A 144179-nucleotide genomic window follows, 5' to 3' on the forward strand; every position below is an offset into this window, starting at 1 on the left:
TTATTGAGTGGTTTCTGGACAAAATATGTTTATACATTGTTAAGGTACTTTAAATGTTAAACGTTAGTAATAAATTTAACCTTCATGTTATGTTTCACTTTCTTCCAGTTCCATTCTTTTACCTAAACGTTAACCAATTCATAGTTGTTTAGCTCCGTTCTGTTATCAACTGCACATAAACGATAACTAATTCATGGATTTCCAATGTCATTCTAGTATCTACTGTACCTAAACGTTAACCAATTCATAGTTTTCTATTGCCATTCTATTTTATGATAGATCTAGACGGTAACCAATTCGTGATTTTCCTTACGTCTCCAAATAATTTGTCAATACATATAAACTCTTTTCATAAACCCGAAGACATATATTTCTTGTCAATACTAATCCAAATCACCTCATGATTCCGATGCAAACAAATGTCATGACCAATAAGTACTTCCATTTTAGCTTTTACTCCATTAATAATCAACAGCACTGAATGACTGGTTCATATATTATGTTTGTTTCTTGGGTCCTCACTCTCTCTTATTGTTTTGAATTGAAGATGATGATGTATGTGTACATTTTGTTCAAATACTTTGAAATTGTAGTTATTCTTTGATTTTCTGTCAAACAATCAGTTGAACATACCATTAAAATAACTACTGAACTTTTTCATGCTTGTTACGCTTGAAATATCCAGAAAAAATAACAACTTAATTACCGCATACCTCTTACGCTTGCCTTCATCTGTTTCACCTGCCTTTCACATTTGCATCCGAATGGTGAGAGCAATAATATGAAACAAATGCCAACAATTCTCGTCCATAACGCCATTTTTATTGAGCATCTAACTTGCTGAACAAATAGTTTATAACTATCTTTCCTGTGTTTTATATGAAGTTGACAGCGTGACACAAGGACAAGATGCATCCTTCTTCTATGCGTAAAACAAAGGAGTCTAATTGAATTTCTAGTAGCTCTCAAGGGTGGTAACCATGATGAACGGAAAACATCCCAGATGTTAGTGTAAGATAATCGACAGATCAATCAAGTAAGCCTCATTTGGACTTTATCACTGCAGTACAACACAAAAAATGACATAAAAATATATTAACAAGCCTCATTTTGACTTTATCACTGCAGTACAACACAGAAAATGACATAAAAATATATTAACAAGCCTCATTTTGACTTTATCACTGCAGTACAACACAGAAAATGACATAAAAATATATTAACAAGCCTCATTTTGACTTTATCACTGCAGTACAACACAAAAAATGACATAAAAATATATTAACAAGCCTCATTTTGACTTTATCACTGCAGTACAACACAAAAAATGACATAAAAATATATTAACAAGCCTCATTTTGACTTTATCACTGCAGTACAACACAGAAAATGACATAAAAATATATTAACAAGCCTCATTTTGACTTTATCACTGCAGTACAACACAGAAAATGACATAAAAATATATTAACAAGCCTCATTTTGACTTTATCACTGCAGTACAACACAAAAAATGACATAAAAATATATTAACAAGCCTCATTTTGACTTTATCACTGCAGTACAACACAAAAAATGACATAAAAATATATTAACAAGCCTCATTTTGACTTTATCACTGCAGTACAACACAGAAAATGACATAAAAATATATTAACAAGCCTCATTTTGACTTTATCACTGCAGTACAACACAGAAAATGACATAAAAATATATTAACAAGCCTCATTTTGACTTTATCACTGCAGTACAACACAGAAAATGACATAAAAATATATTAACAAGCCTCATTTTGACTTTATCACTGCAGTACAACACAAAAAATGACATAAAAATATATTAACAAGCCTCATTTTGACTTTATCACTGCAGTACAACACAAAAAATGACATAAAAATATATTAACAAGCCTCATTTTGACTTTATCACTGCAGTACAACACAGAAAATGACATAAAAATATATTAACAAGCCTCATTTTGACTTTATCACTGCAGTACAACACAGAAAATGACATAAAAATATATTAACAAGCCTCATTTTGACTTTATCACTGCAGTACAACACAAAAAATGACATAAAAATATATTAACAAGCCTCATTTTGACTTTATCACTGCAGTACAACACAGAAAATGACATAAAAATATATTAACAAGCCTCATTTTGACTTTATCACTGCAGTACAACACAGAAAATGACATAAAAATATATTAACAAGCCTCATTTTGACTTTATCACTGCAGTACAACACAAAAAATGACATAAAAATATATTAACAAGCCTCATTTTGACTTTATCACTGCAGTACAACACAGAAAATGACATAAAAATATATTAACAAGCCTCATTTTGACTTTATCACTGCAGTACAACACAGAAAATGACATAAAAATATATTAACAAGCCTCATTTTGACTTTATCACTGCAGTACAACACAGAAAATGACATAAAAATATATTAACAAGCCTCATTTTGACTTTATCACTGCAGTACAACACAAAAAATGACATAAAAATATATTAACAAGCCTCATTTTGACTTTATCACTGCAGTACAACACAAAAAATGACATAAAAATATATTAACAAGCCTCATTTTGACTTTATCACTGCAGTACAACACAAAAAATGACATAAAAATATATTAACAAGCCTCATTTTGACTTTATCACTGCAGTACAACACAGAAAATGACATAAAAATATATTAACAAGCCTCATTTTGACTTTATCACTGCAGTACAACACAAAAAATGACATAAAAATATATTAACAAGCCTCATTTTGACTTTATCACTGCAGTACAACACAAAAAATGACATAAAAATATATTAACAAGCCTCATTTTGACTTTATCACTGCAGTACAACACAAAAAATGACATAAAAATATATTAACAAGCCTCATTTTGACTTTATCACTGCAGTACAACACAAAAAATGACATAAAAATATATTAACAAGCCTCATTTTGACTTTATCACTGCAGTACAACACAGAAAATGACATAAAAATATATTAACAAGCCTCATTTTGACTTTATCACTGCAGTACAACACAAAAAATGACATAAAAATATATTAACAAGCCTCATTTTGACTTTATCACTGCAGTACAACACAGAAAATGACATAAAAATATATTAACAAGCCTCATTTTGACTTTATCACTGCAGTACAACACAAAAAATGACATAAAAATATATTAACAAGCCTCATTTTGACTTTATCACTGCAGTACAACACAAAAAATGACATAAAAATATATTAACAAGCCTCATTTTGACTTTATCACTGCAGTACAACACAGAAAATGACATAAAAATATATTAACAAGCCTCATTTTGACTTTATCACTGCAGTACAACACAGAAAATGACATAAAAATATATTAACAAGCCTCATTTTGACTTTATCACTGCAGTACAACACAAAAAATGACATAAAAATATATTAACAAGCCTCATTTTGACTTTATCACTGCAGTACAACACAGAAAATGACATAAAAATATATTAACAAGCCTCATTTTGACTTTATCACTGCAGTACAACACAGAAAATGACATAAAAATATATTAACAAGCCTCATTTTGACTTTATCACTGCAGTACAACACAAAAAATGACATAAAAATATATTAACAAGCCTCATTTTGACTTTATCACTGCAGTACAACACAAAAAATGACATAAAAATATATTAACAAGCCTCATTTTGACTTTATCACTGCAGTACAACACAAAAAATGACATAAAAATATATTAACAAGCCTCATTTTGACTTTATCACTGCAGTACAACACAGAAAATGACATAAAAATATATTAACAAGCCTCATTTTGACTTTATCACTGCAGTACAACACAGAAAATGACATAAAAATATATTAACAAGCCTCATTTTGACTTTATCACTGCAGTACAACACAAAAAATGACATAAAAATATATTAACAAGCCTCATTTTGACTTTATCACTGCAGTACAACACAAAAAATGACATAAAAATATATTAACAAGCCTCATTTTGACTTTATCACTGCAGTACAACACAAAAAATGACATAAAAATATATTAACAAGCCTCATTTTGACTTTATCACTGCAGTACAACACAAAAAATGACATAAAAATATATTAACAAGCCTCATTTTGACTTTATCACTGCAGTACAACACAGAAAATGACATAAAAATATATTAACAAGCCTCATTTTGACTTTATCACTGCAGTACAACACAAAAAATGACATAAAAATATATTAACAAGCCTCATTTTGACTTTATCACTGCAGTACAACACAAAAAATGACATAAAAATATATTAACAAGCCTCATTTTGACTTTATCACTGCAGTACAACACAAAAAATGACATAAAAATATATTAACAAGCCTCATTTTGACTTTATCACTGCAGTACAACACAAAAAATGACATAAAAATATATTAACAAGCCTCATTTTGACTTTATCACTGCAGTACAACACAGAAAATGACATAAAAATATATTAACAAGCCTCATTTTGACTTTATCACTGCAGTACAACACAGAAAATGACATAAAAATATATTAACAAGCCTCATTTTGACTTTATCACTGCAGTACAACACAGAAAATGACATAAAAATATATTAACAAGCCTCATTTTGACTTTATCACTGCAGTACAACACAGAAAATGACATAAAAATATATTAACAAGCCTCATTTTGACTTTATCACTGCAGTACAACACAGAAAATGACATAAAAATATATTAACAAGCCTCATTTTGACTTTATCACTGCAGTACAACACAGAAAATGACATAAAAATATATTAACAAGCCTCATTTTGACTTTATCACTGCAGTACAACACAGAAAATGACATGAAAATATATTAACAAGCCTCATTTTGACTTTATCACTGCAGTACAACACAGAAAATGACATGAAAATATATTAACAAGCCTCATTTTGACTTTATCACTGCAGTACAACACAGAAAATGACATAAAAATATATTAACAAGCCTCATTTTGACTTTATCACTGCAGTACAACACAGAAAATGACATAAAAATATATTAACAAGCCTCATTTTGACTTTATCACTGCAGTACAACACAGAAAATGACATAAAAATATATTAACAAGCCTCATTTTGACTTTATCACTGCAGTACAACACAGAAAATGACATGAAAATATATTAACAAGCCTCATTTTGACTTTATCACTGCAGTACAACACAGAAAATGACATAAAAATATATTAACAAGCCTCATTTTGACTTTATCACTGCAGTACAACACAGAAAATGACATAAAAATATATTAACAAGCCTATTATTGGTTGAATCACTCAAACTCTAAATAGGATTCAAAATAGGATATTAAACGTTTCTGTCTCCCTCACTAACACTATCTGTCTCTCCTATATATATATATATATAGAGAGAGAGAGAGAGAGAGAGAGATTGTGTAAAACTATGGCATGTGCCATTTATATTTACGTTTCCGTTTATAGTCTTTTTGTGATTAGTTGTTTAATTCTGGGAAGTCGGAGTTAGAAATATAATTTTCGACTTGAATAATTACCCAATTTCTATGAACAGATTTAATAATATACCGTTTTCATGAGACCTTATAATAACATGGATTATTTTCGTGAAATGGTATACGTTTTTAGTGGTTTGAGAAGGATCAAACTAGGATACAATGTTTCCGGTTGGCACGTGGCCAAGTAATTCCTATCTTAATCAAGAGGTGATGCTCGCCGGTGCCTTCCGGTGTGACGTATTCATGACAGGGACTGATATTTCCACCACGGAATGATTGAGGAACGATTCCTTTAGTTTGCTATACCTTTGATTGTGGTTTTAAATGCAGGTGGTGCAAGGTGAAACATAGGGTACGAATGAGAACATGGAAAAGCCATACCGTTGTGAAGTTACCGTTGCGTATTTGTGGTCAATGATTGAATAGAAGAAACTTTTTTTTTATATCTCCGTGATAATGCAACGTCTAGTTGACTTAAAGTCTTGAAGTCTGATGTCTTAAAGTCCTTGGAAACAGGTAAAAACAAGAGACAACGGACTTCCACCCAAACTCCCGCAAGTGTTTGACTCACTGGGTAGAGAGACTCCTTACGTGAATATATACATATATATATATATATATATATATATATATATATATATATATATATATATATATATATATAAAGAATACAAATCATATGGCGAATAGCAGTCCTTTCAAGTACACTGGATCCAGCAAGGGATTAAGTTTGTCAGGGATTGATTGTAAAGAAGCCTAGTCGCAGAACACTTCTCCTCCCGTGGCCACACTTTCAGTAATATAACACAGCAATTGCTCACTACCCCAAATGGAGTTCCGAAACCAGGAAAGAAAAGGAATCTTACTGGATACGCCGCGTTAGAAACTTTGAAACTAAGCGGTTAAAATCAAGAAGACTAGAAAAAGACAGCCATTCACAAATCAAATTATCCTTTGCAGCCGATATGTTTTCTTTTCAATAATTCTCTAAATTTGCTTTTTAGTCACCCAATAGCCTATAACTACAACTATAACAATGAAACATCCGGGATATAATTTGCACGTATATAAATTTACATAAAATAACATGTCGCTCTGGCTCATCCATTTCTAGGTCAATATAAAATATCTTCCAGCATCCGCATGTGTGTGTGATTTGGATTTTTAACGTAGCTTTAACAATTTTTCAGTCATATCACTACGATGTCTGCAGTGTGGCAGTTTATAGTGACGTCTAGCACTGGGGCATCATGCCGCAGACATGTAGCATGATGTCCCACCCAGTCACATTATCCTGACAGCAGGCCGACCAGTCCTAACACTAACCTCTTAATGCTGAGCGCCAAGCGAGGCAGCTGTTAGTACCATTTTTGTAAGTCTTTGGTATGACTCAGCCTGGGATCGAACCCACGACCTCCCGCATCCGAGGCGGACGCTCTAACCACTAGGCCACCGGAGCGGTCCCAGCATCCACAACAAATCATGGTCATGTAAAGTTTTGCAAAGAAAATGGTTTTTCTGATTTATTTGTTTGTCTTGTCTATGTTTTGTATTTGCCTTTGTAAAAGACTCATTAAGAGTCTGAAGCACTCAGGCTAATTATATACTAGTTTTGCACTGTTCGTAGTCAGTTTATTATTATATATATATATATATATATATATATATATATATATATATATATATATATATATATATATATATATATATATATATATATATATATATATATATACCTTGCATAATATATATCTTTTAAGATATCATACATTTTGTTCGGCATTAATTCCTGCGAGAAAAAGAAGTCTAATCTACTTGAACAACCTTGGCTATTTTTATGACTGGATTCGTTGCAGGAATGATAATGATAAAATAATTCTATACATTTGTAACCTTTTGGTCCATCGTTGTTTCGTAAAAAGCCGATGTGGTTCGCATGAGAGTCATCAGAATACATTCGAAGTAGATCCGTATGGTTTGCATAGTCTAAGGGTAAGTAAGCCCCGTCGTACATAATGTTCATTTTATTTTTAGGAAATTTTTCTTCATGTACTTTCGCCTTGATTTAGGATGGTTGGTTACTTGTGTAGATTTAACGCCATGTTTTGCAGGCAATACATGGAAACCTCGGTAAGAACCACCGACAAACGTGAAACTAATGACGAGCTTCCTCACATACCCACTACGGCCGAGCCGAGACTCGAATCCCCGCAAACAGAAGTGAGATATCTGTGATCTGCCAAGGCTAAGGCCTTAGACTACTTTCTCCTCATCACCTTATATTAGGAAAGAGAATTGTATTGCTTCTGGTATGTTCCGTACAAATAGACACAGAACATAGTATAACGTAAATAATACAGAGCTGAAAATGTAATTGTGTTGAGTGGATAATGAATGTAATTCATCTCGTAGTTTAAAAAATATTTTTACCTACTCGATTAAATATATATGTTACTCACTTGTTACAAGCAAATATCTTCTATATATTTCATGAGATAATGCATGTTTCAATGTTGGAGTATTTAACATAATCTTATAAACTTGCATCTTCGCACTTATACAAATCATAGCATTGAATACACGTATTGATCTGTCAATGGAATAATAACGTATCTTTCTAAGTCATTCTAATAGTTATAGCGTTGGCAGCTGGTCTGTCCTGTCATGTACACAAAATTGAGTATATTCGAACTATAATGGTTTGGTCGTTTACTGCTACATACCATGTCGAGCTGCATGTAATTTGTAAGGTACTTTGACAATTCTACCATATTCAGCATTAATTCTGAATCAAAGGTGTATATTGATCCCATCATTACTTTGGTATCTTTTCAGTCAAAATGTTGATATTCTAAGAGTATATGGGGTTGAATTGATATAAAAACTCAAATAGAGTTATCACTGGATGGCTGTCGGGAAAAGGTGAATTTTGTATTGTGGATTATTCTGGTTACAAGCACTGACACCTAAAATTCTAAAACTAACATGGAATGTAACTGTGATTTGAAAAGAAAAACATAAAATTGTATAAATATGCCAGACTGAACGTCGCAATGGGGCTTCAAACTTTACAGTGATGCAAACAAAAACAATTCCGGAATATGTTACAAATATAGCCTAGACTAAAAGTCATGCTAAAATTAAAATGTTGAGACCTAAATTAGCGGAGACAAGGAAAAAAATAAAACGTAATAAGTTCTTAAATGGCACAGATTAAAAGCAATGCAAACATTGTGAAACTAGCAAGTAATTTAAATTAGATTAAAAACGAAATCTGAACATTTCAAAAGAATGGATATTTACTTTAGAAAGTAAAGCAAAATTGCAAGCATTATATATATATATATATATATATATATATATATATATATATATATATATATATATATATATATATAATTCATGACAAAATAAAGATAAACAGTTTTATTAATATTTTTATTATGTATAATGCACACGTATTAAAGATATAGAAAATAAGTAAATAAATAAATTTAAATTAAAAATAAAATAATAAATAATATATTACATCTTGATATATTATTGACAGATATTCAATATTTAATCAGAACTCAAGTTATATAATAAAAAATTATGGCGTGCATAATACTTACTATCAAGTATTTTATAAATAATTAATCATAATATATTGAGAATTAATTTAAAAATGCGCTTTCAATTTTAAAGAATTAGTATACTTATTCTTATGATATTAGTTTATACTTTAACTAATTAAGTTATTCTGCAAAGTAGAATAATATAAAAATATGAATATTTCAAATAACTATTTTGATGCTAGCGACTTAAAAAGCAATACAACCAAAATCAAATCATACAATGTCAATACCTATGTGGTCTTTATGGGGCACTCTACAGATATTATGAAATTCAGAGAGTGTGACGGGTGTAAGATGAAGTTGTTTGCATTTGCAAAATGCACAATGGAGAAATTGTAGATCTACTTCAGCAGCAGGAAGGCTGAACAGACCAATTATTCGTGCAAATAAAAAGCTTATACCAAGGGCGAGGGAGGCTGAATAGATCAATTATTTGGGCAAAATAAGGCTTGTACCAAGGGGGAGACTGAACAAACCGAACATTTCGTGAAAATAAGGTTTGCAACAAATTTGGCCATACAAGGCGTGGAAGGGGATGCTGAAAGGGTGAGAGGATAAACTGACCAAACATTAGAGACCTTATTTGTCCAAAAAAGACTTATAAGACTTCGCGCTATGGTTCGTAAAATTAACGCTTGATGTAGCGTATATTTGCAACAACAACATAACGCCGACATCAAAATGATTCACATGCTTAAGTCTGTAAAAACTAAATCTCTTACAGAATCGGCCGCCAATGGGTTGATAAGATCGGCAATGAGTGGTAAACCAGCGATTTTGTTTCTCGATAATGATAATAATGGAATATATTTGTATAGCAAAAGAGGATACTGGACGGGCTGAACGGCGATTAACAAACTCACCGATGCAGCAGGTGTGGCGCGTAATGTAGCCACAGTTTGGCTGGCCCGACATGCAATATGGCAAATTGAACTACCGCCACATAAAACGATTCAATATTGACGGTCCAATGTTAGCATTCCCAACGAAGTTCATCAGAGAGATGTTTTCTTTTACCCCATTACACTATTGTAACTGGTATGTCACGTAAATGACAGAGACGCGCATACAAAAACCCGCTGACGGTCGTCGACGTTGCCAGTAGATACAAAGAAGTGGAACCATTATCAACTAAAACAGCAACTGAAGTTGCGGGCGCGTTTGAACGAGTTTATCAACGTGGACCCTTAGGATGGCCACAGTTGCCACATGTTGATCCTGGCAAAGAATTTCTTGGTGCAGTATCATCGCTGATGCAGCAACATAACGTCAAAAGCAGACGTAGACACACCGCAATACATCGCGATCAGGCAATCGTTTAACAATTTAATCGAACACTTGCTGAGGAAATGTTTTGATATCAGTATACTCGGGAACTTCCCGCAACGACGAGATTTCCTGAATGGGTTGCAAGACGAAACAATGTAATGTAATAGCAGATTTAAACAACGGAGCTATGAGTGAAACTTCTATGAACCCCATCTCAACGAAATACGTACAGATTAAGCGGCGCGATTCTCCTCAAAACAACCTTTACGTGATAATGTGACGGTTAGGTACTTATAAGAACCCGCTGAACTTGAAAGTGGTAAAAAAGCAGCTGATCCTATTTGGAGTGTATCCACTCATGCAATTTCCAACGTGGTTACATCTACCGGTAGGCCTGCAATCTACAAACTAGATTCGACGGCTCCTCCGTTTGGATTACACAATTACCACCGTCATGGATTCGTACTACCTTCTCGACGTCGGTTACATTCATGACAGGTCAGCATCACATTTACAAACTACTATTGGTTTGGTCCACCATAAATTGCCGTGGGTCATTAGGAGAATATTGCCATACCATTACTGTGTTACAGATCGCGCAGTAATTGTTTTGAAGTTGTTTCAACTCCATGTTGAATTCAGGATCAAGAACAAACTCGCGAGCTTTTTGTCATTTCGCTGATAACCAGCTAATTGTATTCCTTACCATATCAGATGTCTCGTTGGTTTCATGTTGATTAAATTCCACAGTATAAACCATTTAGTGTAGATGAAACGTTCTTGTAACTATTGATACTGCCAAATACCCTTAATCTGACCATTGAACACAATCATAGACAATCCAGATATTGGTATGTGATATTGTTAGTCCCTGCAATGAATGAATTGTGTTTGCATATCCTAGAGTTCAGCAGCATTGCTGTGCTAACGCGTTTTCAATAGCATCAACAAAGACAACAACAATGTCATTAAAAGCTAGTTTTTGTTTCTCTATTGATCCCGGAATCTCAAAGTCAATATTATGCTGACGGATATCTGCCGTGCAACAGCATACACGGACTGGCAGATCTGAACATTTTTCCCAGTGAAGCGAGAATAATTGATTTATTTAGAAGTGAATGACGAATTATTTTCCTGGATTCACCACAAATCCCGGAATTCATTGAGTGCCATTTCTGGAATCTCACTGCGCATCATGTCAATTTGAATCTTGTGGGATTTAAGTTTCATCCTTGCTTTTCGCTTCTTCAGTGATTCATCGTTGACCCTGTTGTCCTCTAACATTTCCTCGTAAGGGTCGGCATATTATTATTGCCAGTCGCGTGGTGATTCTCCTGTGAACTCGGGATGTTGAGCATAATCGCCCTACATGATAATCGCCGTTGATTTTGTTGATAATCAATCAGGAAAGATTTTCAAAGTATCTTTAGATGCCTTACATATATTGTCCCAGATGTTGATGTTAGAAATATGTTTCTCGCCCATTCATTTTCAAGTCCATGCACCACCGCGCCATCAAAAGAAACTGTGATAAGTATGAGACTTAACACCTTTCTCTTTCATCTCCCTGGCAAGTCAGTGAGTTGCAGTTAGCACTACCATGTCAGTGCGGGATCAGTGGATCCCCATACACAATCTTATCGCACGCGTAGTTTTGCCAGAACCACAAGGACCATTAAGATAAACCATTGTATGCCGCGACATGGGATCATTAAATGATGGTGCCAATGACGGTTTAAACAATTGTCCATTTTTGTAACAATGAGGATGAGGTTTCTAATTTGCAGACTAAGAATAATTACATATTAGCCCATTTTTACTCACCAGTGCACCGGTGGAATTTCGGAAAAAACTTACCAGATGTTTATCGAGGAGGCCTATGTTTGACTCGCTGATATTAAATATAAAATGAATCTGTGGCGACTCTAGCAACGTTCTTCGGAAATCGAGTGATCATCGATAAATGTTTTATTGATGTGTAAGTGAGCACTGAAGATCTAAAATAAGCATACTGCGGAGAAACACCATCTTAACAGCTGATAATATTAAATAACTTAGTTCCATTTGGTAGGTGTGCATGCTTCCTGGTGACTAGTACACCTTTTTCCGCATATAAAGTCGAATTCTACCTCGTCAATGTTCAATCTTTACAACGACGCTTATTACCAGATAAAAATCAATATGCCAATTTACCGATCAGTGTTTTGCCTATGTCTTTTGCAAACGATATGTCCATCTCGTCGTTGCTTTCTGGTATTGCAACCAGAATTACTTTTGTGGTCTTTACAAAATCATTGCTTCACTCAGTGTCTTCGTATCAAGCATAAATCTCAAGAGCACTATTGGAGCCCAACCGGGTTTATTATTTGTGCAGTTGTCCATGAGATTTATGTCCGGATTTGGTTAGTTAAAATGACGACCAAACCAAGCAGGAATGACTGGATGAGCATTCTAGGCAAATTGGGATGATTCAATCTTCGCAAATCCCGTAAGATCAAAATTCGGTAGCGGACCATTTATCTCAACTCGAGTCATTTTATGTGTCGGATGTCAAAGTCTCTCAAAATAATAATAATAATAATAATAATAATAATTATAATAATGCGGACTTTGTATAGCGCCTAATCTTTAGAAGCTCTAAGCGCTTTACAATATTAGACAACACCTATAAAATAAAAAAATATATAATGATATGATTACAACAAGAAACACCATGAAATTAGAAAACATTAAAAAACATGCTGAAAATATTTAAGGTAGGAAACATTATTAGGTCTTTAGGTTTGTTCTTGCAGTCGAAATAAGCGAGTTTTGAGAGCCCTCTTGAATGTGATCACTGTGTCAGTGTATCTATGTTCAGTGGGCAACCCATTCCACGTTGCCGGGCCCTGGTATGCAAACGAACGCTGTCCATATGACTTTGTTTTCATACTTGCAATAATGAGTATACGATTGTCAGAAGAGGCCGTAAGTATCTTCCTGGTGTGTACACATGGGTGAGGTCGGATACGTATGTTGGACTAGAGTCCGACAGTGAAGCGTAGCACAGAGAAGAAATTATGTGTTTGATTCTGGATCGAATGGATAACCAGTATATGGTTCAGAGCAGCAGGGAGGTGTGCTCTAATCGTGGTACTCTAAGTGTGATCCGAGCAGCTGTGTTTTGAACTTTTTGAAGTTTCTGGACCAGATATTGAGATGAACCAGACTGAATTGAGTTACAATAGTCCAGTCTTGAAAGTACTAATGAACACACAAGTGTTTTAGTGGCATGGACTGAAATATATTTGCGAATTGAGCTGATGCGTCTCAACTCAAGATATGCAGCCTTGCATATGTTCATGACATGTTGGTGTAGTGTGAGAGTACTGTCCAGAGTAACACCTAGGTTTCGTACTGATTGTGTGAATGTAATTTGGTGTTGCTGATATTTATTGTTTGAGGTAAAGGGTGTGAATGAAAAGTATTTGTGTTGTGATCAGAATGGCCTCAGCTTTATCATCATTCATCTGCAGCTTGTTACATGTCATCCATGATTTCACATCAGAAATGCACCTCTCTACACCTTGGATGGTAGCATCACCTTCAGTTTTGGGTGGCTTGATTGGTATATTTGGGTGTCATCAGCGTACTATTGGTGAGACACTGGATGATGATCTATGACACTTGAGAGCGACTGAATGAAGAGAACAGGTCCAATAACAGACCCCTGTGGAACACGACATAGATCAACTGGACTGGAGTGTATTCCATTTGCAGATACAATTTGTGTCCTGTTGCACAAGTAGGACATGAACCACAGTAAGGCTGTATCATGAATGCCAAATACATGCTGGAGACGGTGAAGTAATATATCATGGTCTATTGTGTCAAATGCTGCAGACAAATCAAGGAGGGTGAGAACTGTAATCTTTCCGCTTTCCAACGCAGAGAGAATGTCATTAACTACTTTTAGAAGGGTAGTTTCAGTACTGTGGCAAGGACGATATGCAGATTATACATTGCTAAAAAGACTGCTTGAATTTTGATCAGATACAAGCTGGGATAGAACATTCTTTTCTAAGATTTTAGATATGAATGGGAGATTAGAAGCTGGGCGGTAGTTCTTTAATTCGTTATGGTCCAGTATTGGTTTCTTCAGCAGAGGCTTTACAATGGCAGTTTTGAAAAATGATGGGAATTCCCCGGATGAGAGAGAGGTATTAATAACATCAGTTAGTGAAAGCAATACTGGATCTAAGCACTCAAGCAGCAGTGATGTTGGAATTTGATCAAGTTCACATGACTTTGATGCACTCTTCATCAGGATTGTACATACGAAATGCATAGAGATAGGTTCAAATGCTGCTAATGGATACCGCTCAAATTCTGTATCCCAACTGTATGGTGACATTAGATTGTTAGTAATCTCGAAGAGCTCTTTGCAGCTGTAGCTTTCAGCTGCAAATAAAGCTTACATTCACTCATTCCAAGAAAGCTTCCGGGATAACGTGCAAACATGTCAATCAAAATAAGTCTTTTAATCATATTTATTATTCCAGAGACCTCAATGTCCATATTCAACACACGAGCGTTGAAAATTTCAAGAAAGTCTATGGGGGGTTGTTAGGCATGGCACCAGATGGAATCATTGTCAGTGCTTTTCTGGCAAGCACCATTGTGTATTTGGCATCAAATAAAACCTTCTTACATTTCTGTAGAACCCGAAGATGTGTGACAGTAGAATTGCGTATGAAAATTCTTCTTCGCCGCTTAAAATAACCCCATATCATGTATCATCTGCTTTCAGATGTCGACATTCGACTCAATGATTGCCACAGCGGGCAAGACAATATATATTTGTATCCTTAACTTCGATTCGTCCACGGTCCCCAGGTAGACGTGTGTCATAAGATTAATATTGATAATCGCGCACCGAATCATCCTTAAAGACTGGTTTTTCTGTGTCAAATGCGGGATCAGACACACGCTTGAATATCCTATTATATATTTCTTGTTGAATAAAATGATGTGCCGACAAACGATCAATCAGCGATCACTGGTGGATCAGCAACGACTTCGAGAAAGACCACTTTCTGCTATTAGACTTGCTGTTATATATTTTTCTCTTTGGGCAGCTTTTGGGGTTACCGTTCTGAATAGATCTTGAACACATCGCCAATCCCATCTCAGTAGATAACTTCATATGTGGTAATCGTGAATTTATCACCATGAATAGCACAGGCCTATGTTGTACATTGCGTATGATAATGTTATTTTCTTGTCACTGATTTAATTACAAACCTAGTCACTGTAGTGACCATCGATGTAGTAATCATCGGTAATGTCATCAATAAGTGCCCGATAAACATTTATGTCCATGATACCACCTGTGAATAATCGCTGACAAATAGCACCTGCTTCATTGATGGTTTTCGGGGGAATTATTGCCGGCTCGTCTTCCGCCAATCAGAATGTCTAGTATATCAACATCTTCGATGATGTTACTGGGGTAAAGCTTATCATGAGGAGTGCTAAGGCTATTTTCCTCGAGTAGAAAGACCACTTTCGGTTGTTTGATCATGGAATAGCTTTGACGCAGCTCTGCGTTTTCCTTCCTTGTTTCAGATCTAGTGTTTACACCTAATTGTTTCCTTTCTTCTCCTGCTTATTCAAGTTTGCCCTTCAATTCTTCGTGATCTGTTTTCTTTCCTGTTGTACTTTTGCAACATATTCCTCTACTGCTTGATTAAATATTTCAAAATTATTGTCTTCCTTTGTGACTTGCTGAGTATTACTAACAACGCAATATGCACATTCGACCCAATTGACCCAATTGGCATATTTTAGACTGTAAACATATTCAAGTTTACATACTGATCACTACTACCGGATCCAAATGTGGCAATATCAACTATTTGGTCTTTATCCCTGATGGCTGCAATACCTTCCGCAGTAAATTTATCTATTATATTAGTTCTAACATTTGGCGATAGCGGAGGTTTAACTTCAGGTTGTGGCTGAGCTTCAAGTTTTTGTTAAGGAGATTGCCGGGGTGGTGTCCTAGTGGGTCGACGATGACCAGAAATATCAGCAGGCAAAGTCTCAAGAGCTTTTTTGAGTTGCCTTAGTTGCTGTAACAATTCTTTTGGTTGGTTCGACAATTGGTTTAAATAACTGCTCTGTATCTTCTGTAAACATTTGAGTTTCCTGGAGCTGTTGTAGCTGCTGTTTGACAGAATCAGGGACGCAGATATATTTCTTAATCGCATCTTGTCGTTGTCGAACTAGTTTAGCTATAGTTCCATAGTTAGCGGAGAATCGCTTATTGCTATTGATCGTTCCCCGCCTTGTATAGCCAAATGTGTTATAAACCTTATTTTTATGAAATGTCTGGTCTGTTCAGCCTCCCTCTTGGTATAAACCTTATTTTGCCCGAATAGTTGGTTTGTTCAGCCTTCCTGCTGTTACTTCCAATTTTTATGTACTTTGGGTGAAATTTCATTATGTATTGTAATTATGTAAATTGTACATATTTAAGCAGACAGCTGGCCAAATTGACTGTCCCCCATGTGCTCAAAACAAATAATCCTGAATTAATCTAAAATACACTTTCTTCAGCACTGTAATGGTAAGAATGCAAGGGCAAAAGTATTATTTTGCCATACTAACTTCGAACAAAACAATGCATCACTCATCATAAACGATTTCATAGGCCAGACTTATTTTCTTACCGCGTTCACTTCGAACTGACTTCAGTAGCTCTTCACACATTGTCGAGATAGGTCGTGTCTCACTGCTAGGCGATTTATAAAATAATTTAAAAAAGTTAAACGTTCGCAAGAACAATCGTACCCTGGGCGATCCCACGGAAATTGTGTCAGTTTTATAGTCAAATATATCACAGCATATTTGGATGAACTGTTCTGTGAGAACTTTACATCCACGTTATCAAAAAAGGAGGAATATTTAGTTTCTATAATCGTCAGTTCACTCTGGTGATATTTAATAATGGTGTATTTTTTCTATGGCTGTGATTATCTAAGTGGAATATGTGTTTCTTTGAATCTTTCTTAAGGAAAATATAGTGTAAAAAAAAACGTAAGTGTCGTGATATGTTTCTGAAGTAGGAATAACACTCTCTCTCCGTCATAGTAGTTTTGATTGAAATCATAATGGTATCTGTGCCTGTTTGAAGATACCTCTCCAAAATTGTGATCAGTGGTCACCATATTTCTGTGAACTGTTCTGTTTGTCATGTAATTCCTTTTTCAAGTATAATACAAAATAAAATAAAAACTAGTACTAAGGCAAACTGGGGAAATTTGACTGATATGCTGTCTCAACACGGAAACTAATATAGCATTCACACACATAGCAATACACATATTGCAAACACGAAACTAAGGAGACCTCTAGCAAAGGTCACAAACACGAACTAGGGGAGCGAATTCGAGCTAGGTGAAATAAAATTGGCTCGGATTAACACCCCTATAGATAACACTAGGAAATATGAATACCCATCAAAAATGTAAAATAATTAAATTTTTGATTGAAAATTATTTTTATAAAAATAAAACAAGCAACATACCTGGGGGATACACTTACACATAAAACACTTTTCACCTGTTTTGGGAAATGGTGGTTGGGGGATCTGTCTGGTGCCTCCCCCCCCCTCAAAAAAATAATTCTTTTTTTCAAACACTTACGTCCTTACATATTGAAAATCAGTAAATCGTTGGTTGAAATAAAATCTTGAGTTGACGAGCTTGTACAATTAGGTATCGTAGCTTTCTCTTTATTTTGGCACTGCAATGTGATGTGTCACGGAAACAAATTCTAACATTAGATATACCGTTTTTCACGAATGGAAACAAAACATACGGCTTTTTCAAGAATGACGCGAGTGACATTGCACTGTATAACTCTCCCTATGGTTAACTCTGAATTCTAAAACCAAAACACGTTAGGAAAAAATGTAACAATGTTCAAGAATGACGCGAGTAGCATTGCACTGTATAACCCTGCCCATGGTTAACTCTGAATTTTAAAACCAAAACACACGTTTAGAAAATATGTAACAATATTCGACCTATTTTCTCTCATTTTAGACTGTGGATAGAACAAGGAGCGTTATGGTGCTGTTTTGTTTTTTCTTTCTCCGCCCTTAGATTTGTGAAAACGTTGCAACATTGTTTGTAGCGTGTGCTGCGAAACACATGACATATCTTAAATCTGACATATGTTAAGCAAGGCTTAAGCAATCGGTCGACAATAAATATCACATTAATTTTTATGAAATTGATGAATGAATGAAAACAAGGAACATATTTCACATAGAATGTATAGTTGTCTCAAAAGCCTTTGTCCTATAATACCGCAAGAATAACGGAACCAAATATGGTGTCCTACGTTTGTTTTTTCTTTACCATTCTTTTTTTCTCCCTCTACTGTAATGTTAGGTCTATCTGCCCATTTCTCGAAACGCTCCAGACTAAAGTACTGTCGGTTCTAATGTCACCCAATGCAGTAACACTTGTGTGCGTGTGTGTGTGTGTGTTTTAGCTTTCGCTTACACACATATCGTTCGTACGATCATTTAATAACAAAGAAATAACAGCCACTGACGTAAACCATTAAATGTAACCGTGTAGGTGTTTGTCATCGTTCTACATTTATATACAAGTCACTTTTGTAAAAAAATAACCTTCATGAGGTACCAAACAAATTTATTTCTTCTCTGGTCGTGTTGGTTCTGTAATCCTTCTGGATTTACCACCGTTGTTCTCACAATCTCTCGATCTCATTCTGTAGAGGATGGAAATGGTTTTGAATATGAGATAATTGTGTCATCTTCAAAATCGCTAGCACAAACCTCTACCAACACATTTTGAAAAGTGGTGTGTGACACGGATCGCCATTGTCGCTTGGTGTTTGCTTTCTCCTTGAAAAATAGATCGTTTCGTCTTAATTATAAAAAATATAATTTGACTAAGTTTTAGACACTACTTGAACTCTTAACATTTCACGTTGTATATATAAGCCGTCGCTCTCAATTTTTTGGAAGTTTAATTTTGCGTTTCTCAAATGTAGTAATATTTTTATGGACGGAACGAATTTCTTTTGGCGTGAATCAATACTCTTGGTTTTGTGGCATAAGTGGAGAGCATTGATTGAAGCTCACTTATGTCGTCTTCGAGATTGCTGGCACAGATTTGAGCTAACACTTCAGCTCGTGTGTGAGGCGATACGGCATGGATAGTGGACAGTAGATTTTGGTTATGTTTCTGTTTGTCCGCGTGTGTGAATAGAAGATTTTGGTTATGGTTTTGCTTCTCCGCGTGTGTGGATAGTAAAGTTTGGGTTTGATTTTGTGTCACGGCGCTTGTAGATAGTAGATTATTGGGGTTTGTAAGCGTTCACGTACGTTAATGAGGATAGTAGAGTGTGTAGTTGTTTAACTTTCCTTCTGTGTGGATGGTAAATTTGGTTTTGTTTTTGCTTCTCCGCGTGTGTGGATAGTGTAGTTTGGGGTTTGGTTTGCTCCTCAGCGTGTGTAGATAGTATAGTTTGGGGTTTGATTAGGTTTGTCAGCGTGTGTGGATAGTAGATTTTGGATTTAATTTGGCTTCTTCGCGTGTGTGGATAGTATATTTTGGGTTTCTTATGCTTCTTGGCGTGTGTAGATAGTATATTATTGGGGTTTGTAAGCACTCGCGTACGTTTGTGTGGATAGTAGAGTGTGTGATTGTTTAACATTCCTTCTGTTAATGGTAAAATTTGGTTTTGTTTGTGTTTCTTCGCGAATGTGGATAATATATTATTGGGGTTTGTTTCTGCTTCTCGGCGTGTGTGGATATTATAGTTAGGGTTAATTTGGCTTCTTGGCGTGCGTGGATAGTAGATTATGGGCTTGATTTGGCCTCTTCGCGTGTGTGGATAGTAGATTGTTATTATGTTTTGTTTTGTTGTGGTTTTTTTTTTTTTGCTTCTTCGCGTGTATGGATAGTAGATTTTGGTTATGTTCACGCTTATTGTGTGTGGATAGCATTGTTTGGGTTTGAGTTTGTTTCTCGCATGTGTGGGTAGTATAGTTTGGGGTTTGTTTTTGCTTCTCAGCGTGCGTGGATAGTATAGTTTGATTAGGCTTGTCAGCGTGTGTGGAAAGTAGATTATGGTTATGTTTTTGTGCTTCTTTGCGTGTGTGGATAGTATATTATTGGGGTTTGTTACGCTTCTCGGCGTGTGTAAATAGTATATTTTGGTTATATTTCTGCTTCTCGGCGTGTGTGAATAGTATAGTTTGTGTTTGATTTTGCTTCTTCGCGTGAGTGGATTGTAGATTTTGATTATGTTTTGGCTTCTCCCCGTGTGTGGATAGCATAGTTTGGGTTTGATTTTGCTTCCATGCGTGTGTGGATTGTAGAATTTTGTTATGGTTTAGCTTCTCTGCGTGTGTGGATAGTATGGTTTGGGTTTAATTTGGCTTCTTGGCGTATGTAGATAGTATATTATGGTTATGTTTGTGTTTCTTCCCTTGTGTGGATAGTATAATTGTGTGGTTAGTATTTTGGCTCCTCATCTCTGTGTGGATAGTAGATAATATGTGAAGAGAAAAGTAGGGGATGTTTTCCTTCACGTCCGTGCTTTAGAAATGAAAACTCAAAGCGTCCGTCATTAGCGCCATTCAACGAAATAAGCAAATAAACTAAAGCACTGTTGGTACTGGATAATGGATGGGAAATACGTAGTGGAAAGGCTTGAGAAGGAATGGAGGTATCAAGTTACCAATGATTTTGCGACAAGACAAGTGACTAGTCTCAGAGTAGCCATGGATCTTCTCCAGAGCATGATAGAAGAGGAAGTTAAAAAGTTAAGAAGATTCATTCCCTCCCCCATTGTATGTGAGAGTAGGTAGCTTAAAGGAAGCCCTTGATTGTGTCACGAGAGTCAGGTGCTTCCTAGAAGATATCTTGGAATGGAGTGAATGATCCTTTGTGAGTGGGGCTTAGACCAACTCATAAAAGCAGAGGAACTGATGAGAAAAGTACTGACAGAAGAGGTAAAGAAGACTAAAGAAAAGTGGACAAAGGAGAGGAAGGAAGAAGAGAATATCAAGACAACTGAACAACTCAACAACTGGATGAAAGTCCAGGAGAAGTTTAGAGCATTGGGCCATCCAGTTTGGATTCCAGAGTCGGAAAAGAAGAAGAAAGGAGTTATTGGGAAAGTGTGGAGATGGATGAAGAAATGGAGAAAGTAGAAGAAGCAGAAGAAGCCAAAGGCCCTTTTCATGGCCACTCATAGGCCTCGAAATTAAACTGCTTTCTTGCCTCCCTCAACAGTTGTTTGTTTCATGTTGTATCAGTATTTGTCTTTTGTCTGTGTTCTCTCAGTACACCCACTCTTTTGCTCACTACTGTGATTTGAGACGCTATACAGCCTCCACTTTCCCTTGTCCCTATACAAACCCAATAGTCCCCTGTTCCAATCCCCTTGTCGCCATAGTGGCCCAGTGTGTATTTAAAAGTCTTGTCGTTATACAGGTACAAGGGGTCTTGTAATGCTTATTTCTCTTGTCGCTATAACTCTTGTCGTTATACATGCCCAGGGGGTTCTCTAATGCATTTTCCCATAGTCGCTATAAGTCTTGTCGCCAAACATGCCCAGGTTTTTTTGTAATGTTAATTCCCATTGTCGCTAAACAGCCCCCATTCACTACTGCTGCCTAGCGGAGATCAGTTAATCCAAATGCAAAATTTACACACAGAAACCATCCAGACGATACTACTCCAACTAACAGCTAACATTCCTTTAACATCTTGCTCTTCTTCTTTCACCATCACGGGAGAAAACGTATACAAACAAATATCCCAACTACGAGTAAACTTAGATAGTATAAGGTGGTTCTAAGCCCAGACCATCAATAGAACAGGCACTAGAAGGTGGTTAAAATTCCAAACCATTAGGCCCCGCCACACAAGGTGGCAATGCTTGGTGCACCTAAAGCTACTAGCAATACGACCCGAACTAACTGACTACCGCAATAACTTAAGTGTACATGGTTGTCATAAGCCCAGACCATCAGGTCCCACCGCACAAAGTGGTAGCCAGTTTGACTTAAACTATCCTCCAGAATAACCTTAAGGACAACCCTTCAACAAAATAGACACTAGAAGGTGGTTAAAATTCCAAACCATCAGGCCATGTCGCACAAGGTGACAATGATTATAATCCTAGAACTAGCAAATCTCTCATATAGTTATTAATGGCACATTTTTTAATTTTTTTGTTTTTTGTTTTTACAGCAATTCAAAATTATTAAGAGCAAATCCACAAACTTGTAATGGCCAAGTGGTCTAAAGCGCTCACCGTTACCGATCACTGCTATCTCACCAGTTTGCTTGGGTTCGAGTCTCGGGCTCGGCCAGTGCAAGAGGGGCTCGTATCGTTGCTTAAAATTGACGTGCCATACATGTACTATATAATAACTAGTTACTAGTATATGTATGACAGGTCATTTTTAAGCAACGATACGAGCCCCTGTGTTTCCCACTCGAACAGTAAATAAGCAGTGTGCGGTGCGCACTTTTAAATCCACCCAAAATAAAAAAATGAGTGCTCATACACTCAGATTAAGGATCAAATTGTGTTGGATGGTAGCTTCTTTCCCATACCTCAAGTGGACATACATGGTCGAAGGGTCGAACACGTCTAAAATTTAAGATCATCATCATCATTATCACTACAGCCAAACCCTCTCGGTGCGTTCAGGGCCTGGGTAGCTACAGTTACTTCCATCGCTAGCTATCGTCTTTGTTGTGGCTGCTTGCTCTATTCGATGCCTACCCATATTGGCGATACGGCCTTGCACATTTTGAAATCACATAACCACCTGAAAAGTAAATTAAGCATTGTACTTTCTTTATTCCTTTTATTTTTTATGATTAAACTTGTTTGTTCAGTACTCACTTCTTAAATTATGACAAATTTCCCTATCACAATTTTTATTTTATTTTATGTTTATCACAACTTTACTACATTTCTTATATATCACTTATATTTGCGAGAAGAAAAAAAAATCACTTCTTTAGCCCCGCAAATAAGAGTTCATTCCCTTGAGGTAGACAGCAGTTTATCTCCCCTGATTCAGCAAAGAACCGTGAAAAACTTTCCAAAAGATTATGATAATAGTATTGTTGGTAGTAATGCAGCGAAACAGACACATGATAGCCTGATGGAAATGACGTATTACCTACAAAATTAATCTCTTCTATGGTTGCTTCTTACCTTTAGTTTGGGGCAGCTTATTTCCACAGGGCAAATATGAGGATATGATGGAGCGACCTTGAGGTGCAATTTGTACCGGGTGAAAGGGGGGGGGGGGGGGGGGGCAGGGGGTACAAACGGGATGGTATAGCTCTAACCTGATGCCACAGGACAGCCAAACCCTCTCAGTGCCTGGGTAGCTAAAATTGCTTCCATCGCTAGCAATCGTCTTCGTTGTGGCTGCTTGCTCTATTCGATGCCTACCCATATTGTCGATACGGCCTTGTACGTTCTGAAATCACATAACCACCCTGAAATGAAAATTAAGATTTGTACTTTATTCCTTTTATGTATTATGATTAAACTTGTTTCTTTAGTACTCACTTCTAAAATTATGACAAATTTTATATCGTTATGTTGTTGAGAGTTGATCTTTTTATGTTTCCCGCATCTTTGGTACATTTCTTATGTATCAACTCTTTTAGTGGGGAACAAAAATCACTTTTTAGGGCCGCAAATAAGAGTGCATTCCCTTGATTTTGACAGCAGTTTACCTCCCCTGATTCAGCGAATAACATTGAAAAACTTTCCAAGGAAATAAAACTATTGTTGGTAGTAATGCAACGAAATAGACATATGATAGCCTGATGGAAATGACGTATTACCTACAAAATTAATCTCTTCTAAGGTTGCTTCTTACCTTTAGTTTGGGGCAGCTTATTTCCACAGGGCAAATATGAGGATATGATGGAGCGACCTTGAGGTGCAATTCCGATTCGTACCGGGCCGTGCCAATCATTTATCAAGATTCAAGTGTTCGATGTTATTAAGTTGTTTCATTTGCTTTGTATGCTTTTCAGGTAAGTTTGTTATGGGATTCCAATGACTTTATTGGCTACACATGTCCAATAAATGAGCTCCAAATACCTGTCAAATTGCTCCGTTTATAAGTATACCTCCCGTTACGTTTAAACGTTAGTTATTTTAGCAAACTGTGGATAGTAAATGACAATCATAAATCCCACTTAATCCTCCTTGCGTAAGTTCCATCAGACCACCCCTTGTTGAAAGTTAATTATTCTATAACTTGTTTTGATTCCCGTCACATAACGAAATTTAATATTCATAGTGCTTTCCTTATATATATATATATATATATATATATATATATATATATATATATATATATATACACACACACACAAATATACACACATATATACATACACACACACACACACACACACACACATATATATACTGGTATATTAAATTGTGATCCACTCATATATATATATATATACATTCATACATGCATACCACATACATTAAAAATGGCCTCTCATTTAAATGTTGGTATAAAGCAAATTGATATACCAATACTACTGGTATATCAAATTGTGATCCGCCCATGGCACAATGATACGACTATATAAATATTCTTTCAACTCCAGGCCTGTAGATCAATGATGAATTTCTGCTCATTCATTAGTCATAAACGACATGGAAATAAGAATTAAAAAGTATTAATAGTCCCAGTTTTCTAAATGGTACACAATTTCATTGGAATCCTTTCTTTTTTCCACCCCCCCCCCTTGTGTGTAATGAACAAAATAAGCGAAAGTCTGGAGTGAGAGAGAACAACATTGTGCTGGATGAAAAAATTAAAACTGAACTTGTACCAAGTAACCTACAGTAATATAGTTTGATGTAACGGTATTTTTATGTTTTCCTTGGGATCTTTCTACAGCAGAGGTGGGCAAACTTTCCAGTGCAAGTGCCGCATAAACAAATTTACACATTGTTGCGGGCCACATAGTTCATTAAGTAAAATAATTTATATTTGAAATAGCATCTAATTTTCAGTTGTTAATATGTTGTTAATATTTGAAAACTTAAACTTAAACTTCAAAAGAAGCACATATATTTGATAAACAGAGTAACATAAATAGAGTCAGTGCGAATGATGACGTGTTCCTAGGCTGCATGAAAACCCTTGGTATTCATGAGGAGTAACGGTTTTGTTTTCATTATACCTTATCTGCAGTGTTAGAGCATTGGAAATCCAAAGTACCAGTAGCCCCCACCACCACAAGTTTACTAATTTATATAAAATGTTAGACATTATTGTTTATATCCAGACACATTGCAGAAAACTCACTCAGTTCATATATTACATCCTCAGATCATCTGAGGGACCCCGAGTGGCTGAGTGGTCTAAAGCACTCACCGTTATGGATCATTGTCATCTCATCTCAGTCTTCGTGGGTTCCAGAGTACAGATTCGGTCAATGTGGGTTTGTGAGAAAGTTTGCCAGTAGATTCTCTTGGGTCACTGGTTTGTTGTGAGTTTCCCGGGTTCTTCCTGCACCATTTATACTGGCCGCCATGTATATCCTCTGTTGTGCTGAAAAATGGCATTAAACCCTACAACAACAATTCAGATGATCTGATGGCATTTTGTTGGTGCATACAAACGTTTTGTAAAATATCTTAAAATAGATCTAGGATTGAGCTACATAAATATTTATATCAGTGTATTTCATATTTATTACAACTAATGCCTTTTAATAATAAGTTTATATAATTTGCCAAAACATACTAGTTTATAAGTTGTCAGGCTGCAAATAATATGATATGCCATCACCTAATGCACTGGCAGATCATGGTCTGTGTTATTTGTTCTACTGATTAAACTTAATAAACTGCATAGACCCAGGTCTGCTGGCACATTACTCAGTAGCCGATATCAGTCTCGCAGTTTGCAGTTACACTAAATTTCTAAACGAGTATAGATGATACATATAATTTCACTTATACAATCCAATTTTATTGTGGTTATATAGGACAATCATAATGGAGAGAATAGACCTGGAGAGACCACAGTGGAGCCTTGATACTTTCTGGGGACGTCTAAACCACTTTGCCAGTATCACTGACCCTCGTTTAAGTTTTTACTCAACAAGTAAACTTCTAGAAGCCAAGATACTAGTGGAACAATACAGGTAATACCTTAGTACCTCTTGTTGCCAACATAATGCTAGAATTTCTAAAGCAGTGTCCCCAGAAAAGCACTTACATGTTTGTTTATCTTGACTGGACGTAACTTAGAGACAAAGAAATTTTCAACCATTTTGGGTTTCTAACTATTCTGGCCTTGAATTTATTGACGAAATGAAAACTGTTATTGTAAACAACATTCAAATTGGCATATGATGGAAATTGAACCAGAGTATTTAGCAATGGAACTTTCAATTCAGGATTGAACTAATTAAGTCTTGTGATAGTTATGGACCTCATAAACTCTGTGCAGTAAAAAGAATATGTGTGACACTAGGCAGCATGTTTAGAAAATCCAAAATTTTAAAGAATGGACTGTGAGTTCTCACTGCCTGTATCCTAGCCTGTAATGGAAAACCATTTTTGATACAGAAATGCTATCAGCACTCCAGGAAAAGAATGGCATTGAACCTGGTGTTAGTTACAAAAATAATTCAGGGCAGGAGACTTTTTTCTGTTACTTGATAAAGTTGTGAGAGAAGAAATTAGGGAAAGTCTTAATTCCAGTATATTTGTTTCCAGTGTGTGCTTCATGCACAGGTATGTGTTACAGTTTCTGTGTGCTGTATGCACAGGTAATGTCATGGTTATTGTGTTTGCTTCATGCACAGGTAAGAATTATAGTTACTGTCTGTGCTTCATGCACATGTATGTGTTATAGTTATTGTGTTTGCTTCATGCACAGGTAAGTGTTATAATTATTGTGTGCTGTATGCACATGTAAGTGTTTTAGTTATTGTGTTTGCTTCATGTACAGGTAAGTGTTGTAGTTACTGTGTGTGCTTCATGCACAGGTAAGTGTTATAGTGACTGTGTGTGCTTCATGCACAGGTATGTGATAAAGTTATTGTGTGTGCTTCATGCACAGAAATGTGTTAAAGTTGTTGTGTGTGCTTCATGCACAGGTATGTGTTAAGGTTGTTGTGTGCACTTCATACCCAGGTATTATCAAGAGATTTTCTTTCACATTTGACTTACTGACAACTTGGAATTAAACTATTACAATGACTAGAGTTATGAATACAAGCAAGGTAAGACATGATTGCACATCAACTTCACAAGTTATTCTTTGTCTTCCTCATGAAGCAATAATTCAGTTTACACAGTCTGAGTGATCACTCTAAATCTGCTCCTGGACCAGTGACTGCATAAGGTAAAGAAAAATCATTGTTTGGTTTGGAAACACCTTGCTGCTAACCACAGAAGGTAGGTGATCATAATATACTGGATATTTATATTGGACATGTGCCAGTGGGAAATTAGAATGGTCACTGTGAACAGGTGACCACTGAGTAAATGTGACCATTATGACAGATTTGACTGAATAACTAACTTGCACTTTGGTTTCTACAGTGAAGAATTTGTATATATTTATATATATATATGTATATATATATAGCAAAACCTATCTTGAGAGACCATCTGTTTTGAGAGATCAGAGTCTCCATGCACATATTTTTTTATTATGTAGTGTTATGACCTGTTATGAGAGACCACCTGTCTTGAGAGACCATTATTTTTGGGCAGAAGGGATGGTCTTTCAAGACAGGTTCTACTGTATTGTATATTTACAGAAAAACTACATATTTTGAAAATTGTTTGATTTACAGTATATCCAACCAGCACTTTTTTCTTCTGACAGAGCCATGAAGGAACCAAGGGGGACAACTGTAGATCAAGTTATTCATGCCAGGAGGATGTATCTGTCTGCATTCCATCCTGATACTGGAGAGCTTCAGAATGTGATTGGACGAATGTCATTCCAGGTTCCTGGGGGAATGCTGCTTATTGGTGCAATGATCACATTTTATAGGTACTTTTTGGGGCGACCCAGGTGGTCTATCACATTTTTAGGTCCTGTTTTGGGTGGCCCCAGGCAGTCCATTACATGTTATTTATTTACTGTTTCATGGGGCCCAGGGTGGCTGATCACATATTATAGGTATTCTTTTGGTAGGCTGCAGGGGGCCCATCAAATATTCTAGTTATTGTTTTGGTAGGCCCCAGGCAGCCCATCATATTTTATTAGCACTGTTCTGGTATGCCCCAGTTGGTCCGTCACATTTATAGGCACAGTTTTGGTAGGCCCCAGGTGGCCCATCACATTTCATGGGCACTCTTTTGGTTGGCCCCATGTTGCCCATCACATTATATAGGCACTGTTTCTGTGGCCCCAAGTAATCAATCACACTTTATATATACTGTTTTGTGTTGGGGAGAGGGGGTTGATCTCATGTTCATTTCTGTATCCTTTAAAATTAATGTAATAATGCACCTTGAAAAACATGATTTTGAACCTTGAAAACACCTTGAAAATTTTAAATGAAATATGCTAATAACCGTGATAGTTACTGCTAAATTAAATTAATGCTTATTTAACCTCTAACATGGCTGCCATAATGGTTATCTTGATAATCATTTGTTTACTTCATCTGAGCTGTTGGGAAGGAGTTTGAAAACCAGACCCAGCTGACCTAGGAGTCAGAGGTCATTGCTTGCAGTTTTGTACTGCATTGAACATAGCACGGTGACTTACAAATACAAGTTAACTTTGATGAGACAGGTACGAATGGAATTTTAGCAAATCCAATTTGTGGACACATCTGATGAATATGTTGAATGATTCCACATAAAATAACTTTGATTTTTCTCAAAAAATTTATTTATAGATTAAGGAAAACTTACCACATGGCTGTATTTTGACATTGTCTGAAACTAATTCATTGATTTTCTACAGTGATTACAGGTTCAAGGCAAATGGATATGACAGAAAATTTTGACCTGCACTTACAAGTATCTAGTTGTTATGTTAACTTTGACATGTAAGAAATCATTTTTTTACCAAATTTGGCATGCTCGAGTTTCTCAGGAATTCAGGAATATAAGATATGGTTTCAATATTCACCAGTTAAAATAACTGAAGAAACAGCCCCCTCTTGAATTCCAGGAAATTCTTTTTGTCTGCTAGAGCACAGGTCCCATCTACTGGGCCTTGTTAAAAGGAAGCACACCCATATTTAAAATTTGCATGATAAAGGAAATCTTTAACTGTTGTAATAAAAAATATAGTGGTCCCTCACTTTGAAGCTCCTCAGAGTAACACTACCCTTATTGTAATGCAGATGTAGTCATTATTCCCATTAAAATAGTTTATGTTTTATTATTCCTAACTAATTTATTCAGTTTAATTGTGATTTTTGGATATTTAAATGCAACTATAATGTTTCAAATCATTAAATACCATAACTTTGTATTTTATACATTGTTATGACACATTTTTGTAAGAGAATACCTGAGTATAAAGTGATGCTACTTTTAATAAGGACCACTTTGATGGAGCTTAACTGTAGGTAATTAGACTGGCACCCTGGCTTTATTGGAGGAAAATACTGTAGGTTATTAGACTGGCACATGGGTCTTATCGGGGGACAAATATTGTAGGTTTATTAGACTTGCGCCCTGGTCTCATCATGGGAGCCATATTGTAGATTTATTGCCTTTTTGACAGGTAGATACAATATTTTGTTCGTATTTTTCTTTTAGTACTTTGTTGGAGCTCAGAGCTGGATATCATAGTGCATTTAATGCCTATTATGTTTCAGGAGCAACTCTGCTGTGATATTTTGGCAATGGGCCAACCAGTCCTTCAATGCACTTGTCAATTACACCAATCGGAATGCAGGATCCACTCTCACCAATAAGTAAGTGCATATACAAGATGGGGTCAGGTTGGTCAGAAATGTAATCCTTTTCATCAGTTATATATTATACTGTATATACTCCTATAGATGTTACGTTCAGCTGCAAGCTGCACAGATCCAGATCTGCTGTTGCATAATGTACTGGCATATCTCATTCTATGCAGTTTGTTAGAACTAATCATTAGAACAGACATATACATCCTGATCTGCTGGGGCATTTAATGATTGCCAATCGGGGTATAATTGTTTTGCAGTTGGATATACAATCAGACATATGGTATATGGTATCTGTACCAGCAGATTTCAGCAACTTAGAGGCTGTTTTAATTACAAGATGGGGTTGGTTTGTTCAGAAATGTGATACCTTGCATCATCGATGCATTATATATACTGTATATATCCACATGTAAGTTGGATCCAACTACAGACTGTGCAACTTAAAGGCCAAAATATGCAGATAAATTTAGCAAAATTTTCAGTTGCAAATCTGTTAATTTTCTCTTGGCAATATAATGCCATCAGAGGATCTGAGGATTTTACTTTGCAGTCACTAGAGCCAACTTTAAAGAAGGGAAACATATGCTGTGACTGAATAAGACTTGTGGTGATTATAAGAGGCTATTTTAAGAGGCTGTCTAGTTATGAACTTTTTTTCGAATAATATGCTGGATATTACATTTAAGAGCCAAACTTGATATCAATAGGGTTGTAATAAATTAATTTAATCAATAAAAAGTTTTCAAAATGAATAATTCATTATCAATTACTGCTTGAGGGTAATCAATAATCTGAACCTGACTGTAATTCTGAGTAAATATCCTTCAGGCATAAAAATAAGGCCACATCAATTTAGGGTCATTTATTTTTTAACAAAGTTATTTTTTGTGTATTGCTTGGTAACCATTGCTAATAGGTTTCCATTTCTTTCAGACAGATGGCAACTGCATACATTTCAGCTACCAGTAGTGCCCTAGTAACTGCCCTGGGATTAAAGGCATTTCTGGCAAATGTTAGTATCATTTTGGCATGCATATGTACATGTACACTCACAATCCTTTAAAAAAAGATTGCCAAAGAAATCCACCTAAATGCCTGAAAATCGATTGTACATTGATACAAACATTTATTCCAACTAAGATAAAAGTGTCTTTATTTATACATTTATCAGGAATATCGTGATACCATCTGTCTGTCTCTGTTCAATGCACACTGATTAAATGGAGTTAAAATACATCAAACCTGATAGATAAATTACACAAGTCACATAGGAATCGTGTATGAGAAAGTAGTACTTTTGTCCCCCACTACTGTGCTTCCATGGGGGGGGTCAAAGGTCATTTTGTATTGTTTCCCCCTCAGTTACAGTGATCTTTTTTGTCCGAACCTTATACATGCAGTATTAGCCTGAGGATGGATAAAATGTGAAAAAGGGTTACAAACCCTGGGTAATAAACAGACAGGTAGAGGGAAATCCGTAATAAAAGACATTGGCATTCACTTTGTCGTTGCTTGACTAATGTTATGTGAGAGACAAATGAAGATCTTGAGCCTGTAGATAGGTCAGCAGAAGTAACCTCCCTTGCATTCTATCAAAACAAGACTCTGTGTTTTAGCTTATGCATTAGAACACAAGAATGTAAGCTGAAAAGAAAAATTTGGTAAACAATGACCTTTTATGTGATATTTTATCATATTGCATCATATAAACATCATAGTCGGTTAAACTGATGTTGGATTAAGTTGAGTAGTGTGTGCCATACATAACACCAGACATTATTTTAGCTTGAATGGAAATCTCTGAATTGCTAATTTATCTTATTCAACTAAATGGTAATATTAAGAATAATCTAGAAACATTGCATACAGTTGATTGCAATTAGAGAACCCACAGTTGCACAGTTTGGTAAAACTTGGAATTGAAATGCAAAGAAGTGCAATATCAATATCCACTTGTATCTTAGGTGTCTTTTTAGTGGTAATTCCATTCGTCTTTTAGGTGTCTTTTTAGTGGTAATTCCATTTGTCTGTTAGGTGTCTTTTTAGTGGTAATTCAGTTTGTCTTTTAGGTGTCTTTTTAGTGGCAATTCCATTTGTCTTTTAGGTGTCTTTTTAGTGGTAATTCAATTTGTCTTTTAGGTGTCTTTTTAGTGGTAATTCCATTTGTCTGTTAGGTGTCTTTTTAGTGGTAATTCAGTTTGTCTTTTAGGTGTCTTTTTAGTGGTAATTCAATTTGTCTTTTAGGTGTCTTTTTAGTGATAATTCAGTTTGTCTTTTAGGTGTCTTTTTAGTGGTAATTCCATTTGTCTTTTAGGTGTCTTTTTAGTGGTAATTCAGTTTGTCTTTTAGGTGTCTTTTTAGTGGTAATTCCATTTGTCTTTTAGGTGTCTTTTTAGTGGTAATTCAGTTTGTCTGTTAGGTGTCTTTTTTAGTGGCAATTCAGTTTGTCTTTTAGGTGTCTTTTTAGTGGTAATTCCATTTGTCTTTTAGGTGTCTTTTTAGTGGTAATTCAGTTTGTCTGTTAGGTGTCTTTTTAGTGGTAATTCCATTTGTCTGTTAGGTGTCTTTTTAGTGGTAATTCCATTTGTCTGTTAGGTGTCTTTTTAGTGGTAATCCAATTTGTCTTTTAGGTGTCTTTTTAGTGGTAATTCAATTTGTCTTTTAGATGTCTTTTTAGTGGTAATTCAGTTTGTCTTTTAGGTGTCTTTTTAGTGGTAATTCAATTTGTCTTTTAGGTGTCTTTTTAGTGGTAATTCAGTTTGTCTTTTAGGTGTCTTTTTAGTGGTAATTCCATTTGTCTGTTAGGTGTCTTTTTAGTGGTAATTCAGTTTGTCTTTTAGGTGTCTTTTATTGATAACTGTATTTGTCTTAGGTGTCTTTTTAGTGGTAACCGTATTTGTCCTCTAGGTGGTGCTTTAGTGGAACTTCATTGGTATTTTAGTGTCTTTTTAGTGGTAACTTCATTTGTATTTTTGTGTCTTTTTATTGTTAACTTCATTTGTGTTATAGTGTCTTTTTAATGGTAACTTCATTTGTATTTTTGTGTCTTTTTAGTGGTAACTTCATTTGTATTATAGTGTCTTTTTAGTGGTAACTTCATTTGTATTTTTGTGTCTTTTTAGTGGAACTTCATTTGTATTTTAGTGTCTTTTTAGTAGTAACTTCATTTGTATTTTTGTGTCTTTTTAGTGGTAACTTCATTTGTATTATAGTGTCTTTTTAATGGTAACTTCATTTGTATTTTTGTGTCTTTTTAGTGGAACTTCATTGGTATTTTAGTGTCTTTTTAGTGGTAACTTCATTGGTATTTTAGTGTCTTTTTAGTGGTAACTTCATTTGTATTTTTGTGTCTTTTTAGTGGTAACTTCATTTGTATTTTTGTGTCTTTTTAGTGGTAACTTCATTTGTATTATAGTGTCTTTTTAATGGTAACTTCATTTGTATTTTTGTGTCTTTTTAGTGGTAACTTCATTTGTATTATAGTGTCTTTTTAGTGGTAACTTCATTTGTATTTTTGTGTCTTTTTAGTGGAACTTCATTTGTATTTTAGTGTCTTTTTAGTGGTAACTTCATTTGTATTTTTGTGTCTTTTTAGTGGTAACTTCATTTGTATTATAGTGTCTTTTTAATGGTAACTTCATTTGTATGTTTGTGTCTTTTTAGTGGAACTTCATTGGTATTTTAGTGTCTTTTTAGTGGTAACTTCATTGGTATTTTAGTGTCTTTTTAGTGGAACTTCATTTGTATTTTTGTGTCTTGTTAATGGTAACTTCATTTGTATTTTTGTGTCTTTTTAGTGGTAACTTCATTTGTATTTTTGTGTCTTTTTAGTGGTAACTTCATTTGTATTTTTGTGTCTTTTTAGTGGTAACTTCATTTGTATTTTTATGTCTTTTTAGTGGTAACTTCATTTGTATTTTTGTGTCTTTTTAGTGGTAACTTCATTTGTATTTTTGTGTCTTTTTAGTGGTAACTTCATTTGTATTTTTGTGTCTTTTTAGTGGTAACTTCATTTGTATTTTAGTGTCTTTTTAGTGGTAACTTCATTTGTATTTTAGTGTCTTTTTAGTGGTAACTTCATTTGTATTATAGTGTTACCACATCAACTTCTTTCATGACACTTTATAATACCTCTGCTTCTGTTGTAAGCACCTTTAACCAAACCACATGTCCTAAATAGGTGTTCAGATGTCAGATATACAAAAATTGCAGCTACACTGTCATTTCATTTTTTTTTCTGGCAAAACTTTATGCATTTTTTGAGAACAGAGAGTTTGCAGTAAGATCTCTGGGCTGTTAGGAGTTGGAGTGCAGGTAAGTAGTAATGGGTGTGGGGTAAGTTTTTTTAATGGGAATATGGAGTATAAATCATTTTGATTTTGTGTTAGTGAATTATTACAGTTGCCCTGGTTTAAACTGGAGCCTGGCTCAAATAACTTGGAGAAGAAGAAAAAGAAATCAGACATGAATTGCTTAAATTGTGAAATCTGCATGGCTTTGAAGTGTTTGAAATTGGGATATGAATTCATCCATTTTTGGCCCATATTCTTATAGGAAACTTACTGCATAGAAGTAGCAGTCCATGAAGACAAGAATGAAAATATACGACTTTTTAATTTTAGAGAGCATCCCCCCTGATGCAGAGATTTGTTCCATTTGTTGCAGTAGCAGCTGCTAATGTTGTGAATATACCCCTCATGCGACAAAGGTAAGATACTTACTTATTGTTTTTCATCCATTTGGGAACCAAAGGGTGCAACACTCATTTTGCCTACCTCTTTTTGTCTTCAGGATCTGCAAAAATTGTTTGCCACTGCCAGCTCAGAAAAATTCATTTTTAGTTCACATGGCGATTATGCCAAGTTAGCATGTAATAAGGCCCATCATCCAATATGCATTTTATGTCCAGAAACAATTGCATGTTACTTTTTAAAGGTCATATTTCCGATCTAATTTTGCTCAAACTTGGAGTATAAACTTATAATATCTTTGTCTCATATGAGTTTGAATATGTATGACCTTCATGCTTATTAATGAGGTTTGAATATGTATGACCTTCATGCTTATTAATGAGGTTTGAATATGTATGACCTTCATGCATATTAATGAGGTTTGAATATGTATGACCTTCATGCATATTAGTGAGGTTTGAATATGTATGACCTTCATGCATATTAATGAGGTTATAATGCATCTTGTTGACACTCTTATTGCCATATTTCTAATCTTATTTTGATTAGACTTGTATCATCAAGATCATAGATGAGTTCAGTAATTAATGAGTGAGACCTAGCTTCTGATTAACTGAGCTTGTAACCACTATCTTATGTGGTTTGATGTATCATTATTTAAAATTTGAATTTGATAAAACTTGTAATACATACTTATAACATCATGATCATAGTTAACAAGGTGATTTTGCACCCGATTGGAAGATTATGTTACAATTATGGAATACTGGCTAATATCTTCACGAGCTCAGTTTAGTTAATTAATAATTAACATAGGTGATTTTGCACCTAATTTGCAGAACATGTAACTCCTCTGGAGTCAGTTTGGAACAGATATGGTATGTAAGTTCTTATCTTCAAGGTAAATAGTGAGCTAGATCCCTGCATTTTAAGGAGCAGATTTTGCATCTGATTGACTGAGCTAGGCAAGACTTACCATATTGGAATCCACATTTTTGCATGATTTTGATCAAACTTGGAATTTAACAGTAAATACAGTAAGATATAAATAACTGCATATCGCAGATTACCTAATTGATTAAAATATTTTGATTGATATTAGGTAGGTTGATTTGTGTTGCAAGTCCAAGTGAGCATTATTGTTATGTAGCCTGATGGGTTGATAAGCATTGTTGTTATGTAGCCTGATGGGTTGATAAGCATTGTTGTTACATAGCCTAATGGGTTGATAAGCATTGTTGTTATTTAGCCTAATGGGTTGATAAGCATTGTTGTTATGTAGCCTAATGGTTTGATCAGCATTGTTGTAATGTAGCCTAATGGGTTGATAAGCGTTGTTGTTATGTAGCCTAATGGGTTGATCAGCATTGTTGTTATGTAGCCTAAGGGGTTTATCTGCATTGTTGTTATTTAGCCTAATAGTTGATCAGCATTGTTGTTATGTAGCCAAATGGGTTACTTGCATAGGTAAAACACACAAAACGTAACAGTACAATTTGTCAGAAATTAGATAAATCTGATATGTTTGTTGAAGAAACAAGTTACAATTTGTTGCCTTGCATGTGATTTGAAGTCATCTTTATTATTTTAATATTAATGATTACTGAATAAGTAGATGAATAGTCTCTATGAAATCAGGATTTATTTCATACATGATCAGGAAAAGAGTGCTTGATTGCTTCTTTAGTTGCAATGTTAATGTTTTGAGCAGTATGGGAATATGATTCCTTTTTGAAGGCAAACTGTAGAAATGCAGCTATCATCTGTCATCACAAATGCCAAGAATTGATATGATAACATGTATGGCAGGTTTGTTGTTCCCTCACAGCATTGCAGCAAGATCATATATAGAATGCTAACAAAAGCTCAACAAGATATTTCGAGAATTTTGAATGACATTACCACCCAGTCTCCTATGAATTGCAAAAATTAACATTATAATACCTGTTCCACACTATTGACAGCAGCAAAGTCAGCATCTGCAAGGTAATGATGTACTCATCTGTCCAATACATTTGCGACAATTAGAAGTAATTCATGACCAGTCATAATAGAAAGTGGATGCTAACTGAATTCTGATATTGTTTGATATCCTTTAAGGATAGAAATTCTGTGCATATTTATGCCGTCCCATGACAGTTGTAGTGGCAGAAGATGTAACCATGTCCATCTGTATGTCTGTCTGTCACATATTGGTTCAGTTTTGAGTTTAGGTCATTTAAGGTAGTGAGGTGGCTCATCCATGTTCATTGAACACATTATGTAATATCAGTGCAGTTGTGATTATGTGTGTGTTATATGCATGTTTGTGTCAGTGGTGATGACCATGAAAGTGTTGTATGTACCAGCTTGTTTTGTTTGAAGTGTATTAGATTTTTCAAGGAAAACAGGTATTTTAATTTATTTATTCATCGTTAAATTTCCAGTCACCTCTTATGTGTTTGTATGACAAGATAATTTATTCTTAATTACACAAAATTGCTTATTTGGATCATGCATGGTTATCTCCCCTTGGGATCACAAACTCCACATTTTGAACATCATCAGAATGTTGAATGTATGAGTCAGGATGCTAAATGAATTTTGATTTTAAGTAAAATTCATGCATATTTCTGTGGTAATTTTGTATGTGATTGGACTGTGTTTGTTACAGACCCTGAAATGTGTAATTTTAGAATGAAATCATAATTAAGGCAGATTATATGCGAATGATTAACAGTAAAAGAAATGGTTTGAAGTGTGAATTAGTTAATGAATATAATTAATTTAGATTTTAAGCTGCCACCAAATTTTCTTAATTTAATGCCATTTCATGTGATAATCAAGAATCATTTTTTACACTCACAATTTTTAACCTTATAAGTCATGACATTGTTCATATGAGTCAGGTTAGTAATATCAGACCCACTAGGGTCTCTTACTTTTAATGTAAATCAATGAGATATTTCTAAAGTTTGGGTTTGTGGATAATATCATCTTCGTGTCCAATATCAAACCCACTAGGGTCTCTTACTTTTAATGTAAATCAGTGAGATATTTCTAAAGTTTGGGTTTACGGATAATATCATCTTCTTGTCCAATAACTTTTCTAAGCAGTATAAAATCCCTATGATAAATACATTGTATTTGAAAAAAGGTGTACCTTTCTGTAATGGACACACAATGAACCAAATTTTTCTCAGTGGACAGGTGTTTTGTATTGTTTATATAAAAGTTGAATGATTAAATTAAACTAAAAAGCCTTTCCAGTAATAATCCTGTATGAGCATGACTTCTTTATTAAAAGGTGAGACAGGTTTCACTATGCAGTACACCATCACAACAGTGTTCATCTAAACCATAAAGTCACATGACCTTATTAGTGAGGTCACTTTATATTGAGGTATTTTATGCATAATATTACTACTAAAGAATGAAATGAAATCCATGAAAATACACACCTTACAAAATGGACCAAGATACATTGAGATACCTTATAATGAGGGACTACTGTGTATGTTTCATTTGTCACTAGAGGAACATGCTATGTTTGTCTATCACCATAATATTTATGCTTTATTAATTGTACTTTTCAGTGAAATTGTTAATGGTGTTCCAGTATACGATAAAAGTGGAAAGAAAATCACAGAGTCCAGGGTAAGATCCTGTATTAGGCAGCAAGGGCTTGAAAGTTATTTAATTTTTTTTCTCTTCAAATTAGATTTTACTTTGTAATTAAACTTACCGAAATATGACTTTGTTCAAATCATACATAGCAGTTTGTTTGGTTCATAGATTTGAAATGGATTAGATTTTGGAAATGCTCATAACAGTATGGAAAATAAATACAAAATGTATTAGACATTTCTGTGTATCTGTGAATTTAAAACATTTTCTGTTACTTTTACTTCAATGGTTCAGCCAACTAGACAGCATCATTTTGTTGCTGACAGGGAAAGTATGTGTTCTTTGCACTTGGTAAGTAATTAATACTAAAGCAATTCAGTTGATCTTGCCTGCCAGATCATAAAGACATGGATAAGTAATTAATACTTAAGCAATTCAGTTGATCTTGCCTGCCAGCATAAAGACAGGGATAAGTAATTACTTCCATAGCAATTCAGTTGATCTTGCATGCCAGAACATAAAGACAGGGATAAGTATTTAATACTTAAGCAATTCATTTGATCTTGCCTGCCAGCATAGAGACATGGATAAGTAATTAATACTTAAGCAATTCAATTGATCTTCTCTTCCAGCATATAGACATGGATAAGTAATTAATACTTAAACAATTCAGTTGATCTTGCCTGCCAGCATATAGACAGGGATAAGTAATTAATACTTAAGCAATTCAATTGATCTTGTCTGCCAGCATATAGACAGGGATAAGTAATTAATACTTAAGCAATTCAGTTGATCTTGCCTGGCAGCATAGAAACATGAATAAGTAATTAATACTTAAGCAATTAAGTTGATCTTGCCTGCCAGCATAACGACAGGGATAATTAATTACTACTTAAGCAATTCAGTGATCTTAACTTACCTGCGAGCATAAAGCATGGATAAGTAATTAATACTTAAGCAATGCAGTTGATCTTGCCTGCCAGAGTATAAAGACATGGATAAGTAATTAATATTTAAGCAATTCAGTTGATCTTGCCTGCCAGCATAAAGACATGGATAAGTAATTAATACTTAAGCAATTCAGTTGATCTTGCCTGCCAGCATAGAGACATGGATAAGTAATTAATACTTAAGCAGTTCAATTGGTCTTGTCTGTCAGCATATAGACATGGATAAGTAATTAATACTTAAGCATTTCAGTTGATCTTGCCAGCCAGAACATAACGACAGGGATAAGTAATTAATACTTAAGCAATTCAGTTGATCTTGCCTGCTAGAGTATAAAGACATGGATAAGTAATTAATATTTAAGCAATTCAGTTGATCTTGCCTGCCAGCATAAAGACATGGATAAGTAATTAATACTTAAACAATTCAATTGATCTTGCCTCCCAGCATAGAGACATGGATAAGTAATTAATACTTAAGCAATTCAATTGATCTTGCCTGCCAGCATAAAGACAGGGATAAGTAATTAATACTTAAGCAATTCAGTTGATCTTGCCTGGCAGCATAGAAACATGGATAAGTAATTAATACTTAAGCAATTCAGTTGATCTTGCCTGCCAGCATAAAGACATGGATAAGTAATTAATACTTAAGCAATTCAATTGATCTTGCCTGCCAGCATAGAGACATGGATAAGTAATTAATACTTAAGCAATTCAATTGATCTTGCCTGCCAGCATATAGACAGGGATAAGTAATTAATATTTAAGCAATTCAGTTGATCTTGCCTGCCAGCATAAAGACAGGGATAAGTAATTAATACCTAAGCAATTCAGTTGATCTTGCCTGGCAGCATAGAAACATGAATAAGTAATTAATACTTAAGCAATTCAGTTGATCTTGCCTGCCAGCATAAAGACAGGGATAAGTAATTAATACCTAAGCAATGGAGTTGATCTTGCCTGCCAGTATAAAGACAGGGATAAGTAATTAATACTTAAGCTATTCAGTTAACCTTTCCTGCCAGAACATAAAGACAGTGATCACTGTTGGTACTGTATATATATATATATATTCCCACTTATAAGTCATGCACAACCTTGAACTACACAGACCCAAATTTGCCATTGTATAATGCTCCAACAGATTTGGGTCTTTGCTGTTTGTTAGGAGAAATTGGTAGAACAAACAACATAGACCCTGATCTGTGGCACATTATTCAACAGCTGAAGGGGATTTATGATTTTGCAGTTGGACTTATAAGAAAGTATATATGGTGGTGACACATTGTTAACAGTATCAGATGAATCTAGGTTTTGCTTAAAGTTTTTCATTATAGGCAACAATTTTACAACTGGTATCCTTTTAAAGGAATTTTTCCATCATTCTCATCTGTCTGGACATGTGTTACTATATGTCTTGACATGATGTGCCATATGTCAGGATGTGTGTAACATTTGTCCGGACATGTGTGTACCATCTGTCTGGATATCATGTACCATATGTCAGGATGTGTGTACCATTTGCCTGGATATGTGTGTATTATCTGTCTAGACATGTGTGAACTATATGTCTTGACATGATGTGCCATCTGTCAGGACATGTGTGTACCATTTGTCTGCTCATGAGTGTACTACTTGTCAGGACATGTGTAACATTTGTCTGGACACCTGTACCATCTTTCTGGAGATTTAACATATGTCTGAACATATTTGTCTGGACTTGTAAGCACCATCTGTCTGGACTTGTGTGTACCATCTGTCTTGACATGATGTAACATCTGTCAGGATGTCAGGACATTTATGTACCATCTGTCTGGACATGTGTAACATTTGTCTGGACATGTGTACCATCTTTTTGGACATTTAACATGTGTCTGGAAATAGTTGTCTGGACTTGTGTGTACCATCTGTCTGGAATTGTGTGTACCATCTGTCTTGACATGTGTACCATTAGTCAGGACTTGTGTGTACCATGTCAGGACATGTGGTTACCATATGTCAGGACCTGTGTGTACTATCTGTTTGGACATGTGTGTACCATCTGTCTGGACATGTGTGTACCATCTGTCATGATGTGTATGCCATCTATGTTTTTACCATTTGTCTGGACTTATGTGTGCCATCAGTGAGGGCATGTTTTGTATCATTTGTTTGGAATTCTTTGTACCATCTGTCAGGACATGTATATCATCTGTCAGGACATTTATGTACCATCTGTCTTGACATGTTTTATACAGTTTGTCTGGAATTCTTGGTACCATCTGCCTTGACATGTTTTATACAATTTCTCTAGAATTCTGTGTACCATCTGTCTTGACATGTTTTATACAATTTGTCTGGAATTCTGTGTACCATCTGTCTTGACATGTTTTATACCATTTGTCTGGAATTCTGTGTACCATCTGTCTTGACATGTTTTATACAATTTGTCTGGAATTCTGTGTGCCATTTGTTTTGACATGTTTTATACCATTTGTCTGGAATTCTGTGTACCATCTTTTTTGACATGTTTTATACAATTTGTCTGGAATTCTATCATCTGTCTTGACATGTTTTATACAATTTGCATGAATTATGTGTACCATTTGTCTTGACATGTTTTACACAATTTGTATGGAATTCTGTGTATCATCTGTTTTGACATGTTTTATACAATTTGTCTGGAATTCTATCATCTGTCTTGACACGTTTTATACAGTTTGTATGAATTATGTGTACCATTTGTCTTGACATGTTTTACACAATTTGTATGGAATTCTGTGTACCATCTGTCTTGACATGTTTTATACAATTTGTATGGAATTCTGTATAACATCTGTCTTTACATGTTTTATACAGTGTTTATGGAATTCTGTGTACCATCTGTCGTGACATGTTTTATACAATTTCTATGGAATTATGTGTACCATCTTTGTGGACATCATTTAATATGAAGCCTACTGAAACTCTGAGCAAGAAGATCAATGATGCACAGACGCCATCTAGCGGTTTAATACATAAATATATTAGTCCATGTTTTTAATTTTCCATAAGGAAAAATCATAAAAGACCATGAACAAAGTTATCTTCTATCATGCTATGAACCTAACAGTGTCTGAAGCAGCCAGTTTATAAGTTTGTATGCATTAATGCCATTTAATGAAGGAAATCACTTGTTATCTTCAACATCAGGAGTTAGATTTCATGATTTCCCATAATATCAGTAGAACACCAAGTAACTTTATTTTTACAGTATGCTGCTGTGAAAGGAATCAGCCAGGTGATTTTGAGCAGAATCCTGATATGTTCCCCAGGAATGAGTGAGTTCATACAGTACAAACCTTCCAGATGTAAATTATTCCTCCAAAACTTCTCACTAGACTCAAAACAAAGATGAAACATATTGTAAAATTGGAGTAAAAGTTTTGAATAAAAGGCTTAAAACTGCATACATTAAATAGTAAATCTTACCAGGGATCCCAATCGTTCTTTTCCAAGCATTACAATTTTTCCTGTCAAGATTCAGTTACATAATGGTTACAAAATACTGTCTGTGCAATGTTATGCATTAAATCAAACTGCAAACTGCACAGACCTGGATCTGATGTTGCATAATGTACTTAGTGAAATATAAACACTTTTTTCAATTTTATGATTTAAAATTCTGTAAGGAAAATAGAGATACAAGGATTAACGATTACATTTTGGGTATTCACTGCTTGATAAACACACTGGGACTTTTCAGGTTGACAATAAATGATGTGAATTTGTAACATTTAAACTTAAGTCCTTAATCAAATATCAGACTCCCAGATTTATATCCAAACAAGCTTTCTAAAAGATGCATGAATATTTTAGATTTACATTTCTTTAGAAAGTTCTAAGACAGACTGACATGCAATTTGGATACATATATAGATAAATGGATAAATTTAGTGATTATTGTTTATTTGCTTGATTGACTTATGGTTTCATGCACTATAAGAAATGGAGATTTATTTAACCAACTATTAAATGACGTTATTAAAATTTACTTGGCTCCATTTTGCAGGTTATAAATATGTGTTGAATGAGTTGTACCAAATTTCAGTTTGCTTCACTTTTTAATATATTATGATCTCAACAGTAATTACACCATATATTTAAGAGATTCATTTGTTTTGTTCTGAGTTTTATCATGGTTTAAACTGTCAGTTGCTGAATCACACAGCAAATGATGCCAGAAGTGTTATCTAAGCTGTGTGAGTCGGCAACTGACAGTTTATACCACAATATACTAATTGTTATTTTGTTTTTTAAGATATTTCCTATCAGTTTTAGAACCTGTTTAAACACATGAATTCTTGTTGAGGTATCTACTACGTCACTATTTACTGTACAAGGAATTCTCGATCTGTAACATAATAGCTGCGTAAATATCAAACAGAACATTTTACCATTGGTAGGCGATCTAAGGTATTGAACATTCCACAGCATAATCTTAATCATTTATCTAAATGATGTATGCTTTATGAGTAGAAGTTCAATATTCAAAGTAAAAGATGTGTTGTTTTGTTTGACATATGAATGACTCTTGGATTTGATACTATCATGAGTTCATTGTGACTTGTGAATTGTCATTTTCCAGACACATGAGTAACCAATTTTTGCATCTTTAAATCTATTTTCATGTTAGGTTACCTACAGGGGCTACTTACAAATGAAATTAAGACCTTCAGTAAATGGTTACAGTGATGGGGGTCCCATAACTAAACTGTGCAAGACATTAACACTACCAGTAACAATTATGATTGGGGGGTAGCCGATCTCACACCCACCCAACATCTAGTACACACTAACAGAAAAGTTACTTATTTTCCAGTTTTACTTCCTATTCTGATGGAGAGGCTAGAAAAGACTGCATGGTTACAGAGGAACAGATTTATCAATCCTCCACTACAAATACTCCTGTCTGGTGTCACGTTAGTATATTTTTCTGCAAATACTCCTGTCTGGTGTTACGTTAGTATATTTTTCAGCAAATACTCCTGTCTGGTGTCATGTTAGTATATTTTTCTGCAAATACTCCTGTCTGGTGTCACGTTAGTATATTTTTCTGCAAATACTCCTGTCTGGTGTCACGTTAGTATATTATTCTGCAAATACTCCTGTCTGGTGTCACGTTAGTATATTTTTATGCAAATACTCCTGTCTGGTGTCACGTTAGTATATTTTTATGCAAATACTCCTGTCCAGTGTCACGTTAGTATATTTTTCTGCTATATAAATTGTTATCATGCTCTAGAAACAACAGTAACTTTTTTGTTGAGAGTTCTCTTATCTTTGGTGCATAGACTAAACTTCTGATGATATTGTCCTTGTTGCATTTGCAGTCATAAATATTGATGGGTGTATTATAATGGTGGCGTACTGATCATCACAAGCAATAGTAAGTCTGAATGACCTGCTTCTTATTTTCCAGTAACATTGCTGGGTGTTTCAAATATGCTCTGGCACTCTATTTGCCTTTTAAATTTGTTTTATTTCTATAAGTTGCTATTAGGCTGAATGATGTGACCGCATGTCAGAGTGAAAAATATAGAAGTGTAAATTTTGTTTAATTCAGAATCAAGTTCTGCCATATATATTGTATCCAATGATGCAAAAGGTGATTTTATGGTCTCATATATTGTCTGCAAGGATAAAGCAAGGCTATTTATGCTTTCTTTTATGTAAGTCTGAGAATTTGTTGCACTGTTCTTTGTCATGCTTTCTTTGCTCCACCTTACTTTTTCATCTGTTTTCACATAACCCTTTACCTCATGCAGGCATATTTCGATGCCTCAACTCCATTCTCAAGGAAGCGCATTTTGACGCCTCTACCCAGTTTGCATGGAAGCGTCTTTTGACGCCTCTAAACCATTCTCATGGAAGTGCCTTTTGACGCCTGTTGTAGACATCAGCAATTTGTGGTGGGTTTTTGTAGTGCCACCTTCAGGGGAACCCACTATTAGATACTACATTCATTGATGTGAATGACCATTATGTCTGATCACGTGGAAACTATTTAACATCTGGTAGAAATCTGCAGTTTAAAGTAACTGGATGGAGAATCACTCACCAAAATGGTGGTCGCAGATTTTGTTCAGTACTTACTTGAGGTTTTACAATTGGAATCACAACTATGAAAGCTTCATTAACTTAAGTAAAGGCTCTAATGTTGATGTAGGCAGCAATTAGTTTTTATAAATTATCAAATGCAGATGATTTTATGTAGACGAAGACAAAGAACTTGTAAATTTCGAGTGTGAGAAATGTCAGTTATAGTTGGTCATGTGGCTTCACTGACTTGACGGTGAAGGAGTTCTCTCAAGATTTTAAACCATATAAAAAATTCTTCTGTGAAAAATAACTATACAGCAATAACAATCAGATTTTACTCTTAAATCTTTCCATGCATAATATATGTTTACCAAAAAAGTAAAACGTTTAAAATTTATGTTAAACGTAACATATACTACACTTAACAGGCAGGCCTATGTGTATGGTATTAAATAGGTAACAGGCATTCTATTTATAGTGCACTGCACTGGGTAACTTTGCTACTTTTATATCAAGGGGCTAAAACGCCATCCAATCTATGAGGTAAAGGGTTAAATGTTTACTTGACAAAATTGATTGCACTGGGAAAGATTGTTGTTTGCTGTTTAATTTGCTGTATAATTTCTTACTTAGTTTTGACAGCTTACTGATTCTGTCCTGGCTATAATTATGTTTGACATATTAGTAAGCCTGGTGACATATAAAACTTATAGTATAGGTGTATCTTGGTATAATGGTATATTGTCTTTTAAAGTGAAGTGACTTATATTTTTTATGGTGTTTATTCTAAACTGCCTGAAGTCAACATGCTTAGAATCATGTTTGAATAAATTTTCATCTGATACCTCTAAATTTGAAGTGGAATGCATCTTGAGAAGAATGTTTGCTGGGCATGAAATGTTGGTCATTGTGACCTACTTTCTGGGGTTTTCTCTAAATAGCTGTAAATGGTGTATGGGCCCTATCACAGATGCTTAATTCACCTTGTTACTACTCTAGATTCTTTAACTACTTAAGTTCAAAACCAACATGTTTTTGATTATTGAAACATATCAATTTTACTAGATTAATTACCTGTTCTAGGATAGGAATAAAACATAAGTAAAAACAAAAATAAAACTTTGGATGAATGAATTTATAAGAATGTTTGAACATAAAAATACCACAATTTTTTTAAAAAAATGTATATGCTGCCGCATGTTTCGAACTCATGAACACTTGTTTTGCAAGATTTACACACAGAAAGAAAGACTATTGTTGATGTTTATAGAAAATATTTTCTAAAATACAAAGTGAAAGAAAAATAATTTACAGTATATGGTGAATGAATTCCTAAAATCCTAAAAGTTCTATCAATTCCAATAGCTCCAAATAAGCCAAATAAGTTGAAGAGGTATTCCAAAAAAGGTCACTACTGTACTGATGTGTCAATAGTACAGAACAAAATCACTGATAAAATCCTAAAATGTCTTTAAATGAATTTTTGGTAATTCCAGTCAAGTTATGTTTCCAAATGTCTTTGGATGAATTTACAGTAGTTCCGTACAGCTTTCTTTAAATGAATGTCACAGCACTGTATTCCAACAAATAATTATTAAGTTAAATGAATCATTCTTCTCATTAATGTGTCAAGACCAACAGTACTTTAAAGAATGTCTAATTCTTTGTAATAATTCACTTTTATAGAATGATAATACACAATAGCTAAAATTGCTGCAATAAGAAACTTGGAATGAATCATTCTTGGTATTTTGAAATACTCTGTTAGTAAACATCAGCTGATTTAATTCTAGCAAATCAGAAATTTAACCAGGCTTGGCTTTTCCCAGAATTCATGTCCATGTCTGATCACATGATGTTTACTTGCACTTATAGTTCAACTCAGCCTTGGGGGCCTTGGTTAGCAGAGTGGTCTAAAGGATAACTATTACAGATAATTGCCATCTCACCTCTGTTTGCATGGGTTCGAGTCTTGGGTTTGGCCAATGTGGGTATGTGAGAAAGCTGGTCAGTAGCTTCTCGTGGGTCAGTGGTTCTCTCCAGGGTTTTCCTGTGTTCTTCCTCCACCATTTATACTGGCCGCCATGTGTAGCCTATCATGTATTGAAAAATGGCAATTAACCCTACAAGAACAACTCAACCTTGCAACTTTACAAATGTGTCAATTAATGTAATTGAGACATGACTCTTCTAACAGCACAAACTACAATCATTGGAGTTTAGCATCAGAAATGTCATTAACGAAATAACCCTTAAAAAACTATAACAAAAATAATAAATGCTACAAGAGATTTGCAGTGTGTTTATGGCTAGTTTATGCACTAAAAGTGGATCTGTCATGCCTACTGTTATACTTACTCACCAGGGTTGATTCACTCAAAAATCCACTCAAAATCCAGATCATCTATGATACCTTGGAAGCAATACTATTATGAATGTGGGGAGATGCTTCAAAATGGAATTTGACCAGAAGTTTCTTAGAAAGTGCAAAAATACGATGTACCAGACACATCAGTAGCTACATATTAAAAGTTACAACATGGATAAAACTGTAATCATATGGTTATTAAAATTTTACCTGTTGCATGTACTTAATAGTTTTTACGCCTTACTGAAAATTGGTCCAACTTATTGAAAACTTTCGATTTACTGAGAATTTCTCTTTAGGGTTGGCAGGTCTGCAATACTAGTTGTGTCTTCTGAGCTACTGCTCACTAATAACTTGTTTTAATTTTTTAAAGTTGATTCATTAATAGCACAAGTGTTCTCATCTTGTTATTTCAGAATCCAAGTGAATTTATTGTAAAGCTTTAGTCAATCATGTATCATCCCTCATCCATCCATATATCAACACTTGATTGTTCACACTGTAAAGGCTTTACCGCTCCGGTGGCCAAATGGTTAGATCCTCCGCCTTGGATGCATGAGCTCGTGGGATTGATCCCCGGCTGAGTCATACCAAAGACTAACAAAAATGGTACTAACAACTGCCTTGCTTGGTGCTCAGCATTAAGAGGTTAGTGTTAGGACTGGTTGGCGTGTTGTCAGGATAATGTGACTGGGTGGGGACATCATGCTACATGTCTGTGGCATGATGCCCCAGTGCTAGACATCACTATAAACTGCCACACTGCAGCCATCATAGCAATATGACTGAAAAATTGTTAAAGCTACATCAAAAACCTAAAACACACACACACACTGTAAAGGCTTCATTTCAGATTAGATTTTGACATGTAAGTTTACATCATAAAATCTCATAAGAAATTGATTATGAGTGATTATCAGTGCATGTTGTTGAGATTACATTACATCTGGTTGGATGAGCTTGTGAACACACTCAAGGCCATACTTTTTAGAATGCTTTGATACATTCTGGTATGTAAGCTTATACAATCGAAATATCACACAAGTTTGATTACGAGCAATAATTAAATGAGAAGAATATTTGAATAATTGAGCTTGTGAACACTATAGGGATCTATTTCCTGATCAGATTTAGATCTCACATTTGAATAAGTGAACTTGTGAACACTATAGGGAAATATTTCCTGATCAGATTTAGATCTCACATTTGAATAAGTGAGCTTCTGAACACTGTAAGGATCTATTTTCTGATCAGATTTGGTATGTATGCTTGTGTCATATAATAAAGTTGTAATAAAATTAGTCGTAGGGTACCCATTTAGTTCATGTAAAAAAAAAAAATCAAAACGGCATGTTTCTGAGTTCAGTTCAAAGATTTTATGTCATTGGTTGGAGCAAGCGAGGCAAAGAATAACAAGTACAGTTCAAGGCTCATGTCATGTGACATTTATCCATCATAGTCATCCATTTAATAGTCTTGTATTTTTGATGGATCTGATAGTTTGGCTATGTACATCAGTTTCCTTATTTTCTATTTATAGTAAATGTACATGACGTGGTTCCAAGAATTGAAGAAAAAAAAATTTGAAACCATATATCACAGATACATTGTAGTTTTATACATATTTTTAAAGTTTGTGAAACTCCACACACCACTGATATTATAACTAATGTGAATATGACAATTATTATTGTATAATGGGTTCCCTGATATTATGACTGATGTGAATAGGGCAGTTGTTATTGTATAATGGGTTCCCTGATATTATGACTGATGTGAATAGGGCAGGTGTTATTGTATAATGGGTTCCCTGATATTATAACTGATGTGAATAGGGCAGTTGTTATTGTATAATGGGTTCCCTGATAATATAACTGATGTGAATAGGGCAGTTGTTATTGTATAATGGGTTCCCTGATAATATAACTGATGTGAATAGGGCAGGTGTTATTGTATAATGGGTTCCCTGATATTATAACTGATGTGAATAGGGCAGTTGTTATTGTATAATGGGTTCCCTGATATTATGACTGATGTGAATAGGGCAGTTGTTATTGTATAATGGGTTCCCTGATATTATAACTGATGTGAATAGGGCAGTTGTTATTGTATAATGGGTTCCCTGATAATATAACTGATGTGAATAGGGCAGGTGTTATTGTATAATGGGTTCCCTGATAATATAACTGATGTGAATAGGGCAGGTGTTATTGTATAATGGGTTCCCTGATATTATAACTGATGTGAATAGGGCAGTTGTTATTGTATAATGGGTTCCCTGATATTATGACTGATGTGAATAGGGCAGTTGTTATTGTATAATGGGTTCCCTGATATTATGACTGATGTGAATAGGGCAGTTGTTATTGTATAATGGGTTCCCTGATAATATAACTGATGTGAATAGGGCAGGTGTTATTGTATAATGGGTTCCCTGATATTATAACTGATGTGAATAGGGCAGTTGTTATTGTATAATGGGTTCCCTGATAATATAACTGATGTGAATAGGGCAGGTGTTATTGTATAATGGGTTCCCTGATATTATAACTAATGTGAATAGGGCAGTTGTTATTGTATAATGGGTTCCCTGATATTATAACTGATGTGAATAGGGCAGTTGTTATTGTATAATGGGTTCCCTGATATTATGACTGATGTGAATAGGGCAGGTGTTATTGTATAATGGGTTCCCTGATATTATAACTGATGTGAATAGGGCAGTTGTTATTGTATAATGGGTTCCCTGATAATATAACTGATGTGAATAGGGCAGGTGTTATTGTATAATGGGTTCCCTGATATTATAACTGATGTGAATAGGGCAGTTGTTATTGTATAATGGGTTCCCTGATAATATAACTGATGTGAATAGGGCAGGTGTTGTTGTATAATGGGTTCCCTGATATTATAACTGATGTGAATAGGGCAGTTGTTATTGTATAATGGGTTCCCTAATATTATAACTGATGTGAATAGGGCAGGTGTTATTGTATATTGTTTTCCCTGATATTATAACTGTTGTGAATAGGGCAGTTGTTATTGTATAATGGGTTCCCTGATAATATAACTGATGTGAATAGGGCAGGTGTTATTGTATAATGGGTTCCCTGATATTATAACTGATGTGAATAGGGCAGTTGTTATTGTATAATGGGTTCCCTGATATTATAACTGTTGTGAATAGGGACAGTTGGTATTGTGTATTGGGTTCCCTGATAATATAACTGATGTGAATAGGGCAGTTGTTATTGTATAATGGGTTCCCTAATATTATAACTGATGTGAATAGGGCAGGTGTTATTGTATAATGGGTTCCCTGATATTATAACTGATGTGAATAGGGCAGTTGTTATTGTATAATGGGTTCCCTAATATTATAACTGATGTGAATAGGGCAGTTGTTATTGTATAATGGGTTCCCTAATATTATAACTGATGTGAATAGGGCAGTTGTTATTGTATAATGGGTTCCCTAATATTATAACTGATGTGAATAGGACAGGTGTTATTGTATAATGGGTTCCCTGATATTATAACTGATGTGAATAGGGCAGGTGTTATTGTATAATGGGTTCCCTAATATTATAACTGATGTGAATAGGGCAGGTGTTATTGTATAATGGGTTCCCTAATATTATAACTGATGTGAATAGGGCAGGTGTTATTGTATAATGGGTTCCCTAATATTATAACTGATGTGAATAGGGCAGGTGTTATTGTATAATGGGTTCCCTAATATTATAACTGATGTGAATAGGGCAGTTGTTATTGTATAATTTGTTCCCTGATATTATAACTGATGTGAATAGGGCAGGTGTTATTGTATAATGGGTTCCCTAATATTATAACTGATGTGAATAGGGCAGGTGTTATTGTATAATGGGTTTACTGATATTATAACTGATGTGAATAGGGCAGGTGTTATTGTATAATGGGTTCCCTAATATTATAACTGATGTGAATAGGGCTGGTGTTATTGTATAATGGGTTCCCTAATAATATAACTGATGTGAATAGGGCAGGTGTTATTGTATAATGGGTTCCCTAATATTATAACTGATGTGAATAGGGCAGTTGTTATTGTATAATGGGTTCCCTGATATTATAACTAATGTGAATAGGGCAGTTGTTATTGTATAATGGGTTCCCTGATATTATAACTGATGTGAATAGGGCAGTTGTTATTGTATAATGGGTTCCCTGATATTATAACTGATGTGAATAGGGCAGTTGTTATTGTATAATGGGTTCCCTGATAATATAACTGATGTGAATAGGGCAGGTGTTATTGTATAATGGGTTCCCTGATAATATAACTGATGTGAATAGGGCAGGTGTTATTGTATAATGGGTTCCCTGATAATATAACTGATGTGAATAGGGCAGGTGTTATTGTATAATGGGTTCCCTAATATTATAACTGATGTGAATAGGGCAGGTGTTATTGTATAATGGGTTCCCTAATATTATAACTGATGTGAATAGGGCAGGTGTTATTGTATAATGGGTTCCCTGATATTATAACTGATGTGAATAGGGCAGGTGTTATTGTATAATGGGTTCCCTGATATTATAACTGATGTGAATAGGGCAGGTGTTATTGTATAATGGGTTCCCTGATATTATAACTGATGTGAATAGGGCAGGTGTTATTGTATAATGGGTTCCCTGATATTATAACTGATGTGAATAGGGCAGGTGTTATTGTATAATGGGTTCCCTAATATTATAACTGACGTGAATAGGGCTGGTGTTATTGTATAATGGGTTCCCTAATATTATAACTGACGTGAATAGGGCAGGTGTTATTGTATAATGGGTTCCCTAATATTATAACTGACGTGAATAGGGCAGGTGTTATTGTATAATGGGTTCCCTGATATTATAACTGATGTGAATAGGGCAGGTGTTATTGTATAATGGGTTCCCTGATATTATAACTGATGTGAATAGGGCAGGTGTTATTGTATAATGGGTTCCCTGATATTATCACTGATGTGAATAGGGCAGATGTTATTGTATAATGGGTTCCCTGATATTATAACTGATGTGAATAGGCCAGGTGTTATTGTATAATGGGTTCCCTAATATTATAACTGATGTGAATAGGGCAGGTGTTATTGTATAATGGGTTCCCTGATATTATAACTGATGTGAATAGGGCAGTTGTTATTGTATAATGGGTTCCCTGATATTATAACTGATGTGAATAGGGCAGGTGTTATTGTATAATGGGTTCCCTAATATTATAACTGATGTGAATAGGGCAGGTGTTATTGTATAATGGGTTCCCTGATATTATAACTGATGTGAATAGGGCAGTTGTTATTGTATAATGGGTTCCCTAATATTATAACTGATTTGAATAGGGCAGGTGTTATTGTATAATGGGTTCCGTAATATTATGACTGATGTGAATAGGGCAGGTGTTATTATATAATGGGTTCCCTAATATTATAACTGATGTGAATAGGGCAGGTGTTATTGTATAATGGGTTCCCTGATATTATAACTGATGTGAATAGGGCAGTTGTTATTGTATAATGGGTTCCCTAATATTATGACTGATGTGAATAGGGCAGGTGTTATTGTATAATGGGTTCCGTAATATTATGACTGATGTGAATAGGGCAGGTGTTATTGTATAATGGGTTCCCTAATATTATAACTGATGTGAATAGGGCAGTTGTTATTGTATAATGGGTTCCCTGATATTATAACTGATGTGAATAGGGCAGTTGTTATTGTATAATGGGTTCCCTGATATTATAACTGATGTGAATAGGGCAGTTGTTATTGTATAATGGGTTCCCTAATATTATAACTGATGTGAATAGGGCAGGTGTTATTGTATAATGGGTTCCCTGATATTATAACTGATGTGAATAGGGCAGGTGTTATTGTATAATGGGTTCCCTAATATTATAACTGATGTGAATAGGGCAGGTGTTATTGTATAATGGGTTCCCTAATATTATAACTGATGTGAATAGGGCAGGTGTTATTGTATAATGGGTTCCCTGATATTATAACTAATGTGAATAGGGCAGTTGTTATTGTATAATGGGTTCCCTGATAATATAACTGATGTGAATAGGGCAGTTGTTATTGTATAATGGGTTCCCTGATAATATAACTAATGTGAATAGGGCAGTTGTTATTGTATAATGGGTTCCCTGATATTATAACTGATGTGAATAGGGCAGGTGTTATTGTATAATGGGTTCCCTGATATTATAACTGATGTGAATAGGGCAGGTGTTATTGTACAATGGGTTCCCTGATATTATAACTGATGTGAATAGGGCAGTTGTTATTGTACAATGGGTTCCCTGATATTATAACTGATGTGAATAGGGCAGGTGTTATTGTATAATGGGTTCCCTGATATTATAACTGATGTGAATAGGGCAGGTGTTATTGTATAATGGGTTCCCTGATATTATAACTAATGTGAATAGGGCAGTTGTTATTGTATAATGGGTTCCCTGATATTATAACTGATGTGAATAGGGCAGGTGTTATTGTATAATGGGTTCCCTGATATTATAACTAATGTGAATAGGGCAGGTGTTATTGTATAATGGGTTCCCTGATATTATAACTAATGTGAATAGGGCAGGTGTTATTGTATAATGGGTTCCCTAATATTATGACTGATGTGAATAGGACAATTATTATTGTATAATGGGTTCCCTGATATTATGACTGATGTGAATAGGGCAGTTGTTATTGTATAATGGGTTCCCTGATAATATAACTGATGTGAATAGGGCAGGTGTTATTGTATAATGGGTTCCCTAATATTATAACTGATGTGAATAGGGCAGGTGTTATTGTATAATGGTTTCCCTGATATTATAACTGATGTGAATAGGGCAGTTGTTATTGTATAATGGGTTCCCTAATATTATAACTGATGTGAATAGGGCAGTTGTTATTGTATAATGGGTTCCCTGATATTATAACTGATGTGAATAGGGCAGGTGTTATTGTATAATGGGTTCCCTGATATTATAACTGATGTGAATAGGGCAGTTGTTATTGTATAATGGGTTCCCTGATATTATAACTGATGTGAATAGGGCAGTTGTTATTGTATAATGGGTTCCCTAATATTATAACTGATGTGAATAGGGCAGTTGTCATTGTATAATGGGTTCCCTAATATTATAACTGTTGTGAATAGGGCAGTTGTTATTGTTTAATCGGTTCCCTGATATTATAACTGATGTGAATAGGGCAGTTGTTATTGTATAATGGGTTCCCTAATATTATAACTGATGTGAATAGGGCAGGTGTTATTGTATAATGGGTTCCCTAATATTATAACTGATGTGAATAGGGCAGTTGTTATTGTATAATGGGTTCCCTAATATTATAACTGATGTGAATAGGGCAGTTGTCATTGTATAATGGGTTCCCTAATATTATAACTGTTGTGAATAGGGCAGTTGTTATTGTTTAATCGGTTCCCTGATATTATAACTGATGTGAATAGGGCAGTTGTTATTGTATAATCGGTTCCCTGATAATATAACTGATGTGAATAGGGCAGTTGTTATTGTATAATGGGTTCCCTGATATTATAACTGATGTGAATAGGGCAGTTGTTATTGTATAATGGGTTCCCTAATATTATAACTGATGTGAATAGGGCAGTTGTTATTGTATAATGGGTTCCCTGATATTATAACTAATGTGAATAGGGACAGTTGGTATTGTGTATTGGGTTCCCTGATAATATAACTGATGTGAATAGGACAATTGTTATTGTGTACTGGGTTTCCTGATATTATAACTAATGTAATAGGAACATCTTTTGATTCCCTGTTTACCACAAGCCTCTCTCATAAGCAGGCTATATTTTGGTCTAGGCAAGCACATCAACTGTTCTTTGCCTCAGCTAGATTGAAATAGTGAAGAATCTCCACCAAGGCTTTATTGCCACATGCCTCTACTATTCTTTATTAACCTTCATGCCTTTCTATGACCTGCCCATATGCCTCTCTCCAGATCAATAAAATACTTCATTAAAGCTGCATGGTTTTTTATTTTTACCCTTTATGCTTATTTAATGTAGATGACATAAATAAATGTGTTTTTGTCTGTTTTTTATGTCCATAACAGATGATACCCTAAATTTAATCATGGAAAGCAAGCCATTTGGTTGCAGAAAGTCCCTTTGTTCTAACAGTGCATTTCTCTTTTTAAAAATGTGCCCCTATCCAGAAATGTGCCCATCTTCATCTTCCCTCTGCAGTAATTTCTAATTAAGGGCACTGCAGTTCATGTTAGTACCTCTAACAGGATGGTCGATCCAGGTGTAATAATAGCAACTATATTCATTATTAAAACAATTTTTATTTTTTCTTTCAGATTATTAGTGATGGTTCCTGTGGGCTGTGCCATATTTAATCAGAACTGGTAAAAATATTTACAATTTTGACAGGAAAATATTAATTTAGGTGTAAAAGTGAACATATTCTTTTATGTTATCTACTGTATGTATGTGTGTATGTGTCTGTATATATATATTTTCACTTGTGTCATACGACAGTGTCTCTGGAACTATGAATGATGGTAAAGTTTAGTCATATCGTCCAAAGGAGAGAAGAGAGCGAAAAAGATAGAATTATATAGTCTTTTGAAATGTTAATTAAAGCAGAATAATGACTTAGATGAACTGTCAGTATATTAAAATATTTTAATTACCTCTTGTTGGTTCATCATTTCACTTAGTTTCTATTCCACGCTAATTTCGATACGCGAGTACATGAATGCATGACAGTTCAGGTTCAGTGTACAAGAGGCTAACCATGTTAGTAGTGCACTACTTTCTTCATAAAAACCATATTTCATGTTTAAATCACGAGTGTATATTATATCGATTTAATAAATGTGAATAACAATAGAAACTCAAAAAGAAAACAGGAGTTCATTCATTCGGTCTATATACAGTTGCCCATAGCATATTGTAACTTCATTCAAAGTGCAAATATGTGTATTTTTATCTGATATAAATAAAATATGTGTGTAGTATGTACTCTATCAATGATCAATGATATACCACTCATTGTTTACCTTTTTTATTAAAAGAAAACTCGGCAAGCCTCGTTTTCTTTTAATGAAAAATTTATACATGTCATGGTATATAATTGATATAGCGGACATACTATACATATATTATAAATATATATATATGTGTGTGTGTGTGTGTGTGTGTTTACATGAAGCCAAGAAGTTTAGGTGTTAAAATGAAAGAGAACATGGATGGGTTTCCTTTGGACTCATTGTATTTTGTATGTTACACAACTACAGTAGTTGTTTTTTCGTGGTTGCTGATGTTCTAGGGTTAAACACCATTTTTCAGCACAATCTAGGCTATATATGGCGGCCAGTATATCTGGTGGAGGAAGAACCCTGGAAAACCCAGGGAAGAACCACTGACCCACGAGTAGCTGCTTTTTCCCACGTATGCATGCTAGCTGAGGCTTGGACTCAAACACACGCAGACAGAAGTGAGATGGCAGTGATCTGGAACAGTGAGCACTTTAGACCACTCAGCCACTTGGAGCCCCAACTACAGTAGTAGGGGCATATAGTGTAACTTGCTCACACATACATCTGTGATAATTGAGTGACTTCTGGTTCCATCAATTATGCATTGACATTAAATCAGTTGTATGCTAATTGAGTGACTTATGGTTCCATCAATTATGCATTGACATTAAAATCAGTTGTATGCTAATTGAGTGACTTCTGGTTCCATCAATTATGCATTGACATTAAAATCAGTTGTATGCTAATTGAGTGACTTCTGGTTCCATCAATTATGCATTGACATTAAAATCAGTTGTATGCTAATTGAGTGACTTCTGGTTCCATCAATTATGCATTGACATTAAAATCAGTTGTATGCTAATTGAGTGACTTCTGGTTCCATCAATTATGCATTGACATTAAAATCAGTTGTATGCTAATTGAGTGACTTCTGGTTCCATCAATTATGCATTGATATTAAATCAGTTGTATGCTAATTGAGTGACTTATGGTTCCATAAACTTTGCATTGACTTGTGATTTCTGCCAGCCATTATAAAACACTTTCAAGTGAGTGAAATCTTACACTAAATACTTATCTTTAAATAAACTTTAGGTTTTAAATCTATTTGGAGATGAACGGATTTATCCAGTATGTAACATGAAAATATTATGGTATGAGCTGATAAGCCCTCTGCAAGTATTATTCACCCAGTTTAAGGAATAATTTCATATGTTCAAAGTTACAATCTAATTATTTTAACATAATTATTTATCAGTTCTGCATATTTAAGATAGAAAGTTACTGATGCTTGCATAAGTATTGGTGTATTGTGTATTTAACTTTTGGTGTCAGATAAATTCATGATGGTGATGAAAGATGTTTGTCATTGCAGAATTTGACCACCTACTCACTTCTTCCTACTTTACATCACATTACCATATCTAGCCAGGTCATAACAGGCACTTGCCTAATATTCTTCAACCTTCAAAGATACATTTCAAGATTTAGCTTAAAGTCTTTACTTTTTCTCAAACTGTGATCATTAATGACTGTAAAGAGAAAAGATTTTTTTTTTTATTGTTTAAATTGTGTGGTGTCAGTGATGCTGTGTCACAAATAGTGACGAGCAGAATCAACTGTATACTCAAACATATATTAACTGAACCGATTATCTTTTACGTTTGATTATATTACAGTTCTGTTCCAACAAGCAGACTGCAGAGTGTGGATGGCAAACATCTCAAGGATCTGGAAGCTGATTATGGAAAGCCTTTACCTGACAGAGTTTATTTCAACAAAGGCTTATGATTATCTACTCTTATTTAAATCAACATTTCTTTTAATTGCATGTTTATGTCAAAGAAAATATTATAGAAGTGTCCTGTGTTTTTTTCCGTACAGATTTAGTAACATTTTTAAAAGCAGCACATTTGAAGTTTTTTTTCAGAATTGGTACAAGTTTTTTTCGTTACTGTTATATATTAAAAATGTATGAAGCTATTTTTCTTAAATATATACAGTATCAATTAGAAGAGTGTATATTTTTGTCACTATTTGTATATATGGAATATTAAATACAAAAATTGGACTAAACTTTTATATTGTTCAAGACGTTTGTGTGATATGTAATTTACTACTTACAAGTCTGTGATATAAGTAGATTATGTGCATCTCTGGAGGAATTAAGTAATTTATACATTATTAAATATTGCCCAGAGCTATGTAGGAACAAATTGTGTATGATTCCATCAAGCTGATGACAGCTACTTTCAAACAGGAAGCAAGGCAAATAAATATATTATGGAAGAGTAAGTTCTTCCTTCAGTGTGTTTCAGAATTGTCATAATGAGGTAAAAGTCATGATAAGTGCATAACAACGGTCCATGTTTCACTATGTACTTCTCAATAGTGCTTTTGTTAAACTTGTATGAGGTGATTATGAGTTTCAGTCTAACCCATAACAGTCTTCCAACACATAAGATTTGCACATTTGATCTTAGCATAATACTTTCACTAATTTATGGCTTTTGGTTTGTTGTGTTGCTTTTCTTGTAGCTTTATTTTGTTTTTGTGTGTGTAGTTATTTAATCAAATTTTGAATATTTTATGATTCTGTCTTGTAGAAGTTTTATATTGAAGGGTTGTTGAATCCTAGTCCCAATTTCATTCAAAGTTTATAGCATAAATGGAATCCAAAATGGCTCACGTACAAAGAAAAAATCGTGAAACTGATGAACCACTTTGATTTATGGCTCGATGATTTGCTGTAGACATTTCTTACATCTTAATGGAAAAACTGTAGCATTAATTTCTAGTAGTATTTATAAGTAGGCTTTAAAATGTATAACAGTGTGTCAGGTATATTTATGCCTTGTGATGCATTTTTTACAGCATCGTGTCAGGTACATTTATGCCTTGTCATTCATTGTTTGGAATAATTTGTCAGGCATATTTATGCTTTGTTATTCATGGTTTACAACATTGTGTCAGGCACATTTATGCCTTGTCCTTCATAGTGTACAATATTGTGTCTGGTTCATTTATGCCTTGCCATTCATAGTTTACAACATTGTGTCAGGTACATGTATGCCTTGCCATTTTTAGTTGACAACATTGTGTTAGGTACCCTTATTCCTTGTCAGTCATTGTTTACAGCATTGTCAGGTACATTTATACCTTGTAATTCATGATTTACAACAATGTGTCAGGCACACTTATCCCTTGTAATTCTTAGTTTTGTCATGTACATGTACCTTGTCACTCATAGTTTATGATCCAGAATTATTTAAATTTTGTGAGAATGACATAAATACAAAAACGTTTACCTCTGAAAACTTTACTATGCACATTAAATAATTCAAAATACAGAATCATAAGGTAATTTTACATATAGTCCTCTATTTATATGGAAAAGGAATATTGAAATCCCCTTGCAGGTACAATACATATAGTAATCCCCTTGCAGGTACATTAAATATAGTCATCCCCTGGCAGGTACAATACATATAGTAATCCCCTTGCAGGTACATTAAATATAGTCATCCCCTGGCAGGTACAATACATATAGTAATCCCCTTGCAGGCACAAGAAATATAGTAATCCCCTTGTAGGTACAATACATATAGTAATCCCCTTGCGGGCACAAGAAATATAGTAATCCCCTTGCAGGTACATTAAATATAGTCATCCCCTGGCAGGTACAATATATATAGTAATCCCCTTGCAGGCACAAGAAATATAGTAATCCCCTTGTAGGTACAATACATATAGTAATCCCCTTGCAGGTACAAGAAATATAGTAATCCCCTTGCAGGTACAAGAAATATAGTAATCCTCTTGCAAAGATTGTCCAGTCAGCCAGCATGTAATCTTATGTCCACAACTAGTTTAGTGGATATTATGGATTCCCATAAAACTTAGTAAATATTATGGCCATCATTTAAATATGCTCATAGCAGCAAATCACTCTGCTTCTGCAATGTTTGCATTGAGTTATTGCCCTTTTTATCTTGTAGCAAAATACTGTGTGAGACAGAATGTTGTGAATAAACCTTTTCTCGAGTATTTGATGGCTCACTGAGAAATCTTGGTCCTTATCATGGCCATCATCTAATGATATGAATTATGTCTAAATTTTGTGTATGCACTATTTTTAGATGAGTTACCCAGTTTTTTAAATCATAAACTTGTTTCCATTATGAGGGTAGGGGTCACAGGGAAATGTAACAGGTGGGGTATATTTGTGTGAGCAAATTTCACATCATTTCTCAAGTTGCATTACTAAGATGATTACTGTTTTAATGTGGTACAACAAGTAATAATGTTTGTTTAAGGAGGAGTTTAAATTTGGTACAGTATGTAATCATTTTTTGTTTAATATGAATTTTAAATACAAGGCATTTGTTTTCTAGGTATATTATTTTAAATATTATTCGAACAAAAGTTTGATGAACAAAGTGCTTTTTACACACACAATCACAAATGTACAAACATGTAGAATCACTGGCACAACCAGTACATCACAACCACAGCCACCAGAAGCAACTTAGAAAATAGCATCCTTGCATACCATGAATCCAGAAACAAACAAAATCATAATAGAAAACAACGGCAACATCAAATCTCTGGCATTTACATTTTTGTGTATACATTTTTTCTTTTTCTTTATGGATTTATTGGTGATGGTATGATTTTGTGTGCATGATCATTAATTTGAGTTGGGAATGGATCTGTCATGGCATAATGCAAACAGCTTAGAGTCTGATCTGCCATCACATAATGCTGAGGGGCTATTTTGTTTTTTCTGCTGATTATGCCTAACGAATTGTAGATACACCAGTGCATTACGCGAAAGCAGATGACGGGCTATCTTGTTTGTTCTACTGATATTGCCTAATGAATTGTAGATACACCAGTGCATTATGCGAAGGCAGATGAGGGGCTATCATGTTTTTTTCTACTGAATATGCCTAACAAACTGTAGATACACCAGTGCATTATGCAAAAGCAGATGAGGGGCTATGTTGTGTTTTCTACTGATTATGCCTAACGAATTGTAGATACACCAGTGCATTATGCGAAAGCAGATGTCGGGCTATCTTGTTTTTTCTACTGATATTGCCTAACAAGCTGTAGATATACCAGTGCATTATGCGAAGGCAGATGAGGGGCTGTCTTGTTTTTCAACTGATTATGCCTAATGAACTAGATACACCTGTGCATTATGCGAAAGCAGATGAGGGGCAGTCTTGTTTTCTACTGATTATGCCTAACAAACTGTAGATACACCTGTGCATTATGCAAAGGCAGATGAGGGGCTATCTTGTTTTTTCTACTAATTATGCCTAACAAACTGTAGATATACCAGTGCATAATGAGAAGGCAGATATAGATCTTTGCATGTGCAACTGGACTCGACTTTCAAGCAAGGCAATATAGTAATTGCAGGAAGAAGTGTATATAAGTATATAATGCTCATTTATTCCAGAATAAAAGCAGTATATTTCAGATTACCAAATTTGTAATATTTTGTAATGCCTAACCAAGTGTCTTTTTATATTTTATTGCATTAAAAGGAGAGAGGGAAAAAAATTAAGATTGCAAATTCTTTTTTTTGTAATTCAGGCCACCAGATGATAATACAATTTCATTCATTATAAATATTGTCAACTCTGAGAAACAGCTCAGATACTATATGTGTAGTACAAAAGAAATAAGTTGTAAGTTTACTTATGTTATATTAATTGTGTACAACATTCTACAAATATAAATACTGCATAATATATTTAATATATTCATATATGTTTGAAGACATATATTTTCTTCCTTTACAGTCATGTCAGGAATCTGTTTAATATGTATATCTATTAAAGAAAAGCACAGCGCATATAGTTCACAAGTTGACATTGTTATTTTCATTGGTGAGGCCATAAAAGTAACTAACTTTCCTTCAAATAGAAAAAATGTAGTACATATATCCTTATATTAATTTTTCTTCATAATTCGTTGTAAAAAGTGCAAATACTTAATAATTGCAGTTCTTCTTCAACCAGTTTCTTTTCCCTGCCTATTTAAATCATCAGACGATGATTTTAAATCATCAGATCGTGATTTTAAATCATCAGATCATGGTTTGAAATCATCAGATCATGGTTTGAAATCATCATATCATGGTTTGAAATCATCATATCATGGTTTAAAATCATCTGATCATGATTTGGAATCAGCAGATCATGGTTTTAAGTCAGCAGATCATGGGTTGAAATCATCATATCATGTTTTGAAATCATCAGATCATGGTTTTAAGTCCGCAGATCATGGTTTTAAGTCAGCAGGTCATGGTTTGAAGACTTGTATTGGCATCTTACAAAATTACACAGTAAGTCAAAAGATAATTTTTGTTCCAATAAACTTTTATACTGAGAGTTTCAATTGAGACGTTAACCAAATTTTACCTTCTTCCTGTGATGCAATTATTAGTTGGAATGCTTGTGCATCTCTAAAATTTTAAGATGTTCATACATGTTCAAATTCAAAAACACAAGGAAGATGTTTTATGTTTGCTTCACACAAAGTCCACTTGGCAATGTCCAATTTGGGAAACACTGCATAGCAATGGCATCACCTAATTTAGTAAATATTACCTAACATTGGGTGTGCTTAATTTAGTAAGCATTATAGCATATGCCTTGCCTAATTTAGTAAATATCACAGCACTGTCCTTGCCTAATTTAGTAAATATCACAGCACTGTCCTTGCCTAATTTAGTAAACATAATAGTATTGGCCATTTCTAATTTCAGAAATATCACAGCACTGGCCTTGGCTAATTTAGGAACCATTACATAGCATTGGCCTTGCCTAATTTTGTAAATATCAGCACTGGCCTTGGCAAATTTAGGAAACATTACAAATCATTGGCCATGCCTAATCTCTTAAATATCACAGCACTGGCCTTAGCTAATTTAGGAAACACTACATAGCATTGGCCTAGTCTAATTTACTAAACATTATAGCATTGACCTTGCCTAATTTAGTAAATATGACATACTATTGGCCTTGCCTAATTTAGTAAACATTACAGCATTGGCCTTGCCTAATTTAGTAAATATCACAACATTAGCCTTGCCTAATTTAGTAAACATTATAACATTAGCCTTACCTAATTTAGTAAATATTAATAACATTATCCTTGCCTAGTTTAGTAAACGTTATAACATTGGCTTTGCCTAATTTAGTAAACAGTATAGCATTGGCCTTGCCTAATTTAGTAAATATCACATAACATTAGCCTTTCCTAATTTAGTAAACATTATTACATTGGTTTTGCCTATTTTACTAAACATTATAGTATTGGCCTCGCCTAATTTAGTAAATATCACATAACTCTGGCCTTGCCTAATTCAGTAAATATTATAACATTGACTTTTCTCAATTTAGTAAATATTACATAACATTAGCCTTGCCTAATTTAATAAACATTATAACACTGGCCTTGCCTAATTTAGTAAATATCACATAAAATTGGCCTTACCTAATTTAGTAAATATTACATAACATTAGCCTTGCCTAATTTAATAAACATTATAACATTGGCTTTTCCTAATTTAGTATACGGTGCACAGAATATGCATTATCTAGTTTATTGAACATTACATAGCATTAGCATTGACAGAGTAGACATTACACAACATTACTATCGCCATATTTAGCAGACATTACATAACATTAGCATTACCATATTTAGTAGACATTACATAACATTAACATTGCCATATTTAGTAGACATTATGTAACAGCATTGCCATATTTAGTAGACATTATGTAACAGCATTGCCATATTTAGTAGGCATTCCACAACATAGCATTGCCATATGTAGTAGACTTTACACATTAGCATCACCATATTTAGTAGACATTACACAGCATCACCATATTTAGTAGACATTATATAACATAACATTGCCATATTTAGTAGACAATACATAACATTAGCATCCCCATATTTAGTAAACATTACATAACATAGCATTGCCATATTTAGTAGACATTATATAACATAGCATTACTATATTTAGTAGACATTACATAACATTAGCATCCCCATATTTAGTAGACATTACATAACATCATTGCCATATTTAGTAGACATTACACATTAGCATCACCATGTTTAATCGATATTACACATTAGCATTGCCATATTTAGTAGACATTACATAACATATTGCCATATTTAGTAGTCCTTACTTAACATTAGCATCACCATATTTAGTCAGTATTACGTAACATTAGCATCACCATATTTAGTCGACATTACATAACACAGCATTGCCATATTTAGTAGACATTAAATAACATAGCATTACCATATTTAGCAGACATTACATCAGCATCCCCATATTTAGTAGACATTACATAACATAGCATTGCCATATTTAGTAGACATTACACATTAGCATCACCATATTTAATAGACATTACACATTAGCATTGCCATATTTAGTAGACATTACATAACATTGGCATGGAGTTATTTAATGTGTGCATGTGTGACTGGGATTTTTAATATAACATTTTATTTTAAAATTCAGTCATATCGCTATGGTGTCTTCAGTTTATAGTGATGTCTGGCACTGGGACATCAAGCCAGTCATGTAGCATCATGTCCCACCCAGTCACATTATCCTGACACCAGGCTGAGCATTCCTGACACTAACCTTTTAATGCTTAAAATTACAAGATTTTTGGAGTTCCTTCCTGTGTTTAAAAATGTAGAATACAAATTTACAATTACGTCTACTTTGCAAAGCAGATACATTTCTCATCTGAAGTGCTTACAGAAAGAATTTTGGAAAATTGTAGTTTACAATACAACTGAAAGGTCCAACGTTCACATACGAAAGGACCTTTTGATTTAATGGCTATTTTTGTCTTGTATATGTTTTCTGTTTATTGAGGTAATGCCATGTAGGCTACAGATCCCAATTACTACACAAGTTGTACAGAACATGTGAATGAGAGATAATTTTAAGCATAAACAAAGAATAAGTTATTGCATTATTATTCACTATAGCTTATATTGCTATAATCATGGAGTACCTTTCAAAACTTAAGTGTACATAATACAAATTTTACATCTTGTATTCAAGATATGGATTTTTTACTCACTTTTATGGACAGATAAGAACTTATCCACTGCAATTCAGTGATATATTTAGAGAAACAAAGTTTACTAAACAGTTAAAACAGTTCTTTTCCTGAACTATTTCGTAAATATTAGTTTCTCTCATTCAGCAAGGTTGTACAAAGCCTCTCCAAAACCACGAGAAATAAGCATATAATTTCTTTTATTAGCCCATATCTTACAACCCGATGATGGCGTTCATTGCAGTCGCATATTGGAACAACTATTTTGATGCAAACGACTTAAAAAGCAATACAACCAAAATCAAATCATACAATATTAATGCCTATGTGGTCTTTATGGGGCACTCTACAGATATTATGAGTTATTTGCTTTCCGCATTTTAGGCCATTTAAGGCTGCTTCATTTGATCGGATGCAGGACTCACCATAGCCACCAGACAGAGTTATTTTGATGGGAAAAAATTATCTTTACTTCATAATTTTATATTTTAATTATTATTTATTCAGTTTATCTAAAGCCCGATAGGGGAATATAGTTTTGCAGTACATGATCTCTCATGCTATATTGGTTAGAAATTTTTTTTTTTTTACATTCTAAGTCTAAATTGTCTGTAATTAAATTTGTCTTGATAGTCTGCCTTTTCTACACTTACTGAACTGGTAATTGACCGGCATGCTTCTATTTTTGTCCATCTATAGCATGTACACCAGACTGGTATTTAACACCATTTTCAGGCTAAAAATCACCCACTTGTATCTCTGCTAACACTTTTCCAATAATCTGACAGACTTCAAAATTTTAAAACATATTCTGATCATAACTAGCATCAGCACATTGTTAAAAGTGCAGACATATGCGTATGTTTTTATACGCGCTGAAATAGACTGCCAATGACACGAATGGCCATTCATACCAATAAATACATAGACAATGTTAGGGACCCGCTGAAATAGACTGCCAATGACACGAATGGTCATTCATACCAATAAATACGTCGACAATGTTAGGGACCCGCTGGCGACGATCAGTTAGAAATTATAAATCAAGGAATGAAATGATCATGCCGTGCATTTTTTTTTATATCATTGATGTTTTCCGTTTGTAAAGTCGGGGTGGGTGGGTGGGTTAAACAAACTGGATGGTGTGCGACTACTGTATAGCTCCAACCTGATGCACAGTACAGCCCTTAAAAAAATACTACTCCACCTAAAAGCCTGGGAAAAATAAAACATCATTAAAGAATTTATTATGGGTCCCATCACAAATAAACATACCTGGTAACAAAAAGGCCAACCAAGAAGCGATAGCCAGATTAAGCAAACCCACAACCCAACAATTCAATTACAGCGTTCAAGAACTATACAGCATAATCAGGAAAAAATGAATGACAAACGGCATAGATAATGGGATAACAGCCCCAAAGGCCGAAAGCTATACCTAATCCCAAAGGAAGTTTGCAAAAACATCCCCCTCCAGTGTTACCAAATCCACACGATTTTAGAGTCATTATCAGACTTAAAACAGCTTGGCAAAATCTGCCTGGGGCACAAACAGAGGGCATGAACTGCCCACATTGCACCATACCAGAAACATTGCAACATGTAATAAACGAGTGCCCGAGTTACACCGAACAATGGCGCAAATTCCAGGGCAAACAGAAAAGAATACACGGTCCCACTACATATGTAGAAATGATGTCACCAGGAAACAGAAACATCAACTCCACATACAGAACATCATGGACTTTATTTCCGCCATTGGGAAAAGAGGAAAAATATAACCCCTAGCTACCAAAATATAATGTAATGCAGCATTCCACAATGCCCGCTTCACCACCCGAGCCACAACAAAACAATTAGTGGGGGAGGTCATTAAGACCCTGTTTTATAACCACGACAACAAATCAAAATGTGGCGAGGGTATATAAATTATTAAACCAAAATACCGTATAAACAAGAAAAAAAAAAAAAAAAAAATGAAAAACAAAACACAACAAAACAGCAAAAAAAAAAAAAACAACATAAAAACCCCACGTCAAATCACTCCCCAGTTACAAGCTCCCAACAGTCGGAAGGGTTTTAACTAAAAAAATTTGCAGTATAGCACCGACTTATGCAATAGCTGGGGAAATTTAGCAATCTAATAAATGCACATCACAAACAACATGCTTTCGGAATAACCCACAACACACCCCTCCCTAGTTACAACAGTCCAGACGCCTTAAACCTAACACTGCCTAGGGGAAATCGGTTAATCCAAATGCAGAATTTACATAAAGAAACCAACCAGTTGATACTACTCCAACTAACAACTAACATTCCCTTAACACCTTGCTCTTCTTCTTTCACCATCACGGGAGAAAACGTATACAAACAAATATCCCAACTTCGAGTAAAATTAGATAATATGAGGTGGTCCTAAGCCCAGACCACCAGGCCCCGCCACACAAGGTGGCAATGCTTATTGCACCTAAAGCTACTAGCAATAGAACCCGAACCAACTGACTACCCCAATTACTTAAGTGTACAAGGTTGTCATAAGCCCAGACCATCAATAGAACAGGCACTAGAAGGTGGTTAAAATTCCAGACCATCAGGCCATGTCGCACAAGGTGAAAATGATATAATCCTAGAGCTAGCAAAAATCTCATATAGTTATTAATGGCACAGTTTTATTTTTTTTTTAATTTTATTTTTACATTGATTCAAAATTATTAAGAGGAAATCCACAAACTTGGTGTGGCCAAGTAGTTTAAAGCGCTCACCTTTACCGAACACTGCCATCTCAACGGTCTGCTTGGGTTCGAGTCTCGGGCTCGGCCAATGCACAGGGGCTCGTATCGCAGCTTAAAATTGATCTGTCATTCATGTACTATATAATAACTAATTACTAGTACATGTATGACAGGTCAATTTTAAGCAACGATACGAGCCCCTGTATTTCCCACTCGAACAGTAAATAAGCAGTGTGCTGTGAGCAGTTTTAAATCCACCATAAAAAAGATGAGTTCTCATACACTCAGATTAAGGATCAAATTGTGTTGGATGGTAGCTTCTTTCCCATACCTCAAGTGGACATACATGGTCGAATGGTCTCACACGTCTAAAATTTAGGATCATCATCATCATCATCAGTACAGCCAAACCCTCTCAGTGCGTTCAGGGCCTGGGTAGCTACAATTGCTTCCATGGCTAGCGATCATCTTTGTTGTGGCTGCTTGCTCTATTCGATGCCTACCTATACTGGGTGTACGGACTTGCACATTTTGTAATCACATAACCACCTGAAAAGTAAATTAAGATTTGTACTTTCTTTGTTCCTTTTTTATGATCAAACTTGTTTCTTCAGTACTCACTTCTTAAATTATTACAAATTTCCTTATCACCATTTTGTTTTTTATTTATGTTTATAGCAACTTTACTACATTTTTTATGTATCAATTCTCTTTGAGGAAAAAAAAATCACTTCTTTAGCGCCGCAAATAAGAGTGCATTCCCTTGATGTAGACAGCAGTTTACTTCCCCTGATTCAGCGAATAACCGAGAAAAACCTTTCAAAGAAATAATATTATTTTTGGAACTAATGCAGCGAAATAGACACATGATAGCCTGATAGAAATGACGTATTACCTACAAAATTAATCTCTTCTATGGTTGCTTCTTACCTGTAGTTTGGGGCAGCTTATTTCCACAGGGCAAATATGAGGATATGATAGAGCGACCTTGAGGTGCAATTCCAATTCGTGCCATTCATTTATCAAGATTCAATTGCCGATGTTATTAAGTTGTTTCATTTGCTTTGTATGCTTTACAGGTAAGTTTGATAAGGGATTCCAATGACTTTATTGGCTGCACATCTCCAATAAATGAGCTCCAAATACCGGCCAAATTGCTCCGTTTATAAGTATACCTCCCGTTACGTTTAAACGTTAGTTATTTTTAGCAAGTATGGATAGCAATTGACAACCATATTTCCGGCTTAATCCTCCTTGCGTACGTTCAGTCAGACCACCCCTTGTTGAAAATTCATTATTCTATCACTTGTTTTGACTCACGTCACATAATGAAATGTAATCTTCATAAAGCTTTCCTTATATATATATATATATATATATATATATATATATATATATATATATATATATATGGTTTGTCCACCACCATCACCAACAGTACCAACCTCTCTCTCTCTCTGAATTATCATCACTATATACGGGCAAAATTTCATGAATATATGAGCATTGCTGATTTTCATTTTTGTCATAGGACAATGTCTCTGGACAATGGGAAAAAAAATAGTTATAGCTGATGGTTTTAATTTCAAATTATTATAAATTTTACCAAAATCTACAAGTTAGTAAATTATATGAGTCAAACTAAGTTAATATTTAACAGTCTCTTGTACGATGATTGAAAATTCACTGTAAAAGAAATATTCATTGTGATCTTAATACTTTGATATAAATAAGAATAAAATGTTGAGAGTGTTGATTTGACTATGATATCTTTTGCAAAGTTATATGTTTCTTGTAAGCATGTACACATGTTTGAAAGAACCAGCTCAGTAAATTTGTCATGACCACTCCACATCAAACTTTTTAACATAGTATAGTATTCTAAACGGTGTTACTGGCATAACATCTTCATTAAATGACTGGCTTCCTGTTATGGTGGGAAGATGATTTGCCTTGTTACAAACGTTAGTAAGGATTTTTGCGGGGATTTAATGATTGGAACAAAACAAATAATTAACTGGAGTTCTTTTCCATGGTACACGTGATTAATTATCCGATTGATTGGTTGGTGGCTCTTTAATCACTTAGTGATTTAAGTATCAACTTTTTAATACCCAAACAGGGTGACTGAATCCATATAATTTTCTTTCAAGGGTCTCTTCACATGTTACCAAAATACCAAGCCCGTACAAAATCCCAGCACATTATTCGGTGTTTGCTTCCTTGAAATGTTTAGCATCTGCTTTCTACTTGTTCTGAATTTTTAAAAATTATGAAACATTCCTGTCAATTTTAGTTCGTTTCGTTGCTCTATGACATATGACCAAAGATGATCATGAATAATAAAAACTAATATCACGTTTCTTCAAATCTTCTTTAAATCTTGCAAATCAAAATGTTGATTTTGTCATGTGCAATAGTGCTAACAGCTGTCAGGGTCTATTCATTTTTTTAATGTCAGATGCATTAAGCAGTTATTGAAGCCATAATTGGCTTCAAATGCCTGCTAATTGCTTTGTTTGTTACAAATTTGAGTGTTGGAGTTCATGAAGGACTGTTTGTTTGAAGATTTAGAAATTCGGACTGGAAATTTCATCTGGGTCAGTGCTTAAAAGCTTTGCCTCTTAATTAGGTGGAGTAGTTTCATTTTCTGAACACTTGAAAAATCTCAGCATGTTATACAGTTGATGTTGTGAACAGAAATGAGGTCAGAGAGTTGTGTGTATTTTATTCCATTTAAATTAGTAAAAACAATATCTTTGAGACTTATAAATATTTCTTGACTTAGTATAGTGGATGCATCGTAATTATCACATATACAGGCTTATAAGTAAATGCCAACTGCAAACTGCTTATATCCAGACACACACACACACACACACACACACACACACATATATGAAGATATATATATATATATATATATATATATATATATATATATCTATCTTCATACACGCATACCACATACATTAAAAATAGCCTGTTATTTAAATGTTGGTATAAAGCAAATTCATATACCAATACTATTGGTACATCAAATTGTGATCCGTCCATGGCACAATAATACGACTATATAAATATTCTTTCAACCCCAGGCCTGTAGATCAATGATGAATTTCTGCTCATTCATTAGTCATAAATGACATGAAAATAGCAATTAAAAAGTATTAATAGTCCCTGTGTTCTAAATGGTACACAATTTCATCGGAATCCTTTCTCACCCCCCCCCCCACCCGTGTATAATGGACAAAATAAGTAAGAGTCTGGAGTGGGAGAGAACAACCTTGTGCTGGATGAAAAAATTAAAACTGAACTTGTACCAAGTAACATACAGTAATCTGGTTCGATGTAACGGTATTTTTGTGTTTTCCATGGGATCTTTCTACAGCAGAGGTGGGCAAATTTTCCAGTGCAAGTGCCGCATAAACAAATTTACAATTGTCACGGGCCGCATAGTTCATTAAGTAAAATAATTAATATTTGAAATAGCAATAACAAAAGGTTTTTCTAAATAACATCTAATTAATTTCAGTTGTTAATATGTTGTTAATATTTGAAAACTTAAACTTAAACTTCAAAAAGAAGAACATTTATTTGATAAACAGAGTAACATAAACAGAGTCAGTGCGAATCATGACGTGTTCCTAGGCTGCATGAAAACCCTTGACATACATGAGGAGTAACGTTTTTGTTTTCATTATACCTTGTCTGCAGTGTTAGAGCATTGGAAATCCAAAGTACCAGTAGCCTCCCCCCCCCCCAAGTTTACTAATTTATATAAAATGTCAGATCAAACATTATTGTTTATATCCAGACACATTGGAGAAAACTCACTCAGCTCATATATTAGATCCTCAGATCATCTTGGGGGCCCCGAGTGGCTGAGTGGTCTAAAGCGCTCACCGTTATGGATCATTGTCATCTCATCTCAGTCTGTGTGGGATCCAGAGTCCGGATTCGGTCAATGTGGGTTTGTGAGAAAGTTTGCCAGTAGCTTCTCGTGGGTCAGTGGTTTGTTCTGGGGTTTCCCGGGTTCTTCCTCCACCATTTATACTCGCCGCCATGTATATCCTCTGTTGTGCTGAAAAATGGCATTAAACCCTACAACAATAACTCAGGTCATATGATGACATTTTGTTGGTGCATTCAAAAATTTTGTAAAATATCTTAAAATAGATCTAGGATTGAGCTACATAAATATTTATATTAGTGTATTTCATATTTATTACTACTAATGCCTTTTAATAATATATTTATATAATTTGCCAAAACATACTAGTTTATAAGTTGTCTGACTGCAAAGACTATGATATGCCATAACCTAATGTACTAGAAGATCACGGTCTGTTTTGTTTGTTCTACTGATTAAACTTAATTAACTGCATAGACACAGGTCTGCTGGCACATTACTCAGTAGCAGATATCAGTCTCGCAGTTTGCAGTTGCACTAAATTTCTAAACGAGTATAGATGAAACATATAATTTCATTTATACAATCCAATTTTATTGTTGTTTTTATACGACAATCATGATGAAGAGAATAGACCTGGACAAACCACAGTGGAGCCTTGATACTTTCTGGGGACGTCTAAACCACTTTGCCAGTATCACTGACCCTCGTCTAAGTTTTTACTCAACAAGTAAACTTCTAGAAGCCAAGATACTAGTGGAACAATACAGGTAATACCTTAGTACCTCTTGTTGCCAACTTAATGCTAGAATTTCTAAAGCAGTGTCCCCAGAAAAGCACTTACATGTTTGTATATCTTGACTGGACGTAACTTAGAGACAAAGAAATTTTCAGCCATTTTGGATTTATATCTATTCCAGGCTTGAATTTATTGACTGAAGGAAAACTGTTATTGTAAACAACATCCCAAATCGGCACAGAATTGAAATTGAATCAGAGTATTTAGCAATGGAATTTTCAATTCAGGATTGAAATAATTAAGTCTCGTGACAGTCATTGACCTCATAAACTCTGTGCTATACAGCAATTAGAGTTATTGACTCCACTAGAAAAAGCCATTATGAAATTAAGTTTTAAAGAAATTTTAAACAATGGACCGTGAGTTCGCACAGCCTGTAGCCTAGCCTGTAATGGAAAACCATTCTTTGATACAGAAATGCTGTCAGACCTCCAGGAAAATAATGGCATTGAACCTGGTGTTAGTTACACAAAAATATTCAGGGCATGAGACTTTATTTTGTCATTTGATCAAGTTGTGAGAGAAGAAATTAGGGAAAGTCTTAATTCCATTATATTTGTTTCCAGTGTGTGGTTCATTCACAGGTATGTGTTACAGTTTTTTTGTGAGCTGTATGCAAAGGTAATGTCATGGTTATTGTGTGTGGTTCTTGCACAGGTAAGTGTTATAGTTACTGTGTGTGCTTCATGAACAGGTACGTGTTATAGTTATTGTGTGTGCTTCATGCACAGGTATGTATTACAATTGTTTTGTGTGATGTATGCACAGGTAATGTCATGGTTATTGTGTGTGGTTCTTGCACAGGTAAGTGTTATAGTGACTGTGTGTGATTCATGCACAGGTATGTGTTATAGTTATTGTGTGTTCTTCATGCACAGATATGTGTTACAGCTTTTGTGTGCTGTATGCACATGTAATGTCATGGTTATTGTGTGTGGTTCTTGCACAGGTATGTGATAAAGTTACTGTGTGTGATTCATGCACAGGTACGTGTTATAGTTATTGTGTGCACTTCATACACAGTTATTGTCAAGACCTTTTCTTTAAAATTTGACTTGCAACTTAGAGTTAAACTGTTACAATGACTGGAGTTATGAATACACGCAAGGTAAGACATGATTGCGCATCAATTTCACATGTCATTCTTTGTCTTCCTCATGAAGCAATAATTCAGTTTACACAGTCTGAGTGATCTCTCTAAATCTGCTCCTGGACCAGTGACCACATAAGGCAGGGAAACACCATTGTTTGGTTAGGAAACACCTTGCTGCTGATCACTGAAAGCAGGTGATCGCAATAAACTGGATATTTATATTGGACATGTGAACTGGTCATTGTGAACAGGTGACCACTGAGTAAGGGTGACCATTATTACAGGTTTGAATATAAAACTAACTTGCACTTTGGTTTCTGCAGTGAAGAATTTATATATATATATATATATATATATATATATATATATATATATATATATATATATATATATGGTAAAACCTGTCTTGAGAGACCACTGCTGTGAGAGGCCACCTTATTTGAGAGACCAGAATCTCCATGCACAAATTTATTGATTATATAGTGCTATGACCTGTTATGAGAGACCAGCCATTAATTTTTAGCAGAAGGGATGGTCATTCAGGACAGGTTCTACTGTATTGTACATTTCCAGAATATCTACACATTTTGAACATTGTATGACTTACAGTATGTCCAACCAGCACTTTTTTCTTCTGAAAGAGCCATGAAGGAACCAAGGGGGACAACTATAGATCAGGTTCTTCATGCCAGGAGGATGTATCTGTCTGCATTCCATCCTGATGCTGGAGAGCTTCAGAATGCGATTGGTGGATTCAGCTAGGTTTTGTATTTAAAACCCTTCTGACTGTCGGCAGCTTATAACTGGGGATTGATTTGACGTGGTTTTTTATGGGTTTTTTGTTGTTGTTTCTTTTTAAAATATATATTTTTTCTTCTTGTTTATACAGGTCTGTGGTTTAATAATTGATATACCCTGGCTATATTTTGACTTGTTGTCGTGGTTATAAAACAGGGTATTGCGCCTTCTCCCACTAATTATTTTGTTGTGGCTCGGGTTGTGACATGGGCATTGTGGACTGCTGCAGTTACATTATAGTTTGGTAACTAGGAGTTTTATTTTTCCTCTTATCCAAATGGTCGAAATAAAGTCCATGATGTTCTGTACGTGGAGTTGATGTTTCTGTTTCCTGGATATGTAGTGGGACCATGTATTCTTTTTTGTTTGCCTTTGAATTTACGCCATTGTTCGGTGCAACTCGGGCACTCGTTTATTACATGTTTTAAGGTTTCTGGTATGGTGCATTGTGGGCAGTTTTTACCCTCTGATTGTGCTCCAGGCAGATATTTGCCAAAGCTACTTGCTAGAAGTGTTTTCCCCGTTTTATGTCTGATAACTTCCTTTGGGATTGGGCATAGCTTTCGGTCTTTGGGGGCTGTTGTTCCATTCTCTCTGCCGTTTGCCATTATTTTTTTCCTGACTATGCTGTATAGTTCTTGACCGCTGTTATTGAATTGTTGGGTTGTGGGTTCGCTTAATCTGGCTCCCGCTTCTTGGTCGGCCTTTGTGCTACCCGGTATGTTTATTTAATTTTTTAATGATGTTTTGTTTCTCCCTCGTTTAGAGGTGGAGTAGTATGTTTATAAGGGCTGTACTGTGCATCAGGCTGGAGCTATATAGTAGTCGCACACCATCCAGTTTGTTTACCCCCACCCCCACCTCAACTTTAGAAACAGAAAATATCAAAGATATAAAAATAAATGCACGGCTTGGTCATTTCATTCCTTGATTTATAATTTCTAACTGATTGTCGCCAGCGGGTCCCTAACATTGCCGACGTATGTATTGGTATGAATAGCCATTCGTGTCATTGGCAGTCTATTTCAGCGCCTATAAAAACCTACGAGTATGTCTGCACTTTTAACAATGTGCTGATGATAGTTATGAATACAATATGTTTTAAAGTTTTGAAGTTTGTCAGATTGTTGGGAAAAAGTGCTAGTAGAGATACATGTGGCTGATTTTTAGCCTGAAAATGGTGTTAAATACGAGTCTGGTGTATATGCTATAGATAGAAAAAAAAACAGAAGCACGCCAGCCTTTTACCATTTCAGTAAATGTAGAAAAGGCATACTATCAAGACAAATTTAAGTACAGACAATTTAGACGTAGAATGTAAATTTAATTTCTTTTCTAATCAATATAGCCTGATAGAGCATGTGCTGCAAAATTATATTCCCCTATCGGGCTTTAGATAAACTGAAAAAGTTAAAATTAAAAAAGTAAAATTATGAAGTAAAGATATTTTTTCATCAAAATACCTCCGTCTGGTCGCTACGGTGAGTCCTGCATCCGAGCAAATGAAGCAGCCTTAAATGGCCTAAAATGCCGAAAGCAAATAACTGACATATACCAGGTTGTCTGCTGAAGACAGCGTATTTTAGATTAATTCAGGATGATTTGTTTGAGCACATGGAGAACAGTCAAGGTTGCAAGCTGTCTGCTTAGATATGAACAATTTCCATAAGTGCAATATCTAATGAAATTTCACCCAAAGTACATGAAAGATGGAAGTAGCAGCAGGGAGGCTGAACAGACCAAACATTCGGGCAAAATAAGGTTTATACCAAGGGGAAGGCTGTACAAACCAAACATTTCGGGAAAATAAGATTTATGATAAATTTGACCATACAACGCGGGGGACGGGAAGCAGGTGTATAACAAATTTCGCTGCAGAAGGCGGGGGACGGGAGGCTGAATGGAGGAGGGGTTGAACCGACCAGACATTTCACGAAAATACGGTTTATAACAGATTTGGCCATACAAGACGGGGAACCGGAGGCTGAAGGGAGGAGAGGCTAAACAGACCAAACATTTGAGACCTTATTTTGTCAAAAGAAAGGTGTATAACTCAATTGTGGGTGGCGGTGCGCAGACCACTTCGCGCTATGGTTCTTAAAAATAACGCTTCAGGAACGTTCTTGCGAAAAATGTCCAAATGTGTAAATCGAAGCTGGAATGCTTTTGAAAACCGAACCATCTAATTGGGGTAAGAAATATTTGCGCTAACAGTGGGTTGTAATTAAATTGTTGTTATACAACAATAATGAGTGATTCTGCGCTAATGATGGAACTATAGCTAAAATAGTTCGACAACGACAAGATGCGATTAAGAAATATCTCCCCTTCCCTGATTCTGTCAAACGCAGCTTCAACAGCTCCAAGAAACTCAAATGTTTACAGAGCAGTTATTTAAACCAATTGTTGAGCCAAACAAAACAATTGTTACAGCAACTAAGGCAACGCAAAAAAGCTCTTGAGACTTTGCCTGCTGATATTTCTGGTCGTTGTCGACCTGCTAAGACACCACCTCGGCATCCTCCTTAACAACAAATTGAAGCTCAACCACAACCTGAAGTTTAACCTCCGCTTTCGCCAAACTTTAGAACTAATATAATAGATAAATGTACTGCGGAATGTATTGCAGCCATCAGGGATAAAGACCAAATACTTGATATTGCCACATTTGGAACCGGTAGTGGTGATCAATATGTAAACTTGATTATGTTTACAGTGTAAAATATGTCAATTGGGTCAATTGGGTCAAATGTGTATATTGTGTTGTTAGTAAAACTCATCCAGTCAGAATGGAAAACAATAATATTGAAATATTTAATCAAGCAGTATGGGAATATGTTGCAAAAGTACAACAGGAAATGAAAAAGAGCACAAAGAATTGAAGGGTTAACTTGAAGAAGCAGAAGAAGAAAGGAAACAATCAAGTGTAAAAACTAGATCTGAAAAAAGGAAGGAAAAAGCAGACGCTGCGTCAAAGCTATTCCATGATCAAACAACCGAAAGTGGTCTTACTACTCGAGGAAAATATCTTTAGCACTCCACACGATAAGCTTTACCCATGTAACATCATTGATGATGTTGATATACTTGAATGCCTGATTGGCGGAAGACGAGCCGGCAATAATTCCCCCGAAAACCACAAATGAAGCAGCTGCTATTTGTCAGCGATGATTCACAGGTGGTATCATGGACATAAATGTTTATCGGGCACTTATCGATGACATTACCGATGATTACTACATCGATGGTCACTACAGTGACTAGGTATTTAATTAAATCAGTGACAAGAAAATAGCTTGATCATACACAATGTACAACGTAGGCCTATGCTGGTCAGGGTGATAAATTCACGATTACCAACATGTAAAGTTATCTACTGAGATGGGATTGGCGATGTGTTCTAGATCTATTCAGAACGGTAACCCCAAAAGCGTTCCCGATTGCAAAGCAATTAAGAATACTCTCAGCTATCCAAGACAAACTTGAACGATTAATAGGACGAAAACTGCTGCCATTAAACTGCCCAGCACCAATGTGATGGCAGCAAATGTTAATAAAATAATAAATCAAGTTGCAAATGAACTGTCGAAGGAATTGGAAGGCGTGCCACTGACAAAACAACAAGCTGCCCAGAGAGAAAAATATACAATATATAACAGCAAGTCTAATAGCAGAACGTGGTCTTTCTCGAAGTCGTCGCTGACCCACCAGTGATCATTGGTTGATCGTTTGTTGGGACATCATTTTATTCAACAAGAAATATATAATTGAATATTCAAGCGTGTATCTGATCCCGCATCTGACATGGAAGAACCAGTCCTTAACGATGAATCAGTGCGCGATTATTAATAGTATTCTCTTGCCACACGTGTACCTGGGGACCGCGGACGAGTCAATGTTAAAGATACAAGTATGTATTGTCATACCCGCTGTGGCATTCATTGAAGTAGAAGGTCGACATCTGAAAGCAGGTGATACAGGATATGGAGTTTGAGATGGAGTTGGTTTTGTTAAGAATCATGTCATGGTGTTGTTTAACAATGTCAAAAAATCATTTGTAGTAAGAATATTGAATCATGTCTCGAACAAGTTGACATTGCCACGACGATACTTGCATTGGCATGATATTCCGATGATTATTCTCGGTCCGCTGGTCCGTCAATGATGTTCACCATAGATCACCCCAAGAATCCCAGAGTAACAATGGTCGCCACTGTAACTGAAGTTGCATCGAAGAATGAAATTTTCAAGCAGGAATTCACAGCACATCGATCAATGTTAAGCGGTGAAGAAGAATTTTCATACGCAATTCTACTGTCACACATCTTCTGGTTCTACAGAAATGTCAGAAGGTTTTCTTTGATGCCAAACACACAGTGGTGCTTGTCATAAAAGCACTGACAATGATTCAATCTGGTGCCATCGCTACCAACCCCCATAGATTTTACTGAAGATGTTCAACGCTGGTATGTTGAATATGGACATTGATGTCTCTGTAAGAATAAATATGATTAAAAGACGATATTTCGATTGACATGTTTGCATGCTATCCCGGAAGCTTTCTTGGAATGAGTGAATGTAAGCCTTATTTGCAGCTGAAAGTTACAGTTGCAAAGAGCTCTTCGAGATTACTAACAAGCACATGTCAAGGAACAAATGTACACCACTTCCAACTATCTTCTCTCCAGTCGACCTTCCGGACATATTTGCAAATTTCTTCATTGACAAAGGACAAGCCATTTTGAGAGATTTTGGCATCCGACACATAAATTGACTCGAGTTGAGATAATAGTCCGCTACCGAATTTTGATCTTACGGGATTTGCGAAGATTGAATCATCCCAATTTGCCTAAAATGTTCATCCAGTCATTCCTGCTTGGTTTGGTCGTTATTTTAACGAACCAAATCCGGAGATAAATCTCATGGACAACTGCGCAAAGAATAAACCCGGTTGGGCTCCAATATACTGTTTTTGAGATTTACGCTTGATACGAAGACACTGAGTGAATCCATAATTTCGTAAAGACCACAAAATTAGGTCTGGCTGCAAAACCAGAAAGCAACGACGAGTAGGACATATCGTTTGCAAAAGACATAGGCCAAACACTGATGGGTAAATTGGCATATGAAGCTTCATCTGGTAATAAGCTCCGTTGTAAAATATTGGTCATTGACGAGGTAGAATTCGACTTTATATGCGGAAAAAGGTGTACTAGTCACCAGGAAACGAGCAAACCTACCAAATGGAACAAAGTTATTTAATATTATCAGCTGTTTTAATGGTTTTTCGCAGCAGTATTCTTATTTTAGATGTTCAATGCTCGCTTACACATCAATAAGACAGTTATCGATGATCACTCGATTTTCTAAGGACGTTGCTAGGGTCGCCACAGATTCATTTATATTTAATACCAGCGAGTCAAACATAGGCCTGCTGGTATCACGGTACCAATTGTTTTTCCATATACCTCAATGCTAATGTTTTGTGAAATAAATATACTTTCTGTCCTACTTGGGCATGCATGTCACACACTGTCATATAGAACAATGCTAGATTGTCAATTTGACAATGACATAACCAGGTACTCCATTGCATTTAAGAGAGATAACTCTACTGGAACTAGACAGGGGTAAGAGTTATCTAGTCACAACAAGCACATTTTCAGCCATGTGTACTATATTTTAAAAAAATCATAAAAAATACAAAATATGATCTAGATAGAAATTAACACAAACTCACATGTTGCCAAGAGGCTCAACATCTTTTTTAAGCCAAACAGAAATTACAACTCTTACATAATGCACCAATCACAGCTAGTGTTGTTATTTAATTCTGAATACAATGTTCCATACACCTTAAGCTCCGCACACCTGGACTTGCGCAATTGGTACCGTTATACCTATAGCAAACCTTAATTTTTCCAATAATCTGTGAAATAGTTCGGGACTGTATAAGTAACAAATATACTTAGTCTCACTTGTGAAAAACAATTTGATGAAGTACTAACCTATGTCTTATATGAATGTGTATAGAAATATCATTGAGCTGTTTGAACTATTGTTTTCATACTTTTGCTTCACCATCAAAATCATCTTTTGAAATAAAATGAATTCTTTCAACTGTGAGTTGTATCTTATTCCTATCAGCACTTATTGAACTTCACATAGGTGATATGGGATAAATCACATTATGTCATATTATGTGATAACTAGGTCAAAGGTCAATGTACCAAATAGTATGTACCTGTCCTACTTCAAAATGTACAATTCACCTAAAAGAAAGGAATTTATATTTGTTTGATAGGTGCAGAACTTAACATCAGAGACAGGTGGACATGACCCAATCTTATTATAAAGTATAAGCTTTGACCACATTACACTATCTGCAGATACAAGAGGTCACTAACCACCAGTCCTCACACAAAGGTCCACCTACCCATCCTCTTTGTAACAGAAATAGTAAGCTTTCCTCCTTTGTAATGTGAATAAAATTGTTTCAATAAGCCAATCAGTCACCAAATATAGTAAATCACAGCTTCTAAGTGGTTATGTTGGATTGGGAGGTGAAATTAGGGGAATAAAATACAGAAAAATGCCAAATATAAACACTAAGTATAGCACATCAAATTGGAGTTAAAAACAGGAGGAAAGTGTTTATCTAAAAGGGAGAGGTAGCTTATGATAAAGGAATTAAAGGAGGCAAAATCAGCAATGCGAAAAATGAGAAGTGAAAGTTTGATGCCCTTACCTTGGACAAATATATGGGACAGGGCCCAACAGGTCCAAGGACAGCCCAAAGGCAACTGTGCTATAACATCCCTTACAGGTACCCAAATTTCAAGTGAAGTTGTGTTCATTTCCATCTAATATGAAAGGGTGAATAATTTAGATAATATAGATACATATAAAGTATATTTCTTCTATATAAGAATTTAATAATAATTGGCATCAGATAGAGAGAAAACTTATCTCAGATCCAAACAGAACATACCTTATCAGTTTTTAAACTTGTAAACTTTACTGTGAGAAATTATTAAATTGCTTCTACTTAAATTTTCATCAAGATAGAGGGCTAATATAATACTTCACAAATCTTTTCTTTATTTTTATAACCAGTCACTGAAAATGTGAGATTTTATTTCCTTGAAATGTTATGACTGGTGTAAGGGAGATAACTGAATGACATACATAAGGTGTGGTAACCTCTTATACAGTATCCATGCAATATAGATGAGTTCATCAACAACCTGTATTAACTTCATTGCAATTAAATTATCTCAAAATGCATTACTGATAAAGTGAGAACCTAACATTTAGACTCCTATATTTAGTGGAGACCTCAAGAGTCATGTAATTTTAATTTCTAAGATGACGCAGCTCTTTCATATCACATAGTTCATATTTTCTACAATGCCAGCATGTAGAGTGCAGCCTTCCATAACCATGCAGATATCATCTCATGCCAATTTGGATTCTTGCGATGGGATGCAAAGTTTCAAGAACAGTGTGGATTTGAATGGAATGAATACACACTGTGTAACTAAAATGGTTATCATTCTGTAATGTTGGACCAAACATGGAAATTCCACAAGAGCAGCTTGACAGAAAGAAATAGGATTAATTGAAAGTCAATAGTAGATTATAATTGGGCTTATGCAAGTGCCAATGGGAAATGCTGACTTAAGGAAACTGTTCTTGTTTGTTGGTATTTACTGCTACTTCAAGAAAAGGGAATGCAAGAGAACTGAACTAACTACATGAACAATTTCAAAGCAGGAAAGTGTAAAAAAAATGGACAATTAGAGCAGAACAATTCAAATCAAAGTGGGAAGAAATACCGTATCCGTAATAAATTACCTAAAAATTACTCATGCCAGAACATCCCACATGGTACAAGTGATCTATCTACAAGTGTACTTAGAGTGTTCTCTATCCTGGTTTATGGCATGCCTTACAAGAACAAGACAGCTGTTTTTGTACACATGATTTTTCATCTTTTGCAGGTAAAATAGCCAATATTTGGCCAAAATCAACTATATTATGTTTACATAACTTATTTTGTTGCATGCATTCCAATCTAGGAGGTAACAGCACATACATAAAGGCATCAGGTAACACAAGCCTATATCTATCATAGCTATAGTTATCAAAAGTCCCCATCCAAAGCCAACTTGTGCTATTTTCTGAAGATTTCATACATTTTATTCTTAAAGAACTTTCAATATTTCACCAAAACTGTTGAGCACACATTTGTTTTCCTACATCAAACTAGTATAGTTCATAAATGCCGCCCACATGTATGCGTTTCTATGGATACACTGTGAGGCTATTCTTTCCTTTAGGTATCACGGTACCAATTGTTTTTCCATATTCCTCAATGCTAATGTTTTGTGAAATAAATATACTTTCTGTCCTACTTGGGCATGCATGTCACACACTGTCATATAGAACAATGCTAGATTGTCAATTTGACAATGACATAACCAGGTACTCCATTGCATTTAAGAGAGATAACTCTACTGGAACTAGACAGGGGTAAGAGTTATCTAGTCACAACAAGCACATTTTCAGCTATGTGTACCATATTTTAAAAAAATCATAAAAAATACAAAATATGATCTAGATAGAAATTAATACAAACTCACATATTGCCAAGAGGCTCAACATTTTTTTAAAGCCAAACAGAAAGTACAACTCTTACATAATGCACCAATCACAGCTAGTGTTTTTCTTTAATTCTGAATACAATGTTCCATACACCTTAAGCTCCGCCCACCTGGACTTGTGCAATTGGTACCGTTATACCTGCTAGATGAAATTCTGTTAAGTGTAGACGAAACTCCACCGGGGCACTGGCGAGTAAGTATGAGCTAATATGTAATTATTCTTAGTCTGAAAATTAGAAACCTCACCCTCATTGTTAACAAAATTGACAACCGTCTTTGGCACCATCAGTTAATGATCCCGTGTCGCGGCATATAATGGTTTGTCTTAATGGTCCTGGTGGTTCTGTTAAAACTACACGTGCGTTAAGATTGTTTATGGGGGATGCACGCATCCCGCACTGACATGGTAGTGCTAACCGCAACTCACCGACTTGCCAGGGAGATGAAGGAGAGAGGTATTAAGTCTCATACTAATCACAGTTTCTTTTGATGGCGCGGTGATGCATGGATTTTAAAATAAATGGGCAAGAAAGATATTTCTAACATCATCATCTGGGACAATATATGTAAGGCATCTAAAGATAGTTTTAAAATGTTTCTTGATTGATTATCGACAAAATAAACGGCGATTATCAAGTGGGGCGATCATGGTCAACCTCCCGAGTTCACAGGAGAATCACCACGCGACTGGCTACAATAATATGCCGTCGCTTACGAGAAATGTTAGAGGATAACAGGGTCAACAATGAATCATTGAAGAAGCGAAAAGCAAGGATGAAACTTAAATCCAACAAGATTCAAATTGACATGATGCGCAGTGAGATTTCAGAAACGGCGCGCAATGAATGTCGAGATTTGTGGCGCACGCAGGAAAATAATTCGTGATTCACTTCTAAATAAATAAATTATTCTCACTTCACTGGGAAACATTCCCAGATCTGCCAGTCCGTTTATGCTATCGCACAGCATATACCCGTTGACAGAATATTGACTTTGAGATTTCGGGATCCCTAGAGAAACAGAAACTAGCTTTTAATGATATTGTTGTTGTCCCCATTGATGCTGTTGAAAAACGTTTGCACAGTCATGATGCTGCACTCTAGGATATACAAAAGCGGTTCATTCATCGCAGGGACTAACAATATCAGATACCAATATTTGGATTCTTAATGATTGTGTTGAATGGTCAAATTTAGGGTATTTGGCAGTATCGGGAGTTACAAGAACGTTTCATCTACACTAGATGATTCATACTATGGAAGATAAATCAACAGGAAAGCAACGAGACATCTGGTATGATAAGGAATAAAATTAGTTGGTTATAAGCGAAATGACAAAAACTCCCGAGTTTGATCTTGATCATGAATTCAACATGGAGTTGAAACAACCTCAAAACAAGCAATGCCATGGCAATATTCTCCTAATGACCCACGGCAATTTATGGTGGACCAAATAAATAGTAGTTTGTGAATGTAATGCTGACCTGTCAGGAATGTAACCGAAGTCGAGAAGCTAGTGCGAATCCATGCCGGTGGTAATTGTGTAATCCAAACTGAGGAGCCGTCGAATCTAGTCTGTAGATTGCAGGCCTACTCGTAGATGTAACCACGTTGGAAATTGCATGTGTGGATGCATTCCAAATAGGATCAGTTGCTTTTTTACCACTTTCAAGTCAGCAGGTTCATATAAGTACCTGACAGTCACGTCAGCGAATAATGCTTGTTTTGACTTTTTAACCTGTACGTATTTCGTCGATATGGGTTTCATAGAAGTTCCACTCATTGCTCCGTTTGAAGCTGATATAACAATCTATTCCATTATTATAATTATCGAGAAATAATTCCCTGGTTTATCACTCATTGCCGATCTTATCAACCCATTGGCGACTGATTCTATAAGAGATTTAGTTTTTACAAACTTAAGCATGTGAATCATTTTGATGTCGATGATATGTCGTTGTTGTAAATATACGCTACATCATCAGCATGGCACACTTGAACAATCCTATTCACTGGAAATTCACCAACTGTTGGTTAATTTTGTTCGCCTAGTCTAATATCAATTCAAGTTCCAGGGCAACAAAATCTATATCACGGAAGTTGGTTCTCACCAGAATATTTAGCCCTTGGAGTTTCTAGTAATTTTCCGAGTGTCTCGGATAATTATCTCATTTTAAACGTCTCCCGAGACGACACAAATTCGTTTTTTTTTTGTACCACATGTCACACACGTGCCTGTATGTGCCCGTCGAAGATTTTTCGTCGTTGTTGTTTTTAATCCACTAGTATCAGTGACATTGTTTTGCATCGAACACAATATAACCTCATATACGTATCATATTTGTACAACATGAACGTGATTTACTTTAGAGCAACTCGAGAGCAGGAGCCAGTTAAGCATAATCCGGAATTAACAAACTCTATTCGTGCCATTATCATTGGTCTATCTCGGTCTGATAAAACTCAGTTGCTACTCAGTCTGATAATGAGATGGCTCTGATGGAATAAACTTTATTTAGTGGCACCATCAGCTGATGACCAACGCTGCTATAATGGCTGAAAGGATTTCAATGAAAATGCACAGTCTTTAAAAAGGATGTCAATGACAATGGTGTTATCGAATTTATCACTGACTTCGATGATCATGATGGTAATATCAATACATTAGTGGTATACGATGATGTTATCTGGAAAAACAAACAAATCCAGCCAGAATATTCTTTTGATCGAGGTAGACATAAAAACACGGAAGTCATTTACATCACTAACGATACGATCAGATCCCTAAAGTGATCAGAGATTACTGTAATCTTTTGGTTGTCTTTAATGCCTTTGATACATATACGCTGAGAAATATTCATCAGACTTGGTGTCACGGTGACATGGATGTGATTAGGTTTGAAAACGTTTTTGAAACATGCTCAGAAAACCCCGTACAGATTTGTAACAATCAATTTACATGATCCAATAACACGACATTGCATTGGTCTTGATACAATCTTTGGTTCAGCAACCTGTCAGCGCTGCTTGTTCCTACCCCAGATAGATAGTTCGGTTTTTAAAATTGTTAAAACGTTGATTCAATGTTTTTTACATTTTATTTTAGCAAGCACTTTCCAGTAGCGTTAATTTTACGAACTATAGCGCGAAGTGGTTAGCGCACCCACCCACCGCCCATTTTTGTTATAAGTCTTATTTTAACAAATGAGGTCTCGAATATTTGGTCAGTTTAGCCTCTCCTCCCTTCAGCCTCCCCTGCCCCGCCTTGTATGGCCAAATTTGTTACAAAACCTTATTTTCACGAAATGTTCGGTTTTTTCAGCCTTCTCTTGGTATGGGCCTTATTTTGCCCGAATAATTGATCTCTTCATCCTCCCTCCCCCTTGGTATAAGCTTTTTATTCGCACGAATAATTGGTATGTTCAGCCTTCCTGCTGCTGAAGTATATCTACAATTTCTCCATTGTGTATTTTGCAAATGCAAACAACTTCATCTTACACCCGTCACACTCTCTGAATTTCATAATATCTGTAAAGTGCCCCATAAAGACCACATAGGTATTGATATTGTATGATTTGATTTTGGTTGTATTGCTTTTTACGTCGCTAGCATCAAAATAGTTATTTGAAATATTCTTATATTTTACAGAACAGCATTCATTTGTAACAAAGTCCCACGCAAGTCCGATCGCTCCGCCCCCATGATGAAAAGTTAGTTATTTGAGAAATACACATTGCAATTTCTCAACATAACAACCAGCGTTATGCAGAAAGAAAGGACATGAAAATTATTAATGAGATGCCACTCATAATTTGTTGCTGTTTGAAAAGGCACAATGTTTGCATTGCTTTTAATCTGTGCCATTTAAGAACTTATTACGTTGTATTTTTTTCTTTGTCTCCGCTAATTTAGGTCTCAACATTTTAATTTTAGCATTACTTTTAGTCTAGGCCATATTTGTAACATACTCCGGAATTGTTTTCGGTTGCATCAGTGTAAAGTTTGAAGCACCATTGCGACGTTCAGTCTGGCATATTTATACAATTTTATGTTTTTCTTTTCAATTCACAGTTACATTCCATATTAGTTTTATAATTTTAGGTGTCAGTGCTTGGACCCAGAGTAATCCACAATGCAAATTTCACCAAAATTAGCCATCCAGTGATAAATCTATTTGAGTTTTCATGCTAATTCAACCCCATATACTCTTAGAATATCAATATTTTGACTGAAAACATACCAAAGTAATGATGGGGTTAACATACACCTTTGATTCAGAATTAACGCTGAATGTGGTAGAATTTTCAAAGTATCCTACAAATTACCTGAAGTTCGACATGGTATGCAGCAGTAAACAACTTAACCGTTATAGTTCGAATATACTTAATAGTGTGTACATGACAGGACAGACCGGCTGTCAACGGTATAAATATTAGACTGTCTTAGAAAGATACGTTATTATTCCACTGACAGATCAATTCGTGTATTCAATGCTATGATTTGTGTAACTGCGAAGATGCCAGTTTAAAGGATTATGTTAAATACTGCAACATTGAAACATGCATTATCTAATGAAATATATAGAATATATTTGCTTGTAACAAGTGAGTAACAGATATATTTCATCGAGTAGGTAAAAAAATTTTTAACCTACGAGATCAATTATATTCATCATTCACTCTGCACAAGTACATTTTCAACTTTGTATTATTTACGTTATACTATGTTCAGTGTCTATTTGTACGGAACATACCAGACGCAATACAATTGTCTTTCCTAATATAAGGTGATGAGGAGAAAGTAGTCTAAGGCCTTAGCCTTGGCAGATCACAGATATCTCACTTCCGTTTACGAGGGGTCGAGTCTCGGCTCAGTCATAATGGGTATGTGAGGAAGCTCGTCATTAATTTCACGTTTGTCGATGGTTCTTACCGAAGCTTCCATGTATAGCCTGCAAAAAATGGCGTTAAATCTACACAAGCAACCAACTATCCTAAATCAAGGCAAAAGTACATGAAGAAATATTTTCTAAAAATAAAATGAGCATTATGTTGCGGGGTTTGAACCGTATACCCTTACGTGCGAGGGCTTACTTACCCTAAGACTATGCAAGTCACACGGATCTATTTCGAATGTATTCTGATGACTCTCATGCGAACCACATCGGCTTTTTACGAAACAACGATCGGCCAAGAGGTTACAAATGTATAGAACTATTTTATCATTATCATTCCTGCAACCAATGCAGTCATAGAAATAGACGAGGTTTTTCAAGTAGATTAGAGCTCCTTTATCTCGCAGGAATTTATGACGAACAAAATGAATGATATCTGAAAAGATATATATTATTCAAGGTATATATATATATATATATATATATATATATATATATATATATATATATATATATATATATATGTGTGTGTGTGTGTGTGTGTGTGTGTGTGTGCATTTAAAACCACAATCAAAGGTATAACAAACTAAAGGAGTCGCTCCTCAATTATTCCGTGGTGGAAATATCGGTCCCTGTCATGAATACGTCACACAGGAAGGCATCGGCTACCATCACCCATTGATTAAGATAGGAATTACCTGGTCCCGTGCCAACCAGAAACACTGCATCCTAGTTTGGTCCTGCTCAAGCCACTAAAAACGTATGCCATTTCACGAAAATAATCCATGTTATTATAAGGTCTCATGAAAACGGTTCATTATGAAGCATGTTCATAGAAATTTGGTAATTATTCAAGTCGAAAATTATCTTTCCAACACCCACTTCTGAGAATTAAACAACTAATCACATAAAAACTATAAACGGATACGTAAATACAAATATCACATACCAGAGTTTTACTCTCTCTCTCTCTCTCTCTCTCTCTCTCTCTCTCTCTCTCTATATATATATATATATATATATATGAGAGACTGTGATAGTGAGGGAGATGGAAACGTTTAATATCCTAATTGGGTCATATTAAGAGTCTGAGTGCTTCAACCAATATTAGGCTTGTTAATATATTTTCATATCATTTTCTGTGTTGTACTGCAGTGATAAAGTCCAAATGAGGCTTACTTGATTGATCTGTCGATTATCTTACACTAACATCTGGGATGTTTTCCGTTCATCATGGTTACCACCCTTGAGAGCTACTAGAAATTCAATTAGACTCCTTTGCTTTACGCATAGGAGGAGGATGCATCTTGTCCTTGTGTCACGCTGTCAACTTCATTTAAAACACAAGAAAGATAGTTCTAAACTATATGTTCAGAAAGTTAAATGCTTAATAAAAATGGCGTTATGGACGAGAATTGTCAGCATTTGTTTCATGTTATTGCTCTCACCATTCGGATGCACATGTGAAAAGCAGCTGAAGCAGATGAAGGCAAGCGTAAGAGGTATGCGGTAATCAAATTGTTATTTTTTCTGGATATTTCAAGCGTAACAAGCATGTAAAAGTTTAGAAGTTATTTTAAGCGTATCTTCAACTGATTTTTTGACAGAAAATCAAAGGAAGACTACAATTTCGATGCATTTGAACAAAATGTACACACACACATCATCATCTTCAATTCAAAACAATAAGCGAGAGTGAGGAAAACAAATTTAGTTTCACAAGAAACAAACATAATATATGAACCAATCATTCAGAGCTGGTCATTATTAATGGATTAAAAGCTAAAATGGAAGTACTTATCGGTCATGACATTTGTATGCTTAGGAACCACGAGGTGATTTGGACTAGTATTGACAAGAAATATAAATCTTGGGGTTTATGAAAAGAGTTTATATGTATTGACAAATTATTTGGAGACGTAAGGAAAATCATGAATTGGTTACCGTGAAGATCTATCATAAAATAGAATGGCGGTAGAAAACTGTGAATTGGTTAACGTTTAGGTACAGTAGATACTAGAATGACACTGGAAATCCATGAATTGGTTACCATTTATGTGCAGTTGATAACAGAACGGAGCTAAATAACTATGAATTGGTTAACGTTTAGGTAAAAGAATGGAACTGGAAAAAAAGTGAAACATAACATGAAGATTAAATTTATTACTAACTTTTAACATTTAAAGTACCTTAACAATGTATAATCATATTTTGTCCAGAAACCACTCGATAAAATACCTAGTTTAATTTGCTTATATAAACCATACTGAGGTGACTGTTTGCTTCAATATCAATAACACCAGTGTAGTCGAAGGGGTAAATACAAGAGAAAAATGCACACGAACGTTTTATTCCGGAAATGAATGGAAAACATGAATCGTAATATGAGTGGAAGTAATTCAGCTATATCTAACGATACAATATCAGTAGTGAATGGGGACACCCTAGGGACTAGGGGAGTTCCATGTTAAAAAGGCAATATCCACTCTGGGGACTATGGAAAATTTAACATGGGAGAAAAACATATCCACTCTGGGAACAAGGGAATTTAACATGGGAGAAAAAAATATCCATTCTAGGGACAAGGGGAATTGAACATTGGAGAAAAAATATCCATTCTAGGGACAAGGGGAATTGAACATGGGAGAAAAAAATATCTATTCTAGGGACAAGGGGAAATTAACATGGGATTTGTTTTTTTGTTTTTTTTTTAAAAAAAGAGGGTTGGCAATTGAAAGTCAATCTCTTTTCGAGACCTATGAGTGGCCCTGAAAAGGGCCTTTGGGTTTCTTCTTCTTCTTCTTCTTCTAACTCCTCAACTTCTTTATCCATCCTCTTATTTTTTCCATCATTCCTTTATTCTTCTTTTCTGTTTCCGGTATCCAGTCCGGATAACCCATGGCTCGGAACTTCTGTTGGATTTTTATCCAGTCAGTTTCTCTAGTTCTTCCTTTTTCTTTCTATTTTCTTCTTCTTTTCTATCTTTTGTCCACCTGTCCTTTATTTTCTCCACTTCTTCATCTATCACCTTTCTCATCTTTTCTTCCCCTTTTTTCAATCTTTCAACACTCCTTTTGACAAAGGGCCACTCTGACCTTTTTTCTATCTCTTCCAAAAACCTTCTTACTTCTTCTACCTTCTCCAGGGCCTCTTTTAATGTTCCCACTCTGACATAAGGGGGATTTATTAGTCCTCTCAGTCTCTTCACTTCTTCTTCAATTAATCCTTCTATCATCTCCCTGGCTAATTTTAGTTCGTTCACGTAGTGCACACTGGTTCTTAACCTCCAATCTAGTTCAATCCTTTCAACTCCATATTCACCATCCACCATCCAAAAATAAACATGCCTTAGATCATTGAACAGTTGGGACACTTCCATCTTCTTTTTTTATTCTTTGTAGAATGGTTTCAACGACGAATACTGTGGGTTCTTATAGTGAAAGCGCGGACGTGATGGAAAATATCCCCCTAAGACATAAAATTGATATTACCTAGATCATGACCAAACAACGCGCGGACGTGAAGGAAAACATCCCCTACTTTTCTCATTTCATATGATCTACTATTCACATACGTTAACCAGCAATAAACAAACCCAAATCTACTATTTACACACGCAAATCATTAAAACGAAATCCATAATCTACTATTCACACAAACGTACGTGAGCGCTTACAAACACAAACACAAACACAAACACATACCCTCACACTAGAAAAAAGAGTCAGTGTTTATATTCACACTACTCTACATACACACATTGGCAAATCGATTGTTATTTCTTTTCTAGAGTATTGGGTAGCCCTGAAAAGGGCTGTTTGTTTTTGAACTCCATGACACCTGGTTAATGATGGCATCTTCCAGGCCTGGCACCACACACACATCTTCTTCCCCAGTCTCTTTTCACTCGTTTTGGGGGAAGAGCAGAAGCGGGATAAGTGGCTTCAGAATCCCAATTTTCTGTCTCTGGGATTCTGAAATTTCCTCTCTCCTCTTCTTTGTTTCTTCTCTCCTCCTCTTTCATCCTTCCCTCTTCTACTAGGGCCTCTGCAGCCAGCACATTCACTATACGCCTGGCATATTCCAGGTGTACATGAAGTTCAAGCAGTTTTGCTAGTCTGGTATTCATTCTCTTGATCAATCAACAAGGGTAGCTAGACTGCCGAACGAGTTTCAATTTATTCTGAAGCGCGGACGTCATGGAAAACATCCCCCTAAAACATAAAATTGATATTACCTAGATCATGACCAAACAACGCGCGGACCTAAAAGAAACACTCACTCACTTTTTATACTATCCATTACTAATTTAAACATTTTCATTAATCACTTCAATATACTATCCACATACGCAAAGCAATCAAACCCCAAATCTACTCTCCCCACACGTCAAACAGCAAAAAAACATGATCTTAATCTACTATCCACACCAACGTACTTGAGCACTTACAAACACATAATCCTATACACAAACACATACCCTCACACTAGAAAAAAAGAGTTAGTGTTTATATTCACACTACTCTACATACACACATTGGCAAATCGATTGTTATTTCTTTTCTAGAGTTTGGGGTAGCCCTGAAAAGGGCTGTTTTTTTTTGTTTGCTATGGCAATCTTTTAGTTTCTAAGAATGCGACGTCCTCTGAGGATAGACTTTCTGACGATAGGTCTGCTTCTTCGGAAAGAGAAGAAGAACTCTTTGGTGTCGATACGACAATCGACAAAGCCTCTATCAGGTTCAGGTTGCTGCTGCTGCTGCTGCTGTTGTTGTTGCTGTTGCTGCTGTCTCTGAAGTCTGTACTTCTCTGTCCATTCTTTCTCCCTGTTCACTTCTTCTCTGAAGAGCTCTTCTGTCAGGTCTTCAGTGACTTTTAACATTCTCACATTCTCTATCTCTTCAGCTTTCGGTATCAGACTATGTCTGACCCTATGCAAATTCACGTAGGCTTCGTTTAGCTTAGCTAGTTTGGAGCACATCTTCGTAGGAGGATGAGTCGACAATGGATGGTTTGACTGGAAACTACCCCGGTCCTTAAAGTCAAAGCGCGGACGTGAAGGAAAACATCCCTCTACGGTTTTCGAGCCGGAACGTTCAATGAGTGTCATGAGAGAGATAGAGAGAAGTTGAAGAGCATGAATCAACATTCTTATGCCAAACAAAAGACAAAGGCATTTTTTTTCAAAACACAACATTTTTTTAATTCAAAAATCACTTAACACTAACAAACAACTCTAACATTTTTTAACAATAATCCAACAATATAACATCAAACATTTTTTTCAAATCACAAACATTTTTGTCAATTCACACTCTATTTTAAACAGGGCTGACAACGTTGTGAATGAAATTGTGATTTCCACTGTTGGAAGTCATTAGGCCATTGATGGACACTACGTTTCCTAGCTTGAGGCAAAAGATAAGCATAATGGCCACAAAACCATCGATCTACTTTGACATAATTTCTAGAAGAAGAACGAGGATCAAAATGAGTCACTAAATGTTCTAAGGAATAGCCCAGGCTGCGATGATGCAGAAAATACACGCAATATTGTCCACACACCAAGGAATCTGTGCCTTGTAATTTCACATTATTGAATCGGGTGGTCTGAGCATTTCTTCTCATAAAGTCGATGATATCGTCTTCCAAAGGGGGCAATCCGTACGAATCGATATATTCCACACATCCTTCTTGAGGAAAGTAAACGGCTACTCAGTGGGTTCCTGGGAGATGACTGTCGTCCGTGTTGATCACATAAGCTAGATGGTCTTGAGGTTTGCGATGAGGGAGTTCATCTTTAGCACAGACGACAGGATTCCAAGAAGCCGTATACGAACTGTGGTTCAAAAGGTAATAAAGTTCCCAAGTATCCATTTTTTGTGTGTTTTTTTTTTGTTCTTCACAGATAATAATAAGTCATCAATTCGATTCTGAGTTTTTGCTTGAAAATGTCTGACAAATAACCGTTTCTTCGTTTCGTCTCCTCACTCTGATTCAGGAGAGCTTCGATACGATGGATCTCTTGAGTGGTTAATGGTGGACAAGAATGTTCACGCAAGTCTTTATACCACTGATGCAACACGACTTCGTTCGAGATGAGACTCCAAGCTTCGTCCAGATACTCGTCCAATTTTTCTTCTTGACTCAGCATCAGGCATTTATCGTGTTGAATTTGACTGGGATGATCGTTTTGACATCCATAGCACTCTTTTTTGATCAATTCCGTCATTTTTTCCACCAAGTGTTTGGCAAAACAGGAGACTAAATGTGATTCTTGTTCTGACCATCTAGACTTCATCATAACTTCGTCGTCTTTGTCTTGAGATTCTTTTTCCATGGTCTCCTCACATTCCATCTCCAAAGTTTCTCCACTAGGTAAAGAGGGATAACAGTCTTCCATAGCTTCTAATAGTCTAGAATGACTTCTCTCAAACTGTTGATTTCTATGGTATTATCGAATTCTGCATACGGGATGACGTTCACTGTCTCGTCCAGTGGCTTTGCAAACTGAAGTTCCACACGAATCTGGCCAGATTTTATAGGGTGGAAATGTCCCTCGTCGCTGCCTTGGTCTGGAGTGAAATCGAAAGCCCACAAAGCATAGCCTCCTGCGTAATCGTCGTACGTAATGCCGTGACTGGTGTTGGTCCCTAATTGTCCGGTGGCTTCGTACAGGGACAAGTACGATCTCAAGTAATTCATCTTTGTGTCACCAAAGTCAGGTTCGAAAGGACGGGTACACAAGGTCTTGCCATCGCGACTGACTTCGATTTTCTTCACGTCGAAGTGTTGAAAGTAGAAAGGATTTCAGCGAAGGCTCCGTTGAAGGCTGAATTCAAGACCATCCCAAGGATTAAACGCTTGGGTAACTGTCCTTGAAACAGATGATCTTCGATCATGGAATGATGGTTACGGGGAATGGTGAACGTTTTCACTTCCACGCGTCGGATGGGATACTTGGCGGTCGTTCTGCTCAACGTTTGACTGATGTCATTTCCCACTTTAGGTAACACTTCCACGCGTCGTACGTAGAGTTTGGCCTCCTCGATTTTGCTTTTGGCAGTACTATCAGCCAACAAATGGAAAGCGGTACTGCTACGATTCAGTCTCAAGCGAACATTTACCCCGTTCAGCAAATATTTCTCTTGCAACCACATGTCCAAATGCAAACGATCCATCAGTTCTAAACTCTTCTTATTTAAGATTTTGCTTCGTCTTTCCACAAAGACGTCATTGCTTTTATTTAATGTGTTAAACACCTTCGCTTCGTCAGGTTCCCATAGCACACAGGCTTTGAGATGAGTATTCTTGGCATCTATTCCGTACGTCAAGAGATTTTCCAGGTAGGCACGGTAAGGGTAAGTATCCATGCTGCTGCTGACCAGTTTGTTATTCAAGTACAAGTCCACTGAGCTGAACAAGGAATGCATGAAATTGTTGACGGGAGCTATATTCTCAGTGTCTTCTACTCCACCATCATCCTTATCTAGAACTTTGACTTTCAAGTACAAGTAACTGCTATTCAGATCGATGTAATCTTCGGGCTGTCCCTTGATTTCAAACTCGATGGGAGCGGAATCTGTCAATGAGGAGACGGGGTGAAATTCCACCCATTGGGATTCTTGCATCGTCATCATGGTAGGTGGCATGGCAAACAGATCCAGCTCCGACTTGGAACAGGCGATAGACTCTCGGTGCATCATTTTGTTCTGTGTCTCAATAATCGAAAACATCTAAGTCTCGAACGGTTCTTCTTTTCTTTGTCTTTCTAGCTTTAGGGTGTTTTCTTCGTCGTCTCTTTCTGCCTTGTCCTTGCTGAATGACTGACTCGGTAGCGTGCAGGGCATTTATAGGTGTTTCTCGTCGGCCCAAAAGGTCTTTACCCGTTTGCAGCAAGACATTTTTGCCTGCCCTCATAAAAGCTTCTTTGGGGTTTTGTTTGTCGATGATGACATTTTGGAGAAATTCTTTGCCTTGTGTCAGTGCCGCATCTTTCAAGACGTGCAATCCGCGTGTCACCATCGGTTTCAACACCGGAGCCACCGAACGAAAGGCCGATTTCAACATATCTCCTAAACCGTGTCCTCGCTGTCGAGCAACCCCTCGGTACACTGGATACATGACTTACGAGTCGTGAGAGAATAGTTTTCGAAAATGGAGTTTCACCGTGACTTTTCCTTTGGTGAATGGAATATTTTGTCCCAAATCTCCTTTAATAGCAATGTTGACTGTGTCCAAATACGACTTGCTGACAGGCAAATAATGAGGATGTACAAATTCGCGGTGAACGTGGTAAGTGTTTCCACCTTCCTCGTCAGCGACCGTGACAGAATTTACTTTGAAAGGAATGACACGCAGTAACAGCACGGAGGTGTGTCCCACCACGTTGTACTCCATCACATCGGAGTACACAAAGATCAAATTCAGTCACTGGTTCAGTTCTACCGGGAAACGAAAATACCTCGCAAAATGCCCGTTGTTGTCAATCTCTGCTTTCTCAATCTTTCTTGAGTGCTTATCCGTGACCAAATTGAGGTCTCCACCCAAAATGTCATACAATTCAGGGCAAAATTTAATACGTATACTTCTATCCTCACTTTCAAATTTGATGAGTAGACGGTGAGACAGTTTGTGGTACTCAATGGCGACACGTTTATTTAGTTTGGTCAGAACTTTGTCAAATGCTGCATATAATTTGTCAGCGATGGCCTCCACCAGATGTTGACCACTAAAATAATGGCCTGAGTTAATTTTAAAGTGACAAACGTAAAAAGGAGGAGAAGTGTCACTGCTGCTACGGGGTATTGGGGTCTTGGGAAGAAATGATTTATGTTGAGAAGTGGTCATCATGGTTTGCTGCACTGTTGGGTCCAGAATTTCGACGTCAAAAGTGTTTTGAGTTTCAGTGATGTTTTTGATTTGTGTTGGGTGAATCATTTCTACCAAAGCCACTTTCCAATGGGCTTCGTGATCTAATGGGATGGCCTGAGGTAATTTGGCCGTGTAACAGCACAACGTGTTGTGGGGAAACACCTCCATGGAACTGCCACTGGGTAAGGTTAAGTAAAATTGGTTTTGGTGACTCATAATTCCAGAGTTCTGTGGCTGTCCGAGGGGTTACTGGACGTCAGAGGCGTGTCTCCGCCCAAAATGGGGTCGTTGTTGTTGTTATTGGAGTGGTGACTGGCAATAGCACTGGACACAAGGTTCCCGTGGTTCCCGTTCGAGGAGAATTTGAGGGAGGGATTGGGAAGCAGGTAACCGATGCAACTGCTCAATAAAATGGTCCACAATTGTTTGTCTCCTTGTTGCAAACTCACATTGGCGATGGCTGCCCCGATGACACAATACACCACGAAGATTTGACAGAAAAAGACGATTTGCGTTTTAGGCACACGTTCTCCGCACCACACCCACAAAGGTTGTTTTTGTAAATCTTGCACAGAAGAACTAGGTGAAGGAGTGGTCGACGTAGCTGCGTCTGTGTGAAAGGGCATGATGGTCAGTTCTTTTTATAGTCGATGACTTGCGAAGCGTCGATCCAAGAATCAAAACTGGGTGGATATCCTTTCCAACGTAGTTTGACTTCTTTGACACGTCGTATGCCTACTTTACGGGTTCTGCGTTCAAGAATGCTTTCGATGTCGTACACGTCGTCTTCTTTTTTGGTCACACGTTGAAACTCGGGAAAATAAAACGTTCCTTTGAGCACTTCTCCGTTCATGTCTTCCAATTTATAGACGGCAAGATGACGGCCATGCACTCGTCCAGTGACACGAAACAATTCGGTCGTCCAGTTAGGTAAGTAACCTTTGTCGAAAGTGCGTTTGGTTTTGCCAATGCGCACCCAATCTCCTACGGCCAACACTCCACTTTTCTTGGGGACAGCCCTCGTCGGGGACGTACCAAACAGGCACTCAAACACCAGTACTTCGTTGTCGGGAGTCACTTCTTGCGGGGCACGTCCGATGCTTCGATGGTAAGATTGGTTGTACGCTTGCACCAGGTGCGGTAAGATGTCGATGTACTTCAGAGTGTGATGATGCGTAAAATATTTCCACATGCGTTCTTTCAAAGTGCGTTGAAAACGTTCCACGATGCTGGCTTTGGTTTCGGGATTCTCGGTGGCAAAAAAATGAATGTCACGTTTCTTTAATTCTTTTTGGAAAGCTTGATTCAGAAATTCGGTGCCTTTGTCCGTTTGCCATCGAAGAGGGTGACGACCGCTTTGTTTCAACACTCGTTGCAGGGCTCGCACTAACTCGCTGCTCGATTTGGAAGTCAAGGGCACAACCCAGGCAAATTTCGAAAAGACGTCGATGACACAAAATAAATATTTGTAGCCACGATTGTAGCTGGCCAAATGAGAGGCATCGGCTAAATCGGCTTGCCATTGATGATCGATGCCTTCCACTCGGGTGCGACTTCTGGAAAACGTGCCTCGAATGGGTTTGTGTAAAGTATAGGTAGCTTGTTCTTGTAATCATCGTTGCACTTGAGGTAAACGGAGACTTTTCAGTCGCATTTTGGCAGCACGATACAATTTTTGAACTCCTGCGTAACCTGCAGGATGAGAGGGATCGTAGTAAATGCTGGCTAAGACTTTTTCCATTTTTTTGTGTTTGTGTGTTAATAAGAAACCCACTCTTGGAGGATGCTACTCTTTTTCTCTTGGGGTATTTTATTGGATTGCAATGCTTTGCGTGTGCGACCGGCAATAGGTGTCGAGGAGGAGGATGTGTGAACAGGGGATATCGGTTCTTGTTTCACTTCTGTCTTCACTTCTGTCTTCACTTTCTTTTTCTCTTGTGATGAAGAAGGGGTGGTCATCATCTTTTTAATCCATCCAATTCTGGAGGTAGGTGGTGTTGTTAACTTGCGTACTATTTCTGGTGGAGTTTGAAACCCTTCTTCTTCTTCTGCTCCTTTTTCTGTCTTGGTCACTGGTAGTGGTGGTACTGGTACTGGTAATGGTGCTGGACTTTTCATCAAGGTCTTAAAATCTTTCAGAGTGGGTAGAGCTGTTTTGTCTAAAGCTTTCTGGTGAAAGAGTTGCAGTCGTTGCAAGAAGTGACCGTACTTTTGCGATTTTTCTGTTTCGGACAAATCTTGGCGATCCATCAAGGACTGCAATTCGTGTTGTAACTGGGACATCTCGCTCAAATTGGGATTGGGAGGTAAATGCGGGGTGCGTTGTTCTTGCCAACGATGGTATTCCATCCATCGTTTGTAAGGCACTAAAGCTAGTTTTCGTCCTTCCATGGGGTTGTCAGGGGTCGATTCTGAGATCTTGGGACTTCCGAGGGCCTTTTTATCTTGCCTCCACCAGTCCTCCCAACATGGTTCCCAAGACTCCTTTCAGTAAGGGACCTAACAAGAGGGATAAAATGCCTCCACGCTGGACCAACATCTTCTTCTTTTGACGAATTGGAATTTTCTTTTGAACCATTTGGCGAAGAACGTGACGATGTTTGCCTAAGCATTGTTTCTGGTGTTTGGACAAAGGTATCGTGCCTTTCAAGACGTTCAAACAACATTCGCACACGGTATCGATGACGTCTATGGAGGCTAATTGAATGAGTTTTTTTCGTAGAGGTGGAGAAGCTTTGGACAGGACAGATAACATGTCCCCATGTTTGACTAAACATGGAGGCAGTCCTTTTCTTTTCTTTCCTTGGGGCTGTTTAGAAGAGGGATGTTTTCTGGAGGGTGACATCTTTGAGTCTTCAGCACCAAAAACACTGATACCCCGACTTGGTCACAGGCCTTTTTTATACTGGAACGCGTCGCCACTGATTGTCTTTACGTCGTATCAGTTTGAGGACAGGCATGACACGTCGTGCAGGGTTACGCAACGGACTAAATCGAGCCAGTTCTTGCTTGGACAATTCCAGTAAACTTTGTAACATGCCCGATCTTTCTTGGACTTTGATTTTGGGAGAAGGTACTTTGTGAGCAGCAGCCACTGCCACTAAATTGGAGGGTCCTGCCACTGGGGAAGTTCTTGGGGTCACCAACGGAAAAGTTCTTGGTGTGATCAACGTCTCCAAGTACTCTTCAGTTCTTGGTGTCATCAACGGAGAAGTGGATGAACGTGAGGCTGCCGGAGACGCAGTCACCGCCGTGGCAGGTCGTGGTTTGCGAGTGTAAGGTTGCGTCCTGGCCGAAGAAGTGCCTCTCTTGCGATTAGTTTTCTTCTGTGGACTTTTCTTTTTCTGGGGACTTTTTCTCTGTTTCTTTTTCTGGGGGCTTCTTTTCTTTCTCCGGGGTGGTGTCTGGTAAGAGGAGGGTCCCGCCACTGGAGAAGTTCTCCTTGGGGACCTGGTCTTTTTCTTCTTCTTGGGGCTTCGTTTGACTTTTTTCTTGGGGAGAAGTTTGGGGGCATTAGGATCCGATCTTAAGAGAGAGCGAATGATGACCCCTCCTAGGGTACCGCTCCCTCCAGGTTTCAAAATGATTTGTTTTTTGGTTTGAGTGTCGATGCGGGGATCGGCCAGTTGGGTCAAAGCGACTTTGTTTCGATCAAAAAAGCGTTTGGTTTGATGAGGAATCTGAATGATCCCTTGGAGTAATTGACGTGCCGTCACCGTGAACCATCGTAAGACTTCTTTGAGACTAGCTCGTATTTGTGGATTTTTTTCTCGACTGATGCCATACAAGGCACGAATCAATTTGACGGGAAGATGCGACTGAAGGGACGACATGTTGAAAATGTATGTGAGACAGACGAAAAGGGTCTGAGGTTTTTATAGATTTTTTTGTGGAATGAAGTTAAGTCGAGGACGGAGACGTGTACAGGACAGGCCCTCCGTCTTGGCCCCAGTGGTGAAACAAGTGGGTACGAAATCGCAAATCATCGGGGGTCGTAGGTTTCAAATCGACGAGTAAATAGGCGTGTGGCGTTTGAGTGGCATCGTCGTACGCCTGAGTCAGCCAAGGCGTTCCTAACTGTTTGACTAAGACTTGCACTTGCGATTTATCTCGAGGGCTTTTAAACAAGACCACGTAATGCGCATTGAGACTGATGGTGCGATGGGCTTTACTTTGTTGAAACTAATTTTGGGTGATGTAAACGACACTGGCATTACGGTGATGCCCTTTGCGCGTGAACCACAGTTTAATTTCTTCTTCGTCTTCTCCTAACATGTCGTCAAAAATGACCAAATGGGTTTGACGGGAGTCAGAGACGATACCGTCGTCTTCTTTAGGAATGCCTTCCACAAACACGATGGAATCGCCTTGATTTTCTCGCAAGAGGCTGTACGCCGATTGCCACTCCTTGTAACACAACACGATCCGTTAAGGTGGTCGATCGATCAAATGATGTTTATGTTCGATCAAACGTTTGACAAATTCGGTTTTGCCTGAACCGCTAGGTCCAGCAATGAGCATGTTAAAGGGATGGCGAAGATACAAAGCCTCCCAACTGGCACGATCTAAGTGTTCGTCGATGACTTTGACAGTGGAAGAAGAGGGAGCAGAGACAGCAGAGATAGCCATAGTGTCAGGAATGTCACTTGTAACACGAAAACAAACAAGACAAGAGTTTATATACCTTTTTTTCAGAACACGTTTATTGAATGCTATAAATATGAATACGAAAGACAAAAGTACATAAAAGCCAAAGGATTAAGTACAAGGATAAAAGGTACATGATAACCATTAACGTGGAATAAAAACAAGTGTCTGTACAACATGTTTTGGGTAAAGTTCTGACCAGTTCTATAGGGGGTAAGCTCACACAAGTGTCCTCCCGAAAGGGTCTTTCAGGGCTGTCCACGACAGTCCTGTCCTGGGTAACGGGTTCTTCTGGTACCGTCACTAACACAGGTTGAAAAGTGACTTTTTTCCTTGAACAACTCTCGTGCATACTGGGCCACTTCTTGGGTCCAAGCCTCAAAATCCCATTCTTTCCAGGCACGGACATCTGTCCAGTGGGGATGTAAGTCACAAGCTACACACACATCGTCATACACGTCTTGGGTAGCTAAAAGTTGACGAATCTTTTTTTCCCGTAGAGGTCGAGAAGTATCCAGATGAAAACATAAAGCTTTGAGCAAAATGAGTCTCCCGTGAACATTTAAAGGCACCACTTTCATGTTGAATGGGTGGTAAATACTGTTCGTAAAGAGTCCACAAGGAATCGGCTGGTAAACGAAATCCCAGAAAACAAGTCACTAAGACACACACCACTTGTCGACCCAAATTGAATGGATACAGTTCTTGTAATAATCGATGGTAATGATCCACGGTTTGAATATGTATCATTGAGTTCCTTCCACGGAATCTGTTGGATTACATGCGATATAAGTCGTGGCATGGCAGCCTGTGTTTATAGTCTCTTTGTTTCGGAAACAATACACGTACTTTCTAGCCAGAGATCTTCGTTCTCCAGTGGGGAATTTAAATGTTGCATACTGTAACCGAAACGTCAGACTTCGTTTAGAAGTTTCCTCTTCCGCTAAGTAGATTCCACGTAAAATATGTCGGTATTCCTTTACCTTGTCTTCCTCAATGTGTTGTACTAGGTGAATCTCGAAGTAACCAAAATGATCAACACGTGGATCATCGGGGGCCTGGAAGTATTGAACAAGGTCTGACCACTGAAACAATTTCTGACGAATCAGTTCTCTTATACCATTCAGGTACCAGTGCTTAAAGATCTGGTGACGTAACGGATGCAAATGTTCTTTACGTTTGACTTGTATTTTGACCAGCTCTCGGTAAATGCATTCTCTCAACTCCACAGGCAAAGCACGAATGTTCTCGTGTAAAGTATCCATGAACAGATTATGGTCAGTTACATCAATGTCTCGGTCCCACTAAGGGTAAGTAATGACAATTCGGTGACCATCGAGCATGTTCTACGTAGGCCGAATCTTGCGGTTCCCAGTGGTGAAGTGACACACCGCAACTGAAGCACTTGACTTTATCTCCTTCGCCCAAGTAGAAAAATCCGGCTCTGGCTAATTCTTCGGGGGTCGGTCCTCCCAGATACTTAGGCCATTTTCCTTTGAACGATTGAAGATGATTTTCAAAGTCGCAGTTTTCCGACAAACGCACAGGAAACGTATATTCGTCTTTCACAGGTTCGTTTCGATGAGGGTTGAATGACATGGGCAGGAGTTTACTGAGAGCTGGATGACATCCGTAGGGGGCTAGACGTGAAGGTGAACATTCCCCTTTAAAACGAAACCCAGGAAAATGTCCAAGAGGACGAGCGGCATCGCTTTCGCATCCCTCAGGTTTGACACGCACAGCATCACTTTCCATGATAGGGGTAGTGAGAACAAAGTTCCCACGATGCTTTACGGCATCGCTAAGGTCACAAAGTACAGCATCGTACCCATCGCAAGGCTCACAATCGCATTCCACTTCCGAAGCCCCACACTTGAATTGTGCCCTTCTAAACAGCTTGTTCTGTGTTTCTCTGAAAGTATTCATCTTGTTCTCTTGGTCTTGGTAGTCCCAATGAAGTATCGATCTTAACTATAGCCCCTTTTTATACTAATCGCAATGCAGTCTCAAGCTTGTACATCGTTCCTTTTTTATGTTTTTTATGTCTTGTTTTGGAAGGTACCGTCTCTAAGGTACCGTCATCATTGTACCGTAAAGTCATGTGTGGAAAGGCCATAGAAAGGTAAGGGCAGTGCGGAGACCATCGAGTATGTTCCAGAATAGCTGAATCTTTATAGATAAATAGATCCATTCGTAACTTCAGGCCACAAGCGAAACACTGTACTTCGTATCCCAATCCTGACTCAGGTCCCAAGTAGACAAATCCTGTTCTAGCTAAAATATGCGAAGAAGGTAATCCTTTCCTATCCGTAGGCCATGCTTGAAACGTGTCCAATCGACGGGCACAATTACAATAGTCAGGCAAGAAAACCGGAAAAGGGTAGGGTTTGAACTTGGAGTTCTCATCGGGTTTCTCACTCGATTCTTGCTGTGGCGAAGTCATCCTTCTGGTGGGTGGCTATCCGCTTACAACCAAAGTTTTATACCAACATGTCCATACGGCAAAGTGAAATGATTGGGAAGTCGCACTCGCTTCTGGTACACGATTTGATAGACTTTTTCCAAGGGTCGACTGACGATGTGGTGAGTGGGTAAACGTACAATCTTGTTGGGTTGATAGGTGGTCACTTTAAAGTGTTCATCCTCTCCGGATTGCAAGGCTTCTTTCAATACCCCAAAGTTGACCACACGACTGGTACGATAATTCAGAGTCAATCCTTTCACTTTGCACGTCGTGTGCACTTCTCCTTGTGGGTCCCGGTATTCGTAGCCGTAATTTTTTGGACCGCCACTGACGAAACTTAGAATCTTGTCGTCGGGATGCTCGTCTGTCCAGGCTCCTAAAAGGTCTCTTTCGATGTCAGGGTGCTGTTGACTCGGGTGATGGATGTAAATGCAACTGTCCGTGTCAAAGTACAGGACGCGTTCCCCTAACAGTTCTAAAGCTTCGTACAATTTTAAGCGAGCATGGGCTGTCACGTAAGCCGCAATGATGACATTTCCAAAAGGGTCGTCTTGTACAAAGTCCAGATCTTCTTCGTAATTGACCAAGATCAAATCCTCGCGAACGACGTCCACGTGTTTCATGTATTTGGTTTTGTCGTGAATCATCTGGAAGTAGCGGGAAGGTTCGGTCAAATATTCCGTCTTGGGTAAACACGGTCGTTGTGCCATTTTACCCCACAAGCAATTTAACCTCACTTTGGCAAACGATCGCCTGTCTTCGTTTTTCTCGATGTGGTCTAAAGAGATGCCTTCTTGTTCATAGTATTTCTCTTTGAATGTCTTTTCGTCTTCGGGAGTGTGACACCAGGACGGATAGCCACTGGCTTCTTGCTTCAGTTTCAAAAAGGCATCCACGTAGTCGGCGAAAATGCCTTTCTGCGTGTGGTCACCCTTGTGGTATTGTTGTGTCTTGGGAAAGTGGCAACTTTCGTACACTTCTAACAGTTGGTATCCCATGCCCAGAGCTTTGAACAATTCCACGCTAACCCAGGTTCCCGACAAGGCACGTTCTTCCTGGGTGTGCTGACAAGGCTGATCTTGGTTGCACGTTTCGGCACAAGTACGGCACAAGGGAAACATCAATTTGCCTTGGCAATGGTGAGGTAACACGGGATGGTACAAGTCGGTGGGAGGCAAGACTTTGCACTTGATCAGACCTTCGTATTGTCGAATGTTTTTCAGGTCGATGTGTTCCGTCAACAATTGTGGGTGCCCTACAGGAAAGCGACAATTTTTGCACACGTAGGGATATATCGAACACACGTCCAAGTATTTGATTTCTTCTCCTTTCTCTTCGTCAGCTTGGTACAGCAAACAGGTGGCATTGGTCCTTCCTCTGTACAAACTATCCCTCAGGTTCAGGGGGTCCATCAGCTTGTAACTTTCCACGACACGTTTAAACTCGGGATCGATTTTCAAACGGCGATCGTATTCGTGTTCCCACATTTCCACCACTTGGTATCCTTCCTGTTCTAACTTCAAGCGTCGCTGACAAGTGTCCTGGTACAGCTCTTCCATGGTCCGTTGTAAAAACTGATTTTTAGTGGCACGGTCAGGGTAACAGACGGGACATCCGTGAAATAAGCAACCGTTAAACTCGTACACGATCTTGGGGTTTTCTAAGTCCCAGCCATCGACCGAATGCGTTCCGATGGTCTTTTCGCCCCCTCCGTTGCGGGAATGCTGAATCCATTTGTCTTCCTTGTCGCACAAGTAATGTAACCAGCGTAGGGCTTTGACCGAGTATTGACGTTTGACATAGTTGGCCGTTTGAGGACTGATGACAGCCGCAGTGTTTTCAGGCATGAATCGTTGTCGATACACTAAGGAACACGCTTTGGCAATGGTGCAAGCTTCCTTCAAAGGATCGACCCCTCCGTGTTCCATGAACAGTTCTCGAAATTTTCCACAGCAACGCCGTAAAATGTCCACGTCAGAACGACAATACTTTAGCATTTCTTCCTGAATGTCGAAAGGGTCCGAGGCGTGAGCCTGGTACCAAGCGTAGAAAGCTTCTCGTTGTTCGGTACGCATGTTGTCGGGGCCGTAATAATGAGCCTCAGGCAAATGGGGTAGAACGGCATGTTGATTGGCTTCCGTATTGAAAAAGTGAGGAAAATAACCTTTAGCCATTTCTGTCATTCCAAACGTTTTAGGCATTCGACTCAAAGGCATGGCCAAGTAACTCATCGAATCTTTAAACTGCACTTGTCCCACTTGCATGAAAATGATTTTGGCTCCGTTCAAAGTCACTTTATGACGTTCGGTGCCATGTTACGTATAGTATCTGAGAAGAAACTGTCCATCGTATCCGGAGAAATTGTGAGCCATCACCGTGGCATGACGATGACAATCTCGGTAACGTTCGATGTCCTCTTGGCTCCACGTCTTGTCGATGGGGTCTAAGACCCATTGGGCGAAATCGGCTAGCGTGTTCGGTCCCCGAAAGATTTTTTCACGTCCTCCAGGAATCTTGCTGCAGCGAGGGCAATGACTGAAGATAGGTTCTTGAATGCACTTCTCGCACGCTCGATGAGCTACGCAGAAATTAGGAATGTGAATGCCAGTCTCTTGCATGCATTCGAAATCGAAAAAGATGAAATTGCCTTTCTTCTTGTGTCCATCCTTTTTCTCTGGTGGGGGTTGGTATTTTTGCACGTAGCATTGGTGTTCCAAGTCCACGATGTGGTGACAAATGTGACATTTTTTCTTTCCTGAACATACGTGTGCCTTGGCACTATTAGTACGTATGCCTTGTCCACACGTAAGGCACAATCTCAGGAGTTGACAAGCACATTTCTGCTGTAAACCTTGCGTCTTCAGATGTTGTTGGTAACAGGCAGGGCTGACAAACGTGCGCAGTCAAGTTGAACAATGCACTGGTCCTTCGCTTAGACAGGGTGGAGAGGCCAAACATCCTGAGCATTTCAATCCACAATGTTTGTGTTGCTCTCGATTATTATAACCATGGTCACATTTCTCACAGTTATATTTGTATCCCAGGAATCCAGTGATACTGGTAATGGTATCGCAATGGTCATCGTGATAATAGACATGAATGTATTTTCCATCCTTAAAGTCTTACCCTCGAAACAATAGAGGCCCGCGCATTTCTTGACGGTACACTTTCAAGGTGTATCGAGGAGCTAGGGCATCTTGCAATTTTTGCATCTCAGGAATGCCACAGGGTGTGTCTTTGGACAGTCCGGCTTGTTGTACAGGAGTTCTGCTTCATTTCTTTGTTTGGCTCGGTTCGATTTTCGAATGTTCTCCCAGGCTCCTTTCCATTCTACCGTGTCGTTCTTGTTGGCATAGGTTCGTCCCACCACGATAGCCCTGGCTAAACACATCTGGTCTTGAGGGTTGTGAATTCGGACGAGGCTCGTTTTGGTGATGCGAAGGTCGTTCACCAATAACACCTTTTTGCGGCCAGTCCCTTGAGGAGGAGAGACGTGGGTCATGTCGAGTGTGGCTTTTCCATCGGTGATGTCAAACTGATCATTGGATTGTTGTACGTGTTGAATCTTGTCCATGACTTTGGAAGCAGTCAATTCTGCAGGGGTGCTAAACTCGATCCAAACAGGGGATTTCAAACCGTCGTGTTCTATGGAAAGTCTCAAGCGATCGTCTTCTTTGGGTTGACATTGTCGCTTGAGTGTGGTGAGCAAAGAATCCCACACCCCGGTGATGAACCCTTCTGCTTTCTATAACGGTGCTTCTGCCTTGAAATCTTTAAACTTCACCGTGTATTTGTAAGCCGTGGTTCTAAATTTTCTAGAGGAGCGCTTTTCCGTCTCTCGAATGGAATAGTACTTTTCAGGGTTGACTAAGGGTGGTGAACATTGTTTAGAGGGTTTGGATTCTGGTTCACTCATGTCTTCTTCAAAATCACTGGCATGAATTTGTGCCAAGACTTCAGCCCTGGTACGAGGCGATAGATCACGTTTCTGCCTCTTACTTTCTTCTTCTTTCTTCTCAAATGAATTGGATCGTTTCATATTGAGTGCAAAACGTCAAATGACTCAAGTTTAAACACCATGGGCTAATTTATAGTCATAGCAGACCAGCGTATATAAAGGGCATGTGTCTTGTCCTTTCACTATTCATTTCACTCTCAAACCGAGCACAACGATGGAAGAGACTAGCCAAATCGAATGTTTCATCAGAGCTTTGCGAGGGGTCATTAGAAAATTCTCTTCAGACCAGCCGACGGACTACTCTCCTTCCTTTCAAGATAAAAGTCAAGATACTTGCTATATCTGTCAAAAGAAAGGGCATTCACAGTGTCCAGACCGTCAAAAAAAAAACAAAAAAACAGGGGCTAGAAAAGACAAAAGTCAAGATACCTGTTATTATTGTAAAGAAAAAGGACATTGGTCTCCAGATTGCCCAAAAAAGAAACAAGAGGAGTCAGAATAAAAGAGGGATTCTTCAGAAGAAGAGAGGGATTCTTCAGACGAAGAAAGCAGCCAGGTGAAGAAAAAGAAACAGGAGAAGAAAAGAAGAAGGGAAGAAAGTGATTAGGAAGAAGAGGAAAGGACTGTGACGGTGAAGAAATTTAAAAAACAGAGACAATGAGACAGAAGAAGTGTATGAACTTTTTAAAGTGTTATGTTGTGAATTGTGAATTGGATTGTAACTATTGATAAAAGAATAAATTAATTATATTAGGTAAGTGTCTTTGGGTTTTGATTTTAAAATAAGAACGTAGACTCACGCACTCATACACAGACACGTACTATAGGGGTCAAATGGTTTTTTTTTGGAGTTATTGGCAAATTGAAAGTTTATCCCTTTTCGAGAGACGTGGGTGGCCCTGAAAAGGGCCTTTGGTTTTTGGTGTAGGGGTGAGTTTAAGCAATCAACTTTTACTGCCTTAAGCCTTTGCCACGGCCAAGGCCTACTTTTGTACTGCGTACTGTTGATGATGATTTGGTTGAAATCACTAAGGGTGGTACGGTAGGCTTAGTCACAGGGTTGACGTGTTTAGCTCGGGAAGGTCGTATTCTCCTCGGTCGTAATAAAGAAGTCTGATACATTTGTTTCAGACTTCTTAACTCCGCTAAAATGTCCAACAGTACCGTGACCGTTTGATTTTCACCCTCTTGTTTCTTTGCTGCTACTTCTTCTTGTTGTTTTTTTTTACCTCTTCTTCTTACTGCTGTTGCTGTAGGAGAAAAGCTTGTTCCGCTTCCTTTTGTCCTTGTATAAATTTCTCCAATTCTTCTTTCTGTCTCTGTCTAAAATTCTCCAATTGCGGTAATGAAGGTGGCGAAGGTTCCGGAAGAAATTCTTGCGAGGTAAGAAAATCCACAAAATCCCAATTTACCTCTTCTGAAAGTAAGTCCGGGTTCCCTTGGGCGGTCTCCACTGCTGGTGCACCCCAGTGGATCGTTTTCTGAGATTCCGTCATGTTGAATCACTGTCGCATAGATTGACTGCACACAGGCGCTAGCGAATCTATATAGACCACGTGACGTCACAGACTGCTCTCTTCGGATTGGATGCGGGCTGACTGAATTTTGCAATGCCTGTTTGCATTGGTCAACAAACTCAATCCGTTTCAATCCTACCTCTACCTATAAATAAGTGCAGTTCACTGCATTGATTCACCTGTTCTCGGTGCCTCAAGATGTGGACTGATGTGCAATCTTCTACGCTTGTGTCTTCAGTGATGTTTAGGACGGACATGCTAATGTATGTCCGATCCAAGTGGACCGTTGTCCACAAGTCAGACACCAGTCTGTGGATACGAAGAGTGTACGTGGAAAGACAAGGTTACCTCAAGAGGACACTGATTTATGGCCCTCGAGTAAGACGCAGCTTGAGGACAAGAAGATATTGCAGATGCCCTTTATGTTAAGGGCATATTAACATAAACCCAAAGGCCCTTTTCAGGGCCACTCATAGGTCTCGAACAGAGATTGACTTTCAATTGCGAACCCTCTTTATTTAAAAAAAAAAAAAAAAAAAAAACAAATCCCATGTTAATTTCCCCTTGTCCCTAGAATAGATATTTTTTTCTCCCATGTTCAATTCCCCTTGTCCCTAGAATGGATGTTTTTTCTCCCATGTTCAATTCCCCTTGTCCCTAGAATGGATAATTTTTCTCCCATGTTAAATTCCCTTGTCCCCAGAGTGGATATTTTTTTCTCCCATGTTAAATTTTCCATAGTCCCCAGAGTGGATATTGCCTTTTTAACATGGAACTCCCCTAGTCCCTAGGGTGTCCCCATTCACTACTAATATCCATATTAATAAGACACGTAATGGTTTGGTTTTATTTCCTTTCTCAGGCAAGCAAGCAGCAAAATATTAGTTCACAGAGCAAATCTGACTGACTCTTAAATATATTTTCTTTCTGAATAGGCACGAATGTGCGACTGATGGGAGGTAGCTCAGCAAATGAAGGAAGGGTGGAAGTCCTCTTCGCTGGAAAATGGGGAACTGTTTGTGATGATGAATGGGATGACAGAGATGCAATGGTTGTATGCCGAATGCTTGGATTCAGGTACATACTCATTTCTACTATTCTTGCTGGGTTCCTAATCTCGCAATAATGTCCATTTCCTTTGATACAGTTACTTGCACCATGCGTCAGTGGATTATTGATGTGGTTTTGATACAAAGAAGTGCTTCATTTTAATTAAACGACAAACTCTTTCAGCATTTATTATTTTTTCTGATAGTTACGAAACTAATGAATCAATAGAAAATATATCAAAGATAATGAATCAATGGAAAATGCATCAAAGATTTACTTTCATTTTATCCTCTGTCCAAATATGGGTCCATAACATTTGATACCGACAGCCGAAGTACTTCACGCTTGGCTGAGAAAAATCATCGGCTTAATACTTGTTTACAATGATGAAACTAAAGGAACTTGAGGGATCTAGTTTACATATCTCATTGCCAAAAGCATGGGCGACAGTAAGTGTCGTTGTGTTGAATCCTTCACACACACAAACGCACACACACAACGCACAGACACAGACACACACACACAGATATATATATATATATATATATATATATATATATATATATATATATATATATATATATATATATATATATATATTCAAAATTACGCCAGTAAATTATTGGATTTATTACGTTACGAGTAAACCTATAATGATTCCGGAATTGACAATTCATTACGTTACATAACAAAGAAGGAACACAAGGAGTGAAAACGCAAGAGCGACGTTTCCATATAAAAAATCGTTGTTCTACTGACAGGTGATAGCCAATCAATTCAATAAAATCGACATCTATACTAGGTAATGTCAAAGCATTTATCAAGTTTCTGTTTGATAGCTCCATTCAGTTTCACAAGTAATTATTCAAACAATCGGGAAATAAAAATCTTTCACTGGAAAAATAAATCATGCAAATCCACAATAAAAGTTAATCACGTTACAAATAATAGAGAAACATTTGACAAGCATCTTTTATTAAAAACCACTTTATCCAATTCGTCCCAATTTCACAGACAGTCTTACTGCATTGGAGATATTTCAGATACAAGGAATATAGTGCTGGAATATCTTAAATTATACATATTCACCACATATAAATGTATGGATAACTTCATTTTATTTTGTCGAAAAACTGATTGAAATAGTTTGACCAAATTCAATAGCGTCTTTCAGCATTAAAAAAACCCCTTCCACTAGATTAATGACTTCACAAACAAGGATGCATAAGGCTTAAATATTTCGACCGAATTTGATGTCGGTAAACCTGGAATGGAAATCTTTGAACTTTGATAGCTTGGCTAGTTGTCCAGATTCTTCCTTTCGGCTGATGCAAACCCCGTCAGAGGCTTTGCCCATGATGACATAGCTGCTCGGAGTAGCTTCAAATAGATACACTGTAATAATGCCCAATGAAATATTTTTAAAGTTACATTGATCATGTTAATCCACGGAATGGAAATATTATTATTTTCATTAATGAGTAATTATTGTTTCAAGAATTATTAACATTTCGATATTTAAGAAATATGTCATACCGTTAGCAGATCAGGACATGCAACTAAAGAGGGCACGTTTAGTGCGGGTTCAGGAAACATCTGGCTTAACAGGGTGAACTGTATCGGAAATGAGACAAACCTGGCAGATTGCAAGCATGCAGGATTCAAGCGACATGGTTGCAGTCATACTGAAGATGCTGGAGTCATATGTGGACACATACCATGTACTAACTTACGATTATATCGATGTACCTATTTTCCACTCTGTGTGCCTTGTAAAATGTTGCAAAATCAATTTCATCAAATGTGGAAACGTTATATTAAAAATATTTATCTTTTATATGAAGATTGTGATTGGTGTGAGCTGACCACGTACAAGAGGTAACTGATGAATATACTTTTTTAAAACTTAAATGCAGAAGAAATGATGTTCAGACCCATTACGCCATATGATTGAAACCATATGCATTAAAACAATCCATATCTAAAAATACATCTTAATAATAAATTTCACCCTGTTGTAACAATACTCGCATACACACAGACTGGAACAAAGGAAAATTAATATGTTAAATACAGAGTCCTAAGCTGACATAGAGAAGACGTCGAGTTGCAGCGCATGTAATAAATGGGGATTTTTTCCTTGTTTTTCTGAAAGTGAAAGTCAAATTTATTATAAAAACTCTAGACGTGTAGGTTGGAATAACATCGAGGGATTTTTCTTCTGGCATGTTTGACCACATTTAGTCAATATGATCTATCTGTGAAGGTAATTGTCAATCCAATTTACCTAGATCTCACTCAAATAATTCTATTTTTTCTGATATTATTAACCTAAAACTCTCGTATTATCTGAATGTACAAAAGCAAATGGCACTGAAAACGACAAAATAAAGAAGAAAAGGGTATACCTATTATCTTTATTATATTGTATTGAAATATGATTCTGAGTGAAAAACAATACAACTAAAATGGCTGTTTTTATATGTTAGGAATGTATTTCTTTCATTTTATCAACGAAGATTAAGTGAAAATATTTCATGGTGCAAAACGATCTTATCACAAGTTGAATGTATATTTGCCTTACATAGCAGGACACGTACGATTAATTGGAGGCAGTTCCGCAAATATAGGACGGGTTGAAATCCTTCTCGGTGGGCAATGGGGAACGGTGTGTGACGATGATTGGGATGACAATGACGCTACAGTTGTCTGCCGTATGCTGGGCTTCAGGTAGGATTATCGTCTTTTTATAACTACCTCTATAATATGCAGTGTGGTTTATCATCCTTCATACGTGACGCATTACGGCGCGTACTTGATAAGTTACAATCTGGGTCTCTTGTTCGTGGGTCTGACTATAGTTAAATTCAATCATAGCATTACTAAAAAATGTGTTTCCAGGGTAATGCAAATATGCATGGTCGCCACCTTTACTGAATATCGAATAATCATTAGTGAATTCTTCTAAAACAAGTATACAGCAAAATATATAGTAGAATTAGCTTAAATCTGACAGAGTATTTTTGTAAATGATATTTGTGAATTTGCACAGCTAAAAAAGATCTATCTGTGCAATGGAAGAATGATAAGCAAATTACACTCATATATATACCTGTTCCTCCCAGATTAAACCCCTATCCAATAATGGTGATGAGTCTTATATATATATATATATATATATATATATATATATATATATATATATATATATATGGTGGAACACGTGTGAAAATGTGCGATTTCGTCGACTGTTGAACATGTCCATTTTCTAATGATGGCCATAAGAAATACTAAAAATAATCCACTAAAGTGGAAGAGGAGTTAAATAGTTAAATTTAAAAACAATTATATCATTCACGGCTTAAAGCTTTAGAAATTCAAATAACAACAATTTGTTAATATGGGCATTGGTAATAGCTGACCATAATACGAAAATATGTAGCAAGTTTTACATACATCGGTTATATTTTTAAAAAAAAGATTTTTTACATTATCCAAGTTTGTCTCACCGTGCATTCAGCTACATGACAGTAGATTTATTAATATGATCGTAACATCTACCAATTTCATAGCAATTCATACTGGAATAGCGGCGATAAAGAGATTGTGTCATACACTGCAGTAATCTCGAAGACGAAAAAAGCAAGAAGTCCATGGCGATGAAAGTGACTTCCTGATACACATCGCATACGTTTCAAGGCCAGCCGTCATAAATAAATGAATTATTTCGCAACAGTTCATAGTAACAATTGCACTGGGTGTTGGTTTTTAACGTAGCTTTAACAATGTTTCATTCATATCGCTACGATATCTGCAAGTTATAGTGGCGTCTAGCACTGGGGCATCATGCTGCAGACTTGTAGCATAATGTCCCACCCAGTTACATTGTCCTGACACATGCCCGACCAGTCAAAAAACTAATCTCTTCATGCTGAGCGCCAGGCGAGGGAGCTGTAAGTATCATTTTTATGAGTCTTTGGTATGCCATGGATGGGGTTCGATCGCGCCGCCTACCCATTACGAGACGGACGCTCTAACCACTAGGACGTCGGAGCGGTCTGGCATAAGCGAAAAGATTTTCCAGAATTAAGCATATAAAGTTGGTGATAATATCTACCAAGTTCTTTTTACAATCCTTCAACACTGCTATACTAGATTTTGCCGAGTGGAAAGACGAACGAACAGACACGAGGATTACTTTTGTTACGATGCCGTGGTCTTAAACTAAGTAACCGAAAATAGCGAAGTCTGAAACATTTTACAAAATAAAACAATTAAATCGTTTCCAAACAATACATGGTGAAAATGTACAATAACTTACACTATTGTGAATTAAATGCCAGATAGTCCTAAAATTATATCACAAGTCCAAAAGCAGAGCTTATTAAGTAAGCATTTTAGTAGTATTCAAAATGAATTCCAATAATGTATTTGCCGATACAGCAGTAAAATGTGCTAATGTGCCAACTGTTTTTCAATTATTAACTCCTTTTAAATAAAAGAAACAAAATAAATTATGGGAATAACTGTGGCATGAGGATATTTCAACCACAGTTGATAGACCAACTGATATTATATTTGTTGTTTTGGTAGATAAATTCACAAGTCTGAGATATATATCTTACATAATCCTCATTTTTAATTCATTTAATATAGTCACTGCTAAAAATTGATTTAAATTTTCCACTTTCATGATGTCATAAAGAGAACAAACGTCAACTAATTTATTTGTTCAGAATTTAAAGGCTATCTCTTCCAGTAAACACTAAAATGTTAAATTAAGGATTGCTATCTTTTTTTTCGATCGATGTAGATACAATAAGTACTATTGTTTTTAGCTCAGGACAAGGCGCAATAGAGGCTATATTTGGTGAGGGTGAGGGGCCAATCTGGCTCAATAACGTGAAATGTAACGGAAACGAGACAAACCTGGCAGACTGTAAGCAAAGTGGATGGGGTCGACAATATTGCAGTCATAAGGAGGATGCAGGGGTCATCTGCGGACGCATACCTAGTATTCCTTTTTTCTTATCTTTGCATTTTATATTGTTCTTTCTTTTAGCTTCGTTTTGTAACTTATGCTATTTGGGTTGCTTGCCTCTTTTAAAGTGAGCGCACTACATTAAATCATTGTAAAAATGTATGATGAAATATGAAAGAAATTATCCAAATTTTGAATGGAGTCAACTGCTGATGTGAGTTGCTCTGGAAAACAGTGTTTTCAAAAGATACAAGACATGTTTAAGTTCCAATTAATCATCTGTCTCCTGTTTATTTAGGTTTTGGTCAGTCGGTCGGTCTTTATGACTTTAAGAAAGACCTTCATGGTGCATATGTGACTTCATGGTAGATATCTATGGTGGGGAAGTACATTGCGAAACGTACAGTATGAAAGTGTCTCTAAATAATATAAAAATGTCCCAATAGAGAGACCACATTGTAATCACTGTAGCCCTATTTTAATCCCTTCTAAAGAAAGAAAACCTCTTATCTTGTTTGAAGAGCAGTAAAGGTTTTCTTCTGACAGGCGATAGCCAATCAAGTCAATAGAATCGACATCTATACTAGGTATTGTCAAAGCATTTAACAAGTTGCTTTTTGATAGCTCCATTCAGTTTCATAAGGATATATTCCAAAAACAGTCGGGAAATAAATATCTTGTACTGGAAAAGCAAACACAAAATCAATTCGTATTTATTGTTGAACGTTGCTATTTTTATAGTTTTAAAAGGAAAACAAAACAGCAATTTCAGGAGGAAATGGTCTTATCAATCGATGCATTCAGAAGATAACATACAATTACAAGAAATAACTCGCTTAAATCTGAACTTTCGATTAAATATCATAAAATAGGTATCATATGGTAAGTAGTGTCATCAGTGATATATATATATATATATATATATATATATATATATATATATATATATATATATATATATATATATATATACCGACACCGAGAGAAAATGAACAATACCATACGCATTATGAATAAATATTGACTGATCAGTAATATGGCGTATTTATTTTATGATATTGGTTTAGGTTATGCATAGCAAAACATAATGTGGTCGCGTTCGCATGTGTTGTTTCACAGTTTTCGTTTCATGTAAGACAGTGCCTTACTGACATGTGAAACACAGATATTGGTCCCTATTTCTCATCGGTTAACATATTTCCCAACTCACGAAAAACAAGGCATTGCATACATCACAAGCCTATAGTGTATAACATAATGAATCTAAGTAGGAAAGAAATCTCACATGCATCAATTATATAAGAAATTTATTGCAAGCGTCCGACGCTAACCAATATTTTCGAGTATATACAAGACAATACCTAAATAGCAACAAGCATGTAAATGAAATCTGCACGTGATATTCCAGATCAAGATCAGTGGCAACCTCTCTATCTTGTGTTAAGGCTAACATATTATTAGCACTCATCGAAATACCTGCATCTTTTTCTACATAAACCATAAGGTTAGAAGTGTTCAAGATAATCGTGGAAACTATATTCGATTACGAAAAGTTAATTTGGGGTATATTTTCAAGATTCAATTAAGAGTGTTCAATAATATTCATCTAAAATCTTTATCCTTCAACATTTGGAAAAAAAACAAAAAGGATAACATATTACAGGCCATAACAAAAAGGTCTTAAAGACAAAATGAGCTATATCAAATGGAAATACAGTTACCATTATTAACAGATCCTTGCAAGGACTTTTGGCAATGAACATAGTTTCATCGTCAACTCTATATGCGTGAGGAATTTCGTTACCAAAAACTTGATATTGTAATGCAAGCAAGTAAACCGTTTTAAGTTAATTATTTCATGATAGTTCCCTTCGAAACAACGTAGAATTCTAAAATATTATCGTTTCAACGAGATACCAAAACAATATGATTCTATAAAGACTCATTAGTTATATAGGATGTATATTTTCTATAACAGTGTTCGATGTGCGATTAATGGGAGGTAGTTCCGCAAATGAAGGACGAGTTGAATTTCTCCTTGCTGACCAGTGGAGCACTGTGTGTGATGATGGTTGGGATGATAAAGACGCTGCTGTTGTATGCCGAATGTTTGGCATCGGGTATTATATTTTTGTGTTAGTCTTTTAAACTGTACAATAGTTTAACCTGATGTGAACATGTTTTATTATCGTCGCAATATTATATATGACCAAGTCAACGTGTGGACTTGTTCTACGTTCAGTGTGCTTTGTGCAAAGTTTGTGAAGATTTGCATTCGTTGTTCCTCTCTCCCTTAAACTTATAACTTATTAGGATATTATTACATAATGCATATGATAACTTGAATAAGATAAGTGAATTATTATAATGATTCTTAAGCTATTGAATATAATTCGACAAAGACTATTGCACTGTCGATTCTTTTTAATATCATTACAAATGCAAATCGGCATTACATGATGACCGCCATATTTATACCTTTAAAGCAAGTTATTCGATAAGTAGAAAATGACCAAATTTCCTAGAAACATTATAAAAAGGCAGAAGAAACAAGTTTATTAAGTTTAGCTTCTGTCATTAAATGCGAAGATTTATTTTACCAAATCAACATAATTGAAACAGCTGTTGCAATCAAATGATTTGACCGAGACGTACATGAACATATTCTCTAAACGTTCTAAAAGTATGACCAGATTTAACAGAAAAACTTGTAAATCTAGTATGCTCTTGGTGTCAACAAATGATACCGATCTTCATCAAAATGTTTCGAAGTTTCACAAAAGAGAAAACTTCAGAAGTACTCTAATAGGTAAAGAGCTGAACAGGATTGGATAACATGAGATATCTGGCATTCATGACCTTAGAATTTACATAAAGTATGCCGTTCCGTCTTAAAATGTGACTGCAGTTTTTCAAAAAGGAATATTAGAACCTATATGTTACAATCTCTCAGGAAGTCGGTAAAAAAAAATCAAAGTTGATTAAGACATCTCTAAAACGAAAATATTTCAAAATGGCATGAAATTTGTGGTGTTCTTTCTTTAAAAGTCCCCATTGATACCAAACAAGGCGCCTCAAAATGCAGCAAACAACATATGGTCAAGAGTAACTGAACATATTGTAAATTTAAGCCGTTTTTAAATTTTACATCGACAACGCAGATTTACCATAAAATGTGCCAACTGTGTTTAAATATTAGAGTAAGTACTATCTACATCAAAATCACCGAAATTGTCTTAGTATGGCTCATAAAACTCAGAAACAAATCAGAATTGGAGAAATCGTTCTAGGTCGCTGCCAATTATAGGACAGTCGAAATTATACATATATTAGGTGTATTATTAGCTGGTCTTGCCTTCTTCTTACCATTTTTGGCTCCTGACATAGCCTCTGTACGCCATGAATTGGGCAACGTGCTGCATAATGTGTGCATCGCAAGGATGATTCTCATTAATAATTGATAAAAGTGACCTGTCATGGGTCAGTAAGGGCTTATGACGTATATTAGAGCCCAAACAAGGAAATGGTGGTCATAACGATGCAGATTAACACTGCTCACTCTATCTACAACCCAAATATGATCAACACGCCTACGCCTTGTTTAGGCTGTATACGGTACCATTAATCATCAGTAGCAGGCAGCCAGTACTGGATCGGACAATACTTTCACAGCCTATATAAGCTAGCAGTGTTATTGCATCATCTACAACTGAGTTAGATTGTATCAAAATGGTCGATCTTAAGTGCGTTTAAATTTAGACAGAGCTAAGTATTTTTGATGTAATATGCATCGGGTTAGAACAGGTTTTGCTAATATCGAAAACTAACTGAATATTTCTAGTAAATGAGCATTAAAATATCCATTCGACCTATACTTTATCTATGTGATTATTATTACAAGAGGCGTAAATATTAATGACCTATTTTTTCGATATTAATTGGCTAAGGGAGGGGCCCATCACGTGTTTTCCAAAACGATCTCGTAGCGTTAAATACGTAGGTTTCATTTACATTCTCAGGTCAAAGGATCGCTGGTTCGAACTCACGTTTTGGACAAAATGTTTCTTTTTGAGTAGGGAGCCAATCGACTCTAGCTAGAAAAATATGACACAGTGAATGTCAAAATGTGATGATTGAAAGGCCATTTCAGTGATGCGGCATTTTATTAAGGAATGGAATCTGAACAGTTTTACAAATTAATATGCCACAAGACAGAAGAGATCGCTCCCGAGCATAAGAGACAATTAGTAATTGATTTTGTTTAACATACACAAACCAATTATACTGGCGAAATTTAAAAGACTTTGACATTATTGCGTACGTACGTCAGTCTGAAGAAAGTATGTTGACATTGTACTCAGTGATGCCTTATTTTAGGTTATTGATGCTGATGTCTTCCGGAAAGATATTTTTGATCTTGCGCCGCAAACGAATTTCACTATCAGGATCCTGAAATAAGCATAGTTAATTATCTGACGAGTTTTTTTTTACTATTTCGCATTACTGTTGGCAAACTCCACGAATTTGTTTTGTAAAAAAATAGTTCTGAAGGATTATAACGAGTTACAACGCTGACGAATGGAAGAATCAATGGCCTCCACTTATCATGTATCTTGCGTTTATGACCCATTTTTTAAATCTCAAAAACCAAAAGTCATATCTGTGATCCACAAACATCCCAGCACGTTTAGAATCATTGGAATTGATTCTCCAAATGGTAGTACGTGAGTTGTCGCAGTACTCAGAGATGGATCATTTGAGAGTATTTGGGCCGAAATGAAGTTAAGACACATTCGTCTTGAGTTGATGTATTTATTTGTTATGGGGTGTTCAGATAATGGGCCGCATTATTTACAACAATATCAGGTAATATTTTAATTCATGATCAAAGACGATCTATCCATATTTTGCTTACGGCCAGTTAGATAAACCTTATCATATATATCTCAATGATATTGTGTTGCAACAAATGCAAAGAAAAATATGAACCCTGCGGCAAAATATGCCACTATATATACTGTAAAACATATAAGGTAGTGCTACGTACTGGTCCAGGAGCTGGGGTATGTACTAAATGTGACCTCGGAGTCAAAGCAAATAATCATCTCTGCCTGTCATGTGGATGTGTTCGTGAATATTACTAAACACGCAAATCGCAAAGCAATGTGACCACACAGACACATATTATTGTATATGCTGATGCTGAAATAAAAGAACCAAATAGATAGAATCAAAGGAATTGCTTTTTCTGATCCTGGTTCAATACTAAAGCTAACACAAGTTATTGACGAATTTCTTAATTAGAAAATGTTTATGTTTATAAAAGGATACATAACGTGTGTCAACGTATACAAATCGCACAATAGCATAGAATACACAAACTAAGGAATATACGAAATGCCGACATAATTGAAATAATGAGACCAATACTTACACTAAATCCGGCACCGTTAACTAACCCACCACTAGTTGTTAATGCTGAGCAAGTTTTGAATCAGTACGAACACGGTTGTATAAGCCAATATGCACAAGAACGGCACAAACATATTCAATGCAGAGAAATCAGCCCACTACAGTACACAGATAGAGGAAAGTTCCATATGAAAAGAGCTCTTTGAGATTACCAACAGCCAATGTCAAGGAACAAATGTACACCACTTCCAACTACCTTCTCTCCAGGTGACCTTTCGGACCTGTTTGCAAATTTCTTTCACGACAAAGTACAAACCATTAGAGATAAGTTTGACAACACAATCTCAATTGACTCGTAGTCACCATATAGTTGTAATACAGAATTTCAGCGGCAACCATTAACAGTATAGAACCTGTCCCTATGGATTTAGTACGTGCAATCGTGAAGGGTGCACCAAATTCATGTGAACTTGATAAAATTCCAACGTCGCTGCTGCTTGAGTGCTTAGATCCAATATTGCCTTCGCCAACAAAACTTATTAATATATCTCTCTCTCATCCGGGGAATTCCCATCAATTTTCAAAACTGCTATTGTAAAGCCTCTGCTGAAGAAACCAATTCTCGACCGTAATCATTTAAAGAAATACCGACCAGTTTCCAATCTCCCATAAATACAAAAAAAATCTTAGAAAAAGTTGTTCTATCCCAGCTTGTATCTCATCTGAAATCAAAAATACTTTTTTCCAATGTACAATCTGCATATCATCCTTGCCACAGTACTGAAACTACTCTTCTGAAAGTAGTCATTGACCTCTCTGCTTTTGATAGCGGAAAGATTACAATCGTAACGTTCCGTGATTTGTCTGCAGTATTTGACACAATAGACCATGTTATATTACGTCTCTAGCATGTATTTGGCATTCATGATAAAATCTTACTGTGGTTCAAGTCCTACTTGGTCAACAGGACACAAATTGTGACCGCAAATGGAATACACTCCAGCCCAGTTGATCTATGTTCTGGTGTTCCACAGGGGATTGTTCTTGGACCTGTTCTCTTTATTGTACATACTCAGCCGCTTTCAAGTGTCATAGATCATCATCCAGTGTCTCACCAATTGTACGCTGATGAAAACCAAATATATAAATCTAGCCACCCAACTTAAGTTGATGCTACCATCGAAGGTGTAGAGAGGCGCATTTCTGATGTGAAATCATGAATGACATGTAATAAGCTGCAGAAGAATGATGATTAAAACTGATACCATTATGATTACAACACAAAAACTTTTCCATTCACATCCTTTACCTCAAACAATAAATATCTGCAACACCAACATTACATTCACAGTCAGAACAAAACCTAGATGTTACTCTGGACAGTACTCTGGTACTGCACCAACGTGTCATGAACATATGCAATACTGCATTTCTTGAGCTAAGACGCATCAGCTCCATTCTCAAATATCTTTCAGATGATGCCACTTAAACACGTGTGTTCATTAGTACTTTCAAGACTGGATTATTGTAACTCGATTCTTTCTGGTTCGTCTCAATATCTACTCCAGAAACTTCAAAATGTTCAAAACACAGCTGCTCGGATCATCCTTAGAGTACCAAGATCAGAGAACCCCCCTTTCGCTATGTACCCTACACTGGCTATCCAATCAAACACAAAATTTGTTCTCCGTGCTACGTTTCACTGACGAACTCCAGTCTAACATACCTATCCGAGATCACCTATGCGTACACACCACCGAGATACTTACGCTATTCTTCTAACAATCGAATAATCATTATTATTCCCACGATGAAAATGAAGTCATATAGACAACGTTCTTTTGCATACCAGGGCTAAGCAACGTGGAATGAATTGCCCGCTTAACTTAGACATAAAGACACAGTGATCTCATTCAATAGTGCTCTTAAAACTCACATTTTGTACTGCAAGAACAAACTTAAAGACCTAATAATGTTTCATTTCTTAAATATTTTCATCATGTTTTATGTTTTTTAATTTCATGGTGTTCGTATTTGTGATCATGTCATTATATATGTTGCTTTTGATGTCTTAGGTGTTGTCTAATAATATAAAGCGCTTAGAGCTTCTAAAGATTAGGAGCTATACAAAGTCCTCATTATTATTGTTATTGTTATCTTGGTTTTAAAGCATTGTAAGCACTGGTGTCTTAATCGACACAGCAAGCATTTATTGATTTCACATGTAAAGTACGTTTAATATGCTTCAAATGTTAATTAGCATTTACGGACGTTACTCAGCTCGACGTGGATTAGTAGCTGGTTTCCCACAAAAGTGGAGTTGACATAGTCGTGCCGTTGTTGGTGTTGGTCGAGATAAGCTTGTGAATTTAAGATTAAACTGACAAATTTTAAACGTCTGATGTTGATATTCAAGATAATACTGTCACGCTCAATACATTGTTGCGCGAAGCCTGGTTGAAGTCGATAAAAACAGGATATCCGGACATACTGGTATGTCGGTTGCGTTTCTCGAACATTACTGTTGCTTAGGCTACGGTTAAATAGCTAACGTTTATTTACAGATTTCACATTACAAAGCAGTGAAGAAAAGACAGAAACTGATATTAAGATAATAAATGATCTAATTGCTTTTGATGATGCGAGTGGTCCAAATAAACCTAAATTTCATATCATAACAGGGCCATGTATCTATAGTGGATGGAGTCAAGAAACACTATTGATAAATAATTAAACTGGTCAACGAATAGTAGTAATTCGTAACAAACCAGACACCGGTATTCCAAAATCTTTAATATATACGACACCTATATCACTGATAGCGAAAGATAAAATTCATTTTGAAGAAATGCACGTCTCTGCATACTACAATTTAACAGTCTTTTGTGGTCGTGTTTAAGATTAAATGAATATATAAAGTGATGGATTCTGATCGTGGCTAAAACGTTGCGACATTTACTGAGGTGGTGTTAGACAAATTTACAGTGGACCTTAACATTGATCATAATGTTGTGCCACTTGTCTTAGGAGACATGCGTCAGAGTGTTGTTACTAGACTCTTGCATACAATCAGTAATAATTATCTTAAGCATCAAATAGAAACTGACCATTTGGACCAATAATCTGCCAGTGTCAACTCGATAAAAACTTGAAGTAATCGCATTAGCAAGTGCAAATGCTCAAGAGTTGGCTGAAGCACTAGATTTGAAAACGGTAAATATGAGCTATGTTATATCTTTAATGATAATGGTATACAGCGAAATAGAACAGAAAATTAATAATATGGAAAAAGGGCACACAACGTCTCAAACGTGCAAATAGTATAGCAGTTCCTCACACTTGTTATTAAAAATCGTAGAATACACTCTAAAATAACGACATGGAAAATAAAAAGGAAATGGATAGCAACAACAACTAAAAAATGATGGATGATATTAAAGCCGAACTGGAGTTTCAGAAGAATTACGATTATCCGCTCGATTGGGAACAAAATGTACTAGAGTAATGATTGCCAGCCATTGATAAAGTATAGGCATCATGTGTGTGTATGCGTTTTGATCACCCATGGGTTGTAGATAATATGAATAGTGTTAATTTGCATTATTTTGCCCCCTTTTTCTTCTTGGGCTCTATATATGTATCATAAGCCTCTATGAAGGTTCCTCTTCATGGATTAATAATGCTAAACAAACATGGGTTGCACATAGTGGGCAGCACTCTTGTCATGTTTTGGTAGATAGACGCGGCTGTAACCTAGATTAGTTGAAAAAAGGGGCAAATCCCACATGATAATTCTACTTATTTGTCTATGTGTCATGCTAGGTCAAGGATGTGCAAACTTTTTCAGTCAAGGGCCAGATTGCATTTTTAAGACCAATCCAGGGCCGCAAACTAATTTCTTTAATGTAATAACTGTTTACGGGTCAGATTTCTGTAATGTTTTAATTTGCCCTGATGGCCGGGCGGAACACGTTCACCGGCCGGAGGTTGAGCATCACCGAGCAAGATTGCGTGTTCGAAATACTCGGCGGCAACAAAACATTTTATTTACTTTTTTCTGGTATTTTTATGTTGAAATTATCTTTCAAACTCACTCATCCAATTTTATTACGTTTTTATTTTTAAGTTGAAACTTTCTTTTTATTATATATTTCATACCTCGCTAATAACAAACTAAGGCATATATGTTAGGTTTCGATAGCAGGACAAAATTAATAAATTGTAGTGGTTCTGTTCTAATGATGTCTCCAAATACCTGTTCCAACAGCAATAAACATGAACAAAAAGACTTGCCATAGCGTTTGGATGAAAAGATATTTTTTAAATACTTCTGAAGACTCACCTCCTAGGAGCGGCAATTAAACTAGTTATAGAACAGCAACCTTTCAAATACCACAGCTATTTACTATTAAATTTAATGATTTTGTCGATGATGGACAGGTAAAAGAATTTAATCGGACTTATATCGCTTTATCAAGTCACGAAAAGGGCTCAGAAAACTTGAAATTTTTACACCAATGTCGTTTTTGTGTATGGCGTCTTTTGTTTACCTAATTTGTACCACGGTAAATTATGAAATTAAATTTCTGCATTGTCCCCAAAAATGTTTACTATTCCAATTAGTAGTATTTGGTTATGAAATCCGATAATTATCAACATATATCCATCGTCGTTAGTTTGGGACACGCCACGAGAGAGGCCACATTCAGTGCAGGTTCAGGACGCATCTTGATGAACTTGGTGAACTGTTTCGGAAATGAGACAAATCTGTTCGAGTGTAAGCATGGAGGATGGAGGCCATATTCCTGTAGTCACAGTGAGGATGCTGGAGTCATTTGCGGACACATACCAAGTACATTGATCTTCCTATTCTGTCCTGTCCTTGAAATGATAAAACTCTGAGTTACAGTTAATATATGAGCTACACTTCAGAGACAGTTATTGAACCACGTGACTAGTTGCAGCAAAATATAAAGAACAAACTATGCTCAGACGTTGTATGATTTCCTTTCAAGTACATGTTTTCAACTCTTTGTGTTTTGCTGCTCCTTGACTCTTTTCTTTAAGCATGAGCTCGTAAGATTTTGATCTAAGCAAATATATAAGAAAATAAAAAAAATTGCAAGTAATCAGAGCTGATGATTTTATAAAAGTACATGGATAACTTTCAAAGAGTCCTATTCACTTTCACCATTTTCTAACTTCCGTACGATATGACTTGTGTCGATGTAATAGTCCAATTGTATGTAATCTTTCTTGTCAACTCTCCAACTCACGATTCCCCATCACGCACGGGAAGAATAAAAAACGCAAATACAAGTATAGTAAACCAACGAAAACAGAAGAACATAGAAGTATAGCGTTAATAAAACCTTCATTATTGGATTGTCCGAAAACTAGTTTTAAAGCATTTCACAAGAAAACGTAAGGACTTCCATTATTAGATTCCACGGAAACTAGTTCCACATAATTTCTGAAAGGCTAGTGACGTTCGCAGTAATGTATATATATATATATATATATATATATATATATATATATATATATATATATATATATATATATATATATATATATCATATAACAATTATGTTACTCCAGTAAAACTGGCAAGAGAAACAAACTAAAAATAATTTATCGCTAATAAATGGTCGAAACAATAAATAAAATATTTTAATATTTTTTATGGTCACAGGAAAAGTGCTTTCATTAACTGAAAATATATGATTAATAGCGTTTGATATTAAGAAAATTATATTAGATTATATATGTATATGCGTGTTTGTCATGATGTAGATACCCACATACGATTGGTTGGAGACGGTTCAGCAAGTGAAGGACGGGTTGAAATTCTTCTCGCTGGAGAGTGGGGTACTGTGTGTGATGATGAGTGGGACGACAAAGACGCTACTGTTGTCTGTAGAATGCTTGGATTCAGGTACAATTATCTTTTCAAAAGTGAATAACTCATTTTTAGGCTCTCTTAAGAATGACTAAATGTAATAGAACTTAGCTTAAAAATGACTCTATCTAAGTTAACGTTAGCCTATTTTCAGTTTATAGTTTGGTCGTTTTCCTGCGATGTACGTTGTCCATAAATATGTGATCCACTTTCATCAACTTCTCGAAATACTGGAGAAAAATTAAAACCAAATTTAACTGGGAGCATCGTTCTCCTCAGGTTTAGCTACACCACACAGATTTCTTATTCTAAGTAGTTTGGCACTAAGACCTTTGAAATGTTTTATGTGGTGCAGATCTTATATTTAATATTTCTATGATACAAAGAACATAAAAAGATACAAAGGGTTTGACCTGAAACATTTAGTACAAAAAGTTGACTAAATTTTAAACTGAAGTTTTAAAGCTTTTCACGTTCGTATATTTCTTTAGACCAGTAAATACAATAACCAGTTGTAACTGAAGCAATAGGAATTGTTCTGGAATGGAACTATTTTATCCAGGACTTAATGCACACTGTTGGTTACAAATGTTATACTTGTCAATACTAACTTGATCCTCTTATTTTAATTAAGTCATTGGCCACAGTTGCTCACAGTTGTTACAAAACCATGTAAGATTAAAGCTCTTGATCACCATATAAATTAAAAATAAATTTCCAAGACATTCCTTAACTGGGAGCATCCTTCTCCTCAGGTATAGGTACACCACTCTCATTTTTTATCCAAAGTCGTTTGGCACTAAGACCATTGAAATGTTTTATATGGTGCACATCGTCCATTTAATACATATGGTCCATACAAAATATAAACTGTTTCATGAAATATTATGATAACCTTGATTTGATATTCGATATATATATATATATATATATATATATATATATATATATATATATATATATATATATATATATATATATATATATATATATATATATCATCGTCAACTTTGGAGTAATAGAGGCCATCTTTTGTTTTTAGCTCAGGGCAAGGCGCAATAGAGGGAGTATTTGGAGAGGGTTCGGGGCCGATCTGGCTCAATAAGGTGAACTGCAATGGAAACGAGACAAACCTGGCAGATTGTAAGCAAGGTGGATGGGGTCGGCATTCTTGTAGTCATAGTGAGGATGCTGGAGCTGTCTGCATTTAGCTCTGAGGCCTTTACGTCTGTTGAACCATATATTGATTTGTATACGAGTCTTTGACATCTTGCACTCCTGAACTCGTTCAATATATTAATGTACCTTTATTTTATTCTAATTACGTATCATATAATTGTATTATGATAAATGAAAATCATATATTTGTCTCTGTATTTAACTAATAAATACATAGAAGGTTAAGATGTATTGATGTGTCATTATTGTAATGTAAATTCGCTATTTTGACACGACCGGACTTACGACATGAACATCACGTCATTTAGGGTCAACTGTCACAAATATATATAAATATTTTGTTTCCATTGTTTGGCTGGCGACAATGATTTATTTTTTATCTGAATATGTCGACGCTAAATATGATTCATTTCGAATCCAAACACAAACATTTGACCGGAGCAGTGCAGTTCTAATGTTGAAAAAATTCAAGCCGAATTTATCAAAACTTGGGGAAATATTTACTGTTTTCTCAAAGAAGAAAGTAGTACAAAGAGTAGCCGTTGAAATGTTTAGTGGTAATTTGCATGCTTTCTACATTGTCTTCTTTCCAGAAACTAAACACTTTTCAATGTATTCCAAAGGAAATTTTTTTTTTTTTAACTTTGAGGATAACCTTTTAGAAATTTTGTTCAATTGTGACCAAGCTGATTTTATGGTGTTTGTATTTATTAGGATGTGTTATATAGTCTTGAAATAAATAACAGAAAGAAGCACATCCTACGTGATTTTTAAACACAACAAATAACTTGATGTTTCTTTGAGTTGCAAAGTCAAACTCTAAGAGGAAAATACTATATTGTGAATTAAATCTCAAATAATCCTAATAATTCTATCTCAATTCCCAAAGAAAAGAATGCTCCGAATGAAGTACATTATTGAATGTGCTGATGTGCCAATAATAGGATGATGCAACATTCTTGTTGTAGCAGGATGATTTAATCCAGAATGTCTTTGAAGGAATTCTCAAAAATAGAAAAATAGTGAATTTATCTAATATATCAAGTATCATTTCCAATTCGAATGAATACTGTGAAATTACATGATTCCTCTCAAACTATATCTCAGCACAACAGTAAATGAATCAACAGACTGAACCTAAAGGAATAATTATTAATTTTTTTGATTTCAGCCTTATCTAAAAAGATAAGACAAAAAATAACCTTGACATCGGCCAGAAGTTCGCTACCAGAACAGTTTCAGTTTCTGAAAACAACTAGACATTGAACTCAAACGCAGTTCACAGTCTAACCATAATTTACTAACAAGACAAAAAGTCGTTCCACACCAAACCTTTACCCTAAATTATGGACAAAGGTCAAGCACATATGACGCCTTTCTTTAGCGAAATCGCAGAAATTTACTGAAACGACATGCGATAAATATAAATACTCAAGAAAACAAAAGAAGAAATAATTTCCAAAAAGAACGGTCCGTTGAGAGATGCGGTGTTAGTAAGTCTAAAAGCCAAGAAAATAAATTATCGAACTAATTTATTGTGTTTCTACCGTGTTAAGTACAGAGAAAGTGGGTGACGTTTAATTTCGACAGCAACAAGCTTGAAAAAGAAACTAGAGTAACCAGATCAGCTTGTAAATGAACGACACAGATTAGTTAAGGATTCATTTCGAGACAAATAACGTTTGCATTGACATAAACAATTACATTCAGTTTTATGGTACAGTTAATTATAAACATAATTATTAAATATGCCACAAATGTTTAACAATAATTTGCAATAGCAGCACGTTTTATGGATGAACTTAGTTATGTGCCTATACAAGTATTGTGGGTTTGAATAAGAAATGCTTTTTCGAAGTGGCAGTGATTTGAATTCAATTAGATCCTACCAAGAGATGAATGAAATTAAATCCAACCATAGAAATATATACATTTATGGGACTAAATTAAGCTGGTATAGCGATATGAGATTTTTAGTTACAAATAAGGTCGCATTCAGTAGGTACAATTATATGTGATCCATAACTGATCGCATAAGGTCTTTTTGTACAGCCATGACTTGTCTACCTCCTGGAAATCATTTACATATTTTAGCCTCATTTCAAGTGTATATCTTTCATTTTATCTTATACATTCTTATAATTACTTGTACGTAGTTATTTTATTCGACACATTTTCCATAGATGTTTTGTCTCTGGGATAAAATACATCTAAAACCGAAATATTCTCAGTATCAATAGCTGATTTGATTTCTCTTGATATAATAGTAATAAAACACAAGGGGGTTTCTACACAACAAGGTTTCCATTTATACTTGTTGCGGTGCCATGAGGTTTTAGGACCGGTTGCCTATCATCCTTCCTTTTCTAAAACGGTTTCGGCAAAATGCATATCTTTGTCGGGGGAAGGCAGCTTTAACATGAAAATCTAGCACCGAAGGAAGTATAAAATGAGACATGGTGAAGTAGAAACTACCTTTATTATTACGACTGATGTATCTAACTGGTTGTGGCTTCTTGGCGCGAGATCGTCAGCGTCTCAGCTTTAGCTATGAGGAACGATTCATCATCATAGCAAAACAGATACCTTAACACTGATAAGGCAACCAGATTCAAGCATCCGGATAAAATTGTCATGAGAAACAATTGTCTTATCAACGTAGCATTTTTAGCTCCTCATCGACAGTGATTTGGGTGTATTTGACTTGCGATGTTGTATTATGGTGATTGTTTATTTTCTCCGGCAAAGCTTTTTGTCAGATGAGACAGTGTCACGGAATTGTATAAATACTTTTATTTATTAAATATATATATACTCGGGTCTCGTTTCTTGTGTACAACGATATCCGTGGGTGATTGATGTATATTGTACAATATTTCGAACAAGTGAGTTCGATTCATCCTATGCCGCACGTGCGAAGTGATTTCAGTGGTAGAAACCGAATGCTGCCAGACAATGCATGATGACTTCGTCTGTGTATAAGTGCCTCAACGTAAAGTTAAATCTTCACATTATGGAACGTCTTGTCAGTGAGCAGTCTACTTTAAGGACTGGTAAATCTTCAGATGTAGAGGTATGTGAATTATTAATTTCTTATGTATAAGCTATAACTATTGTACTACCCGTTTATTGTTGTATGTTTGCTATGTACCTTCGGTTTACGTAGTATAATGCAAATATTTTCTTTTCTGGTTTGAGACTTAGAAAGTGATTTATATTAGCAATATAAAGCTACATTTTTAAGAAACGTTTAGTACCGTAGGATTCTTGTCGAGTACGGTTAGGTTTATTTTTTAACATGTTTGTAATTATTGTGCCGATAACGTAATCTGTATAACTTACCGTATATAACGTTATTACGTTTTATCGTATATGCCCGTCTCATGCATAATACAAGGTGTTGGATGTATTTTTAGCTGACCCCAGTGACCCGAGGGATCACAGAATAACCCGAGTGATTGATCGACCAGCCGAATAGTTGATTGCATGACTGGTTGATTGATGGTCAAATGTTTGACCACTGACTGATTCACTGGTGGGTTGACTGACCAGGGATTGACTGATTGTTGATTGACTGGTAGCCAAGTGTTGTGCTAGGACAGTGACGGAGTGATATTTTTGTATCTGAGTGAATAAATGTTACTATATGAGTAATATTCGACATTGTTTACTATTTGAGCAAAAGACATATTTTCGTTGTGAAATCACTGAATCATTCACCCTTTGTCTTTGTACTGTGTAAGGTTATTTATTTGTAATTTTCATTATTAAGTCCATGCGTTTTATGTTATTTGGATCATATACGCGCACTTGGTAATTATAATTAATTGCTAATTCAAGTCGTTCAATATTAAACATTGTATTAGTATCCCCATCAAAAGTGTTCTGTTGTAAAATCCGAAATCCCACCCGGTTATCTTGTTAGAGGCAGAACATTGAACTACTCTGAGTTATCTGGCTTGATTCGAGACTACTTTATCTTATTTTTGTTCTTGAAGTATGTTTTCATTATTTAACAGTACGCTCATGTGATTTACATCGTTAATAATCCTTTTCATTTTTAGATTAGTATCTTCCACAGTTATTTCGCTCTCCTTTATGTATAATAAGATTCACATTACCTTTATTGCTAAGACCGAGGACTCACATCATGATCTTTAACGTATTGCTTTATCATACTTCATTAGCGTAGTTTCAACAAGGTCACTTAGCATATCATCCTTTCATCCTTTATCAATCAGCACATGTATACCTTTCGGGTTGTGTTTGTTTGCGGTACTTATCAAATCCGGGGAAGGATGGGCTGCTGTATTTAGGATCTTATTCAACGTAACTATACGAGACGTCATATCCCGGAGAAAAGTTTGTTGGAACTTCAACAAAAACATTTACCATATCAGTGTAATCGCTCTAGATCTCGCCGATGTAGCCAGGCACTCTGCTAATATCCTTCTTCTATTGTAGTTTTGAAGATGACTCTTCTTAACTCGATCAGCTGGGATAATGGCGGACTCACCAACGTCTATTTTAACACCGATCTCTGATTTCGCTGTCTTTTTAAAACCAGTAATTTTCTTGCGTTGCTGCTTCTAATCTCCGTTCTGTACTTTCGATGGCGCTTAGGGCAGGATTAATATCAATAATACCGTACTTTTACTCATGGCCATCCGTTAGTGATGTTATAAACAGGACGTATGCTCTTGCTAGAGCATCGGACTCTCCTTTTTGCTTTAATATTTTGAGTAATGTATCAACATCATCGTAGTCTAGTCCAAGATTACAAAATACTCGTCTTGTTGCTAAAAAGTTTGGGTTTCTTCTGAGAAGTCCTTTTCTGACTGCTAGATTGTTTAGCTGATCGTGATTCTTTTTAAGTCAATCCTGTTCGTCTTTAGCGCCACCTAGTCCACTAGACTTGATTATGTTTGATCTATCAGCAGCAATGTCTCGTGCAACCTTTCAGCAGCGTATTGTGCAGCAGTTTTTCTATGGTCTCTTCCACTTGACGTCTAACCTCTTTGAATCAATATTTTACGAGAGTATCGTGGTTACTAACAGCTTAATCACCCTCGAAGCTGAAATTTCCAGACTGGTACTGCGGTTGGTCATTGTTTCCTATTCCAAAAATTAGAGTTAATAACATATTTTGTCCATTCTGACACACCAGATGTTCCAATATTGTTCCACATTTTCTGGATCATTTCCGAGATACATTGACGATACCGTAGCAACAAAACCTAAACGATTATTGGTAACATCAACCAGGTAAGGAATGTACCAGACATAATTTCCAAAAGGTTCTGTTCCAACTGAAACACGAACAACATAGGACTTATTTGTTACGACGGCGTAGTAATATGTATTTACGATGTCTTTATTTTATTTGATCCCATATGAAGAACACGTCATCTTGTTCCCAGCCTTTTTGACGAGGATGTTAGAGTATTTGTTAGACTAAAGTAAGAAACAGCGTCCTCAGAATAAACTCGAAGCGATCATTTTGATATACGGCTGCTGGCCATTTGAAGCTCTCCCTTCATTATTTCACCAAACTTATTTAGGCCATAATTACACAGACACTTAACATTCACGGCGTATGTGGGATCACCAAGTACATACTGACTAAGACCTATAATTACTTGACCTCCCATGTTAATAGAGCCTATCATCGCCGTGCCACCCTGTGGAACGTATTATGTTAGTTTTGTTTGAACTTATAGCTTGCAGCATCGGAATCATCAGTTGGTGGAAAGCTTGTTGGTAACCATGCTATTCGGCATCATTATGGAACCGGTGATTCCCATACAATTCATCACTGGTTTTACGTACTTTTAGTGTGCTGACGGTATTTAGCTGTTTTAAGCTCGCTACTTGTGATAAGTTCCCGTTTGCCAGAGGATATAATGTTCCTAGGTTGATTATTTTCTTACCAAGCATATTGAGGTTTCCGCTCATCGTTTAATAAGTCAACACTTGCTATATCAGAACCATTACTGTCTCCGTTTTGTGTTCCTTATTTTATGTAGTAGCTTATCTTTATTATGGTAGCTCCGATAAATAATAATGAGTCATATAACCAATTCTGACTAAGGTAACATACTAAACCAGCAGCAGAATAATGATTTACCGAATTGTCGCTACCTTATTGTTGGAAGGATTGGCTCGGGTAAAGCAAATTTACTGATGAACTTACTTCTAAACGATGATCTAAACTTTGATAAGGTGCACATTTATACCGTTAACCTCGAGCAGGATACGTATCAGCTGCTTGTTGATTATAACGAGAATTTTACGAATGAACTTGGGGTAGCCGATGACATCTTTACCATGAAGTCGACAGGCGATGTTCTTCCGGTCGGAAGATTCGACAACAGCGAGCATAACACTCGAAGTCACACTCGATGGGCTCACAGGGCCAAACAAAATACAGTTTCTCACCACATGTTCCACCGGAGTCCATGCTGAAGACCGATCCGAGACAGATTATCTACTATCTGTTAAACGTTGAGCAGCATATCAACACTATCACAATGCCATTAACTTACCAGAGCGGTAGACACCTTGATCGTCGTAACAAAGTTTGTAATATAATACCTGCACCTTAGGCCAGCACGTTAAAGTGTGGAACAGCGTCAACATTTATCTAGAGGACACCTATAATGATTAACCGCAGAAAAATTTACCGAAATGAAGTAATCGCTGGCAATCTTTTCGGAAGTATATATTTAAAACTAATTAAGCATGGACCACGTTTAGCTACTAAATTAGCACCTGCTGCAATGGATGCATCTAAAGCATTTGCCACGTGTTCAACCGAGGTTGGAGATAGCTACGTTTAGAAATGTTGTCTGAAGAGATGAAAAACAATGACATTAACAGCAACCTATCTCGTTATTGGTGACCCCCCTGCTTATTGATGAATGAGCCACTGAGTTCGAGTACATCGAGTACCTGGACGACAATTCCAATCACATGAACCCGATGAGGCTGAGAACAATAAACACTGGAGACGAAGATCTTTGTTTGCTACCACACGTAGCTTTTATCAAGGTGAGTGGTCGGTTGCTCAATGGAGCTGGTGCAGAAATAGCACTGCTTAATAATGTCTTGGGTTTATTTCGTAATGCCCGTTATTAGCTGGCTAATCAAACAATCCACCACATCGCAGAATACCTACCAATGGCTAGTAAGATTATAAATATCGTTTTTTGCGAATATTATTCGAGATCAACTCGAAGAAATTATCTGATTGGTATTGCTCCGCAACTCGGATAGATGCATTTACAGCTTGAGCTAACGCAGCTACCGTAAGTGCAACATTAACACTATTGTACAATACTCTTAGTATTGCTGCACCTGGTGCTGCGATTGATGGAACAGCTATGCTCGCCATAGTGAATCAGATAATACCAATTTGGCGTCTCAGAAATGTAAGTTGCAACGAAGGTTACGCTATGCGCAGAGCTTTTTTCTGATAACGGTGCTCAGGTCACAACGTTTCTTCCTTTGTCCAGCATTTGCTGATTTTGTCGTGATGTTAATAAAGTTTTTCATTGCATCAAACACACTATAATCCTAAACAGAGCAACGGGCGACAACATAGTTCTAGAGCTGATGGACTAATTTGGTATGCAGCAGCTGTCACTCTGGGTTCACAAGGTGGTGCCATCTGTAGCGAAGCAGCTAGAACTTGGAGAATATCTCGCAACGTTTTCAAGACTCGTTTACTTTGAGCGAAATAACATTTATATGCATGCGATACCTGATAGAGTAGGTTACACATGGCGAGTAACAATATCAACATCTGAATAGCTGCGACGGCACATATTTGTTGTGTTCCAAACAGCAGCTCGCGCAGACGATAATGTTCAAACAGCAAACAAGAGAACATCTGATCACTTGAATCTTACCAGAATAATAGCCAGGATAAACCCAGAGCGTGAACTCGATTGTACCTATGCTGCCAGTGCGAACAGAAACGTATCACGCCCCAATCTATCGCTGCTAGAGGCGATACAAAAATATCACGACATTGACATTAGAAGTCAGATTTCGGTTGAAGAGATTAGAACTCTGCATCCATTATTTATTTTGAGGTTAGTAATGACAACGAGCGAACCATAGGTAGCCCTGGTGATACTGAGATCAGCTGGGCTCTCTAAGGGCACCAGGCGCTGATTACTTTGCCTACGCTCTAGTCACATCAAAAAGATACATCAAACGTCTTACTGTAAAAGGAAGAATGCCGGATCAAGTGTAAATTTTGTATAGAACAGGTTGTATGACATGTATGTCTGACAAGAAGCAAATTTATGAAAATGCAAGATAAGGTAAGAACATTAATTCGTGCCATTGCTAACTTTAGACCCATTTCGTTGGAAATTGATTTTAAAACCGGTGAAACACCAACTAGATTGATGCTGACAAAAACACAGCAAAGGGGGACCAGTGGAAATAAAGATCTTCATTTTTCATCATGCACATAAACTCAACAACAGCTTCATGCTCGCAAGACTATAGTGAAACAAGGGGTAATAACTCATACACTTAATTACAATAGACACAGTGCCGATGCATTACTGATTAGCTAAGCGGTGTAACAGGTGACTTTATTAACTACTTTAATAAATCATGAAAACATCTAAATACGTTTCGAATCAAATTTGTTTTCAGATTCAAATATATTTTGATAAATGTACAATGATATGTATACAATCTGATTGTCAACTCCCATTTGTATTTATAATTGTATTTGTATTTCTTGTAAATACAGGGCTCATTATTGTTTATTATAGGTGTTAGCTGCGATTTCATCTGCAAAAAGTTAGTTTATTTTAGTGTTTTTTACAGCAATTTATACATGCTATAGAAATAGGTACATTAATCAATAAGAATTAAATATATACGATAAAGAACAAATTAGGAAAAAAGAAAAGAAAAGCAAGGTAAACAAAACTATGTTTCAGAAGAATAAATTAATGTTTACTTATTATTGATTTAGAGAAGGCCTTTGATTATGATTCTTGTAATTTATGCACAATGTGCTCTTTTTGTAATTTTGGTGACACAATATTAAATGGGATTGAATACATTTCTAGTGATGTTTGTTCTCGTGTGATACAAATAACTTTTGCCCGATTTTCTCAAAAAGGTGACCCAATCACACATAATGTTGCTGAAATCATAGTCGGTTTGTTAAAAAATGAAAAGATGGTCATGGAATAAATATCGGCGTTCAGAGAGTATTTCATATCACAATTTATAAATGATCCAGCATTAACTTTGGATAACTCTTACTTTTCTTTTGAATGATGCAGTATTAAATGGCTGTTACATTTTTGATCGATGATACATTTATTTTAGATGGCTCTTTTCTACTGGAAGATTCAGAACTGTTTTGCCGTGGCTCTACGTTGGACAGGTTGGTACAACATTAATTTTAGGTGGCTCTTTTCTACTGGATATTACAACTTCAATTCTAGATATTTTATGTTGTGGAATGTGACATAAACACTAGACGGTCCTTTTCTTAATGGATGATAAAACATTAATTCTAGATGATGGCTCTTTCTTTCTACTGATTCAGTATTACAAGCTTTGCAATATTTTGCTTTATATGCATTTTCTGGGTAATATGCTCAGTTAACTTAAGTTTAACTGTGAGAGTAAAATAACAATTCAGTTTAGTACATAATCTAAGACAAATTGGGAAAATAACTTATATAGTCCAAGAGAAGCCTTACTAGTGTTTAAATCTTAGGTAAACCCCATCTTGAAGCATTTATTTATTTTATTCTCAACTCCAGCAGATTAAATAATACCAGTCCCTCGTGTGCATTACTGCAAAGCCATCGTTATATATACCATTTTAAATTATCATTGCATTAATTAATGTATTTGTTCCTTCAGTCTTGACTAATGTATTCATATGGTTTACTCGTGTACTGTGTCGAGGGAATAATACACCACTATTCAAGTGTAATTAAAATTACTTTACATAATTAATGCCTTTGAATTCCTACGTGTAGTGTGTATTTTCAGTTACAATATTTTTCAAACCTAAATGCAAGTGTCTTCCAGAAGACAGGCTATGCCAGGCTAAGATGTAGTAAAGAAATGGACCAGTGTAAAACAAAGATCTATAGTTGGAACACAGTATAATGTCAGGCTACGAGATGCACCAGTGTGTCTGATTCTGCCAAAACAACTAATATATGTATCATTGGTTTATCTATTACATGTATCATTGGTTTAACTATTACATGTATCATTGGTTTAAATATTACATATATCAATAACTATGCATGCACAGCATGGAATATAGTCTCCAATGTGATTTAATGACAACTCGGGATAGACAACATCGAATATAGTCTCCACTGTGATTAAATGATTTGACCAGACTTTCTGAATGTCTTGCCTTGAGCGGACATTGTAAATGTCTTGCCTGGAGCAGACTTTCTGAATATCATGAAATGACCAGACATGAGAATGTCTTGCCTTAATCAAACTTACCAAATGTCTTGCTTTGACCAGACTTGCAATTGTTGTGCCTTGACCAGTCTTTGTGAATATTTGGCCTCGACCAGATGTTGTGACTGTTTTCCTTTCACATGATTTTGTGAATGCCTTATACATGAGTCAAGGATGAAAAATCATTTGGCATCTAATGAAAAATGCTGAAACCACTAATAAATACAAGAGAAATTCTGCAGAAAAGTAAAATAAAATTCTCATGATTCTCAGATTTATCTCACCAATGAGATCCTAATTTCCAGACTTGCGAACCCTTTTGATTTTGTTGTAAGTCTTATATGAATGGCCTTTAAAATATAGAATTTAAGAAAAATAACGCACAAATTAGGGAAATATGATGGTACAATCTGGATACACGCATGTCCATGTTTGAGTTGGATCCAGGTCTCATTAAATTCCACGGAATTAATCAGAGAACAAGACTACACCAAAGTATCTCAGATGCTTTAAACTGTGCATATTTTATGATGCAGAACATCTCCATTATCAAGCTGTTGCTCATTTTTTCAAATTGTGTCCATTAAGAAAAATGTCAGGGTGAAATGGACAATAAACCTCCTGAAATATTTTGTTAGTACAAACTAAAAAGGGAAACTTCAGATTATTGGAGACGAAAATTGGGAAGGACAACAATTACATTTAGTGAACATTGTAAGTTGAAATGCATATATGTCATATGGCAGGAAAGATGATTGTTGTCACCGTGTCCTACGTTAATTTTGTTAAGTATTGCGTCATATTGAGAGATATCAAAAAGCCATTCAACGCTGTAGGGTTTGGAATTATAGTTTGTGAAACTGTACTGGAAGTAATTAAGGTTGAAGTAAACTTTACAAACATTCATAAACAATGTTTACCGTTGCTGCATCAAATCTTGAATCACACTTCATGCTTTTTAAATGTATGTTTTCCAGCTTAGCAATAGCAGTACATTATATTCTGTTACATCTTCCTAAAAAGTGGTCCAATTACGGAAACGAAAATAACTGTCTTACGTAGAAGGTCTTCTTAGCATTGACAGGCCTGCATTTTCTTAGCGTTGGCAGGTCTGCATGTTCTCACCTCTGAAATCACATTAGGCCATCAACAGAGTCATTCCGAATGTGCCTTCTTTAAGCTGCTAGAAATGGCATGTAGTGAACATTGACTAAATTTTCAATTTTAATTGGACTGGGTTATGCATTGTTTTCAAGCCTTAAAAGACCTTGTGTTTTGCATGGTTAGCCTTAAAAAGTCCTTAAATTTAATTTGGACTTGAACACGCTTTGAATTGTGATAGATGGTCTGTAAAAGGCCTTAAATTTCACAGAATCAGAATTCTTAACTGCGATAGAATAGAATATATAGCCCTATCTTCACTAGCTATGATTTATTGATTCTTAATGCAGTGATACAGGGTAGAATGTCATAGCGGGTCATGCCAGTGATATATTGTTATACTGAATATTTTACTACATAAACTATTGTTGTTACGGTTAAACAAGGAATATTCCTCTTTTTTTTTGGGGGGGGGGGGATTACGCTTGCGTATAGCACGTGTTGTCATAGCAACGTCGTTGTTACTTTCTACGCATTTTGATCTTTCAAAAGCAAAATCGTATGCATTTTTAGTGACATCCCCTAGTTGACATATGACTCTGACCTTTAATAACCGCTGCTGTAACATGTTGTCGAGGTGAAATGCAATAATTTCCGAATATTAGCTTCTAAAGCCAGCCATATGCTTTCTTCGGCAAAGGGGTGAGTGCTGGAGTGCAGGAAAGTCTGTTCAATTACATTGCTTTAACTTCTAATGGTCGATTTTAAGCTGTGGCTTGTCATTTTCGATCGGAAATCACAGTAGAGGGTTGGTGGTAGCTTGTTGTTATTATTATTAGGGTGTAAGGCGCTGATATAGATAAACCTTCACATCAAATGATCTGGTAACAGGAAACCAAAAGTAGTCCGCAGAATTTATCGATGATAAAAAAATTCCAGATCAGTATCACGTGACCGTTTGCATCCAATCAAAACGTAGTAAACGCAGTCGAAATAAAAAAAAAACGGAATTATTCATTCTTGTTTTAAATAAGCAGCTTTAGCTTATCTGCCTGATTATTTAAATACTAATCAGACAGTGTTTTTTTCATGAATTTGTGAGGTCAAGTCAAGTGTTTCTTGCAGACCGTAGTACATTGATAATAGTTACTACTCTTCCTTGAGATAGGAAATCAAAGTAATAATAATAATAATAATAATAATCCGTGCAAGTTTGAGCATGACGCCATTGGGTGTTTTCCTAAGTTATTCGTTATATTATAAGGCTATCAAGGGCTTTTCAATGCTTTTACATAAGTGGTTAATTATTACTATTATATCCATTTAGTGTTTCTCAAGGCACTGTTTAAAGTTAACCCATAAATCTTACCAAGTGTTTCTAGTCTATCACAGAGCAAAAGTTAGATTTAAAGTTTGAAAATTAAAAACATTGACATTTGCGAATGTTTATGTCAGCTTGCATCATAATAAACTTTACTGAAGTATGCTAGTCCGATTGCACACTGTCACTGTGATGTAGAATCAGTCGGTTAATATGTGAATGCGATGCACCTGATATATGAGTCCGTAATTTGTAATGCAATACTATTTCGATGATTAATAAATGAGATTAAAACGTAAACTTGAGTGTGTGCTTCATCACTATCCCCATTCTTATTGTACTGACTTCCCATTCATCAGAACGTCAGAGAAACCTCCTGGAGTCAAGGTCTAAGTTTAACTCTGTTTTCATTTTAAGCAGAGTGTTTTGGCCACCGAGAGCATAGTGAGTCATTGAATGGTCACGAAGTTAACGGCCAGCGCTATCCAGTAACAATATCAAAAGATTTCCATATGAAGCATAAATTATACCATTAAACCCTTTGTATCTTTAATCCTACTTTATAATTACCCTTGTTTTCATCATTTTCTTCAATATCACCAATCTTTAATAATGATAAATAACTCTACAAAATGAATGTCACTTTATTGTTGACAAAGACAGATACCACATTCATCCCTGGCGTTATGGCAGTTAGTGACATGTACTTTAATCATTTTTACAAAGGATTAAATCAAGGTCATTGCTGTTATTAAAAGTTTTTGTAATGCTTTTGTTTATGGTAGTGTCAAATGTGTACTTGCCATAACATTGTGCCCTCTGATAACTTACACCTGAATTTGAGTCTCGGGATCAGACAATTGGATATATGGGAAAGCTTGCCAGTAGCGGCCCGTGTGTCAGTGATTCTTCCTGGGGATTTCCCATGTTCTTCTTCCATCAGTTATACTGGCCACCATTTGTAGCCTATCATGTGCTGAAAATGGTGTTAAACATCACACCAACAAAATTGATTGGATTTATATTATAAATTATTAGATTTGTGTAATAAAATATTATTATTATTATTATTATTATTATTATTACATAGTTAAGAGTACGATTTTTAAGATTATGATTTCTTATGAACAATAAAATAAACATTATGTAAGCAGTGTTTGTCCTTTTGGATGAGAACCTTTGTTCAATTCCAATTCCAGGAACATTGTTTTGACTTGATCTGATAAATAGTGTACCGCCAGAAATAGGAGATTTTGTTCCTCTTTAAAGTTGGCAAATAGTTTCATGGCACATTTAACGCAGATTCCATGTGTCATGTGTATTATGCTTGAATGAAACGGGGATTCACACACACACACACACGTACACACATACATGCACACACACAACCACACACACACACACTGCATGACATGTGATGTTATTCCCCACATAAAAACTGATTTTCAGATCCGCTTTATAGGAAAAGCAGCTCACATATTTATGTCCATTTGAACTCGATTGTAACCTCCAAAATTTCCGTTTCCTCTATTACTGAGTTTGGTGTGATATTTTGGTGATGTTTTTTGGGCATTGGGAGATATTCCTGCCAAATTGTTTGATCATATGACGTAACGACTCTAATCCCTAATCTTGACAAATTTAACTATCGAAGCAGAACCCAAGATAATCTGAGTAATGTTTACTGTCGTCTGCTGCTTGAGCGCAACTGTAATCAATGAATGTCTTTTTCTTTTAGAATTACTTCTGCTGACACGTAGTATAGTGTTACCTCTATAACCTAAAATAATGAAGCCAGCCTATCCCGCTGACAAGACCATATGTTGAAATAAGCAACTACTTCGTCTTGAATAGAATACAGTCAAATAAGCAGGGCATTAAATCTGTCAACACACTATGCTTGAACCAATCTGTGAAAATACATGGAACAAAATCCATTTTCCAATAATATTTTTGATTTCTGCAGAACATTTCATTGAAGGACAGTAAGGACGTGAGTCACCCCTAATCATGGGAAAAACATCCCTTATTGGAGGTATACGTGTCAAGCAAGTTGCATAGGGGTGCCTCTTGATACTGAACATTTTTTATGTTCAAATTGTG

The 144179-nt window shown here is 36.3% G+C and overlaps 4 protein-coding genes across 7 annotated transcripts in view; 3 read left to right on the top strand and 1 right to left on the bottom strand.

The window, feature by feature from the left end:
- The window catches only part of LOC149777830 (neurotrypsin-like), an 18344-nt gene extending 17400 nt beyond the window's left edge, over positions 1 to 944 (bottom strand). For both annotated transcript variants that reach the window (XM_089938894.1, XM_089938893.1), the window contains exon 1: positions 714 to 944. In XM_089938894.1, coding sequence (XP_089795020.1) covers positions 714 to 915 — 202 coding nt within the window. In that variant the 5' untranslated portion in view covers positions 916 to 944. The remainder of the gene's footprint in view (positions 1 to 713) is intronic.
- Positions 945 to 24214: 23270 nt separating this feature from the next.
- LOC149777831 (sideroflexin-2-like) lies at positions 24215 to 66077 on the top strand. 2 transcript variants are annotated; one of them, XR_016415472.1, is made up of 12 exons: positions 24215 to 24530; positions 26517 to 26675; positions 28373 to 28543; positions 30333 to 30431; positions 31362 to 31440; positions 35051 to 35136; positions 38695 to 38755; positions 42908 to 42974; positions 44516 to 44615; positions 45027 to 45082; positions 56486 to 56533; positions 58849 to 58929. XR_016415472.1 is itself a non-coding variant. In XM_089938895.1 (11 exons), exons 1-11 carry the CDS (start codon positions 24520 to 24522, stop codon positions 58958 to 58960), a joined length of 993 nt encoding a protein of 330 aa, XP_089795021.1. In that variant the 5' UTR covers positions 24216 to 24519; the 3' UTR covers positions 58961 to 66077. The 2 variants fall into 2 exon arrangements, 1 of the variants encoding a protein (XP_089795021.1); XM_089938895.1 differs by lacking the exon at positions 45027 to 45082 and having other exon boundaries at positions 24216 to 24530; positions 58849 to 66077.
- A 7481-nt stretch (positions 66078 to 73558) lies between these two features.
- On the top strand, positions 73559 to 75602 carry LOC149777832 (sideroflexin-2-like). The gene is made up of 2 exons (XM_089940486.1): positions 73559 to 73718; positions 75482 to 75602. Exons 1-2 carry the CDS (start codon positions 73567 to 73569, stop codon positions 75600 to 75602), a joined length of 273 nt encoding a protein of 90 aa, XP_089796612.1. The 5' UTR covers positions 73559 to 73566.
- Positions 75603 to 90465: 14863 nt separating this feature from the next.
- LOC149777833 (neurotrypsin-like) lies at positions 90466 to 129406 on the top strand. 2 transcript variants are annotated; one of them, XM_089938907.1, is made up of 9 exons: positions 90466 to 90699; positions 111593 to 111734; positions 113250 to 113428; positions 114296 to 114437; positions 116546 to 116721; positions 118667 to 118808; positions 126777 to 126952; positions 127897 to 128038; positions 129045 to 129406. In XM_089938907.1, exons 1-9 carry the CDS (start codon positions 90498 to 90500, stop codon positions 129211 to 129213), a joined length of 1470 nt encoding a protein of 489 aa, XP_089795033.1. In that variant the 5' UTR covers positions 90466 to 90497; the 3' UTR covers positions 129214 to 129406. The 2 variants fall into 2 exon arrangements, with proteins under 2 accessions (XP_089795033.1, XP_089795034.1); XM_089938908.1 differs by having other exon boundaries at positions 90467 to 90699; positions 113253 to 113428.
- The last annotated feature ends 14773 nt before the right edge of the window (positions 129407 to 144179 follow it).

The sequence above is a fragment of the Sinohyriopsis cumingii genome, chromosome 17 (assembly GCF_028554795.1).
Source record: "Sinohyriopsis cumingii isolate HCF-2022 chromosome 17, ASM2855479v2, whole genome shotgun sequence".
NCBI classification, from domain to species: Eukaryota; Metazoa; Mollusca; class Bivalvia; order Unionida; family Unionidae; genus Sinohyriopsis; species Sinohyriopsis cumingii.

Coding starts and splice junctions, on each gene's coding strand:
- LOC149777831 (XM_089938895.1), top strand. Junction 28,544..30,332: donor GCAATGATCACATTTTATAG/GTACTTTTTGGG, acceptor ATTATGTTTCAG/GAGCAACTCTGCTGTGATAT. Junction 38,756..42,907: donor AGAAAATCACAGAGTCCAGG/GTAAGATCCTGT, acceptor TTATTTTTACAG/TATGCTGCTGTGAAAGGAAT.
- LOC149777832 (XM_089940486.1), top strand. CDS start 73,567: ATGATGAAGAGAATAGACCTGGACAAACCACAGTGGAGCCTTGATACT. Junction 73,719..75,481: donor ATACTAGTGGAACAATACAG/GTAATACCTTAG, acceptor TTCTTCTGAAAG/AGCCATGAAGGAACCAAGGG.
- LOC149777833 (XM_089938907.1), top strand. CDS start 90,498: ATGCATCTTGTCCTTGTGTCACGCTGTCAACTTCATTTAAAACACAAG. Junction 116,722..118,666: donor CATCTGCGGACGCATACCTA/GTATTCCTTTTT, acceptor TTTCTATAACAG/TGTTCGATGTGCGATTAATG. Junction 126,953..127,896: donor CATTTGCGGACACATACCAA/GTACATTGATCT, acceptor GTCATGATGTAG/ATACCCACATACGATTGGTT.